The following is a 140172-nucleotide window of genomic DNA, read 5'->3' on the forward strand; positions in this document are numbered from 1 at the left end:
CTATACTGTTTGGCACACGGCCCAGGGTGTGTAATCAAATCTATATTTGTCTGTTAACTTCTAGTCTGTTATTGAAGCACGGTTTTCCATAATAGAACAAGAATGGACACTTTAATTAAAGAAAGCTGGGACGAATGAGTTAATGTCAGTCTTTGAAAGCCTGGTCGTTCATTCGTCAAACTTTGAACTGGTGTTCTACAGACTTCAGTGTCTCCGCAGTGGGTTTTGAATGATTTTCTTGTTGTAGCCACCGTACAAACAAAGGCACCCCTGTAGATTTATGTCTCATCCCTCTCTCTCATATTGGACTCTGAGGGCTTTAAGGCTGTAATTAAATTCCAATCCCCACTCTCACTTCTCCACTGACTGTCCCTGTCTCTGTGGGAGGCTGAGAAGCTGGGTTTTACCGCCTGTTGTGGTTTGTTTGAAAGATCCAGAGTTCTCTGAAAACCCCAGCCATTATGATAGAATTCACACATGTGGTGCAGAGAGAGAAAGAAAAGGCCTGTGCTCAGGCACAGACGCAGGACTGGTGTGACATCCGGTCTGGTTGAGCAGTTGAGACGTTGCAGCATGTGTGCGTGTTTTACCCGCTTCGCCACCTCTCCCTGTGAACTGCAGGATTTCAGGATTCTCACGTCAAAGTCAGAGATTGCCATTCCAACACGCTGCTATTTCATGCATATGATAGTGCTTTCGGGGTGTTAAGATGCCCATACGAATAACTCCATCATTGTACCTATCAAAGCTTTTCCTTAGCAGACGGCCACCCACTGCCAATGCACAGATTGCTGGCATCGGCCCATAGCAGGGCCAACAAACTGGAATCAGTGGCGGCAGCAGGCTGTCAGTTGGGACTCCTGACAGCGATATGAGGGGCTAGACTGAGCAAGTCCAGTCCGGCGGGGACCAGCGGGAGAGGAAGGATGAGTTCTGCACCACTGATCCAGAGTGACAGTGATGGACAGGTTCAGAGAGGAGAGCTGATGGCCAAGGTTTTTCTCCTGTCTGGACAGTGTTTGAAAAGATGGACATGACGGTCGCAAGGCTTCTAAGTCCAACTGGGCATGTGTGCCTGAGTGTGTGTGTGTGTGTGTGTGTGTGTGGTGGGTGTGCATGTGCATGAGTGCCTGTTCCAGTGTGCTGATGCGTGTGCACACGCATGTCAAACGGTCAAGCAGAGCAATAAATGTGAAAAGTGACACTGAAATCTGAGATCAAAAACTTGTTTATGTTCAATTTTAGCTCCATTTTAGAAAGACTGATGTGTTAAATACATAACATGGAAAGCAGAAAACACAAGAGGGGTGATACTTATTTTCATTATTTATTTGCGGTCAATTATTGAAACATTTATGATATAAAATTCCAGAAAGAAAAGTGTGAAATGCAAATCAGACTTGCCAAAAGTCCAAAGTGACCACAAAAACCAAAAACCTTGATATACATAAGGGAGAGAAAAATAAGCAGCAATAATCACAATTGAATGAAATTTTTAACTGAAAATGAATCAAGACCATTGGTTGTCAGAATGGTCACAGATTACTTATGTGTTGATTAAAATATGTAAAATCATGATGTCATACCTGTACATATCCATATGTAGTTTCATTTCATTCAGTTTCATCCATATGTAATGGCTGATCTGTTCATGTGAAAGGTGTACATTGTCTTTATTATATATTTAACTGTAGCTTTATTGTACTTTTGTATTTCTTGTCTTTCTTTTTCAATGTCTCAGTTGTATCTAGCTGCTGTACATTTAAATTTCCCTGGTGACAGATCAATAAAGTTTATCTTATCTTATCTTATCTTATCTTATCTTATCTTATCTTATCTTATCTTATCTTATCTTATCTTATCTTATCTTATCTTATCTTAGCTTATCAACTAAACAATTCTACATCAGATTTTTACAGCTTTTTTTTTTTTAAAAAAAAAGGCTATTTATGAAGCAAAACATGAATATTAAATTGCTTTTTTTGGCGCATGCTGGAGCCGTAGTTAGTTTAAGCACCAGCAGCAGAGGAACACATTGGTCTTTATAGTGCTGGGAATCTGCTCTGTCTTGTTAAAAACCTGAATTATTTGTCACAAAACACACTTCTCTGTTGCTCATGCTTCATCGGGACTCAGCGTTCCCTCTGACAAGTAATTACGTCAAGAACAAACGTTCCCAAAGGCAGCAATTAATGCTGAACTCATAACATACAATGATTCCCTGGGGCCCTGGATCTAATATGAACGTTGGCAATCCTTATTGTGCATTTACCCAGTTGTCTGCTTTGATGATTCACGTATTAGCAGGTTTTTTTTCATTAAATTGTGTTGTTTCACTACTTACTGTCATTATTTCCTATATGTCCTTAATGCTATGGATTGATGTCCCAGAGACAGATTATATGTGCTATCATATCCAAGGACAAGTCATAGAAATCATTTTTTCCCCAAGTGAACACATTTTATTTCGGCCACATACGTTATCTAATGGTACAACTTAAAGATGCAGTCTGGCTATAAATTCTCTTTATGACGGAATGAATCTTTTTTGACTATGACTTCTCCTTCAAGATTTGCAGTTCCTCCAGGAAACATTGGCCCTGTTCATCCACGACTCTCCCCCACTTCTGGAAATAAGCTAAAATAGAAGCCCTACCTTCAAGGTCTCCGCTATATCTCATACAACCCACGTCCATATTTGAATTATGATAGCACAATTCATCCATGGTCAGGGGATGCTTTCAAAATGAATTCTTGATAGGCTCAGTCAGAGAAAGAAAGTGAAATGACCAGTGCCTCTGTACGATGTGGAAGATTGACATGCAGCATTTGGAGTCTGGCGGTTTGAGAGACGGCTTCCTCTTTTGCGTGAGGTGGTCAGAGACAGCTCTGGGCTCAGGCTTTAGGGGCTTTGTGAGGTTGTTAAAAATGTTCCTGTTCACTTTTCCAGCTGCAGCCTTTTAACGGTGCATTAAACGACAGTTAACCCCCCAAAACCCACCAGGGAAAACAAGAAATGCCGTCTGAAAATCAAGGGAGGGTCAAGAACAATCCTTTGGCGTTATGGATGTGCAAAGAGAAAAAACAGATATACTTTAGATAGAAAAAAAAGATACTTTCCAGCTGTTAAGTAAAATAACATCTCGTACAAAGTCATATTGTGTATTATTATACCTGAGAGATAGCTTAAAAATGCTACATAGGGAAACTTGAGGTGTTGCCCATTTTAAATTTAATGAGTAGCCTATGTTTTAAAAAATAGTTTTTACACAACTTGTTTAAGTAAATATGAATTTTGAACATTTAAACACTGGAAAATTGCAGTCACAAATCTGCAGTGATGCTAGCAGCTGTGATGTTTTCAGCTAAATGCTAATGGTAGCATGCCAACATGCTCACAGTGACAATGCTATCATGCAGGTATTTAGCATAAATTAGATCGACCACTTTCACCGTCTTAATTTAGTGCGTTAGCTAACATTTGATAATTAGCACTAAACAGAAAGCCCAGTTGAAGCTGAGAAAAGGTTATTTTGTCATGGATTGTCTTGTTAAAATTTGGACTTGAGATGGAACAGTTTGTCATGAGAGTGGCATAAATATATTTATATTGTTAGTCTCTCTCTCTCGCTCTCTCTCTCTCTCTCTCTCTCTCTCACACACACACACACACACACACACACACACACACACACACACACACACACACATAAAAATGTACAAGTACACAGCTAGAGATAAATCTATTCCAGTCAAAGCGAACCAAAGAAAAAATACCATTAATAACCAGCTTTGATTGTAGTGGAATTCAAAATTAATTACACATATAAATGTATTAAATTGTTAATAAAATGTTCATTCATTCATTAATTTCTAACCATTTACAGTATTAATATTAAACTATTTGACTGACTCCATTTTCCCTGAAGACTCCCTTTTTCTGGTAAAATTAAGTAGAAAAAACACATATTGTAAAATGAAAACATTGCCCCTGGTACAGTTTATTCAGTCTGTCAGAAAACTTTAAACCCTTCAGCTTGCATTTCGTTTTTCCCTAGTTACTGCTCTCTGTCTGTCTGCAACTAATTATTCGCCAATCCACCCAGTAGATGTTGAGATCCACAAAGCCCTTAGAGGTGAGATATTTCACCATATAAGCAAAAACTTTGACCTCATGGTGGCACTAAAGGAAAAGTTAGTAGATTATCAAACTCTGTAGGATTCATCCTCTGGGGACCATTTCGTCTGTGCTAAATTTCATGGTAATACATTCAGTTGTGATATTTCAATCTGGACTGAAGTTACAGACTGGCCAACATTATCATCCCTGTAGCCACACTAAAAGCAAAAACTCAACCATCATGTGTAATATTTCCTCTTTTGTTATATTAGGCTGAAAGCCACATTTTGATTTGTTACCAGTAGAGCAGGCCTTCAAGAAAACAGCTCACACTCAAGCCCACAGGCTGTATATTAACCTTTATTTTTTAAAACTTTTGCATTTACAGTGTACTTCTCTTATTTCTTTTACAATGTTTCATTCTCTCACCATTGTGATATGAGCATTCACATTCTCAGCATCTGTAAAACAGTCTTGAGGTAGGGCCTTTCTTAGTGTGGAATAAGCAAAGTGATAAGGAAAGGAACAGAGGCTACACTACACAGACCCTGAGCACAGTGGGGGATTTTCCTTTATGCATTTACTGAAAAGACCCCTCTTGCCCTTTTTGCTCTGCCGAAGCCGAAGATGTGAGTTCCTGAAATGCAGCTTATCATTTAAAATGTGCCTCCTCTAGAAGTTTATTTATGGGAGAAAAGGAAGAGTGATGTGACCAAGGCAGGAACAAGTGTTGGGCTGTGCTCTCCGCAGACTGAAATGTGAAAGACTTACAGAGGTATGGGGTGAAAACTTTGAGATTTCTTGGGCTGCCTGGAGCTTTTTGAGTCTGATCTCTCACAGAACAGTGCAGAGCTGCAGCTCACAGTGACTTTCCATAATGGCTCTTCTTCTGTCGACTTCTGAATAGTTTTTTTCTGTTCCGCAGTGCGCAGATGAAAAAAGAAGAGAAAGACAAAGGGGTTACTTCAGAACAACAGAGAATATATTTGCCTGTGCATTTTTATTTTATTTATTTGCTGTGCAATATTATATATCGTACATTTTAAAATAGTTTCCATTCAGGAAAACCTAGAAGACCAGTGGGTTAAGTGAGCATACTTGTTTTTTTGTTTTTTTTTTAGCAACGCTCTGAGTTCCTCACATTTATTGACAATTAGGAGAAACTATGACTATGGAGCCGTTGGACGAGACATGAAGAGAGTCCAACTGCAGACCTCATATCAGGGTACTCCAGGTCTGCAATCATGTAAAAATATGAGAGGAATAGTCATTCTTGTAGGTTTTAGGTGTAAACAAAATACTCTGGGTGGTAGAAATATTGTACTTGATTAAAAGCTCTATTACCAAAGTGTAGAAATGCTCTATTACAAGTAAGATTAATGCATTTAATTTTTTAATTTACGTTAAAGTACTAATGTATTAGCATTCAAAATATGCTTAAAGTACCAAAAGTTAAAGTCCTCATAATCCAGAATGGCAGATTTCAGAATAATGTACATTATTGGATTATAAGTACAGATGCATTGTTTATTTCTTTATTTGATAGGGACAGTGCACATTAATGAACGCCCATTTATTCAGAAATGGGCGTAAATATGCCGGATTATAGCACAATGCTAATTTCCATCCGCAGTCCCTAAGAAAAAAAGACAACAGTGATACATAAAACAATAAGTCACAATAAAAGCACATTGCAAAAAAGTACATAAACAAAACATAACAGTGAAACATACAATAAAACATAGGACAGTAGGTCGCAATAAAAAGACAATAGGTCACAATAAAAGGTCAGTAGTCAGTAATGCATTAATCACTTCCACATTAAAGCTTTCTATCACTCATCTGCTTGTCAGCTTGAGAATTCACCCTCTTGGTTTGATAAAGTATTATTTTAATATATGATATCACATCATAATTTATTATTATATATTTTGGTGTTATTATTTCACCTTAAAAAATGCAAAGTTCCCAGAAACCAAAATAGCCAAATAAAAGAAGTGGAGTGAAAATATAATATTTGCCTCTAAATTGTAAATTAGAAGTATAAAGTATAAGAAAATTGAAATTCTTAAGTAAAGTATAAATTCCTCAAAAATGTACTTAAGTACACTATTTCTTGTTTTTTCCCCCTAATGTACTCTGTTAAATAAATTAAGGAATACAGTCTGGTTATTATATAATGTGCAGGGGATTTTATATATGTTTCAGAAGCAAACGTCCCAGTATAAATTATGTGAATTAGATTCTAATCTACTCTGGAATAAAATTGAAAATATAAACCTCTCTTGTGTTGTTAGAGGCAGTGTTTGAGTGTTTTGGGTTTTTTTTAAAAAAATATTTATATATAAATCAATCTGTTCCTGTGCTCAGGATAATGTTGGTATGATTCTACTCTATTTTTTCACACCTCGGTAATGTCTTTGTAAAGATATATTTGCCCTGTAATACTTTAACATTTCACTCTGTGTGTGGCTTTCTCGCATATTTATTTTGCTTTAAATGGGTTTTTCCACCTAGCAGACCTGGTAACCATACTTAATCAGAGTGAATAGAGGTTAATTAGCCTTTAAAGAAGCAGACTCTTCACTTGTGTCAGAAACATAAGTGACTCATCTCACATCTGGGGACACACACCCAACAAATCACAGATCTGGGGCTTCCAGATGTGAGGCCCACACTGAATATTGTTTTGGAAAGATGTCTTCCTATGTGGCAAGTTGATAGTATAGGAAGCAGGAACAACTGAGCAGCTTCCTTCGGAAATTTGATCTGTATGCCTCCTTAGAAGTGTCAAGCCTTGTCTCATGTCCATACACAAGTTTACACGTACACTGTCAAGAAGTTTAGAGAACAAAATATTCCCATAACAAATGCCACGATGAAATATTTCAGTTAATATGTCCTCATTTATCTTCTGTTTTAATATATTTGTGGGTGGTTTGGAGCATGTGTGTCTGTCTTAACTCCTAAACCAAATATTTTGATGAAATATGAACCTTTGTTGATGGAGTCTACAGTATAGTTCATTTAGTGGCTACAAGAAAGCAATAATAAAACATGTCACCATGTGTAGTAGCTCAGCAGTTTCAAAGACGAAGCCAAACCTTTATCAACTTTTTTTTCTTGAGCCTGTCACTTTGATTTTCAAACCAATGGCCCAAGAAAACATGGCTGCAGGCATCTTTTGAATGCAACTTCAAGCATGGCATTGATTATCTTAGCCTCATAATTATCTCCACATGTTACTGTACCGCTGTATTTCACATTCAGATGAGGCCAGCTACATCCTGGATGAGTGATTATAGCAACTGTAAGTAAATTATCTGTGAATAAAAGCCTTTTACATAAAGGCACCCTGTAGTTTTATGCTATAAATCGTCTCAGAGATCCAACAGAGGAGTTAGTTGTTGAAAAGAAAAAGCTGTATACACTATTAGTCTGAAAATGACTAATGTACTACTTTGGGCCACTAAAGTATTCTAACAGTCAGTTTTTGTGTCTTACAAAAAGAATCCAACCCGCAATGGTTCGTGCAGTGTTTTGTGTCTTTTCTATGCATTTTTTTTTTTTTTTTTTTTTATAAACTGCAAATACAAAATAGGTGCAGATGTGTTTGTGCAGTGGCGGGGTTTTCATGTACATAAATTCTGCACAGAGATATATGGAAAACATCTGAGTGAATGATATGTAATTATCTTTCTGAAACTACAGAATAGAACAAGAACATTCTAACATTTGTATTCTGTACTATTCAGGGGGGGGAAAAATCTTGTATTTATCAAAGATGTTTCTCTCCGAGCTGCCTCTTGACAACACTGTGTCTCTGAATTGACATATCAAAAGACACTTTGAAGTGGGACATACAGTAATAATGACCATATTTTATTTTCTAGTGCGTTTTTCACATGATTGAAGTCTGGTAAAATATGCTTGACTGGAGTTTATTCTCATATTCACTTTTTTCCCCCTCCCATTCCAGCATTTTTAAAAATTACAATCATTATGTTTTGCCTCAAATGGCCAAAAACTGTGAGACCAATTGCTTAAATATGGGAAAATTCCTGTCTTGAGCGCTGGGCTAATAGCAGTCATATGCGGTGTTTGTATCTCCCGGGAATGCGTCGATATGATTTTAACAGAGACAACCCAACAAAAACATGGGCCTCTGCAGAGTGTTTACTGTATAATGGGTGTGACAGGCTACCTTAGCCCAATTCTGAGGTCACTGCTGGTGTTTCCTACGAGGTATGACAGTTTTACAACTGCAGGGCTCAGACTCGGATTGTTTCTGACATGTGAAACTGCTGCTGCTGCTCGCTGTCTGTCTCACAATCTCTCCCTTCTCATTCTCTCACTTTCTCCTCTTCGGCCCCCCTGACTCTCTCTCTGAAACACTCTCCTTTTCTTTCTTTCATTTCCTCAGACACACACACAGAGGCAAGAAATTATATCAAGCCACTCTCAGCCGGACTGGAAAAGGACTCTTGAGCATATTTTAAGCCGAAAGTCTTAATCTCTCATAATAGGCTTCTTTGTGAAACTCCAACAGGAAACCCATATTTCTTTATAAATGGCCCTCTTTTAAATGGAGTTAGTTGTGGCGATAGCCTAACAAGCATTAAAAAAACAAACCAGAAATGTCAAGAGGCTAAAGCTAAAAAAAAAAAAATTAAAGAAAAGAAAGAAAAGAAAACTGCAGCCCAGTTAAAAATGCAATAATTGCATTGTGAGATGTTGTGACAAAAACATTTCCTTTTAAAAGTGCTACAGGATTTTCAGGGCAAGGTTTTGTGGTTGCTGCATTGGTATGTGCAGCTTTTCCTCCCTGCACATGCTCACAAGTTTATATAACATAGCCTATAAGCGCTAGAACACATCCAAAGTGTGCCACAGCTGTAAAAATGTGTGAGGGGAAGTTGATTTTTCCTTTGTTTTGCTGTTTTTGCAGACAGCAGTTGTCGGTCTTTACCAGAGCTTTAAATGCACACTGAGAAGCCGAGCCAGCCAAGGCAGTGCAGTGTTGTTTGGTGGGACGGTGGCAGCAGAGTAGCAGCGATTCAGATGTTCTTTATCGTCATGCTGCAGAGTGAAATGCAGAGGAATGTAAGCTGTACATTTTCAGAGGCCCTGAGGAAATATAAGACTCCTTCTGCATTGTGGTTGTGATTATACAATTATGCATAGTTCCTGTTCCAGCAAAAGAAAAGATTGCTACCAAAGAATATAAACATTGTCTGCTAGAACGCCTTTTAATTTTAATAATAATTCTTTTTTTTTTTTTAAAGCAGGGCCTCAGTGGAGTGAGTTTAAGAAACGGATTCAACATTATATTAATTTCAGAAAAATTAAGGAGAACTCATGAGGAAAAAATATATATACCTACTTCTAAATGCACGCACAGCATATATAGGTAGGTAGCATGCAGTGAGCACACACACACACACACACACACACACACACACACACACACACACACACACACACTCCACATTTTGGTCTAGGCTCTGTGATCTGATTTTGAATGCAGCATCTTGTTTGATGTCTTTTTGATGATGGACATGAAATAATGTCCAAATCACCAGAGGCAGGAACATCAAACAGTTCAAAATGAAAACACGGTAATGTCTTCTCGGACTGAGCCTTATTGCGCCTTCATTTGCCACTGCCCCATGGAAGCTGGGCTTTGACTGTGAACAGATAAAAGATGAGTTGATAAATGAAGCACTTTCATCTCCAACAAACTTTGACAACTTTTTCATTTGCAACACAAACACTGCATGGCTAATATGCTGCATCATAATATAATCAGATAATGGCAGATGGTAATGTCAGCAACTCAATGAAAGTCAAAGGTGGAAAGAGTATCTTTGAACAGGAAGAATGGGCAGAAATCATCACAGCAGGATAAGGAAAGCCCGGGAAATGCTGATCTCTGTATCAAGACTCCCCCTCCTCCCTCCTCAGTCTATTGGGAGGAAAAAGGACAGGATCATCTGTATATTGTTCAATTTCAGAATCCAATATTCTTTAAGATAATAGGGTGAAAGCACTAATACAGAGCACAGGTGACTTACTGATAATGAACCAATATATATGCATCATGCAAAACTGATCCTTATGCTTGGTGAAGGAAGCTCAGCACATTCATTCATCACAATTTGGTCCATTATGAAACATAGAAAGAGGAAACTTGTCATGCACACGGGGAAAGCATCCCTGCAGTGACATCACACATATCCTAAAGATACAGTCTTGCCTGTTGTTAGCTGTCATGTCAATTCTCCAGTGTTTATAATAAGGAAGCTCTCACAGACAACGCCGGCTCATTCCTGGTGAACCGTGAGCAGGTCATCAACTTCTCATTTGATTTGATTTATAACTGAGGGGGAAGCCAAGTTTCTGTATGATTTACAGACGGGTTTGGTGTCTCTCAGGGCTTTTGGATGACGCTCTGTAAACCGAGAGGCTAATGTTCAAACAACAAGGCAGAGAGCCACAGTGGACTCAGAGCTTTGTCTTGGCCTCCACGTTGGTCTCTTGACAGCAAACTGGCACCCAGCTTGGGTTAATAAAGTGCACCGCCCAGATCCTACAGCGGCTGCATGGACTGCACGACTGCTGAGTGTGTGTGTGGCCGGTTAGAACTGGATACTCCTGGAAAGCCACAGATGAAAGATGTACTGAACGCTAAATTTGCTAAATCTAAGATGGGAGTGTCATCTGCTCTGTCTCCTCTTCAGATGATGTGCAACAATTCACATGGAATGATTTAGACACACAGGCTGATCAAAAATGATTATGGCATGTCTTGTTAAACTTGCATAATTACTGTCATAGCATATTCTTACAGTGGCAGTCAAAGACAATGGCGAATGATATTCTTTGTTTTCATCAATAAATGCCACAAAAAGAGCAAAACCAAGCTACCAACCGATCCTGCTAACAAGTGTTGCCTGTGTAGCCTGATGTAGCTTATTCCTCCATGCTATAGAGTTTCATTGTTGTCCAAAACCTATTTACAGTTTATCTCAGTTGCTTTGCAATCATCAAATGAAAACCGTCTGTGCAATTTTCTCTATGGTTCATTTGAAAGTCAGATGTATAAGTACAAATATTTTCAAATACGTGATGCAGAGCTTTAGGATCTGTGGCCATAAGAGATTAAACTGATTTCCTAATGATATTCTCAGATGTGTCCATATCAGCATGATCACTGTGTAAATATTCACATGCAACATATTTGAACCAACGTCATAGCTTGTCAAACATAAATATTTCGTTTGTTTAACCGACTCTGTATTGCCACAAATACAATCGATAACAGATGGATCTTGATTAGGTCTGAATTTTTGCTGCAATTTATCACATCCAGTCAAATTTAGTTTGCATGTCCAACTGTTCAGCTGACAGTTCTCACAATGCATTTACACCACAGGGACAGTTTTACCAAGGTACTGCTGTAAGTGGACATGGAGCAGAGAGACAACACACATCTCATACAGAAGAAAAGATGCAAACATGCACAGAGGATGAGACAGAATGAGGACAGAGACAACATGTTGCTGTGAGAACATCACGGCAGAGACACGAAAGAGAGATTGTTTTGTTTTGTGCATTGAAAGGCCAAAATCAGATGAAATGTTGTCCCCAGATAGTTGGCTATACTCAGACATTTAAATAGATGCTGGTTGAATGTTAGAATTCCATTTTGCTTTACATTTCAAATAGTTTCTTATTTGTATGAGTTTAATATAGCGTAGCATTTGTCCGTGAAGCACCAACTGCAACCATGATGGAGTTACAGAGACATCCAGATAACCTGTCCACAGATGACAACTGGCAAGACATATGGAATACTAACAGGATCCTACAGTACGTGGCTTTGGGTGTCTGGTCCTCTCTGTCTCTACTGTGAGGAGTGTTTCTCTCACGACATCCGGAGCAGGCTTCCTTCTAATATTATCGAGCTGCACATGCTCAAGAAGAACCTCAAAGCTTCCCTTGACAGTTTATTGTGCTTAACTGTCCTTGTGTCTGTTCACAACCACAGACAACAGCTTTATGTTGATTGTCCCTTCTGAAAGTCCATCAGAGGAAGTATTTAACTGCGCCATCATTTTTTCTGTGGCTGATGTTATAGAAGGAACACTGTTTGCCTGAATGCTTTGACAGCTGGATGGGTGACGTATCAGGTTGCAGAGGTTCTATCTTGTGTGAGTCTGCAAAGAAGCTCCAGTCTCTCTACTAGCTTGCAGTTTTGCTGTATGCTTTGCATCACAAAGTGACATGGTTCATTCAGATGCCACCACAGAGTTTGACATCCATCTGTTAGGTCCGTGGAACAAGGCCAGCCTGGTCATCACCAAAACAATCACCTTTCCCAAAGACTACAGTGCGTGATGTACATTAACTTTGAGAGTTACCATTACAATGGCATGCTGTTTAACGGCACCATCTTTGAGTTCAGCTACATCACAAAGCCAACCCACGACTCTTTAGAAAGTGTGGGCTGGATGACAAAGGGCATGGTAAAGGGTCTGCAAGGCATGTATGTGGGAGAGATTACAAATATCAATATCCCACCATTCAAACCTTGTGGGGTGGGAGAGAAGAGGGCGGTTATGGTGTCGCCTCACTTTGGCCATGGATGAACTGCTGTTGGGTCGAGCAGTGTTGTGTTGGTCTTTGATGTTGAACTTTGAGAAGGGTGTACTACTTGGTTACTTATTTGTCCATTTGGCTCGAGGTCCTGGAGTCCTATTTGATGCCTTGGACAATAACAGGAATGCAGAGGTGTCACAGAAAGAGCTGGGGGAGTTCATCAAGCTGCTGGTAGCAGATGGCAAAGGTTGTTTCATGACTGGACTGACCAAGTAGCAGGTCATCGCTGTCATATTCCAAAAACAAGAGCTGATCACAGTCAATGAGCTCATACCTAATGTCGACAAAGACAAAGAACAAGAACAGGCGAGGCATGAAGAGTCGCCGTGAGGTCAAAATGCTTTCATTTTTTTAAGGGATAAAACCCAAACACCTAAAAAACAAACAGTAGGAGACTTCATCCGAATGGCGCCGTGGTTTAATATTTTCCGTACAACACTGAATAGTCTTTTGAAATGACAAGAAAAATATGTTTTGTGGAGTTCTGTGTTGTATGATTGTTAGAGTTTGATAGCTGTATTTCAGGAAGAAACAAACACCTTTATTTGTTGCTGAAAATCACATAAATTAAACTGTAGTAAAAAAAAAAAAAGTTGTTTGCCAGGTTGTCTTTGTGACGGTAATACCCAGCAGTCAAGCTTTGCAGCCATTCTTGTTTATAATCCTCATGTATTCCTGTTTCGAGTTTGTTTTACTGGAGAATGACTTTTGACTGTTACTGTTTTTTTTTGCTCTCATCTCCTTCGTGTTTTGAGAAGTAAACTTCACTTGTACTTGGACCTTTTTGCCTGCTCCCTGTGGTTTGTTTCCCTGCCTGGACATTTTTTCTAATCTTGTTCGTCTTTATTTTTTTTTCTACCTGGCTCCTTTGTCCTGCATTTGGCTCCTCTCCACTTTGAAGTAAACTTGTTACAGATATAATGTATTTACTGTGAATATGGGACATAAAAGAAAGGTGAACACTGACAGTGAGAAGCCTGAGAACAGTCTGCTGAAACTGGATGTGTAGGAGATCATTTGTCTGGTGTATAGAATATTTGAGTTACTGTCTATGAAACTCAGTGAGGCATTTTATTAAATCTAAAGAGACACTGTTTTGGCAGCAGTGTTGAAAGTATTGATTCATTTTTTTTCTTATCTGTGATGCACAAGTTGAGCAAGTGGAATGTTTTATCTGCAAATATTTCAGAAAAAGCCAGAGATTGCACTTGGCACGCTGTTCCATCACTACAATGATCACATGCACTGTTTATTATAAATCAGTCTACGTTGACCGTCCTGCTGCCATAAATCTTCACTAATACATCAAATGTGTATTACTTCACAGCTGAAAGTAGTAGACAGAGCCCAGCTGTTAAAGTAAATTGTTTGACTTGTTTTTTTAAAAAAGAAAGAAAATATTAATGTCGGTAAACGTCCATGGTTTGGCTTTCTCATGGGATTCACTGACAAAACCAAAAATGTAGAATATACTCAGTCTAATCCTTTGCTGTCTTTTTACTACATGCGTGCATCATTACAGATTTATTCCTCAAAATATGACATGAATAAACAGCCAGATATCTGCGAACAAGAAAAAATTTCACATTTATTTGATATCAAACAGGAGTTGAATTAAATATCAGCTGATGATGGGCTCTTACAAAAGAAATAAAATGAACCTAATCAGTGCTGAAACAACTTTTCACACTTTCGATGTTCTTTTTTTTCTGAACAGTTAATAAATTAATTTGTGTCAAAGGCTGAAAAATGTCCGCAAAAACTGCAATATCGCATTGACATGAACATAATTCCTCAAACCCAGCAATTTCTTTCAAGTAAAATAAATTACACAAGTATCCAATTCACTCCAATTCTGTGCATGGCCTGGTGTTAACAAATATACTACTGCCAAAAACTCATTCATGAAAGCAAAAGCACTTCACAAGCAGAGACGTGAGCATGATTTCATATGGATTGATATCTCTCAAAACTTTTTTTTTCATATTCAAACATACTACAACAAGTCAAGTGTGAGAGGAAAAAGCACATTTCCACCATTTTGATTAACCTTGTCTGAAGAATCGTATTAACATTGAAAGGGCATAACTACTGAATGGTTGCTGTTTCTTTTTTTCTGTTTTTGTTTTACTTTTTACACTAGTGGTACAGCAAAATATATTTTCTTCAGCTGTTACTTTGACAACAGGTAAATGTGCAATAGAGAAAATATAAGGCCTGAGTCTGAATTAGTGGTTTCTTAACTTTACAGTCCTGACTGTGTAGTGGAGCCACACTAGTTCATGTTCTGTACTTCTCGACTAAAAAGACCCTGGTTCTGCAAAGTCCCCCAGGAGTATGTCAGGAGTTTCATAGTTCTTTGCTTGGAGTATTTTTTTTTTATCCCTTATTCTTCCATTCCTCTTTCAGTACAACAGAAATGCCAGACTTATCTCTGACACAGCGGCCTGTGTGTTATTCTCTGCACCTCTTTAGTCCAACAGCAGAGCTTTCACAGTCCACACTTGTCTGGCCTCAGATGGATGTGTTTTGTGTGTTAATGAGATCTGTGTGCAAAAGTCATTTATTCATTCTTTTTCCCACCCAACAACTTTTCACCTCCTGTCCTAACAGGAAGGGCATGTGGAGTGCGGAGCCAGCCTCGTCGGCTCTCTTGACATCAACCGAAAGCGCCCATCTGTTAAAACCTGTGCAAACAAGGACGGCCCACTCAGAGGCTGGTAATGAGTTGCATTTGTCCGTCGCTGGGCGCCTCTCCTTCCTGCGCACAGTCTTCGCTGTTGGGTGGGATGATGCACCCGTCGCTGGTGCCTCGATTTATATGGTAGTAGGACAGTGGCTGCGGCGCATCGCCGAGCTCAGGCATGCTTTTATGATACGCGTCCTCGCTCTCGCTTTGAGGGGAGGGAGAGAGCTCCTCCTCCTCCTCTGGGGGGTACGGCGAAGCTGAGGGCGAGGGAGAGTCTCTCAAGTTTGGCATGCTGGTATAAAGGGAGTCTCTGTTATTGTTGGGTGACTGGGAGCCCATGTCCTCCACTGCGGTAACAGTCTCGGAGCCATGGCCATTCTGCCCCTCGAGGCGCCTGGGGGCCTTCTGGGCGCTGTAGAGCAGGGAGTGAGTCCTTTGGGGCAGGAGGGGAGCCTCCAGCGCCTCTTTGTGGTGGGGGTGCAAGAGCAGCTCCAGGGTGGCGTGGCCTCCTCTTCCACTTCCTCTCTGGGGGGATGAGGCCTCGGCGTGATCCGCCACGATGGCGTCATCCTCGCTGCCACTACCACCCCCACCTCGGTCCACCGTCACCCTAGTCTGGGGAGGCAAGGCTCTGTCCCGCTCCCTTGGGGTGTCGCGACCTTTGGGAGCCCCGCGGGGCCTTAGGTTGTTGTGGACAATCTCAGATATGATCATCTTCTCAAAGGCAGCATCGTCCAGGTTGAGGCCACCCAGGTCACCCGGGGCTCGCACGCCCACGGCCTCATAGTCATCGTCTCGCAGGGAGTAGCTGTTGTTGAAATTACCATTGAGGGGGAGGGTGTCCATGGCACTGATGTCCCTGCTGTTGCTCAGAGAGTGCTGTCCTGCAAGAAAAGGCAGAAGATACAGGTGAGATATGAATTTTCCCCGTTTGAGAGAACAATACAGTCTCCACTACACCATCCACATGTACTTGATACTGCTCAGGACACTTCACTCTTGTGCTCTTTGATCTCTGGGTTAATTTTAATTTTATACAAAATACAAAAGCTTTAAAAATTCAAAGGAAACCCAATTATCTTCCCACCATGTCCATCCTCATTATTGCTGAATATCATTATAGCCAATCTAAGAGATTATCCTGAACAATATTGGAGAAATGAGAACAAAAGATGACTTTAAACTTAAAAAATATAGAACAGCAACACTTTATAAAGTAGCTCATGACCAGATAACACCACAGCAGCGGGAAAAACAGCAAAGGATGGGAGTAAAAAGAAAAAAAAAGGAAGTACAAGCTGATGAGGAAGTGTTGTGACATTAACAATGAATAAAACATTCCACCTGTTAAAAGAACGGCAAGACAAAAGAATAATGTCAAACACAGATGGCCAGCCACCTCTCTGCACTGGGGCCCCACAAGCACAGCAACAGCCCCCACACACCACGAAAGACAGGCACGGTGCAATGACTCACTTTGCCACCACTCACATCAAGTGTGTCTGCTCAGGCTATCTGGCCTAAGAACAGCTGATTTGCAAAAAAAGTAAAACAGATGCTTTTTTTCAATTGCAGCAGAAACAACAAAATCACTGAAATAAGAGAAAAGTGGAAGCTCGTAACATCCAGCCTGGATTCAGTCAATCCAACTCTGATTGTGTCCTTGCAATTAACTAAAATTCCGCTCGTGTTATGCTTTTGCTCAAATTGTTGTAGGTGGATGGAAATTGAAACTCTGTTTTTACCAGTTTGAGAGAGCTAAAGGACAAATCAAGGACAACTGAATCCTGGACTCAGCAGGTGAAAGGGTTCAGCAGCAAGCACAGTCTATTTTATAGAGTCTGCAGTACGAGAAGGAACATTTCCTGATGAAAATATTTCTTTCTGAATGACTCATGATGCTTTTCTCCTTTGTAAAGTCTGCATCTATCAATTTTTGTGAACAAAACACACACACGCGCGCACACAACAGATTACTCTAATTTTCTGCGGTCCTATGACTAAACTTAAGTAGCAGGATGAAAGTGAAAAGGGCTAGTTTGATTTGATGAGGATTTTATTTACTGGATGCACTGCAGATTGGTAAGTGAAAGGCTGACATTTTGTAGGGTGAGGGTGGTGTCGTCACAGGCAGTCTTTCCACACAAAAAAGGGGAAACCGTAGTCTTGGTTTCAAACGAAAGTGTCAGAAAATGGATGATAGCAACTGAAAAAAGCTCTAAAAACAACATCAAAGACATTTCTAAAAAGAGTGAAAGGAGTGCAGAGAGCAAAAGGGCAAAAAGAGGTGGTACTGGTGGTGGAGGGATTATTAGACACTTCTCTGAATAGACCCTACTTCCACATTTGCATTTGTTTATGCGCAGGCTGTGATTTTATTGCAGACAGGTATTGTCTACTGGGAGAAAGGGGAAATGATGTGAACAGAATTCAACTGGACATGGCGACAGCTGCACTCTGGGAACCGTTCCAGCAGAGATTCATCCAAGATGTTCTCCTTACCAGTTTTTACTGCATCGGATGAACATCTGCAGAGTATTACTTAGAATTAATACACTTATAATAGAAGGCATGCTCATCCTTTTGCAGGAGCTAAATGTAATGACTATAGCAGGCAAAACTTTGAATCGGCTCGTGTAAAATTTGACAGTCTCTCTGCACGTATTTCACACTTGGTTGCTGATCTTCACACCAGGTTTTGACGTTTGTGTGTCACACTGCTGCCTGCTTTCCTCAAACTAGTTTCCATATGTTAAATCCTTAAATTATTCCTGTTTGTCGTTGCTCCCGAGCCGCTGTTTAAGAAGTACGGGTAACATTTCCTCTGTTGCTCCAGTGTTTGAACACACTTTAAGTGCATCACTGTTCCTCAGGGGGAGAAAAAAAAAACTTTCTACAGGTAAAGGAGAGGGTTATGTTCTCATTTCAAAAATGATCGGCTAATTAAATATCACCACTTTTTTTTTTATTTGTCTCCTGAGCTCCAGTGTTAACATGCAATTATCCTACACTGATTAAGCAGGTAAACATTTTAGGGCAATAAAGCACAAGCTGTCTGCACACATACTGGGTTCTGCGACTGAGCTGCTTGGCTGCTGTTGAGCTCACAGAAGAAAAAAAAAATCACAAAATGTCTTTGATTTTCTGTGCAGATGTTGTTTGGTCCCAACCCTGCTTCATTATCCCTAAGTATGAAGTGCTCTCATTGTGCTGCAAACCAGCTTGCAGCAAAAAAACAACACCGTGACAACCGTAGTGGGATAAAGCTATATGTTACTGCATATCCGCTCCTTACGCACTTTCGCCATACTGCTCTTTTCGGATATTCCCTTTTATCATCAAATGCCTGTGAATATGTGAGGGCTGTGACTTTGCCCGCATTGCGTCATGTGCTTCTGTTATTTCTCCTTTGATTGGGTTTCCTTTGCTCTGCCAGAGAGGAACTAGGTCACCATAAACACTAACATGGTTTAATCTCGATCTTATCTCAAATTAATTCAAGTAAACATAGAGCTGTCAACATGTTGTAAATATATCATTCATAGATACAAGGTAATGGCATAAATGATCTGGACCAACATGCACGGCTCATACAACAAAGAGGAATTCCCATATGAGTGCCACATAGGCGAGATAAGATAGCACAGGCATCTTAAGAGTGTATCTCCTCTTGTCTTTGAACCACTGGCATAGACAAGAACTAAAAATACAGAGAAGGTGTGAATGAAGAACAAAGGGTAAATCTTGCGTAATTATTCTCAACATTTTCATTCATGCTGTGTCACAACCACAACCTCAAGAGTCTTCATGTTTTCAGCAAAGCTAATACGCTTAATGAAATAGTTCGACATTTTGGGAAATACTCTTGTTTGCTTTCTGGCAGAGAGTTAGATGAGAAGACTGATATCACGCTCAATATCTGTCTGTTAAATAAGAAGCTACAGCTGGGAGAAAGTTAGCTTAGAACAGAATAAAAATTGGAAGAAAGGGGTAGTCTGTCGAATGACAACAAAATCCAGCTGTACCTCTGTAGCACAATCATTAAGACATTATATTTGATTTTTAATTATATATACAAGAACTAATTTGTGCAGTGATAATTTACTGTGTAAGGGGGACCAAGTGCTATTATTTGCTACTATTTCTTGGCCATGGCCAGTAATTTCTCTGCTGGTTGCCTGGGAACTGCTCAAATCCAAATAGCATTCTGGCAGATAATCGGCTCTAGAATGGCACAATGGCCTGCCGTTTCAGCTAACTATTTGCTATAGAACCAAAACCTGTTGTTTTTTTTTTTTACACTTTTAGTGCAAATTCAACAAACAAGATAAAACATGTTAATTGCTGAGCTTCAGAGGTGCTGGTGGGTGGATACTGTTACTATTTTACAGAGCCAGACTAGAGGTTTCCCACTGCTTTCACTCTTTATGCTAAACTAACCTATTGGGTGTAGCTTCATGTTTAACAGACAGGCATGACAGTGATTATAATCCTGTCATGTGTCTCTGAAGAGTGAACAATCGTATGTCCCAAAATGCTGCACTTGTGCTTTAAAACAACCACAAATCTACGGAAGAAGAAAGGTGGAGGGTGGATGTGCACCTGGGGAGTGAAAGGCCGGTGGAGAGGGGGTGTTGCACACCACCGTTTCTGCCAGCAGGTTGTTATAAGGGTTAGTGTCGTGGGTTCGGAGGAGAGGGTTAGTTAGGAGGTAGTTGCCAGTCATCCCTGAAATAACAGGAAGAGAGACAGAGAGGGAGAAAAATTAGGAGGAGAGGAACAGTAGAAGCAGTGAGCTTAAAGCAGAGTGTTTCATTGTGGTGGTGTGTTGGGTGGCCGACGACATAAACAAACACTAACATTCACTGTCCAGAATCTGACACTGCAAAAGACTGATGGCCTGTGATCCATCTGAGTTCTATTATGGAGAAAGCAGCCATAGAAACGCTGGTCCAAGCAAACCATTATGTAAACATTCAGCTGATGTAACTGACAAACAATATTATTGGGACAAGTGTTGACCAAAGCATAGCAACACAATCAGCTGCGGTGTTTATGTGAAACAAATTTATCTAAACAAACTCATCCAGTCGAGACACTAGACAAAACATGTCTAAGTGGCCTGCCATGAATAATACAGTAACCCCATCATCCTCAGCATGCTTGTGTAAATCCTCAAGAATGTAATAACTATCCTCAGTTATTTGGACGGATCACTGAGAAACTTTGCACTGGCATGTGTCTTGTGTTTTTTTGTTTTTTTTTTTTAAATCTAAACTAATTTGGAACTAGAGCCAAATCTGCACTGGCACAGCCTGAACTTCAGGATGCCGGGATCACTCCCAAAACCTGCTCTGACCTCAGTCTGACTTTGCTCGTCTCCCTCCTCTGCTTTCATCCTGACAGTCACTCCAGGATGAATATGATTTCGAAGACTGCTGCACAGTCAAGTCTCTCCAGCGTGGGTTTGTTACTTGAACTCGGGTCCTCATCAGTAACATTTTGCACCAGACTAAATATCACGCCTCTTTTCTGCCTCTATTTCTCTTCTTTTAGATGATCCCAGTGAGCAGGAACATGAAGGAAAAGGCTGTGAACGTCAGATACACAGGCAGCATTTAATGCTATTTTTTGATTGCCTGACACTAAGAGAAATGCAACATTAAATCTTGTCTTATCTTCCTGCTTTCTGAGCCGCCATCGAGCCATGTAGGCTGCATCCATTGAAGTGTTTATTGTGAATTCAGAGCTTCATCACAAAGAGAATAACGTATGTGTCTCGTCTGCTGGTGGTGGAAGAAATGGTTGCTTACCCTGGTTGAGCGTGGAGGTGCTGTTTATGTCTCCTGAGATGAAGGAGGATTCCGACTGCTTCCTCACAGTGTCGTTCCACATCCGCCTGATGCGGCTCTGGGTTGAGAAAAAAGCAGCCATTGATCAGGACTTAACACAGTGCAGCAGCACTGTGTTATTCAAGGATTTCGGCCTTAAGGATTGAGTGGCTACGTGGGCTTGTGATTCAAACCTACACTAGTATACAAGATTGAACTCCCTCACTGCCAGATGACATGTTCATGGTAGGGTACAACAAAGTCCCGCATGTGTTATTGATCCAACCGATACCAAAAATGGATACGCTGGGAATCTTACGGTATGTAATTTGAGAGATCGGCCCCGAGCAGCTCCTTTTTCTCTCTATAGTAAGAGCAGAAGCAGCCACTAAATTCCCAGAGGTGCTCTTAAGATAGATCTCACAGTCACCATAAAGGATATTATAAGAGGCAAGTATGTCCAAGTCAACAATCATCAATTTTGTTCCTTTCAAATAGGGTCTACCTTCTAATCATGATAGCATGCAATGGACAAAAGGGTTTCATGTGAAAATGCTCTCTGACTCATTTAGAAAGGAAGATCTGATTACATTAATGTGGCCTATTTGCAAGCCACATTGAACAGTAACCCTCAGTCTAACAGTTTGAATACTAAATTTTAACAGAACAGTGTAATGCCTAAAATGTGACATAAGATTCAGTACCACTGTGACATTTCCAACTTTTGTCTATAGTTTGACAAATTGAGAAACTTTGCTTCAGGTTGAAAATTATCCGAGAATTTGGCTTTTAAGAGTCTTTTTACTTCTCTCAAGTCCTTCTATGGCTTGTGATCTATGTGTTATTTTGCCAACAAATCTGTTTAAAGACTAAAATCAACAGTGTGTTATTTTGTCTCTCAAAGCTTTCCAACTTCTCAGACCTGCCTGAATCTCTCAGCCTGAAGATCCATAAATCTATATAAACAAGTTAGAAATATATATTCACATTTAAAAATAAATGAAAATCTCTTGTCAGTGCAGTTCATTGTCAGTTTTTGTTATTTCATTGGGTTTGTTGTCATAAAAAGATCAAACAATAGCAGACTTATCTTTCAAAAAGACATAGAAACATAAAAATATATATAATTTTTTTTATGTCTTTGAAGAAAAAAAGATTTAAAAAAATGTTTTTTTGGTCAGAAGTTCTTAAAACATTCAGACATATATTAACTCAAATTAAATTGCATACTCTGTGCCTTTGTCCTTTTCCACATAAGCGTTGCTAAATTCTAAACCTGGATACATTAAATTCCCGGTGGTGTACCTGTGTGGCAGACGAGTAGCGGGCGGTGGATCGAGATGTAGCTGTCTTGGCTGAACTGTGGGAACCCTCGGACGGCAGTGCGCCGCAGCATTGGGACTGACGGAAACATTTGCTGTACTCTTTGCGGACCTGCAGAGGAACAAAAGATCAGGACAGACTGAGCGGACAGACAGTCAGCAACACAACACATCCCCCCTCATGAGAAATGCAAATCCCAACTCTTTATCAAATGCCATCAAGCCGACAGCAGTTTGAATGCCACATCTGTAAGGACAGGAATGACAAACACAGTGCAGCATATTGTACTGTCACAGTGAGTAAGCACTTTGAGATGGATGCGGATAAGAAAGAATACATGAATTATCAATGATACATTTCAAAATGTGGCAGTATAAATGATCCACACCTGCAGTGCTTAGATTTGGAAAGAAAGCAGCAATTTTTGGATGTGTCATGTTTGAGTTTAATAAAAGCAGAGCTGCAAAAAAAATGACAATTCCATTATCAATTTATCTCCCGCCTTGTCTTCAACAGTCTGAAATTCAATTACTTTGCTATCATCTAAGACTAATAGAGCTGCAAGTCCTCGCATTAGAGAAGTCGAAATAAAAAACTTGAAATGTAACTATTAATCAACTAACAAAATAGCTACTTGATAATAATTACCAATTCATTTTCTAATTTAATTGACTCATTGTTTTAGTTATTCTTTGTTTAGTCTATAAATTGCGAGAACTACCACCTATTCCGAGGAGACGTCTTGGTTTGTAAAACCAACAGTACATAAACCCCAGAATATTTAATTTAAATGTAAATCAGACAAAAAGAGAAAATTAAATCTTTGGCATCTTCGCTTGATAAATGACTTCTTGTTGAGTTTTCTGCATTATATTACAAAGACAAAGGGCAAAATCTTACCTTTTTCTGAAGTAGGCAGTGGAAGATGAAGATGAACATGCCTTGCAGAGTGTTGAAGATGGTAAAGAGGTAAGCCATCACAATGGAGGACTCGTTGAGGAAGAGCAAGCCAAAGGACCACGTGAGCCCCAGAAGACAAAGTAGCGCAAAAGCTCCCAGCACCCAGGACCTGCAAAAGACAAGGAAAGAACGATATTAACTAGTGAAACATGAACACCACACTCAGTTGCATCTTTGTTTGGTGTAACGCTTCTCTACTCCTTGATGGCACCTTTAAAAAGAAAATAATCATTTGCTATTTTGCTACTGGACAAGTTGCGTGAGTGGTGGCACGGTGTATAAATGCTGATTAAACGTTATGGAAAGAAAGCGCATCGAGTCCAAAAATATCTCCTTGGTCCTCCTTGAAGATGTTGACTAAAAAGACTGCAAACTCAGCAGGTTTGTCCTCAGTGGATTCCAGGAAAGCCTACAGGAAATAAGATAACTTAACAGTCAGTTTCAGTGATGATGGCTTGTTGTTACCGATACACAAGAGAGAAGTGAGCCACCTGGAGAGAGATACAGCGAGACTGGAAGAAACGAGACCATGCACGCTGCTGAGAAAACCACAGAAAAATGAGAAGCACTGTTGAGACTGATGCCTTATTATACTTCTTGTCCAGCTGCTTGTGCTTTTTGCGCAAGAATGTGATTTTCTTTGTCTCTATGATCCCACCAAATGCATCCAATTATTTCACTTTTTTTAAGCATCCTTTCGCCACACTTGACACAGAAACCGAATCACATGGCAGATTTGAGGTAGACCCTAATTAGTGACAGTTAATGAGTTTTGACTACTTATTATAATGTGTGAAATCCAGCATCCACAAATGTGGGCTTCCTATGTGCTAAGAACAAACCTGAAACCCTGTTCAATGCCTTTTTTTGGTTTGGCCCACAATCAGAGTAGCTGCCTAAAAATCAAACGCCCACATAACATATGTTGGCCTGCCCTCAGACATATTGTAGAACAAGAATCCAGGCACAGAAATGGTCCAGGACTTGTGTTCTCATCGACCAATTGCAGCCTACTGGAAGAGAAAAAGATAGAGGGCCTTTTTCCTGTTTTAACCATCTTGAAATCTACAAGGCATGTGGTTGAATCCATCTTCCAAAGAAGCCTATAAACTATGCCAGCACAGGAGCAAAAGATACCAAAGGTCAGAAATGCAGTTATGAAAAAAGAATGAGAAAAAAAGCCAGTATGCCCTCGCATAGCACAAATACTGAAATCATAAAATGAAGTAAAAAGCAGCACTGACAGAATGAAATAAAACCTGAAAGGGAAAAATTATTGGTCTGGTTTGGTTTAAGAGAGGAGGAAAATCAAATAAACGTGTAGGTCAAAAGCGGCTTTTGAAATTTCAGGAGGAAGGCAAAGGCAGTAATGGTGCATATTATTTTTCTTTTCACACAAAGGTGACCCCCCACTCAGCACACATGCACACAGTCTCCCAGCAGGCAGCCACCGACCGGCCTCCTAATCTCCCAGAGTGACACCCCTCACCTGATACCCCCCAGCCTGGATGAGTCGGGTTTCATGGAGGTGGAATGCTTCACCATCTTGTACATCGTCATCACCAGGATGATTACATTGGCCTGTCAAAACAGAGGTGTATCAGGGTTAACAGACTGCACTTAAGAAGGCATCCAATTCCTCTTGTTATCAGTGGAGGATTCTTACACACAAGTACTAGTGCCACGCTATAAATACTCCATTATGAGTAACCTAAAACAGTAGAAGATGGTATTTTAACTGTCAAAAGTACAAGAATTAAATGCAGAACACTGTGTCACTAGTTTATATTATTAGATTATTATTACTGACGCAATAATGTGCCGGCAGCATTTTACTTTTCACAACGAATATTGCTAAATCTATTGTGGCGTTGGCTCTACAGCGAGCGCCAACACAAACATACCTTTACTGAGGGGAATATGAAAATTTAATGCCTCTGTGCAGATCATAAAGTACACTGACTTTCAAAGAGAAAAACAACAGCGCGAGGTTATGGCTTTGGTCTGTTTCACACAGCAAAGGTCTACAACATAAGCTGCGTTCAAAGTTTCTCTCCTTTCTCCTGCTTGCCTGTACAGCCGATCCCAAACACGCTCAGCAAATTCACAATAAGGGAATGTGTAGCTGATGTCCAAACAGATCGAAAAGACAAAAGCTCCAGAAAAATGTAGGGCGGAAAGAATGGAGCTGAATGCCATATTTTAGAAACAAGTTTTACTCAGGCCAGGAAAAACATTTAAGTGATTGAAGCCATACATCCAGAAAGGTTTCCATGCTCTCAGGATGTGTCTCTGTAAGCACTGCAGGGCCTGTAGCCACAGAGGGGAAGGGAGGAGATGTGCTTCAATTTGGCCCGATACCATATTTAACCTTTAAAATGTAGTTCTGTAAATATTCAATGAAAAACACGAATATATCCGGATTTTTATGTTATGAAAAACTTCAACCCCATATCTGCTCCAAGCGCGCAATTTTAAAGCGTGACCAATCTACTGTACATGGAAAGAAAATAAAAGGCATGAGTTGGCCACAAAACAAACCATAATGACATAGATGTAGTGTTCTCAGTTTATGAAATACTTCATTTTCAATTCCTCATTCACAAATAAGCAGAAAGATCGTCATTATTATCCCATATGGGTGCATTCTGAAACACAGGGGTCTTTAAATGGAAACAAAGAGAGTGTGAGTGGAAAGCAGATGGAAACCAACAGCAGCAGGGAAAAAGATGGAAGAAAAGGGAGTAGCTAAGAAGACAGAAAGAGGCTTTTAGATCACAGCTTAAAGTAATGCAGAGTTTTGTCTCCTAGCCACTAGGGCCAATTTACGTCCGCATGAGTCGAGTGGCTGGAGATGCATTTAACACAGCCGTAAGTGATGACACAGATCCGATGAGACCGACAGACGAACGGACAGCGAGGCGAGGAGCTGGGTAGGCACTCTGCAGAAAGCAGAGGCAGACTGCACACAGGCTCCCCCTCATGCTAAGTCTCCAAGGGACTGGCCTCTACCATTTTCAGGACCCTCACTTCTCTGCCAAAAAAAGCGCATAAAACCTCCGCTGCCGATGATGCGTTCCTCGAGGTTTTGCATGTTTTTACAGCCAATGGACAAATTTACATGTCTGCTGTCATATATGCCAATATGAATATATATTGTGTGTTTGTTCAGGCCTATGTGCATGCTTTCCTAAATGCATGCATGCGCACACGCTGGGTGTGTGTCCATGCGCGTTGTGAACACCCAGTGCTCCGCATGAAATATTAAAAGGTGAAGATGGAGATGTCCGTGTGCTGGGATTGGCTGGGGATGTGTCATGATCCTCAGCAGGGCTATGGGCTGTGGTAATGGTTGTCTGGCCCACCCCCTCATTACTTCCATGTTCACCCCCCAGCAACATCACCCTTGTTTTCCCACTGAGAAAATGACCTTCATGCCTGAAACGATTTCTCCTCCTGATTGCAGAAGGGGAGTATTCTCTAGATGTACAGCAAGGACCAAACAGCTTTAAGTTGTTGCCGCTCACCAATTCTGATTTCAGAGGATTTCATAGCTGAGTGGACACTGATGTCCTCGTGTCAGCTATAATGGAACCACTTTCCTTTCATGCAAATTGATCTGAGAAGAGCAGAGTTAAGATGCTGCCAGCACACAGAGAGAAAATCTATAAACTGGTTTCAAAGCTTTGTTTGAAAAAAAAAAAAAGTCACCACATGTGGGCATGAATTTACAACTTACCACAATTATGAAGATTACAGGTCCAATAAAGCTCCAGATGAAATGGTTATCAACCCTCAACCAGCATCTGCAGGGAGCAAAAGGTAATGTTCAGTTCATTAAATCATCTCGTTGCCAAAACAAAGTTGTGTCTCATCGATCAGGGCTCAGCAGAGCTGCCTCAATGATCGGCCACAGCTACAGAAGAGAGATTCCTCTGACTGCAGAGAAGAAAACCCGACCTTAAGGGAGTGTTGGCCTCGTGCCATGAGAAGCTGCAGTCTAAAAGCAGCGGTTATTGGACTCATGACTTCACAGTCTGCAAATGTCTACAAATGTAGGATGTCTGTATGTACCTTAGACTTTATAAAGTAAACAATGTATTGTAGACAGTTCAAGAATGAACTGCACCTCGGTGTGTGTTTATCACCAGGAAACAGAAATGAAGTGAAGATTACTGCAAAATAAATAGGGTTTGAAAAAGGCAGTTTACTTAAATCCCATAAATTAGAGGATAGCAGTATTACAAATCATAAAGCTTGCTGCTTGGATGAAGACCAGCAGAGAAGTGCCTAAACTTTTAACTGACAAGGGCGGCAATTATCCACATGCAAAGAATAAAAACCCAGCAAGCCAGTGCAGTTAGTCAGCACATTCATTAACGTTGCCACTTTGCTCGAAGCCTCTTCTTTTAGTAATGACAGGCTGTAAATTTGCCAGGGGCAGAGGTGGACTACTCTTTGTGATATTACTATCATTAGCACATACCGTGCATGCTATGTGGGTGTGTCTCAGTGACCGAAGGGAGGACTAATACTCGTGATTTTTACCCCATCAAAGAAGAGCCTCTGCAAAGATGCTACACTTACGCCCACTGGGTGCCGTAGCTCCTGTAGTCAATGGCTGCTGAGATGCCCACCACCACAGCTGGGATCAGGTATCCAGAGATGTAGTAATACTTCCTGCGTGAAAACTCGCTCTCAAACACCTCGACTAGCATGAAGTACAGCTGCACGCCCTCCAAACACATCCAGGCGAATGCAGCCAGGAAGCAGAAGTGGAGAACACCGGCGATGATGGAACACACCAGCTGACAGGAAGACACACGCAGACGTTACACTCAAGGTAAGAGGATGTTAAAAGGATTAATTAGACTTTTTCTTAATTATCAAGGGGGACTTTTCGAGTAATCAGCCTGACCTTGTATGATTTTGTTGGCACTTTTAAAGTCCAGACAGCCTAGTTTAGCCAATCAAACAGGGACTAAAGCTGTTCTAATTACTATTTCATGTTAAAAATAGGATAAAATGACTAAACATGGAAAGGGATTTGCTTAAACTGTATGCTACCTGTCCTGAAAAATGTTCAGGACTAGCAGGTGAAATGGAGTATTTAGTATCTAAACAGACAGATATTTCCCAACAAAATGCTTATTTGGAAAAATAATTAATTTTAGATCTAAGAGCGCAAACACTCATTTGAGAATTTGAGAAGGCATATCTTCCAACCATAAATTGCACAGAATTTTTATAAATACAAATAATGCAGGAGAACAGTGATTAAATCATGAGTGGGATATTAAATGAAAAAATGAAAATCCTCCCTGGGTTTAAGTATGCTACCTCTAAGTGTTAAACCAAGCAGCCGGAACAGACCTGTGATATTTTAAGCTAATGTGGATTTTTTTTTTTTTTTTTTGGGAAGCCACTTAAAAAGACAAATGAAGCAGAAATTCAGGCGTATAACGGCTAATCACGGGAAATGAGACCCTTCATCAGTGGTATGAATGTGAAGACCCTCTGCTGTATAATTTCCACGGTACCTTTGGTTCTGTCATGTTGATGCCCACTAGGAAGAGAAGCTCGCCAATGAAGAGGTTGAGGCAGAGGTTTTTGTGGATGGTGTTGCGGTCACTTTGCAGACCTCTGAAGAAGCAGAAGGTGAAGAGGCTGATGGCCAGGCAGACGAGAGACACGGCGATACCCATCCTGGTGATGACGGTGAGAAGAACCTCGTGCACGCCGCCCTCCCTCTGCAGAGACACAGATAAAACATGGACTGACCTTCCCCTTTGCACTTGATATTACAATAAGTAGCATGTGAGCATATAATGGCTGTGGGTTGAAGTGTTGAATATGCTTAAGTGTAAACACAGGCCTGATGGAAACATCCGTGTATACCGTTATTAAAATGGAAATTTCTGAGGTTTGCAGCGGTCTGTGATAGTGATAGACAGGTGCACGTATGAACAGCTTTTTGCTTCAAGTAATCATTTCTCTTCAGCATGCAAGCCATTTTAAATCCCTTTTAAATGTAAAAATTGTAATGTTTATCTAAAGTCAATATGAAACAAAACTGGGTAAATACAATTCAAAAATATACACTTTTTTGTATAAAAATCCTTACTAGTTACAATCTACCCTAATTAGACCTCATGTCATCTGGCACTCAGACGGAAAATGTTTAGATCATAATATTGCAGCCCATGTTAAAGAAAGCGACATCAACAAAAAAGACTGCCACAAAGAGCTGCAACCCTGCCGTGACGATGTGGGTCCTCGCTTTGAGGCTGAATCACGCAGTGTTTCAGAAGATCTAAAAACTGAGCGTGTTTCAAGATGGGCACCTGGCAAATGTGAAAATAGTAGACTTGGCCACACAAAATATCACTCAAGGACATGGTGGCCTGAAAGTGAGGCAATTCCTCCTGTGATATTTGTAATTTTATTGAGGGCAGGAGTTACAGTTGAGGTGATGTGTAGGGAATCGGTGTGAGGCTAAGCCCAGCCTCAGAGCTCTGGTTTCGAGCTGTGGTTAAGGTTGAGGTTAAGACAGATGACAGGCACAGAGTTCATGAGTTGGGACGTATTATTAAACAAACCACAAACTTATCCTCTACATTTATTACTGGATAGGTCCTTGCTGCACATGCCATTTATCATGTAATTGGATTGTAATTGCATTTTGTGACCAAATGGGTCCTGCACCACTTCAAGAGGGGTGGAAACATAAGTTAAAGCCGAGGTTATGCTGTTTCCCATGATTCTCAGGGACATATGCATGGAGGAATATTAGACACGGACCACAGGTAAAACCTAATTACTTCTGATAATGGTACGGCACTTTCTATCCTGATTCACAATCTCGCTCTTTTAAAGTGACAGCCCACTGCCTTTCCTCCAGCTCCCTCCCCTCCTCCCGCCCTTACCTTCTCCTCCAGCTATAATCTAATTATCTCCACTGAAATGCCATTCTTGTTCTTGCCGTGTGTGCACAAATCTTTCAGCGAGACGGACGAAGAACAACTAATTGAGACAGAAAAATAGCTCATGCAAACCACACGGTGAGGGCCACTTACCACATTTCCCCGATGAGCCATGAGGATGGCGAAGTTGGTCAAGTGACTGCAGGAGCAAGTGGTGTGGCTCTTATTGGTTTCCAGCAGTTTACAGCCCTGAGTGGACCAGTATCCCATCATGCTTCGTTCTGAGTAATTCCAGAAGGAACAGTTGGGATTGTAGTAGTGCTCCTTCTACAGAACAGAGCACAGAGAAAAATGATTAAACATATATGAACATGCACTGCAATATGGATGAGTGTAAACAAACACACCTTGTATATTATATTTCTTTAACTGTAAGTCACTGGATGCCAAAGTCACGTGTGGATGATGTTAATTTGTGCTTTTTCTACCAGTTAGTGTCTCAGCAATTCAGATTATTCAAATGTAATCAATTGTTGAGGAAAAAATGGATTAAAGAAATCAAAACAGAAAAAAAGAATGAAACAGAATATTTATATGGTGAGTTGTAAGAAGGTTACTCTGGCAATTCAAGCACAAGGCAAAATACAAAGCAGAAGAAGCATCAGCTCGCATGTCTGATTAGTAATAACCACCACCCATGACACACTATGTTGTATAATGGATGTTTTTTTTTTTTGTTACAAGAAGAGCTTTTACTGCAACAATAACACAAAGTTCCACATTTGACCTTCACTGTAAAAAGCAGCACAAGCATTTCAGTAGTTTTTGCAGTCTGGCTCTGTATTGTGGTCTGGAGGAAAATCAGGAGGAGGCTTACATCCAGGTGCTCCAGTGTGAAGATCACGGGGTCGGCCACAAACACACGGCTGGACTCCTTTGTAATAGAGGCTGACAGGATGTGGGAGTTGACAGTGAGAGAGAGGTTGTGTTTGTTCAGGTCCCCCATTCCCCTCAGTGTGGCGTTTTCAGTGCTGAGGAACTGACCCAGGTGTTTGTAGAGCACAAATACCAGCTTGGCCACACCTGCAAACGGCATTAACAAAACACGTCTGATAAACAGCAAATTACCGATTATCTTAGTAGTGAAAACACACGTACAACATTCACACCAAACGGGCTGTAAAAAGTCTTTCTTCATCAATGAACACAGAGGTTGTTGAGCAAGATTCCAATTTACACTATAAACAAATCAAAGTGGCAATATGTAAAACTTTAAGGATAAATATACCATTAATAATGCAACAAACAACTGTCTGCTATGTAAATATATCGTGGAATAATGACATCTCGAGCAGAGAATGAGGTCACACTCCCTCTGTGTGTGTTGTAATCTGAGCTTCTCTGTCCTGTTTTGTCAGTCCGGCCCTGCATACATGTGAGACTGTCAGACCTCCCTATATTAATAAACAGATGAAGTGGCTTCTCAAATCACACTATAAAAGAAGTAAAGCTAAAAATGCGAAACCAGAGCATATAATTTATGTTTATTTCCTATAGAACTGCGGTTAATCTAGAGCCGCTTTTGCAGCCAATGTCAGTGTCAATGTGTACATTGATAAAAACAGCAACATCAGCATATCAATTAATAGATTATTGATTAAGGATTAAGAATAGTGAGGTAAGAGAACAGAAATTTGCATCCCTGGCACAGATACTAAAATTCCGTTTAGCATGTCTTATCTAGTTTGTCTTATCACTCTTTACCATGAAACATTTATATGTAAAACCTGATTGTGTACAAACAGGCAAATGAAATACACACAATGAAATATATCAACTAGAATTATATATGCTGGTTGGCCAATTTTTGAACGTTCAGTAGATTAAGGTGAGCTATTACCAGGCATTATGCTAAGCTAAGCTAATCACGCACACACACACACACACACATATATATATATATTTTGTACTAAAATTCTTCTCATCTAACTCTGCAAGAAAGCCATTAAATGTATTTACTATGGTCCTAGTAGGTACAGCTGTATAATAATTCTCCTGTCCTAATTACATGAAAGGCAATCATGCTGTGGACTTGAACTAGAGGTGATTTTACATCATCAGCGAACCATCTAACCACGGGTAAATGTTTCCGTAGATGCATAGTGTTCTCACCATTTTTGCTGTTTACTTTCACCGTGTTGGAGGAGAGCTGAAGAGACGCTCCACCCTTGCTTGTCTGTGGAAATCTGAAATCTTGCACCTGACCATCGGTGCTTAACACGTACACATCCAACACTGAGGTGAGGGCAAAGACAGAGACAGATAGAACGAGAGAGGTGTATTACTAGTAGGCAACATTTCAAAAGCATTACATGGTGTTTAATAAGGGCTCTAACGTTAAGACCCGGTGGGGTACGTGTAAAGGCTCGACAGTCGTTGTACCAGTAACAGAATCCAATCTCATTGGCAAGACCCTGTAGAGAGTCATTTACTTAAAAAAACATGTCACTAAGCTGTTGGCTGGCATTGTGAAAGCCTCTGAGGCAAGAGCAGAAGAAAAAATAACAACAAGGGCGGCGATAGAGGATGAGCAAATGCAAGCACAGAGCCTACTGCAGCATGAATGTCAAATATTCATAGGATCAAAAATATCATTGAGCTTGTACTTTTTACTTTTTCTTCCCCCTGTGGGTTCAGATAACTCTGGGCTTGACGAGCAAATCTTTGAAAATCCTCCAAATTCCAGCAGCCCCTCTCCCTGGTATGCCAGCTGCCGGGTCGTGCTCCCTTTGATGTGTGAAATTACTAAAGGGTCAGGAGGACACACGTATCAGCACACTCCCTCCCATCAGAAACGGCCTCACTTCCTCAGATAGATGGCTTCTGACAGACGGAGATGAGGAATTGTTCTGTGGTTGCTCTCCCCCTCTGTCTAGCTTTTACCTCCCCCTCTCCCTCCCTGTTCCCTCCTCTTGCCCTTGATGCTCACCCAGAGATTCCATTTGGGCTCCGACAAACTGCTAATTAGAATCAACAATCATTTTCAATGTTTTTCAGCTCTTCAAGGGAGGTCAGGTAAGCTGTTCTCTCAGGTTGTGTTTGCATTCATACATTTGTATTTATGTTTCTTCGCTGGGATATTTGTGCAGATAAGCGAGAGCTTGGCAAGTTCATAAAAACTGCCTGAATGTAGTGATTAAACAGCCAGTATGCAGAATATCACACAATGTATTAATCAGTTCTTTTGGTAAAGACAGCAACTAGCTCTTATCAGCTTAGCTAACTACCACTTAATGAGAAAGGCTCAGAGAGAACAGATAGAGTGCTGTCTGAATGGAACAGTGCCATTCAATTGGTTCCTTTGTTTTCCCCCAGAGGTCTGGACAGTTCATTTCGCAGCACACATTCAATGATGTGGCTTTACAATGCAAGAAAAGGATTAAAAACCAATGAGGTATAAGACAAAAAACAGAGAGTGGGGGACCATAACCATAGCAACAAAGCACTATGAGTAGAAATATGACAGTTCGCTGCACAAAGCTGACTTAAATGAATGAGATCATGTCGCTAATAAACTGCATGTGAGGACAAATTAGATTTTTCTTTTGTTGAATCAAATTGTTTTTGAAAAAAGATGTAATTTATAAAGTTCTATTCTATATTACAGTCTGGTGACATAATAAAGAAAAAAACAACAAAGTGTCTCAGGAAGTTGTTGAGCCACCACCAGAACAAAAATGTTTCATCACAGGGTAGAGGTTATCACTCTGAACAACTCTGTATTGATTTGCAGTGACTTGTCCCTCTAAGGGGACAAGTGGATAGAAACCATAGCAGCAAAAAGGCCACCCACAACATAAAAGAGCCACCAAATCCTCTTCTTGTGGGGGTCAAGAGTTCAAATTTTTCCTTTAATTTGTCATCTGTCTGTACACCCTGCAGGCAATTTTACCAATCTGTTTGAAACAATTTTAGTGAGACGGGGTGCACAGCCAAAAACAAAATCCAACAGCATCGTAAATGGTGACTGATGGACGTGCGGTTTTCTCTTTTTTACAGTTACTGGAGAGGAACTTACTGATATTCTCTGCAGGCACTTTTACGATTGCAGGCTCGATCAGGTTCTCTGCAAGGACAAACGCCCCTTCCTCCAGGGTATCCAGGAGCATTGTGGCGGCATGTGTTTGTTCTGTGGAATTCATGTCTTTCCAGGATTTCAGAGCTTCCGGCCTCAGGAGGTTGTCAACAGTGTCCACAATTGCCTGTATCCATGGAGACAAGTGAAATGTCAGTTTGCTGTTTCCCCCCCGTCATAACTTGAGTTTAATAACAAAGAGCGGGGACTGGGAAGCAAATGATAAAAAAGGGCATGCATGGCCAACAGTGACAGCAGCAAAGACTGAAACTGAAATATCAAGATCACTCCGACTAAAGACATAAGAGTTCAAGAAAGTCAAGGGCAGCTAAAATAATAATGATGATAAAATATTTATAGCGTATTATTTAATATTCTGTATATAAAAAATAAGCCTAATCTAAGGAAGTCTCTTGTGCACCAATTTCCAATTTCTTTATTGAATAATAATGCAAACATGCTTGAGGGTAGAAAGAAACACAAACCAAATGTTTTTTTTCCCTTCACTGAAAGAAACTGTCTACATTGCTGCTTTGTCACTTCCTGCTTTTAAGCAGCTATTTTCCAAAAGAACAATCATTCTCATGGACAGTTCTCTTATTTCCATAACAGGATCTGCCGATAATGACTTGAATACTATTTTCCTGGAGGAAAGGGGGCATTATCATGAAATCCATGTCCAGAGTAGTAGTCCAAGTCAAAACGGGGGAAAATTTCTGCTTGTTTTCAATGGCAATCCTTTCATTTCCTGCTTTCTGATAAGCAGTAAGTAAGCAAAACATTCCACCGAACCCACACAAGTATCATATGTTGATAAAACAAGAGTTTCCTTTGACCCCGGCAGAGTGAGTTCACGACTCCTGCGTGGCGCAATTAAGAAACAACATCGCTAAGTTTTCCAAATCCTACAAAAACACAGTTGCAGAAAGATCTAGAGGAGGCCTTGGTGTGATAAATCAGAGTGACAATTTAACCATAGGTGCCATTAACCGCAGTAAGACCCCCCACAATAACGGTAATTAACCACAACAAGCCCTTGCTCACTGTACCAATTAGTCACAGCTGTGATTATCCAAAACACTAATTGACCACAGACAGGATTATCCGTTTGCCTGGAATAACAAGAAAGCGGATCAACCAAAGACTGCACCAATATATGATTAACCACAACATTTAACCACCGAGCTCATGTTAACCACAGCAATGATGACTGTATCCAGACACAGAGCACTCGGCGCGTCTTTATATCTTGGGTCCAAGCACTAAAATCAATCTCTGTGGCCCTGACCTTGCAGGCAACTAGAAGCTTGCAAACTGTGACTATGACGGGAGTTAAGTGTGTGTTTGTGTGTGTGTGTGTGTGTGTGTGTGTGTGTGTGTGTATGTGTGTGTATGAAGGAGAGACAGAGCAGCAGAGAGAGAAGTGGCGATTACAGGGTTGGAGCCATTACAGCCAGACTGACACTAAATGGTCTTCACTGCCCCCCGGTAAGCCATCCTCAAAGGACCCATGAAATCTAAAAGGAGGAAAAAAAATATGTCTCTCTCTAATTTGTGATTTGTGTAGGACAGAAAGAATCTGTCTTATGATTGAATCCTCTTTATTTCTTGCCTGGGTGGAGGTCAATTTACAAATCACAGGGGTGCTAGCAGGGGAGCCCCTGTGGCTTTCTATAACTAGAGAAATGTATCGCACGGTGAAAACTCACTGGACGAGACAGTGAACATTCAAGCTGCTTTGACTTCAACAGTAATAGATGATGAACAGTGACTACTGGTCAATAATTGGCTTATTGATTTGTCCAGCTGACCAACATGGTCAGTAGTTGGAGCTGCAGCAGTGATTGTGACACACAGCTCAAATCATAGCTCTGTAAATTCTTCATGCATGTAGATATGATACACACTGACTAATGACTACATCTGCAAACAAACATCCAGAAAAAACAGAGAAAGGATGCTTCTTATATTCAAAAGTTTTTTCACTATCAAATAGGGCAGCACGATGTTCAAAAATTTGCGATATGAAAAAATGCAGCATTCTTCACAAGATGACTTGAATAACTATTTGGAACGACTAAAATATTCTCGGATGATTGGTGTGATTTTGTCGGGGAGTGTATCTGCACAAGAAATTTTAAAAAGCTGAAAAAACGCTGTTTGGAACCTTTCTCTTGTGGTGTAACACTGGCGACAGCATTCAAAATGGTTTTTCACTTTGTGTGGCATTCAGATCTGGCCTTGCACTCGTCAATACACAGCTTTGTGGTGCTGATTTAAATGGGCAAAAAAAATCAGTCATGCTGCCTCGTATAGTGGAAACACTGCCAGCAGAGTACCTGTTTTTGATCAACATCCCCTTTCTGTAGCAGAATTATTTTCACACAAGTGATGCTGTATTTCTTTTTGCAGCAAAATCTTCCTTTTTGGTGTTTCTGTGAAGTGTATTTTGTACTGTCTCTGTATCCAAGAGTTCTTAAATTGAAGTAAATTGTAGTCTTGGAGATGAGTCATAGAAGATGAGAACCACGCAAATTTTTCATTGAATCAAGCAGCAAATAAAGTTGTACCATGTTGTGTTCGAGATAAACTTTTCTTTCTTCACATTGCACTTCACAAGTTCACAAAAAAGTTGTACCATGATGTCTTCAAGATAAATTTTTCTTTCTTCACATTGTACTTCACATTGTATTGTGCAGACCAATTGCCAAAGTAATTCAGTGAAAACTGTCGGCACATTAGTGGATACACTGCAGACACGAAGTGCTACTAACTAATGCAGTGAAACTTTGCCAAAATGTAAACCAATACAGACAGGTGAGGTGTATGGGAGATGTTGGGAAGGCACAGTAGATGATTTTGGCTGAGGTGAAGTCACAGAGGAATAGCTAGAAGATAATCAAAGTCGTACGGATATGTCCTCTGGGCACAATAAATATCTGTATCAAATTTTGGGCCGATACATCCAGTAGATATCGAACTGGACCAAGGTCATGCGCTGACTAACAGGCCAATACGCTGGCACTGCCTGACTGCCTTTAGTCGTGCCACAAGCATGCTAAAAAGATATTCATAAATGCAGGAAGGAAAGTGCATAACCCTGTCATCTTAGTAAAAATGAGACCGCCGATAAAAGCAACTCAAACTTACACGGAACTGGCATGAGCATGCGAGAAATACAAAATCTGATCATTTGTTTTATGCCATGCAAGGCATCTTCTCCCGTGTGTTTACACCGTGTCCTTTTCTTTCAGCACCACCTAACCAAAGAAATAAACTCTACTACAGCAGAGGAAAAGTAAAATGTCTGGGGGAAGAGTGAAAATCCGACTGGAACACAAACATATTAATGGGCTCAGAAATTAATCCTACAGATAAAACACAACTGCAGGAGACTTTTTTTTTTTTTTTGCAACAGGGACAAGGGAGACTAGAAATTGTACAATGTAAGCAAGTGAAAATTGAGCACACTGCCACTTTGATCACACTTCTGGCTGACAGGGAGGTGCAATTACGACCGTGGGCAGGCAATTATTCACACAACATATAAAGAGCCGACAAGAGAGATGGAGAGAGAGAAGGAGTGGGGGAGGAAGGGAAGCAGGAGAGAGAAAAATGAAAGATACACAAGTGATAGGACACAGAGGAGGGAAAATAGGACAAAAACGGAGTGATATTAATGGTGGCATCAGATGGACAGAATAACAGGAGAACAGACAGCAGCCATATATTGTACAAGCAGGTCACCAGGCACATACTGTAAAAACGAGACAGAGAGAGCTGCATGCTGCTAGTCAGATGTTAGGGATCAGGGTAGAAAAAGCCACGAGGAGAGCCTGGCAGTTATACCTTCATGTACGCTCTGCATGTCTTCTCTCTTTTTTGAAGCTTTTCCACACAACAAAGAGGATCAAGCACAAGAAACAGATCGTAGAAAGAGGTGGTAAGAAAGCAGGAAACATTGCATCATGTTACTTACCATCATTTACAGAATTAATGAAAAGAAGGAAAGGGAAAGGTCTACGAACAATGACCTTAAAATAATGCAGCAGCTGTAAATGCGTTGTGAATTCTAAATATGAATATGGATCACATAATAGTGAAGGGAAGAGATGAGGAATGCACAGCAGAGGGGAGGAAAAAATGCTGAGAGCAGATTCTGATGCTCCCCATTAGTGATGCTTTAAAATACATTGAGAAGATAAACAATGTGGGGTGAGGTCATTTGTATTTCACGACATAGAGAAAATAATAAAGTGCTAGATCTTTTTAAAACCCCTTGTTAGTCTCGTGGCATTAAATAAGTCGCCGTCTCCTCCTAATTAAGTCAAACCGGAGAAAATCATACACTGTAGCTTTGACACAGAATTGGAAAACAAAGAGACAAAAATGTTATTTCAGTCTAGATTACAACCTCCACATCATAAATACTTCAAACAAACGTGCACAGAAAATCTAAAATGTTTCTTCAACAGCGATTTCTCCCATGGACACCAGCATGAAAGCGAAAGGACCACACCACCGTCTTGTAGTTTTAGCTTCTTGAATGCAAGTCATGTACACAATCATTACATTTTTCATAAACATTTTCAAATCCATGTCTAGTTTCAGATGTAAGGTGTTTTTTTTTCTTCTGTAGCAGGCAGCAATTGGTTTCTATTTATTTCTGCATGGCATGGAAATCGACTTGTCTTAAGCCTTAATTGTGTTTACACACATATAAGGTTACGGTCTGGTTTCTGCACTAACCTGATTTCTTATATCAAGTGAACGAGAAAGCCAGTTTCCATAATCAGGGCAGGGGATTAGAAAAACCTGATTTAGTCCAAGGCTTCTGGGCCACGTAAATAGGTTTTACAGGGACATGTGCAAGACAAAGTGCTTAGACGGAGAAAGCACTCCCATTACAGTAGTGCTAAAAGATCAACAAGAGGATAAACAAATCACTGAATTCACACCTCAAACTGTCAATGTATGGATGTGGTTGAAAGTGTGTTTTGTTGCAGCTGTTACTGCACAAAACAGGGTCCCGGCGAACACCTTTACATCCATGCAGAGAGGTTAAGTTACTGAAAATCTGAGATTTTCAGAAAGTGGCATGGCATTGTTGCTATGTTTCAATCGCTGCAACACCGTTGGCGACGCAATGAGAAACCTGTTAGGTCTTAGCTTCAAATGCGTAATAGCAGTGTAGCTGTCTGAACATTAGGGCACAAACAACGGGTGTCATTTTGGTGAAAATCACCTTGTTTACAGAGCAACTGCTGTCTCTAAAGTCTGAATAACAATGTAATTTTTCAAGCTGTCACTCATCTCTCCATGTGACTGCCGGCAGCTGAGATGGGGGAGATGTCTTGGCGCTACTATTTTCTTGCTAAGCGTCTGCAGAAGCTTCAGGACAGGGCGCTTCCACATTTGTCAGCACTGAAGAGTTATTCTTTGTGTTGGTGGGGGGCTCATGGCCATTAGCTCCTTTAGGGGGAAGAGCCAGGTGAGCCATTGTTTCCAAAGACGGTAATTACCAAGAAGTTGTAGAGGAATGAGCCTTCCCTCAGGGCGAGACCTGTTTCCCTAGTCGCCTCACCTGGGACTGTGTGTGTCCAGGAAGGTGTAAGTGTGCGTGTAAGGGAGTGCCCAGGCCGGTTTGTGTTTGTGTGTATCAAAAGGTGTCCTGCTAATGAATGTCCTGAGTCATGCTGACATCGAGTTGGGGCAAAAGGCGAACAAAGTTTAATGAGAGGTTACAATGGGCCAGACAGGATTTTCACAGCACCTTGTTGAAGCTGCGTCCAGCTGAGTCCTTCTCGCTGGGCCTGAGCTCCTGCAGCTGAGCGTCCAGGATGTCGACGAGCTGCTCCATCAGGCGCACCGAGGAGCTGACGTCTCCGGCAAACACCGGGCCCTGTGTGTGGCGTGCCAGCTCATTGGCTAAATTAGCAGCATTTTCGCCGCTTCGGATCTAAAAACAGCAACAGGGAAAACAAGGGGGTGTCAGCAAAGTGTCAATGAGGCAGCTCTGAAATAGTGGTTATGCAACATGAACCTGAAATAATGTATCTCATGTACACCTCAGAGCCATAATCTATGGCAACACGGCGCCTCATAAAAGGTCTTTGTGTGCAGATTAAATGTACTCACAGGGATTGTATGCTTACCACATATCTGTGACCAATAGGCTTAGGAACTATAAAGAAAAAATACCCCAGTATACAACAATGATAAGCTGCCAGAGTTTGTATTGTCATCTGTGATCAATATAACCCAACAGCTAATTTCCTTTCCTTTTTTGGGTACATCCACCCCCTTCAAGTTTACCTTGACTGTCAGACTACATACATATATTGTACACTGACTATATACTAATCTTCATGCTGTGATCCCTTAACAGTTATTATACAAGAAATCAATCCATTCTGCACTAAGAGGAAATGAGGCACCGCACACATAGACAGGAACTTTGGAATGCCACTGCCAATTAAACTTCACACAGAGAAAGCCAATGCAAATCATACAGAGCAAAATTATGTGTGGGAAAAACATTCATATCATTCAATCCCTGAGCCGTTCAGCTCCCAAGGTGAAATTCAGAGGAATCTAACGAGTCTTGTAGATGTACGACAATACTCCCCACTTAGAAAAAAGGACTTCACAAGTGTCAACAAACCAGTGGTGTAATGGCTGTAGAACCATCATCGTTGGCAATTATATCTAAATAAAAGTACTAATACAGTCAATTCAGCCAATTACTCACGGAGCGTATCTGGTTTCTCTTTTAATGAGCAAATCTGCAAAAGTAAAAATAGATAACTACTGCTCTTGCCTATCATATGTCACACCAGGACTAGCGATGTGTATAATCATCTAAGCATGGTGCCTGAACGAACCTAGACTAGTGAGAAATTTTCTCCTTCTTCCCACTCTAGCAATATCACATGGATGAAGAACAAACATAAAAAAATATAGATTTTTTTTGTCAGAATTTTTTTCCTTTGCGTTTTTTGTATATCATATTTAGATGAAGTACTGTTGAGTGAACACAAAAATGCAAGCACATTAAAGGTCCCATATTGTGCCCCTTTTCATTAAAGTCTCAAATGTTCCTAGAATTTTTCAGCTTTTTAGCTCAAAGCACTGCAAACATGGTTCATTTTTCCATGACTGTTTAGACCTATTCTAAACAGGCTGTTTCAGTATCTGCAGCATTAAATGCAGCTAGCTGCTGTTGTCCCCGCCTCCTTCAGGAAGAAGACACCCTCTGCGTGTATGATTAATAGAGCAGGATGACACAGTTCACCCTCTATCTATCTACCAACCACACAGCAGCTGACACAGACTTTCACAGACTTTCTACTGCTTCTAACTTTCTCTCAGAGCAACTATGTTACATGAAAATATTGCAAATCATGTGTATGGCAGTTTTGTCAGACAACATTGCAGTAGGTTGTACATCCAGTCCTTCATTATTGGATTCAAATTACTCTTAAAGTCCCCAACTTTTCAAAGCCAACGGTAAGGTTAGCCACATTAGTCACAAAATGCACTAACACTAAGGATTGTCCTGTCGTTGTGGTGACATTCCCATAAAAAATCCAAATATTCCACAGGATCTTCAGTTCCTCAGATGCTCAGAGTGCATGGTGACTCTTGTGTTAACTCCTACAGCCAACAGCAGAACATTTGCTTGTGGCTGAGACTCACAGCTTTAATTTTCACTTCCAAGTTTTTAAGACATACAAAAAAATCAAATAGATGTTCTCTATACAGAACCTTTAATGTGGCTTGCATAGTTTTTATTATATTTTCACATTATTCATAATTATGTTGTTTTTCCATAGTTAAAGCAGTATATATTCCTAATCTACTTCAAACCTGTAGTGGCACAGCATAAGAACACAACTCTTTTTTTTTCATTTCTACATTTCCATAAAATGCCTTTCAACAACAGCCAGGATCATTGCCTGAACCTGGTGCATTCTGTTTTTCAGTTAAGAGAAACAATAATCTCTCCTTTAGAATGCAATATGTTTTGTGTTTGTGTTGCGTTAGTGTGCATTGAAGCTTCTGATGCTGTTATCTGTACATCTACATTAGATTACTACCTGCATGATCAAAGCATGAAAGCAAGAAGAAAGAAGCCCGGGCTCTTTGATTCCCAGTAACACGCCACAATTCTTGGCATTTACTCCTGATGTTTTAGATAGCTCATTTCTTTCTGCCAAAACACAGTATTTTAGCTGCCCTTGAAAAAAAGTATTTTCATGATAAGTACACTTGACCAGTTCTCTGCTGGAATACAGACAATAAACTAAGCAAGAAAAGGGTCAGAAACTGCAGCTAGATGTTTGAGTTTAGCCATGTTACATGGTTGCCATATTTTGTAACTGCCATATTCTCCTTTTACCTTTTGTGCCACTTGAGTCACCCAGTGGGAGGTGCAGTTGCTGAGGTCTGGCCCTTTGGAGCACCAGGTCCCTGCCACAGTGCAGAGGAAAGAGGCGATGCCTGCAGTACCACAGAATAAACACAGCAGTTGGAAGGAAGCCAAAACCTTGCTCAGATACAGTTTCTCCTGCTGGTCCTTCATTCATTCAAACTCTCTGGTGCAGGAAACGAACTGTTCAGCAGGAACAAAGATTTCCAAACCATTCAAAAGCCTGAAAGCTTTATAGACTGACTGTATGGGAAAAAGCGTTGAAGGGATACTAAAAGACTATCAGGTTCCTACACAGATTGGACAAAAGTAAAAGAATAAAATAACAGTGGGCAAACAGTGTTTACATATTGCTTGTAAACAGACAGATTTCACAAGTAGAAACCTTTTATTTACTCCCTGAGTATGCATGTATATAGAAAACACAGTTTCTCCAAATAACATGCTGCTTCACTGACAAGAGCAATAACACACTAAATCTGAGACTTTTTCTCTTTCCAACATCGGCTCTTTCTTGTTTTTACTCTCCAATGGCCCTGCTTTATGTTTTGACAGCTCTGTCAGTCTCTTTGAATGGGTGTTAAGATAACTTCTGGAAGATTATTGCCGCAGTATCACTGCCAGCTGAACTCATATAACGGCCATCAGTGAAGGTTTCCCTAACTGCAGAATTCATGCACTTCTTGCAGGGATTTTAACTGCAATAAGTAACTGCGAATGTACTGTATAATGCAAGTACTTTGGACTTTGGATGACTTCTTCTACTAGAGACAGGTATTGTTTTTTTTTCCTCTGTGAAGCTTTATTTCAAGAAGAACACACACACAGCCATTGAAAGCCATGTTAACTATCTTTGGGAGAGTGAAAGCCTCTAGTTTTAATTCTGACAGCTTCTTTTCTGGTAATCTTTATGCTAAAATTTTCGGCTTGATTGCTGATGAAAAAAGACAACAGAAAAACCATCCCTGTTTCCAGGTAACACCTACAGAGTAAGGACATAGGAAGACGATTCAAAATATATGTACAAAACAATAGCAGCCTTGTAATATGAACAGTATTTTTGCTAAACTGGATTATATGCAGTTTTAGTCTGAGACATTATTCAAAGTTATGGATTTTTTTTAGGATAGTATTTTTTAAGATATAGCTGCACATCATTTTGCAAAATGAGCTTCCTTGACCACTGGGCAGAAGCTACGTAATACAAAATATCTTAATTTGACATTGGTGTAATTAAGACTTCCAACAATTAATTTGACATTCAGGGAAATGGACAATTTTTTTTTGCTGCAAAAAAATTGTACTTTCATATCCATAGACTAAAAATGAACCAGAGGAAACTTAGAGACAGTAAGCTGAGCATAGCATAGACTGAGCCAAGCTGAAAGCAGCTAGCTTAAATGTTAGCCCACTAGCAGCTCTAAAACTCACAAATGACCAAGTTGTATGAAATTACAATGTTGTTTTAAAATATAAGTTAACCTGTGTTCATATATAAATTAAACAACATATAACGTATTAATTACTAAGACTTTAAGGTGTGGGTTTTACTTAGCAAAGTCTCCCACTGTTTCCAGCATTTGTGTTAAGCTAAGCTAACAAGCTTCAGATCCAATAAAATTCTGTTGTATCCTAACAACTGGGCTTTTTAAAAAAACATTCAAATAACTAAAATGAACCTCTAGTCTCCAACCGACAGACACCAGATGATACAAATTTGAAATATTTATGTACTATGTACATTTAAAGAAAACCTTTGTTTCCAAAAAGTTACAACATGTTATTGGTATGTGTGCCACACTCATACCTCTGGTCCCTTTGGGGCAGGGTCTCTCCACAGTGGTCCCGGTGTGGGTGTGGGGCCAGTCGATGGCTCTCCTCCTGGTCGCCTCGCAGAAGCGTCTCGGTGTTGGAGGCAGCTCGGGGACGGTGGGCTCAGCTGTACCTGGACCTCGACTGTCCTCAAACGGATCTCTGCCATCTCTTGGATCTGCTCCTGCTCCTGCTACTGTCGTGCCACCTTGGCCTTTCATGGTGGACACAGCGGTGGTGGTGTAAACAGTGGTGGTCTTGGGTATGGATGACGAAACGGAGACATCCTCGATGGTTGGCACTAGAGGGAGAGAACAGTGAAGCTGTTAGAGCTTGAGTCATAAATGTCCTCGCCTTGAACTCCCGTTGTTCCTAGCAGTGGGGGAACCACAACTGTTTTGAGCCCTGTGGCTTGTTGGTACTACTAGAGTTACTGCTACCCATAATTCCTGAAAATAAAAGCATCGTGCAGGTTTTGCTTACAACTCCACCTCTTTTCTACAAAATCAAGACAAACCGATCAACATGATGCTATTTATTTCTTGTTTACTCAAGCCCATAAATAAGACAAGCAATGGTGGTGGGGACGCTTTGACATAGCAGTGATTTCCTCCCAGCAGTGTCAGTACCTTGGGCTGATTAAATGTCAACAATAAAGACAAAGCCTGACTGCATTTTACCTTTTTTTTCTGCCTTGTTCATCTCTCTCACTTTGATAAAGCTGGCGTGCAGAAAGGAGAACTGCACTGCTCCGAGCAAAAACCATACATCAGCAATAATGTGATTCCACTGTATTCAGTCCACGCCTACCCTGCGAAGCAAATTCATGTCTGAAAGCGCATGTGCAAGTGTGCAAGCGCGTTTGCGTTTGCTCCATTACTCAGGTGTGTTCCTGCTCAAAATCAGTGTGTGCACACAGATGGATATCTGCTGCAGAGAGCCTGGAGATAACTAGGAAATGAGGGCAGAAATGGAGAATCTATACATTTTATACAGTATGAATAGCCAATATGAATAAAAGGCAAAACACAGTGGGTGTTTGAGTGCGTGTGTGTGTGTGTCTACATAGATACACTAGGCTACTTGTGTCCTGCATGAATGATCATACATTTTTACCCACAACCCCCTGATTGTATTTTGAGATAAAAGCAGCATCCCACAATGAGGTCTGCAGTTGTGAGAGGCACTATAGTGTTGCCTTCAGGTTCCCTGGGTGCTTCTGGGAAAATGCAATATCATGCTATCTGACACTCCATCATCAGACACGTATCTCCATTTCCTGAGAGAGAACGGTGACAAAGCCCACATTTCATGTTTCACACTCATCAGCTGGTCAGGGGAATATTTGCTTTTTCATTCCTGTAAAACAGTAGAGTTTATTACAAAGCTGATATCTGGTGATGTGGTCAGGAGGCCACAGCAGGGAAGGAGCAGTGCTTCTAGAATGCTCACTACTACTAAAGAAAAGAGGAAAAATACACCCTACAGCATGGCTGCATTGTGACATTTCACTGAATGACCTTTTTCCCCTGACAGGAGCCCTGGCTAATTACCTTACACTCATTCAGTCATTGTGTGTCTGTCACCCACACATTCACGGGTTGGTCTGGCCAGCACCGCTTCTGTTAACAGCTGACATGCAGTTTGCATTACCAGATAATAATGAAGCTTTCAGTTACCACCCACAGTAACGACAGCGTTCGGAATTAGCTAAGAGTGACACAAAACAGACCAAGAAGCACCAAGGCAAGGCTGTTCTTGAGGAAGACATATAAAGAGCACTGAAGTAAATTTTAGTATTTTAGTATTAAAGATAAGTTTTAGTTATCCCTGAATAGACGTGGACCACTGATGCTATAACATAACAGCACAACAATGAAACGTTTAAAAAAGAAAAAAAATAAATGTTTCAAATATATTATGTAATGTAGATGAAGATTTTTTTTATTGACTTGGGAAAAGTGAGATGATTCATAGGCTCACTTGGCTGATTCAATATATGGATATAATGCAATACACGGGCAAGTGTAATTAGGTTTCACAATATTAAACCTCTCCATACCTGAGCAAACTTTTGCTTTTCCACAAGCTAATATAAGCTCTAATATGCATCTGCCTTTAACAGTGTGCTTGCATCGCCTGATTAACCTGCTTCTGAGACCCATTTTATTCTTGTTTGTTTTTTCAGTGTTTTTTGATATCCTGGTAAAAGTTAAATTTCAAGGTAAAAAGAAAAAAAAATACACATTTGTAATATTTGATCTCATTTTCAATTAATCTAACAATTATTTTCCACCACAGTTTCACAGAATGCAAGATAAGGACTTCAAAAACATAAATATTTATTAAATTGTGACTGAAAGTTAAGAAAAAATTGGAATAATCACATTATGAAGCAGATCGGAATCTCAAGGAAGAGATTTTATCAGCATTTAGACTTTAAAGCTCCAAAAAATCTATTTTGTTGATAAGCTTCTCACTAGAACAAAAGGATTCCTATATAAATGTAAAAGCCTTTTGTGCCTAATTTTGTATTTTTCTCACTAGTTTGAAGAAGGTGTGTCTTATTTGGAAAATGCGATGTCACATACAGATGGTGGTTTGTGTGGTTTCTGTCCATCAAGTGTGATGAAACTGCAGCAACATAGCCCTGCAAAAGCAGATCAGCTCAGCTCTGACTTTTCAATTGTCAATAAATGAAATTTTGATGTGGTTTTTTTTTGTTAAATTGCTGCTTATTTAGTGATAAATAATAAGGGTTGGTTTTGCTGATCAAATTATTTAACTGTTAACTTCAGTTCTACTGCATGAGTCAATAACTTTAGTAAATAATGTACATGCTGTTTTTGATATTTCTATGTAGGACTGCAATGATTGATTTTCACTATTGATTAATCTGCCTATAACTTTCATGACTGAAAGCAAAGCCTGTAAAATGCAAAACAATCTTTCTTACAGTTTCCCTGAGCCCAAGATGACAATAAATACTGTAAAAGCTTAAATGCAATGATATGAAACAGCATATCTTCACATTAAAGACGCTAATGAGAATGTTTTGGCCTTGTGACAGAAAAAAATGAAAACAATAATCAGTAAGTTAATTATGTTTATGTTTGCTGATATAGATTTTCAAATGGTTTTCCGGGCTAAAATACCTTTTTTGACAACTGCAAATATTTTTTTTACGTGATTACACACTTGATCATCGTGTCCTTTGTTCACGCTTTCAAGCACAATCATGAGAACATATTGCTTTAATTAGGAGGGGCACTCAGATGTTGACTGAGTGATTTTTTTAAAAAAATCAAAAACAAAATACCATCTTCGTGGGTGTTTATAGTCATCACGTCTTGGGCTTCATATCAGAGTGTGATTGCGAAGAACATCAGGAACATCAAAAATCCAACATATCTATTCAACACTGCATCAAGTAATGTGCTTGTCAGATGTCGATGCATCTGTGGGCTTATTTTGATGTCTCTGCACCATGCGCGCTACAATTTTCTTTTGATTGCGAAGAGCAAATTCCCCTCCAGTAAGAGCCCTGTGTCCTCTGATAGCACTCAACCAAGAGAGGGCTGCACCAATTAGCTACCATTTCTCTCAAGAGGCAGTGAAGTCACTCTTTATGGGCAATCTGACACCAAAGGCATACTGTTGCCATATGGTGAATAATAACCTCTTGCAAATAATGGAAGAGTTTGAGATTGAACACTTGAAAAATGACTGTCACCAGTGTCAAAACAGAGTGTGTAAATTAAAACAGAGCTAAAAGGAAGGAAAACCATTATGCAAGATCATCAATCAAGACATTGGAGATGAAGCAGAATTAGTTTCACCACTTTATAGCCCCCTAGAGTCATTTACGTATCTGAGAGGAAGATGACAAAAAATATTAAACCCTAATCAGATGATCAGAGGTGTAGATATTCTGTTTGTCCTTGCTTTTATAGCTGACGCGACTACGTTCAAAGAGTATTTTTTATCTCAGATTCCACACACACGCAGTCAGAGCAGTAAAAACTGTTTACCTGTCCATACAGACATCACAACAAATGGTTCATAAGCTGCCTAATACTTGCTATTAAGGGGAGAGCAATGACAACTTGCAGTCAAATTAAGCTGTTTTAATTGGTTTCAGTTTGGAAGCTGAATCACTTACAAGGCTAATCCTCCCAGTATACTAATAAATAGACCCAAACAACTCAAAGGAAATCACAATCATCAGCTAAAAATCATCCTTACATTAGCAGGAATCCATTTCTAAGCCACTTGAAATGATGAACAAACCTCCCGTTGTCTTCTATTGTTCCTCACATTGTGCACAAATGCAGGAAGGGAGAACAGTAAATATAATGCTAAATGTATGAGTGTGTGACTCTTAATATATCCAAGTATGGTTTGGTTTAGCTTGACTCAATAACAAGACTGTCTTAGGAGGATAAGAACTGTGTTGAAGCTACAGTTGGTCTTTTGCCTCTTTACCTAGAGCCAGTGCTGGTAATTAATGACAGAGAAACAAATCCCACAAGACATAAATTTTACATTAGGCTGTTTATATGCACTCATGCTGTTCTGCTTGATTCAAGCTTACGTGACGGGAGCTTGGCATCGAAGGTAAAGAGCTGCAAGACAATTCGTTTGCATTTTCTAATCCAACGCTAAAGAATATGTCATTATTCCTGTTGAATGGGGGGAAAACTCAAGTTGTTATGAAATTATTGCAGGGTCGACTGCTTTGTTGACACTTGTTCTTTAAAGAGCAGTAGACAGAAAAAGCTCCGCCCGACATATCCTGTGTCTGTGTGGGGTAATTTATGAGGCCTGAAACTGAATACCGTGGAGCAGCAGACATAGCACAGTCACAACGAGACAGTTTGAGTCATAAGAAGATGGCAAAGCAGCTCCCATTAAAGACACATGCATGCAGGGAGGAAGATATATGGGCAGACGGAAATATAGTCGGAGCCTCAACGCTCCCAAACTCACGTATAAACACCTAAATATGTCATAAAAACACGTAAAGTCCACTCATACAGTTTCCTGCCTTAAACCAACAGGCAGAACAATTAGAGCTCTTCCAAATCCCCCGACTCCTTTACTTCAGCTGCTATTTCTGTTGCCAAACATGATGCTTCAGAGGGTGGAACATAGGCTTAGCGTATGATATATCTATAAATGTCCTCCGACTTGGAGGCTCACCTGGAGGCGTCGTTCAGGGATATAAAAGTAAACCAAAGTGCAGCGAGGTGTACAGATGGATTTAGCCACAAAATGGCTGAACAAAAAAACCCAAAAAACAATAATACTATCAACTTTATGATGGAACGGCAGATATGCGTGGCGCATAAGATATTAAATACTTTTTTTGTAATTCAACACAGAGCCCACTTGTGCTCACTTCTAGCAGATTACAGCAAGTAGCTAAGCCTTTTGGACAAAGCCATTAATTTTATGCCTCTCGTCTTTAAGGCCTCAAATCAATGCTACCTCAAAGACAAATTCATTTTCTCCTTTCCTTCCTTGTTAGTTTGAACTGCTCTGTGCAATTACAGGCTCCTCTGATTGTTTTTTTGAATTCCTTGGACTGAAATCAGTTAACGTCGTTGCAGATCACAGAGAATACATTACCGGTGTCCTTCTAAATTTTGTAGCTCTGCGTAAATAGATGTGCTTTTTATTGGCATGCATCTCTTTTAGAGAGACCTCTGAGGAGGTGGACTCTCTCAGTATTGACCATGAGTGTTTTGTGTTCACAATGCATTAGCAGCGCATAGATGTTTTCTCTAAATCTGTGTGAATTGTTTGGAAGAATAAGGGGAAAGATCAATATGGGGAATGATCCTGGCTAATCACTTCAACTGGGGCCAGAATTAAGAAACCTGCAGTGTTACAAGCGCTCTTCACAAGGTAAAAGAAATACAGACAAGTTGCTAAGGTCAATTATTTTCTGCTTTGATCACTTTGCTTAAACTCCTTTAATATAAACCCCTAATCCTGCTGGCGTTTCAGCACATCTCCAGGATGAGCATTACAGTCAAGGTTGATGGTTCTGACAGAAAAGGACACCGACGCTCATTGTATTACATGAGTTCGAAAAAGGAGAGAGACACATTGGGTTTGGTGTTCGAGGTAACTTCAGTCTGTGGTCGATGAATCTTAATGGGCACAATTAATTTCCTTTACGCCTCAAGTGCCCCTCAGTTTCGGAGAGAGAGAGACATTATTTCAGCACCATTAGATTACCCTGCAGAATAGGTTGTTTAATTCTACGGCATATCATGGGCAGCAATAAATCCTAATAGCTACACAGTAAAGAAGTTAAAGGTGTAGATCTGAAAAAAAGAAACCTAATAAACAAGAACCAATTATTTTCAAGTGCCATTCACAAAGCCTGGCTGGCTGCTGCTGGCCTTGACATCTCAAGATGCCGCTGTTCTCCTTCTCGAATACACAACATTTCAAAATTTTCTCATAAAGCACACTTAATGACAAGTTCTTCTGCAAAGACGCAGATTTCTGATAGGCTCAGTGGCAGGAAACTGGTACTTAGAATAATGAGTGAAATCAACAACTGTGTTCTGTTGAGTTTCTTGATTAAATACACTGCTCCTGCAGCAAGTGGCAGCACCAAGCCTATGTGGCATTTATGTTTACCGAGGCATTACAGTAGCTGAGAGAGCACATTAAACCCTTCACTGAAAATGCTCTGTGATGGCCACTTTCCTCCTCTCCCGGAGACTCTTTTCAGACAAGGAGGGTAATTATGATAATTCAGTTGTTAATTACATTTACATACATCAGGACGTGAACAGTTGAGCAGGCAGTTTGCGTGCATGGCGAACTCATTAAAGTCTGAGTATTTTTCATATCTCCTCTAACATACTCTTAATTGACGCTTTGGTTGTTCAGCAAAACAGACACAAACTTGGAGGCCCCCCTTGGGTGTCGAGTTATCATGCTGCGGAGATTCCAGGGAACAGCAGGAAAACAAACAGACGTGTTGACAAGAGGCCAGAGTTCAGGAGCACACAGCCTCCATTGAGACATCAACGCCACAACGCCCCCCCACCCCCACCTTCAACAGCTCAGGTCAAGAATCAGATTTCTCCCCTGGCGTCCCCCCGCGAATATCCAGAAGTTAAAAATCATAGTCTAATCTGGACCAGCGCTCGGGGGCAACCTGAGCCTCCAACGTATCATTGAGTAGGGTCAAGATTCCTGTTTCCCCACTTCATACAGGAGACTTAACCGGGCTCTATGGGATAAGTTGGCTGCAGTCAGGTAATTAAACCCATTATCAGCTTGATGTAAGGTCCCTGTCTGATGACACGTATGTCGCCTCCCAGCACTTCACAGATTAATTTAAGCCCTCTAACCGCCTGACAAGATTCTTCACTGTAATTGATCTCTCTTTTCAGCCATTCTTCTACTCTGATTCACCATGTGGTACATAACTCACACACACACACTTCAGCCTGGTGGTTTGAAAAATATTATCCCACAATAGGACGGCAATTATCTCCTGATTTGTAGCAAAAATGGCTTCGGTGAAGTTGATGAGGTAACTATGGCAACGCAACTTGAAATCCTGAGGTGGGGAAGAGAGGATAACCTTTGTCATACTGTGCATGATATTTCTCAAACATATTCCCGGCATTAGAGGGAAGTTCAGGAGGGCAGTGTTCATAATGGTTTTGGATAAGGCCTGAGATTAAAGAATTTGATAGGGTCCAAGATTCAGCTGGAGAGAGTGCCTCAGCTTGCCTCATGGTAATAAAGAAGCAGGCTTTTGTAGCGCCGCGCTCCCACTGGGAGCTATCCCTCATTCCAAGGTGAATCAGTAATTTCTGTCTGCAAATGAGCCCTTTCCCCAAGACTAACACAACCCTCTTTTCTTTATCACACCTGAATTGCATCCAAAATTAAAAGGCAGCCATCTGCGACATCCCACGCTGCAGCCAAACAATAAAAGAATTACATAAAGACAACCAACTAAACAAAAATGGAGCAGTTCTCACCCTCAGCAGGATCTGGCGGCCCGAAGTCCAGATCGTAGCGCAGGATGTAAAAGTTATTCCACACGTACAGCTGGTTGTCCCTGGGGTTGTAATCCACAGCGGTGATGTACTGGTACTGGTTGGGGAAGAGGATGTCGGTGTACTCGCCCTGGCTCAGCTTGGTGTTGTAGATGTAATCGATTTGGCTCCGGCTGGCCTCACTCTCGTTCTCTTCATAGGTCGATCGCACTACATGCAACACACCGCAGACCATGAAGGCGTTGGAGGCGGAGCGCTTGTCGTACGCCGTTTCCCACGTGGCCTCGAAGCGGAGCGTATAGGGGTTGAGCTGGCTCACCACGATGCGCCCGTTGTTCTGCTCTGTGGCGTAGATCACCCACAAGCCTCTCTCATCTACTGCGAGATCAATGTCCGTCTTGCCCCCCCAGCGGTACGGTGAGGTGTCGTGATAGTTGGCGTTGTTGACGATGGCCTCGCCACTTTTGATGCGTGTGCGCAGGTCAAACTTGACAATGTTGCGAGTGCGTTCCTTGTTAAAGAAGATGGCACCATCATAAGCTACGAAGCCTGTCCCGTCAACACGGTGCGGCAGTTTATAAGTGGTCGTCTGGCGACCGTTTTTGAAGTCCTCCAGAGAGGCATACTCGATGAGAGTGTCGGTGCGGTACGGCGTCCAGGGCATGAAGAAGACTTTGTCTCCGGCCTGCAGCGGGTCTTTGCACCACGACCCCGCTTGCTGCTCGGCCTCGAACAGGAAGGTGGCGGCTCCTACACCCTTCAGAGTCCCAGGACAAATGAAAACTAGTGACAGAGAAGAGAGCGAAACAAAACACAATAAGGCAAAATATTAAAAAGACACATAATAGCACATTTGACAGGCATCATTCTCGCTGCTGTACGACTCAAGTGCAGGACAAAAAGATCAGGGACTGTGAATTTGGAGGAATCTTTTATCTAGTGCTTTTGTACTACCGCTAATGAATAGGGGAAAAGAAAAGAAAACAAATGTATGTGTCATAGTGATTATTTGGAATGAAAAATGTCAGGTTAAGAGAACTTGCATCTCAAGGGTCTGCTGCTACATCCTAACAGGGACAAAACAAAATAAAATGTGAACCAAAAATATAAAAACCCTGCAAATGAAAGACATGGGAAATGGAAGGAGTAGAATTCAGTGTTTTTTTTCTCCTCAAATACCAGCCTGTCTCTGATGTCAAATGCCACATAAACAGCTGGGTATATGGACACACTACACATGCATACTCACATAACTAAGGTCATAAACCAAAATGATAAGGGGACAGACTTCACATCTTGTGATAAGAGTGAACAACAGGTTGTTAATGGTGGTGGTGGCAGCAAAGCAGAGGTAAAATGAAAGTGGAGGTTGGGGAGTAGATTGAACAACAGTGGTAAAGGATTCTCACTACTTCTGTGGCAAAAGACAAGAGTAACCACTGATGGGTGAGGGAGGCCATGGCAAGGTTCCCATTTAGACGGTTTTTAATTAATTGGTTCTGGATAAAAAAGGGACACAGTGAATTCTTGTTTTTCTTTGCAAACTTTTTTTTCAGTCTGTGCCAATCTCACTCAGCCATCACTGCTATTTCACATCACGTGCTATGGGTGCAGCAGAAATTGGGCCAAGCAAACTAAGACTGAGCCAAATAAGAATATATACACAACTAGTCATTCTTCAAGGGTTAAAAACAGTGCTAAGCAAGAGTCCCTGGAACAAATCGACACCGAACAGTTGGTGTTTTCTTTCACATTGCGAGGGAAAACTACATTTGATGACCGTGGATGTTATTTGAAAATTCTGTTCATTTGGACTCCATGGGTGCAAACAATCCTCCTATGGGTTTAGCATTTGACAGGAGAGGCAATCAGGAGGGGAAGGGGGGAGACGTGAGGGGGAGCTGTACTCAACACCACAGAACAAGGAGCCGAAGGAGGGGGAGGGAAGGAGCAGACCACTCATTTACCTTTTTGCTCCACTTCTATTTCAGGCATTGGAAAAGAAAGCAAAAAAAGAGTGCAAAAGGGAGAGAAAGGTTATCATGAGTCAACTACCAAGTACAAAGAGAAGAATTAGTTGGAGGGTATGACCATGAGATGAACCACAGGGCTGCTTAGGAAGGAAGAGCTAGAGGGAAAAAAAAATAAGATGTTTGTTAGCGTAACGGCCTCTCATCCTAGGATATAAAAACAGACAAGTTATGACTAGAGACAAGCTATGTGCCATGCTTTCCAGCGCATTAAACTTCTCATTCTTACCGTCTTTATCTGCCAACAAAATAATGCATTGGCCACTGTAAAAGCAGAATAAATCCCTCTAAAAATGCTTCCCCTAAGTGGCAGGAGAAAAATAAAAAACCCAAAGTCCTGCTCATATTTAGATGGATAACATTCTTGGAGAAACAGCACAGGAATTATTTTTGGCATATATTGACTGAGGGTGGAATTTGTTCAAACTTTATAAACACAAATCAAAACTCGACTCCAAACTTGCTCGCCCACACACGTAAAACATGACACGGTGCTAATGTTACAGACCACGCTCTTAAATGAGCCAAAGAGAGCAACAGCATATGAGATGACTGATGGATAGTCGGCCTAATATGGAGTTTCTTTAGTGGTCTGTTGAAGCTGCGTATACTGGGTGGAGGGGCGAGAGGCTGGAGACAATATGTGAAAGATTGGAAGTTAAAAAAAAAAGAAAAAATACATAAAAAGAGAGCAAAGAGGTTAGTCGGGGGAGGTGGGGGGACGGGACAGGAGGTTAAAGGGAGGTCTGTTTGAAAGAAGAAGAAAAAAAGAGTGAATATTTCTGAAAGTGTTTACATTTCATCAATTTAAATACTAAGTACTTTCACAGGCACGGATGAAGCCGAGAGCTGCTTTTATAAACTACTCTACAACACCCTTTTAAGGTAGATTAACTTAAATCAGATACCAGAGACAGTTTAAAATAGTGCTGGATTTAACTAACTCAACACTACATTTAAATAAGCCAATTTCCCAGTGGAAGACGATGAATGACTGAGCAGAAGAGTTTGGGTTTAATCTGAGGACAGATGCAAAACTATCTCACAATTTTAGGATTGTTACCCTGCCTTACACTAATATCTTCTTTAATGTGATTCCACAGGAAATTAGTGAATTAACTTTTCTAATGTAACACAGTGTACCCTGGTCGGCAATATCTCAGTGAAAGACAGTGAATCTTAAGTCAATGCCATTAGATCTATTTAAAAGATTAGATCATTGACATTACATATTTTCCTCCCTCATGGTACCAAGTCATGCAGAAAGTTTTGATTTCATCTGCCCAGGTGTGGAAATGTCTACCTCTAACGCCATATAAATACAAGACACAGAGTTTTTTAAAAAGAAAATCATAGGGGCTATTTGTTCAGCAGAAAGTAGTTTCAGTGAAAACTATTCAGAGCAAGGTCTGTGCATGATCCATGGCCAGCAGCAAAACTGTTTCTGAAAAAGATTTTACTGTTGGATTACTTTAAATATAAATATCATTGCTGGGAGACAGGGATGTGGTTCAGCTGGCATTTATCAGGTCCAGCATCAAATCTGCTTCAATTGCTTTTTGAATTTAATTTGGATTTGCTTTCAGTGTTTGGAGTTAAAATAATATGTAACTACAACTAAAAGATTTGATTTATATCTGAAATTACCTAAAATAAACTAAAAACACTACAGTTATAGTTATAGCAAATTAATGTTAACCTGAAAAGACAAAAATGCTGACAATACTGAATATGCTGATATGTATAAACGTTTATCTGGCTGAATTGCAAAAAACACACAATCAAATTCTGCACAGGCAGGAAGCACATTAAACAAAAAAAAAATACAGATTTTGCTGTTAGAGATTTAGCAACAATTAGCTAAAGCTTATCAACCACCACTGAAAATGGCTTTTTAACTTTACATGAATGTTTCTTAAATAAGAGAGCAGAGGGAGAAATATGGACAATAACACTATAAGAACCTCATCCTAAAGAGAAATATAAAATACTGAAACAATCTGCATGGCTGGATTCCACTAGAGATAATTGAGACAATCTTTTTTTTTTTCATAATTAGGGTGAACTGAACTTCAAAATGACTGAAACTTGTTATATATTTCAATATATTGAGTTGAAGTCTCATCTGTAAGACAAACTGCAAAGTATTGGCAAATGAAGAGAGACTGTAGTTACCATCACACACTTGAATAACACACAATGACATTTCAGTATGAAATACTTACTATCGTACTTACTATAGGGAACACACTCATACTGGACCTCTAAGTACTTGTAGGTGCCAGGGCATGGATCAGGAAAGACATCAGAGCCAGTGACAACCACACACTGCGTACGGTTGTTGCACCTAGAAAAAAAAAAGATTGACCAGAGATTTCATCATGACTACCCACAGCAAGAGAACTCCGCAAAGACAACATTAATAACACAGAGGGGGGAAAAGTTCATCGTTACAGCTACATTGAAATTGATGAAATCCCGGCCAGGACTGTCACATATGCATTCTAGTTTAAAACCTTGGCAAACAGAGAGAAGAATGAAAACATTAAGGAAGGAGTAAATGGATGTGATGTGACGAATGAAAGAGTGAGAGAGCTGCTAAAGGCATGTTAGGAATTAGTGTCTTCATACCGCTATTGAGAGAGAAGACATTCATTAAAACATCCACGACAGGTGGCAGCGACATGCAGTGGACTGGAATGGTTGGCCTCTAGTGAAACAGAGCAGCTCCTCTGCTTGTACGCAACAAACAAGACATAAATGTGTCATTTCTGCGAGAGGTTATTTGCCTTCCAGTATGAAATGGTGTCCCTCAGTGATTTCACAGTCTGATGTGTGAATTGGAAAGATAGCTCGAGTGTGTCTTCACTTGTGTGTATGTGTGTACGTGTGTGTGTACGTGGTTGTGTGTGTGTGTGTGTGTGTGTGTGTGTGTGTGTGTGTGTGCATTAGCAGATGTTTCTGGGTGCTAAAAAAGTTCAAGTAAAGAGGGAGAGTGGAGGGAGGGGATAAAAGAACAGCAGAGGACTCAGTTTGTGTAAATACTGTATAGGGTGAAATTGGCTCCACTTCAGTCAAGCTCTCTTGAGGCCAAGGGATTGAAAATAATGTCAGCAGTGACAGAGGCAAACAAGAAAAAATTGGCACCAAAATGGGACATTCAACAATTTGCGAGGTTGAGATAAATATTTCAGAAGGTCAGTGGCAGAGATGCACGTTGGACATACACTTCAATGTTGGACGAAGCGCCATTAGACATGCAAGAGGCTTTCTGTCACTGCAAAAGGGGATCGTGCTTCAGAACAACCAGACAAAACCATGACGGTGCACTTTTAACTATGTGGGATGTTAAAGGGATGAATACAAAGGTAAATGTACGTACATTAACCAGAAAGAGGACCTACTCCTCAAGCCACACTCTAAATCCAGCTTTGCATTTTCATAGCAAAACCCCTCTATTCAAACTAATGGATTATTAAACAAAAATATAGGAATTAAAAGGCGTGAAGTCCATTAAGGAGTTAACAAATAGCATCCGTGATGGTTTAAACATCTCTGATAATTCGGTGCCAGCTGCACTTAACAGATCTACTTTTGCGGCTTCGCTGCAGTGAATGCTCAAGAGAGCCGCTGTGAAGGAGAAGGGTCACTGCATCAAAATGTGAATTGACTGACAGCAGATGAGAGTAACAGAATCACCTCAAATGCACCCCGAGATATTCTATTTATTTCAGTCCTAAGTGATTCTAAGGCTGACTGACAACAGCTTCCAGTGGTCGAAAGTAAATTTACTCAAGTACTGTATTTACTACCAGCTGGGGAAAGTGTAGCTGCCATTGTTTTCATCTTGAGAGTGTGTGCGTGTGTGTGTGTGTGTGTGTGTGTGTGTGTCATGTTGGCAAGCTGTGGTCCTGGAGACAACTGCTGTAGCAGGAACGACCACAAAAGCGGTTTTGAGGATTCTAGCAGGTGTTTATATGTCTGACTGTGGACAGATTGTGCCAACATTATAACCTCTCAACTGTACAATATGCAGTTCTACAGGTGTGTAGCTGAGAACAAAACAAAGTTGAAAACTGGATGTGATCCGAGTATTCACAGAGCACTCATGGGTAGGAATGTTAACATGCTGACGCAGCTTTTAACTGTGTGCTTCATTTTGGGTACCTACTCAATTTCATAGGAAAATAATGTGCTCAATCTCAGTCAGGTAACAAGAGAGGTTGTTACTTGCAGATTAATATTTAAATCTGGACACACAAAAAAAAATCAAAAAAACATAATTTTAATACAGAATACAGTCCTCCTTCTGCAGCTCTTTCCTCTCCTCTCTTTGTTTTAAGTTCCTCCAACCAGATGATCGCATGCTTCAAACGCTCAGAGGCAGTCAAGCTAAAAGTCAACATTCATTTGTGACTTCACCTGGGATGCAAACCCCACTCTCCCATGGAAAGTCCACCATCTAAGCATGTCTTCATGTTGACTTTTTTGTCTTTGTATATTATCTCATCTAATCAGTGAAAAGGCTTCAGTGATTGAATGAAATCTCCCGTCACGGGCTAGATTTTCTAAAGCATGAAAATGGAGCAGGGGAGGAAGTGCAGAAGTCTAGTTTCTTCTCAGACCACTTGAAACTAGGCCTGGATGATAAAACGATAGTCGGTAGTAGTGGTGAAAGACACATGAATACAATAAGGAATCTGCCTGTGTCAGTGGTTGATCATTTCACTTAATTGCATCAGATGCAAACTGCCATGAAAAATGGAACTGCCAAGTTTTGCTCACTGAACAAACTCAAAGTGTGCTTCCAGTCTGGTTCTGCTCAGCCTGTTATTGATAATGGAGCCCGCTTTGCCCTCTGTTGTTCCCTTGCGGCTGCCGTGCAGGTCTCCCGAGGCATGCTAGTCTCCCGTGGTGGATGCAAGGGACCAGCTATTGCCCTTGGGAGATGGCTTTTGCAGCCTAAAAGCACCCACAACCCTGAGTCCCCTGCTAAATCCACCAAAGCATCGCACTCCAAAGCAACAGCCTGCTCTGAGCACTGACAGACTTTATGTCAGGATAAACTTAGAAGCCGATGTAGGATCCCTGTCTGGTGATACGCCATCACTTTAACCTCCCTGTGGTGCAGCAGGCTGACCTGCTTGTCCTCTGTGTGCCTCCAGCTTTTACTGCCTTTTCTTTTTATGTGTGTGAATATGTGAGATGATTTCTTTATCCTTGCTACTCCACCAAGGAACGTGGCAGGGTTATGTGGCATTGGTTTGTTTGTCTTTCTGTCTGTTTGTCTGTCTGTTAGCAACATTACTCAGAGTCAGATGAACAGATTTGGATGAAATTTTCATGAAAGATCAGAAATGGCAAAAGGACCAACTGACTAGATTTTGGCAGTGATGCGGCTTTTAGTCTGGATCCACGCATTTGTTATAGATTTCTGTATCATTGCGAGATAGCGCCATGGCATCACTGTAACTATGACTACAAGTGAACACTACGTCAGCTGCCTGCTGATGATCACATGATTGCGATCCTACGACAAATTGACCGCTGCGGACTTATCCATTGGAAATGACACAAGGAACAAATGATTAAATTGTGGAGGTGTTTCTGAGCCCTGTTAATTCCCGCCGCCTGCTACATATTTAGGTGACGTGATTTGGTATCCGTAACATAACGTACACATGCATAACACACGTCTGTGCTCAGCGCAAGGTCATTTTGTTTGTGGGTGCATCTATATTAAATGGCCACAGACTATAGTGCCGTGAATTCTGATCATCAATAACGAATAAGCGAATGCTGCATTTCTTATTTAAAAAAAAAAAAAAAAAAAAAAAAAAAAAAAAAAGCATTTCTGACAATACCATATGGTGGAATCAACATCCTTGGTGGAGTATTGTGCTCTCTGAGTGCCTTTCTAGTTTGTTTTTATGTGTAACTGTGTTTTATATGCGTGTTTTTGAATTGCTGTGTTAACATTAAAATGATTACCTGTTCAAATTATTCTGGTAAAATTAAAAAAAAAACATTTTTTCTTTTGTTCTTTAATGAAAACAGGTCATTTAAAAATTACCAAAAATTATTTATTATATCAAATAAAACAAAACATTTTTATCACCTAGCAATTCTTGGATTACAACATGCTATAAGATTAGTATGGAAATTTTTGCTTGACGATCCCTCAGTTATACCATATAAACTATATAATTAGCTCCCTTGATATAATGAACTGTACTGATGGTGTAAGTATACAACAGCATATCAAATAGTTACAATTAATTTTACCAGGACGAACAACAGCATTCAAGTGCAGCTTACACATTAATGCATCAGTAATAATAACCCACTAAAAACATACAAAGAATAATTTTGCATAATGAGTATTTTATTTACAATACTTGACTGAGGAATAACAAGCTGTAAACACTCGCACCTCATGAAGTTGCTACTACGAGCAACATTAGAGCTCATTTGGAGTTGTGTTACTGGCAGACTTATAAATATTCACTCTGCTTTTAACTCTGGTTTTGGTCTCTACCACCTCCAGAGGGAAATATCTGACTATATGAAATATAGACGTTCCACTGAGCAGTCAGTTGCAGACAGTCGGCTCCTGTTGCTGTTGCGGAAGAGATAGTGTGCAGTCAGTTTCTACAGAGCCTTTTTGCTGAAATCACTTTGTGCTTTGACATTTACAGTTTGATGAGAGTGGATTCTGAGACTAAATCAGAACATTTAAGTTGCTCGCCGGAAAACCAAAGCAACGAGTTAAAAGACAACACAACGCTTTGCAGAACTGAGAGAGCTGGGAGATGATTCTCTGTGGGTTCATCATAACAAGAGAAAATCGTTCATATTGCGTATTATCATTTGATCCACTGTAAGTACAAATATTGATTATTCCACCTTTAAGTAAAGGATCTAAATACTTCCTCCACCACTGCTAATTCCTTTAAAGCTCTGGCATTTATGTTACTGTAATTCTTAGTTGCTCCTGCATTGGAGAAAAGCGGCATGTTGTTGCTAAGCATTCTGATAGTCTTCCTCTGTTTCAATCTCTATTGCACTGAGCAGGATGTCTCGGTAGTGAAGTGCTTGAATCCTGATTTCTTTCTACCAAAGAGGTGCACCTTTGACCAGGTAAAAGACTCGTTCTGTTAGCTTTACCGGGTAAAGCAGTACAAGACCTTTTAAAAACGGTAATGGAAGGCAACAGAATGTCTGTATTTAGATTATCTTTTCATGAATACTTTTTAAACCTGTGCAGTCTGAAAACAGCGAGGTGGACGGAAGATAGCAGACAGAGAGAAAGGTCAGACATACCGTCCATTTACAGTACATCTCTGAGGGAACGATCACCTGAATATTAAACAGCCCCTCTAACCTGCAGTTCCATCAGTTCCTTCATACATCTTTCATCCAGCTACTTTTTTGTCAACAACCAAACATTTTATTTGACAAAAACACTTTGATGTAGACATTGAAAATCAAGCCATTTGATTCCTGTCTAGTTGTTTTTGTTGTGAATGACAGGCTGCTGATGAATACTTTCTGTCGCAATTTCCAAACCAACAAAACTGCCACTCTATGCGGCAGACTCCCCACTGTTTCTACCTCCCCAGTCTAGTTTAATATGTTTGTTTATCTGTCTGCGGTGCTATTGCCTTTTGTTAATCTTGATGATACTGGCAGAGCATTCTGTCTTAATGTGTGGCAGTTTAAATACCCTTGTTCTGGTTTGCTGCAGACTGAAGGAGGACTGATCGGGGTCTCCCAGAGCTGTGTGACTGCTTTAACGTCCCCGGTTATCACATCAACCTTAATTACGGTCAGGAGCCCATTTCCTCTGATCTGAACCATTAGAATAATTCTGGTTAAGGGCTTGTGGCACAGACTCTTCTCGGCTCTGCCTCCAGGGAATCTTCGATGGAGATAAGTTTGAAGTGCAGCTCCAACAAGTGAGAGCCTGACTTGTCAACAGATGTGATGCACAATGTAGCAGGTTGCAGCCAAACCAAGGGGCATGGGCACTGTCAGCAGAGTGTTACTGTACGAATGTACTAGGACGGTGGTGTAAATTTAGAATGACAGAGCAAGACAGCAGGGCTTGATCTATTCCTAAAACTATGCTTTAGTGCTGCATCTCGTGGGGGGTAAATACAGAAGAGAATGAGGCAGGGAAAATCCCAGAGGTTTAGGATGGTGGGCGATGATGCTCGGAAGCTAGCTTAAGGGGGAGAGCAGGTTAGGACGGAGCAGTGCATTAGAAGATGAACTGTGCTGGTTACTATTTATGAATAGTTCATCGAGTGCCCTTTAAAAATACACACACCTCTAGGGGTAAGCAGCAGTCGAGTTGAAGTGTTGCTGTGCTGTCGTTTGACAGCGAGGCAGCATCCTGTGAGAGGGTAACCAGGATAAAAGGCATGATGATGGGCATTGCTCACTACCTGAGGCAAAGCCACTTCAGTGCACTACAAGTGTTTGAACAAAGCAAGCCCAATGTTCCAGATAGGGAATTAAGAGGGTGTGCATGTGACTCGCACTCTCTCTGAGTTACACTGATTATGACTCAAACAGAAGCAACAACGCACAGCTGGTGTGAAGAGCTCTGCCGCATGGATGTCAATTCCTGCCTGTCAAGAATTAATCTGCGCCCCAGTTTACTAAATTTCAAATGCCACCTACATAATCTAGTCAATGAAGGAATAAATACAATTTAAAAGGTGTGAGATGTCGATTAATTGTCCGGTATGTAGGTGGCAGCGGGAGGCGAGTGATAATTTAAACAGTTCTTTTGTGTGCAGAAACGTTAGAAAATGAGCTCCATACTTTTCCTGCTCAGCTCCTGGTTGTGTTTGTGAAATGAGATCCCACCTTTCCCCCCCAGTGTTTTACCTTTGTGATATAATCTTGTAGGCATCGGGGAGGTAGCAGTTGACATTCTCCATCTGGAACGGGTCAGCGTCACAGATCTTGTCATCAGTCCGGCCGTAGTTGGCCGTCTCGATCATAATGACATCACTCCCCGGGCAGCGGAGATCAATTGCATATCCTTCACATGAGAGCTCTCTCCGGACCAGACCAAAAGGGAGGGCTGCACGGCTGAACCCTGACAGAGGGCGAGACAGAGACACAGAACAAACTTTAAGCAAATAAAAAATGTTAATAAGTTAAAAGGGTCACTGCTCCGATACAATGAGACCACACATCATGCAGTAAAAATCCACTGGCACAAAATAAATAGGCAACAGCAGTCCAATGTTTACCACAGTTTTAAACAGACGGGCCATTACACGCGATACAGGAATGGGGAAAGACGAAAGAATTCATCCCCTCATCTCTCTGTGGTCTTGGCTGTTGGCTAAGACATCAAATCTTGACTCACTGGAGACCAATGGCAATCTCATAAATTCTTGAGCAAATACAAAAGCTACAGTGCATCAGAAAGGCCTCCACCTAAAGAGGACATCCACCGCAGAGCCAAACCTATCCGGACTCACAACAGTTTGTTTTACAGTCGTACAAACCCCCTCATTTGTTTCTTTTGCTTTACTTGCTCTGCAAAGAAAGACAGAGAAAAAGGCAGAATCCCGGCAGAATGGAGTGTAATATAATCCATTTTACAGTACCGACGATCGAACAGGGGACAGTCTGGAGTCCACACAGGAGGAAAAATCTATAGACGGAACACAGCAGATGGGAGCACAGCCAAATAGCTCTGCTTTGGGGGAATATTAACTATTTCTCTCAAATCTGTGCCCTCTTTCGGCAAATTACCTTGGAACAGGTTATTCCCCTGGATTTCCGTTTTTTGTTTTTTTTTTTTAAGTAATACAATGTCATGTCAGAAATAGAGAAGATCTACAGATATGACAATTTGCAAAGAGAGAAGAAAAATACAGAGAGAAGGAAAAAGAAACCCATTATCACAGAATAAAATGATTCAAGCTTAAAAAAAATGTAACTGTCTGCAATTCTGAGACAACAATTAGGTAAAATCTAAGTAGAACATGGAAATGTGTTCAATTTAAGAAGTGCAAGCCGAGCGCCGCTTGAACTGCCAATAATGGCCGTTGTTTGCAGCAATGGTGGGCCCCCGAGGGAGCAGCTACCATTTGTATTTTCTGCATTGCTCTCCCCTAATTAGCCCTCCTTTCAGCCTGTTACCTTTTCCATGCTCCTATTGGCTCCCGAGCATTGTCATGTAATAACACTTACCACCCCGGGTTCACTTTGCCCCCTCACTCTAATTATCCTCACACTTTTGACAGTCAGGGCCTGACGCAATTAGCATTGTTTGAGCTGCTCAAAGCTGAAGTGATTCCGGCTTGAAATTCCTACCCTTAAACCCCGACCCACATGTCTGCTAGTCATTTCAGCCTGCTGCGCCTGGCTCAGATATAATGATATTCTATGTCAGTCTGCACATGTCACACAGGCAAACAGAAAAAAAATACATCTGTGAAACATACACTGTTGAGAATATAATGTTAAAGTCATTGCATATTAGGAGAAACTTCAGCACACACTAGTAGGGGTAGCAGCAGAACAAAATATGAGACTAATGGTATAAATTCTGGCATTCGGCCACTAGACATTTCATTATAATACCATGATCTATCTAATGGCCAGTAGATTCTGCTTAGCTGGACTGTTTATCACCTCATTAGGAGGCGTCAGTGTAGCCGAACCATAAGTGGAGGGCTGTGGGGTCACTCCATCTTTTCCAATAACCACTACAATTACCCAAACCTTTCAGAAAACCTGTCCAGAATAGTGGATGATAAAACACAGGGAGAAGTCGCCGGCTTTACTGCGGAGACTAATGATCGTCCCGCCTGCCATTCCTCATGGAAGGAGTGACGGGTTTATCACTGCAGCTACAGAGAACAGACAGAAAGAATGCATTTCATGGGGTTTTAAAATTCTGAGCGTTCTGGCTAAAACGCTCTAACGGACAGACACACGTGCACACACCATCTGCCTTTCACAGCCTCCTTCTTCTGGCTGTCCGCTGGCAACTCTGCCCATCTATCACACCACAACGCCACGATGGCATGCTCTTGTCAACAGAAGCCTAGCAATTGATTAGGCCTGTGCCTTGCCGGCCTCCACCTCTCTCGCCTGTATAGATCTTTCTGGTCATAGGCTAACACTACATCAATTAGGGGGAGTATCTAGACTGTGCTGGCGGCCTAAAGAACAAATTGCTTCTTCTCCAAACTGTGGATATTCTCGGTCTCATTAATGACTGTCTTGTCAACTTGTAATTGGGCAAGTAATGACAAATCTGTCGAAAAAGTTAATATATACTGTATATAAGTAAGGTTTTTTTTCGCTCTGTAGGAAGAGGAGAAGAGCTGAATTCAAGGGAATATATTTTTGGTTGACATAACTGGATGTTGCTTAAGATCTTAGGATTTAAACACAGCTAAGAAGGAAAAACCTTGAAAAAACAAAGGTTTCTGGATGTCGGCATTTTTATGTGTTGATTTCCATGGTTTAAACAAGTTTTGGGAGATTTTGGAAAGAGGGGAAGATTGTTTGTGTGCACAAATGTCAATGTCTTAGTGAGGTATGAAAAGCTTTTCATCTTGCGTTCTGTGCTTTGTTTGACTATTCAACTTTGGAGCAGTTGAAGATTGCGACAGAAGGGCACCAGCTGCAGGGAAAACGGTGTCAAGAAAACTGCAGCAAAAAAAAAAAATCTATAGCACAAACTGTGTAAGTGTTTGTGGAGAACAGGTTGCTCTCATTGTACTAGTACCTGAAATTAACATTAAATTACAAAATCAGTGAAGGAATTGAACAATGCTTTATATAGAACATCTAGTCAAATCACCATGGTGACCACTTTGACTTAGCTATAATTGGCTCTGATCCCTATTCTTGGCCTTGTTGACATGAAGCCTTATCATGCATTCTGGTCAGTGAGTGACTGCGAGGAAAGTAGCTTTTCAGATTCCTCCCCCTGAACTGCCTGCTAAGCAGTCTATTGAGCTCAAGAGAGCAAAGCGAGGGCCGGGACCGTGTCTCAATACGTTGCATTCTGGGAGTTTTTCTTCTTCTGCAGTTGACAGCCTATAATTCACTGCCGACAATCCCCCTCATAATACATATTTTGTTTTCTATCAACACCCTTGAAATTGGAAGTGGCACTGTGGCTCAGATGGGTGCATCTGAAACCATCCACATAGTGACACTCCGTGGCTTTTAAAACCCTGGAGATGAAACGAAAAGATAATGGAGGTTCGGTGTTGAGATATTGCCATTTGGCAACTGCAAGCGGCAGACCATAGCACACATGTTCAGGTTCATCTTTGCTGCTCTGCGTGTTAGCTCAAGAGTGCAGTCGTGACCAACCTTTAACCCTTAAACTCCACAGCTTTAGGACTTCAGACAGTGGGAGAAAAAAAATGGAGGAATGTTTGATCAAAAAAAAAAAAAAAGTGGGCCATTTTTTGGAGGGTAGACAGAATGGCAAGTCCTGGCACAGACAGAGAGCAAAGGCGTTGGTTGACGCTTGTCATCCTCCATTAAGGTTCCTTTGATTGGCCTTTGTGGTCCTGGAAACGGCAAACAGCTGCATGCAAATGGCCCTGTTTCCCCAAGGCTGGCCCCCATTGTTCTGGGCTTCGGTTTGACAGGGACGCTTTCTCTGCAGCATAAAGGAGGGTGTAGCCTTTAGACAAATAAGAGTGTCCCCACCGTGGTCACAGCAGGAGTACTTCAAGATTGTGTGTCTTTTTATGTTGTTTTATTCCCGATACTACTGGTAGCCAACATCTTTGGAAGAAAGAGCAAATCTTAGAGTCAAGCTTTTCCCCCAACAGCGGGAGATGCTTCCATAATCCAATATCCGGAGTGACAGAGTGGTCATAAAGCATGTTTTGCTCTGGTGGAGTTAAGATTTTCAATGGGAATTCATAAAGTAGGGCAAAAAATACGAGAAACATATTTACATTCCTAATATTAAGGAACAAAGCTTTGTCTGTGTTTTGCCACTTTTTCAGCCTCTTTGTTCTTTCATGAGCATTTCTAAACTGTTCAATAGAACTTTCTGATTGCTGGCCAAGGAGAAAAGAAAAAGAGCTTTAAAAATTAAAATCAAGAGACCACTGCGGTAAACCTTTCATGCACTGAATAAAACACAAGTAGACTTTACTGTCCGTGTAAATGCCTCGAAACTGGAAAAAAAGTTGAACAAATTCAGCTTACAATGTACAGAGACAGATTTTCGCATTTCTAAACCTGCACGTCACCCAGTGCCCCTACCTAAAATGTTCACAAATGCGGAACATGACCACCCATCAGACGTGAGAGACACATGCGAGTTAGGTGGGATATGAGAAAGGAGATTTGGGATTTACAATGTAACACCTGCTTTAAAAATACAGACAACACCCCAAAAACTCTTCACTATGCCACAACAGCTCAAATTTCATTTCAGCTGTCGAAAAGCGGCCAAACACTGAAAATCAAGTTGGACATATGGCACCATTTCCCATGACACTTTAGTCCCCGCTCTGGTCCACCTTGCTGGGAATTGTTTCTAAAGACAGTGTCAGACAAGACCACAAACCCTGAGGCTACACCCGCCTTTCCCAGACTACTGCTATCAGACACTCTTGATTCCGATATAAGTATTCTGAAATAGAAACTGGCAATATAGGACCGAGTCCATTTGTGGTTAGATGAAGCGCTCTGAGTCGTATCCGTTTTCTCTTTGGTGATATATGAATTCAGTGTTGCCACTTCAAATTCCAAAGTCACCATTTGCATTCATGGCTATCTCTTCTTTCACTGATTCGTCTCCTAAATGCTCTCTGGGAAAAAAAAAAAAAAAACTGTATGCAGGAGGAGAGACTCACATGCTCCATGTTGACGCCTGTCTCGTTGAAGGGGTTTAAGGGGAAGGATTTGTCATATTGCTGAGGCTAAGCGTGACAGACCCCGCTGCTACCTCTTAACTCCTCAGGTGGGTCCATTTAGAGAAAGCTAGATCCTATCACGCCAGTTGCAGGCATGTAATATTTTCTCTGTTGGGGGAGCAGCAAAACCTTAAACGAAAAATATGGCATTTTTCAGCCTGGGTCTTATTCTCATAATTGAGGACAATCTGACAACTGGGTTATGCTAACGTTGCACACAGCACCTTTTCTGTAAACATTCAGGAGGCACAGGTCAGGCGAAACGATGCATGTTGAGGCTGACTGCACAAGCACCCTAAAGCTGTTTTAACACTAAAACACTGCTATTGAATATTTTCAACATTTTCACACTTATTCTCTTTCTTGCTCAGAGTGAGGAAAGGACATTGATGCCACTCTCTTGTAGGTGCTTTGAAGCTCTGAAACAAGCAGCCAGTGATTTAGTCGTTTAATTAGAACACGAACTGGAAACGAGGGAAAACAGTCGCTTTTTTTTTCTGGCCAGAGCTAAGAAAATCTTCCTACCTGCGCTTTAAAGTTACCAATCAAAGCGACATATTTCATTCGCTTTATCCATCCAAGACTGTAATGCAAGACATGCTGTGGCTTTAAGTGGGTTATGACTATTTCCTATAGCATTTTTATTCCCATGATATTGCTGCGCTATAAAGACAAAGTGTCTGCACCTGGCCAAGAAACACGCTGCCTTCACTACTTAAATCATAATTACAAACAGCTGAGTGGAGAAAAAAGACTCGCACCAGTCTCTTACTTGTGACTTGAAGTTGGAAAAATCAGGAATTTATGATGATAATACTCTTTAGCCTTTTGGGGGGGAAAAAGCACCACAGTTCTTAATTAGATCAAAATATAATCCAATATTAACACGAATGCAATCTATTTAGCATTACTTTACTGAATGGGTCCTATTCATATTAGATGCTTTGTGTATCCTATATATGCTGCCACTTTAGTTCAAACTCAAAAACCTGACTGATGATACTCAGATATACCTACATTGACTTCCGCTAATTCCTTAACCAGCTGTTGAGCTCAAAATTTTCTGAACAATTTTCAGCTTTGATGCAACTTCAGTTTCTATCTGGGTGTACAATATTAACGACTACCCTTATTTATCACACAAGGATTCGGATCACTTTAATTGAAGTGGTGTTATTGCTTTAATTGCCTAATTTGTTTTTCCTTTGTATTAATTAGTTTTAATGGCTATATTTGTCTGATGATGTGCAGCACTTTGGTCAGCGTCTTGCTGAGTTTAAATGTGCTGCATAAATAAACTCACTTGACTTTATAGGAGTTATACTGTCGGTAATGGACCAGTACAAACACAAAAGTCGCTATTTCAGGCTATTTATTTGATTTGGCTGCAAGGTTAGCACTCAGCTAAGTGGCTGCTGTCTTCTAGCTCCAAATGCATCGTAAAGACACAAGTGGCGTTAATCCTGCTGTCGCTCATGCAAACAAACAAGTCAAAGACAGTAAGGCGGAGTTGTTTTGTCATGTCTATCTACCCTAAGTAGGATCATGACACATAAGAATCAAATGATAATAGTAGGGAGTTTCTTTCTGCGTGTCTGTCTGACTGAAACCAAAGCGTTAGAAAACAATTTTTTATTTTTTTTTCAAAACCTTTGACACAGTCGTGTTTTCCGAATCTTTACAACTCAGCCGCAAATGCAAAGCTACCATGACCCATTACTCAGATTGGCCGCAAATATGAGAATAAGACCAAAGCTGAAAAATACTGGAATTTTCCTTCAAACATGCAACCGCCTTTAAGAAGAATCTAACAACTCTTTGATGTACACAAAATATTTGAAATTCACAGACTGCTTTAATTTAATGTTGCAGAAATCACTCTCCGGGATTACACAACGCACGGAAAATGTTTAAGTTTTGCCACAAGTGATGCAGAGACGACACGGTGGATTACTTTGGTTCTCCAGAACAGCCGGCTCAGCTGCAGAAGACTGCAGATGAAGAATTTCTCCCATGGGAGCAAGAACTGAAGGGGAAAAAAAAACTGCCAGAAAGTGGAGGTTATAATGACTGTGTCTTAATTTGGTCGAGAAAATCAAGGTTTTCTCCTCCGTCGATTGGTAGGATGATCCCTGACCCTGTGGGCGTACATCAAAGAAAACTCGCACGGCAAGCAGGGAGCATCATTACATTACTAACATATGTAATCCTGTAAATGAATAGAAGGTCAGTGCTTAATATAAGTCATAACAGGAATAATTCAGTCAAAGAGATGTGACTAGATGTAACGTCTGCTTTTGTTTGGTCCACGGACACATCACTTGGATTAAAGGAAAGTATAATTCGACATTTTGTATAATCTACTGAGAAAACAATCTTTTCATACAGATACAAATAACAGTCACGAAGACTAAACATATGAAAGGAAAAAAAATGTTCGACTTGGAAGATGAAAAGAAAAAACCTATATGCTCCCCGGAGAGTGCCACTTTGACAGAATTAGTTCATTGCTTCTTCAATATCTAACATATTGTTGCATCTCTTCAGGGGAGTTGATGAAACACACAGAAAGAGGTGAGTTAAAGCAACTCTCCCATGTGCAGTAGGGGTGCAGTTTCACAGGTTTGATCTACCCTGAGCGATGCTTAACTCCCCTTAAAGCTCATATTTTACCCCTGCACTTAAACCCCAGCTGGATTTTCCACAGAAGAAAACGTCTCAGAATAAGTCAGGTGCCTCCCCGAGGGTGGGGATAGAGAGGAAAAAAGAGGAGGATGAAGCCAAGAAAGGGAGGTAGGAGGATTTGGATTTGTCTCCATCACATGCTTGTGTTCTCTGTTCTTGTTTGCTGGGGCGGAGTTGCCCCGTTTCACCCCTCCAATCAACCCCCATCACCTTCACCCAACTCTGCCTGCACAGAGCCCAGCCAGTGGGGTTTACTGAGTACGTCACACAGACGGGGTGTCAGGAGAAGCTGCAGCCGGAACACGAATTACACAAATAATGAGCCACAGACTACAACAATGGCTAGAAACAGAGATCAGGCCCTTGAGATGATAATGAACGGACAATTCTGATAAGAGACACTGACTTTATCTTCATGCACACACAAAGCTTTTAACACAGTCCCTCTCCACTGGCTCCAAGTCCAGTTGGGTACTTTCTGAACAAACCCACTTGTGGTGAAGTGGACAGAATGACAACTGAAGTTGTGTTTATGCAGATGAGATGGTGCAGTGCAATTTCACTCCTCGTTTTGCCATGAAATTGTGTTTCTTGTGTTTCATCCCAAAACAATTGTTGTGGCTTTTGTTTGTGCATGAAAACATTTTTTAAAACCCTCCTTTCATGTTTGATATTTTGGTTTTATCTTTTATTTTGACATACGGTTTTCATCTAATGCACATTTCACTGCACATTAAAATACAGTTTTTAATGTAATTAGTGCAGACTCTGTGCTGGCTTAGATTAATGTATGATTTTTATCAGTCATGTCTTGAGAACACATCCTGAGCTCTGGCTTACAATGTTCATCCTGCAGGAGCTCCTTGTCCAGAATACATGCTCTGCACCAGGACAGGATGTGAACATCCAGTCAACATAATTTGAAAAATGTGCCGGCCACACCTATGTGGGCAGTTCAAAGAAAATTAAGCCAAATATATGCACACTCTCAACAGACTGCTACAATTTGCTAGCCAGGGGTCACGTAATGACGGCAGCCGAGCTCGTATTTCCAGAAGTAAGATAATCTGCTCGCATGAGACAACTGTTGGCAGTGTAAGCTATCAGAATTTTCAGTAGTATAACACACTGGCTGCAGGTCTGACGATTTAGTTTTATGAGTTTCTATAGCAAAAAAAAGATTACAAAAGACACAATTTAGTTGGAGCACATTACTGAATAGCGGTAATACTTTCTGTGTATTTACTACAATGGCATTAAGCCTCATTATCATTTGCCATTATTCCTAACAAATGTTCACATCAGAGCTAGTTGCTCCTCTATAGTACATGCTGTACTGAGCAACAGGGAAAACCTTTGTGAGCTTTGATACAGCTCTGTTTGGAGTCTCTCTGAGACTTACCCGGAAAAGTCAATGAAAAAAACACATTCCTTGGCAATAACCCCCTGCTATCTCTGGAACACTGACCACTTTGATTGACTTGAGCGTGATGACCTTGCCCCATTCCCTTCCACCAGCATTCCGGTCAATGCGAGCAGAAGACAGGAGCGCTGATAAGAGATGCACAGATGGGGAGATCTTGATGACGGACAGTTTCCTGCCCCTCATCTTCGATGAGGCCATTGTGCAGTGCACACTCAATGGGGATATAGGCTACAAGAGGGGGTCAATACTGATAGCGTAAGGCAAACAAAAACGTTCTTTGTGCTTCGCTGTTTCTCTGACTTTTTTCTCGCTGCGTACTTATTCAATTTCCTGCACGGCAGGAGAGGGCTTCCTTATCTTAGACTGTTTATACCTGCAAATCGGCTGGTGGCCTTTTGTTTGCAGGTGACCCGCCCTGAGGTGACATTTAATTCCTAGACAAAAAGATGTGTAGTCATGCTCTATGGCACAGACTCTCAGCCTGAGGAGATTACTAATACAGTGAATGCAACAGAGCCGCATTCATGGCCTGTAGTGAGAGCTAGCCAGCAGATACAGAGAGAAGGAGACCCAGGCACACATCATTACACTGATTCACATCATATATGACCATTAGCCATGCAAAAACCAGCGGCAGAGGAGTCACAGCGGAGCCACTTTGAACTTAGCCTCTGACTATATAGAGGCTCCATCTAATAATCTGTGCACACACTCAAACACATTTCCGAGTCACAAAAAGCACATTTAGCAAATCCATCATAGTTTCAATTATTGATTGCCATCCTTTTCCCCCTGTCAACATTACTTTTAACACCAGCATTTACTGTGTAAATCACAAGCAGCAGTAACAAAAAAAATGTGAGACCTGAGCTGTTATGACATTTCTGATTTGGAGTGAGGAAGACAGGTAGAGATAAATGCATCATTTTGAAACAATTTTCACACAGAGTAAATATAATTGTAGCCTTCCTCTCCTTTTCTTTTTCTAACAGCATGTAGCTTTTTGTTCAAACAGCTTCTGTGTTCTTTTTACGCACATTATGTGTCTACATAATCAAGCTCTCCCTAACAAATTAATGCTGAAAATATATGTCAGAATTAAAGAAAAAACCGCTGGAGTGGCAGTGCTAAAAAAAAAAATAAATAAATAAATACCATTGCAGGTATTCAGAGCAGCAACCTGCTTTGATTGCTTTCGCACAACGTCCCTTTGGTGTTAAATGTTAAATGCCTGCTTTTGTTTTCGCACGTTTGTTTAGCTCTTGTGTTTTTTTTGTTCAAATGAATTAATTCTGACATGCCTCCAAGCTGTTTAAAAGTATTGGGTACATTGAACCACAAAAAAAAAAAAAAAAATCCGACAGGTTCTTGTTGCCTCCGTAAATACTTTTGTCTCGGTTCCAAACCTGATTTATGTTGTTGGCAAACACCTCCCCACACACAAAGGAAGGATAAAACTCTCCAGCTTTCTATAGAGCAGACTTGATTTTATTTGAAACCCTTCTGCTTCCTTTCAAGACTAAATGCATTACTTTGTTATGACAGCTGAACCCTCCTGTGAAGCAAAGACTTACACCTAGCAAATCCAAAAGTTTAGAATCAGAGGGAAACTACTTTGGGGTTGTAAGCTTGACTCATCTATTATTTGAATTAGGCTGCCTGAAGAAAAAAAAAAACACGAGCAGACAGCATTTAAGAAAGGAAAGAGTGAGGTAGGCATCTGGTCCAGTGTTTATACAACTTGTTACCCTAAGGGCCGTGAATTGAACAGCCCCGAGATGCTGCGAACAAGTGAGATTTAAGGCATGCTTAACAAATGGAATCAAAATGTCAGAAAACTGCAGCTCCTAGCCTGTTAAATGAAGTGTTTGTTCATCAGCTGGCCATATAACCGTAACTTTTACAATCGTGTCTAAACTCACAATAAAGCACAGGCCTGTCTCCTGAAGGGGCTTGGATGGAAACACTTCTTGCTGCTTTTGCTTTACCAAAAACGCACTCAGGAAATCGCTGTTGCAATAAATCTAGGATGACCCCATCAAGGGTGATATTATATTTCATTTCCTCTGAGTGAAATCTTGATCCTGGAGATTCATGTGACTCTGGCACATTTCAATTTCATGTTCTCTTATGATTCAAAACTTTCCATGTCCACGGTTATTATAAAAACAGCATATTGTAATGCAGTGTTGTACAGACGTGTAAGCAGTGGAGTGTACAGAAAATGAAACGCAGCAGGCAGCAGGCTGGAGTTGTGGTAAAAATGTTGACCACGCTGCATTAATAAATTAGAAAAGAAAAAAAACAAAACAGAAAAATGTGATGATTTATTTTGCTCTGTATGGCTCCTAATCTGCAGAAAAGTCCTTCAATCCAGAGGATGAACCCCTGCCTTATTTTTTGAAATGCTTCCAGTTGGGAAGAATTTCCATGCAAGACTGATATATCACATTTTTTTTCTTTCACTGCGCTTGTTCTCACCACACAGATTGACCAGTCATCTGTGAATCTCCCATGGTTTAGCTGATAATTCATGATCGCCCTACCATGGACCCGCAGCATTCAATATGAATTATAAAATGGCAAGCCAAGCATATCAATGGATGACAGACTGGATGTGTATGGCCCCGGGCCAGAGAGGAGTTAGAGCACAATAGCTTCCCCCCATTCAGTCAACCCCAGGACTGGAAATACCAGTGTGGCATGAGGGACGCTCCTCCATCAGCACAATGTATGGCACTGCTTGAGACAAATGTTGTGCTGAGACGTAATGTTAACCTTTACAACCTTTTGGGGAGCAGCACAAGCATGCTGGTTTGTTCAACTGAGGAATATTTCATAATCAAAAAAAAATCTCCCTCGGAGAGAAGCGTACAGTGTGTTACCCAGAGCAGCAAGGGCTCGGAAACTAACAGAAATAACATCGCAAAGAGTCTTTCCAGGAACCTACTGCTCCATTTTGAATTTTCTTCACACATTACTCTTGTGTCTACTGAATATATATATGTTAAAAAAATGTATACATATTAATGTCTCTCATTCACACACTCTTGTCATGCTGGAACAATCCCTAGGACCTAAACAAACATTGCCTCTTTGCTCTGATCTCCATCTCTGTAGATCTGACACAGCTACAAACACAAACCATTAAATCTTTGACATTTCCCTTTTGTGCAATATTTAGATACGAAGGCCGAGGCGCCTGCTCTCCTTTTGGCATTTAAACACAGCAGCCAACCAAAAGTGTTGGCATTGACTGCATGACATAATCACCCTCCCAAATCTGTCTTTCTTTACTTTAAACACTCAGATAACAGCTCTCATTCAGTCACAGCAGGTATGTGTCTGTGCACTCACCCCACCTTTGTGGCTGCTCCCTTTGAATCTTGGGGTCTTCTTTCATATCACTAGACTGGGCGATCTCAAACATATAAAACAAATCTAATACCTGCATGACCTAGTTTACTCCAGCTGGAGCATCATTTGATAGATCTGTTATATAACGGCACAAGGATGGGGAGGAAACGGAATACAAATAATGAGAACAAGGTAGAGTATATATGTAATTTAGATCCATGTAAGCGCGACACTTTCCCGGCTCATTCATATAACATTTCAAACATTAAGATTAAATCAAGCACCCTTCTTGAGACTATTTGTGTCACAGTTTCTGCAGTAGCAATTCAGTGTGTTTACTTTGGATAATTACCTCTCTGACCAGTAGTTCTCATTGTTAGTGGCTGAGTTTGCCATTCCAGCACAGGATTAAAACTGCCTTCACACACACACAAGGGACTCAGAGCCAATGATGCATGCATGTAATCCAGCATTACTGTTATTCATTTTATCGCTTTACCTCCTCATCTGAAGAATGTAAATCCTATATGTCCTCTCCTTTTAGCTCTGTTTTTGGTCCACCAACTTCCACAGAAAATGCACTTCAACAACTAAATGCTACACTATATTAATCAACTCAGTGCTAACGGTGGCCGTTTACCGAAGAAGTAGCGTGAAGAGTGCGTTCATCAGAGGTTTTCTGCATAGAGAATGGCTGTCTACTGCAGAAGAAATAATAATACAAGAGCAGTGAGAGTGATCTAAAACAGTAAAACTGTGGATGCAGCTAAACAATGAGCTGGAATCTGCTATAAAACTGCAGAGCTGAGCACAGATGCAGCTTCAGGTGAAAATTCTTTGCAGGTTTATCATGTGTGATCCTTTTCACACTGACATTTGAGACACTGTTATGATAAAAAATATGGATTATAGCCAGTTTAAGGATTCTAACTTTAACTGAAAGCCATTTTATAGAAAATGCCGAAATCCTCCAGGGCTTGATGCATTTGCTACTATTTCCCTGGTAGCTGTCGATACCATTTGATTTTGCACAAAGTTTATCCAAACAAAGGCCCAACTGGTCTTCATTCTTCCCACTAGCTGGGAATGTCAATACCAGGGGAGAAAAAATCACTTTCTATATGTCAATGAGCATTTCAAAGCAGGAGGAATGTTTTGGGTGAAAATCATAACCTGATTATACTCTCTCCTGGTGAGGGACAGGAGGTAATTATCAAGTAGAGTTTTCGTTGCAAGGACTCTGATGGAAACGTAGATCATAAGCGCAGGGATGCAGGCCCTCAGGGCTGGACAGGCTGAAGGTGAGTGGCATGTGGACAGAATCAGATATTGTTTTCAGATGGACTCTCACACACACACACACACACACATTCCTTTATTGACGGATGGGCAAATATGCATTCTTAGGCCTGAGAGCCCTCACATCAACTGAAACCTAAAACCTGCACTTTCTGCATACCAAAGCAGTATTCCTCTTTAAGAAATTCAACACAAGACTATTCAACTCAGTTTCTAAGCCAGACCAAATCAGAGGGCTATTCTTCAAGTACCTCTGTAAGACTGTCTTCCATATTATCTACAAAAAAAGATGCATCACAGCTTGATAGAGTGCTGGAGTAGCCTGCTCCATAGCACACTGTCTTTGTTAGAGACAGAGAGAGAAAAAAAAGGCGAAATCCAAATTGAAAAGTAAGCCCCCAAAATAATGTGCTTCAGCATCTATCTGTAATCAATGCTTGGCACACAGGCATGTGATTTTGGCTTACTTTGTTTCCCTGTACAATGGGACTGAAAGGGGAAAAAATGTAATGATCATCATTAAGCAGACACACCAAAATCAGTGGTTTTGATGGGCATGTAACTGACGGGACTGTTTTGTGACAATACTTGTAATTACAGCCAAATGTACTGATCAAAAGTGAGGGAAGGAAGCAAAAAAAAGAGCCCTGGGATGTCACTGCACACAATTAAAAACATTGACACATTCTTTCGTGTCTTCTCACTCTGGCACAGAATCAAATGCCCTGCTTTTGATGGTTTCAGGTGTACTGGCACCTTAGAAGTAGCTGTAAATAAAAAATGCATCAATTCTCTGTGGCTCCACACCCGCAGAGTACACTCATATAATCTATTATGAAGCTCATCCTGCAAAAAATATGTAGATATGAGCCTTTAGAGGAAGAACTCCATTTGACACACCGTTTGATTATTGCTCAAGAAGCAACAAAATGTGCCAGTCAAGGTGTCCATGGGTGGGCAGGAATATTAAAGTTCAGTACGAAATGTTTGAAACACCGTTTTTTCAAACTTCAAGGGTAAAACCATAGAAGAAAAACTCAGTAACCTTGCCACATAACAGCTCTTCACTTCTCTAGTGTGGCCACAACAATGTGTGCTAATAAATTCAACACATTCATAAGCTGAATAATAAGTGGCTTCTTGAAAGGTTGACTATCACATTAACACTACTTTCTGCTATGCAGTTCCATGGTAACTCACCTTGTGAACAGTGAAAGCAAAAGAGAAGGAACAAGAGGCAGTGAAACACTGGACACCTCCACAGTGCAGAGGCCATTGTGATGCCGTATGCAAACGATCCAGGAGCCTGATTGCTAATAACAGCGGTTCAACGTGTTGCAGTGGGAGCGTGGAAAGCTGAAGCAACGTCAACGATCAGTAGTTCTCGGAGAAGCATCACCAGTCATCTTTTCATCTGGAAAAAAGAAAGAGGGGAGAAAACTGCATCAAAACGGAGGAAATGCATGGTGATCATTAACATCATCATCATCATCACTTTGTTGGGTTTAATTGGAGTCATTTTGCATTCTACACACGTGTCCTTTGAGAGTTCATGAATTGCTTATGAAATGTAGTCAAACAAATATGTGAACGCCATGGAAACTAAATCCCCCACTGTTGTTTGATTGTGTAAATAAAAGCATTTTTCAGAACATAAGTTTGACAGAAATATTAAAACTTTGTTCTCAAACGTTCATGAGGGCCCCGACATGAGAACAAAGCAGATAGCGTGCCTGGTGCCCGGCACTTATTTAGCACTCGGCGGCGTGTTACAACTGAATGTTTACACTGCCTCATTCTCCCCCTCTTCCCCATTCCACCTTCCCCATTTACTCCCAGATCCCCGCGGGAGAAAGCTTGTCGCTCCGGCAACACGTTCACACAGGACGCCATTAGAGACACGGTTGCTTTGTGAGCTACTTTTGTCTCCTTCCTTATCAAGGGGTGGCAAAAACAGTCCTTTGTCTGCAAGAGCAGCAAAAGGTTAGAGCCTGAGACAGACTAACACACCAGACAGATAAGCTGCTTACCAAAGTCAAACACCGAGGAGGGATGCGTTGTGTCATATGTGAAATGCCACAAACACACACATACACACAGACTCGCACATGCATGCCCACACAAACGTATAGTCAAAGACATACACATTCCCTCTGATGTGGACACACATGCAGAGGAAACATCCATTCGGAAGCACACACAAACAGACATAATGTATCTTGTTTATTCCCTTGTGGCTGCCATTCAGCATCTCCCCAGTGCGCACATACACGGATCCACATACACAGGGTCGTCACTTAGTAGCCATCACTATGCAGAGGAGAGTAGATGTTTCCTGTTTCTGAATGCCGCTCCTTCAGCGCTACCCGTCAGCCATCCTGATTATTTTATAATGAACCTAAATTTGAGCAGCAGAGCAGTCAGCTCTGATCGCTTTCTGGGCCTCTCTAATGCGCCTGGATATTTTTGGCAATGCGAAAACCCACAAAACATGGAAAACTTTCACATTAGCATACTGAGCAATAATTTAAATCACTATTAGATTCATTCTATACATGACCAATGCCTGGTAGAGGGATAACGGTTGAATAAAAGCCCACTGGATATCCACCTAGCCCGTTGAAGCCTGCAGTATTTATTTTCATTTGAGGTCACCCTGGCTGAGCAGTTGTGCAGCACGGTGTGTGCCAAGGAAACACACATGCAGCTAACTTATAATTTATCAGTTAAACTTGGGTGGTTTCATTGGAATTGTGGTTTTATTTGTCTCCCGGTTGTTTATCTGCCAGTGGTGCCGAACCAGATCAGATAAGGACGAACTGGAGGGGACTTGCTCTCCTGCATGGCAAGTCTCACGGAGGCTGCTCATAATCTCGAGTCGTCCAACAAGACTGCCACCAGTTCAATATTGGGCAGAGCACCAAGTCTCCAGAGACACACGAGACTTCTTCCACGGCCATTTATCATCGGTAAATATGAGGCCCGGGGCCACGGGGGTAACCGTAATGGTGGTTGACAGGAGGAGATTGGAAACTGTTGGGGGGACATCCCCCTGCCCTTCTGGCCTGCTGGGCCTGCTAAGCCATGCAGCCCCTCCAGACACCAGGGGGCGAGAGCCTGCCAGGCCTTGCGGATGAAGCCTTGCCCTCACCACACTGGGGTTCTTTCTCCCGATCAGCCGTCGCCCCGCTGAGAAACATGTCTCCTTTCTCCCTTAAGCTGGCAGAGGACACAGCCATGCTCATCTTCCTAAAAACACTGTTTTGTTTGGTGGGATTTCTGCACTGAATTGGTCCGGACTTGAGATAAAGGGATTAGGCGATTAACATTAAGATGCTTTACACAAGTACTGACAGACGTATCATAATTTCACATCAGGGGACGGAGGGAGGGGAAAGGCGGCTATGGGGTGGGGGGCTAAGATGTTCTCAAGCAGAAAATGATTTTAAGAGGTAAGTGAGGCATCGTTAACCCCTCGGAGATTGTGCAGAGGAATTATCTACACTGAGCCCCCCTGAAGCCTGGGAATTGAGGTTACTTGTTACTCGGCCAGCGATTTTCACATAATGATCTTCATGTTCCACTGAGGCAGATATGTCTAAAAAAAAAAGCTACACAGTTATGACTAACTGTCACCACCTCCACTAAATGTAATGAGCTCAAACATATAATATGTATAAGAGGACAAAAAAGTTATTCATTTTCATCTGTGCTTTGGGCTCCTCTTCCTAGAAAAACAAGAGGATATATACTCCCTCAGGTTTTCTCTTTCTATTAACTGTATATCTTTCTGGAAGCTAGACAAAAACGCCACCAATGAAATGAAAAATGATACGCAAACATTCACGACATCTGTTTTTCTTTTGTCTCTTATACATACACTGTGGAAATCCAAGGAGAGAAATCTATCATCAGTTAAGATAATGGAGAAAATCACAGTCCACAGCAAATTTTTCACATCAGCCTGATAGAAATAATAAGCAAGCATTTAAAAAAGGACGGCAAGCAATTAAAACATAATTAAAATAAATGGATAGAAGGAGACAGCCCACATGTCTTAACAAGGCATACAAGGCTGTGTGCAACAGCCGGCTGAATGAATGTGAGGCTCCTTTGACAAAGCTTGTGTCTGCCTCACTCAAGCTGGAGAGGCGACCAGTGAAAGAGAGAGTGTGAGAGCAGGGGGGAGTTTGAGAGTTGCGAAGCCGGGAGAGACTAAATGGATGGGAGAGGGAGAGCAGAGGAGGAGAAGAATGGAAGGGGGAGAAAGAAAGGGGCGGTGGGGTCACTGTGGAGGATTGACAGGCTGTGAGTATGGCCTGACCTCCTGGGTTCGCCTCCAACTTTTCTCCACAGGCTTAGAGAAGACAAAAATAAAGCCCAGGAATGTTAATTTATTTTCAATTGTCAACGCCGAGAAGAGAGAGATAAAGAGCGCATACATACATATAAACTAAGACTGGAACAAAACTAATGCGCAAGTCCAAGTGTAAGCTGAAAACCTACAAGTGAAATAGAGCTGTGGCTCTGTAGAGATGGATCTTGCCAACACAATGATTCGTCTTCCACTCTTTGAATAACTACTAATTTGGAGAACTTTCTGCCCCGCCCCCATGCCCTACATTCAGGACAAAAAAGACACACATGTGAGAGGGGAATTTCAAACATCAGAAAACGGTTGATGAGCTAGAAGTGGGAGACGGGAACTACAGGAACTAAGAACACACAGCCTCCAGACAGTATTTTTTTTTTCTGTCCTCGGTGCACCCTGATGTTCCCAAGGAACTCTTTTGTCATGACAGTCCTGTCAGGGCTGCGCTCTCAACCCCTGCAGGGACATGATGTCATTTCCTTGGCTCCACCAGTGATGTAGAGAAGTTGCCATCAACTGCCAGAAATGGAGATGAGCGGAGTCTGCCGAGTGTGCTTTATCAACACTTAGCTGATAAGATACATTATTATGATCATTAACAGACTGTACATTTTGGTTTGCAGCCGCACACACTGAAGCAATAAAAACTTCTCCAGAAGATGGCTTAACCAAAGCTAAATCCGTTTTTCATTAATTGATTAGACGACTGACCTGAAATGAAGTCACTCTGTGGGCAAAAATACCTAAACTTTCCTGGTTCCAGCCTTTCACATGTGAATATTCCTGGTTTTCATTGTCTTTTATGACTTCTGCTTGGACAAATTAAATTATTTGAAAATGGAAACTTGGACTCGGACAAGAGAAGTCTTGACCGGATTTAAGAGCAGTTTAACATATTTATGTTTTTTGCTGGATATAAAGGGGTGTCATTAAATCTGTTCATCAGTGGTTCAAGCAGAATGCCCCGAAACAAAAACACAGAAATTTAGACGGTGCAAAAATATACGAGCCATTTCAACTGTCAGAAAGACTGAGAATAACTGGGAAAGTACAGAATTGATAGAAAGTTATGCTGCTGCGCTCCATTGTTCATGTATGTCAGAAGGTTTGCTTGAATGCTGTGAGGATCGTGTTCTTCCACACAGACTTTTTCAGAAAATATCTCTTTGGATGAGTTCCCGTGAGCCAGCGTGTGCTACCTATTCCATCATAATTACTGCTTGGTTCAGTGCCCATAGATAATTTACATGTCAACAGGTATTTTTTAAGATGGATGGTAGATCAGAGAAATTTTTACAACATTTAGGTCAGGGTTAAAACGAGTTCCTGTAACATTTAAATATGCAAAACCGCTATTCAAGGCAGCTGCAGGCTTTTATTTCGTGTTTTCTTTCTGGGGCAAATGGCTCTAGATTAAAAGGAGACTCAGGAGGAGAAAAAAAACATGCTTTTAAGTTGAAATGTTCTTCAGTGCAGCCCAAAAAGCCCAAACAGAAACTCCCTGAAAGGTTCAATGTTTCACTATTTTATTGAGAGAGCACAACAGTTGGTGTGTTCGGCAGCTCTTGGCCAAATGATTGAGGCAACTGATAAGATAGAGTGCCAGCGGGCAAATGGACACAGTGAAACAGAGAGGGGCGAGCAAAGAAGCTTAGTAGAGTGAAGAGAACAAAGAAGACCCAGGCTAAACAACCAGGTTAGTGTCAAGCAAAATGAAGAGAGGACGGTGTGTAGTCTTCAAACAGAGCAGTGCGAGGGAGCAGACACTTGGAAAAAGGGGTAAAAGGAAATGTTCCTGCTGACGCTGCTATCACCTGTCAAGGAAATAATGAAACCTGCCTGAAATGATTGCCATTATGAATTCAGTCTGCTTCGTCTGACTAGCAATTATTTTTATCATTTCATCAGTCAATTATTTGTGCAATTCACAGATTAATCCGTAAAATGACACTAAACTGTGCAAAATAACGTTGCAGAGTTTGCAATGACATCTTCAAATAGCCAGTCCAAAACCAAAAAGATACTGAATTGACAGTGATATAAAACAGAGAAGGCAGTGAGTGATTTGAGCTGTCCGTACAGAAAGCGGTTCCAAAATATCCTAAACAGATATAAGTGCAGCTCTGTGTTTTAGGGGCGAAACTGTCTCCTCAACAAACTATTTTATGGTTTTTTTGATGATTTCAGAGCATCAAAAACAGACTGGGAAGTGACAGAAAATTGTTTTTCTCCAGTCCGCATGTAAATTGCATGGTTGGTTTGGGTATTTTGTTGTGATCCTAAATGTGATTTTTAGGAAAATATAGCTTTGAAATGGCTCATATGAGAATGTGGGTGCTTCTTACTCCATCACAATTAATGTTCACGGCTGAGGAGCTAAAATCAGCCCAAGTTTGGCATTTTGCTGCTTTAAATGACGAATACATTATCAAAATTGTTGTAGATTACTTTTCTGCCAATCAAATGATTAAATAACTCATCTTTTCAGCATTCACTTTTATAATAAACCTGCCAAGCGTTAGTCTTTTGACACTGATATTTTTGGATTGTGCACTTGAATGTTTCATGAACGCTAAATCATACCAAATGTATTGCAACGAAAGAACAAAATAATGAAAGGAAACAAAAGCGGAAAATGACTAAAATGCCTGTTTCTTTCACTATTATTCAGCTACAGGCTAGTCTGCGCCTGGTCGCTGTCTCTGCCTGGCATTGAAATGAATAGACTGACCTCAGAGCAGTTGGTTAAGCAGTGGGGTCACCAGAGAGAAGCAGAGAGCAGCTTGACACTGACACTGAAAAGAGAGGTTTCTCCTTTCAATCAGTCTCTTCATAAATTTACTAAAAGCCTCACTTCTCGCCTCCTCCTCGTATAATTCTAGCACTCCCACACACACACAAACACACCCATGCACACACGCACTACTCACCTCCAGCACACTCCAATGTTCAACAGCAGTTTTACGAGGGAAACCTTGATTGGCTTGGCAATGTGAGCACCACCTTTACCCGCTAAACACCAGCAGCAAACGCACAACACATTCATTCACTTTCAACACGTTTCCAGCGGGTGATATGTTGATGTTCACACCTTCTGGGGAAAAATGCACTGACATGATGTTAAATTTTTACACACTATAGCCCCATTCAGACTGGATTAGTTTTTTAGGAGAACGTAGCCACTAATACATAACATCTGTGATGTTAATGAACAACATGCAGGCGAGGAGAAACCTGTGTAATCAGTCTCCAGCATTACAGAACTCCATTCATGTGCTGCCATCCCACCAAGACTGTATCATAATAATCAAACTTAATTTCCGCATTTGACAGCAACTTGTTTAAACAGTGACAGAAGAGGAAAGGAGGAGAAGAAATGTTGCATCTGGACCGCAGTGATCTCAGATTTGGGGGAAAAGCCAGCAAAAACCTGCAGAGTTCTTCTCCCCCGAAGGAAATGACACATTATTTGCAAACTATCTCAAGGTTGTCATTTCAGACAGGTCTGGCTGAGGTTATTTCTGCTGGGCAAAGGGGGTCCCAGATTTGGTCGAGTGCTAAAATCCCACATGAAGTTACTGACATGGCAAGATTGAGATGGGGCAAAAATTTACAGACATGCTCCATTTTAGATTACATTTCCCCACCTCCCTGCTGATAACACTAATCCCATCCAAATGGGACACTTGACAAAGTGGGATAATAACAAAGTGACACATTTGTTGCCAAAAGTGAAGAGCAGTTTCATGAGAAATATATGCAAATTAAACAAACACCATTAATGCTTGACGGGAGCAAGTAGTAGCTGCTGCAAAGCCAAAAACTAATATTAAAAGCAACACATAGCTGTGGTTTCAGAAGCGATGACACACACGCACACACACACACACACACACACACACACACACACACACACACACACACACACACACACACACGTATACACCACCCTTCAAAAGTTTGGGGTCACCCAGACAATTACATGTTTTCCATGAAAACCCACTTTTATTCATGTGCTAACATAATTGCACAAGGGTTTTCTAATCATCAACTAGCCTTTCAACACCATTAGCTAACACAATGTAGCATTAGAACACAGGAGTGATGGTTGCTGGAAATGTTCCTCTGTACTCCTATGTAGATATTCCATTAAAAATCAGCCATTTCCAGCTAGAATAATCATTTACCATATATATATATATATATATATATATATATATATATATATATATATATATATATATATATATATATATATATATATATATATATATATATTTACATATATATATATATATATATATATATATATATACACACACACACACACATATAGTCATGGTCAATTCTAGCTTCTTTTGATGATAATATTGACTGTAAATGAAAATGTAAATTAAAAGCCTCCACTAGCCTTTCTAGCCTCCACTACTACCTTCAGTGCTGCAGGTGCAATATCCACCAATCAGATATTAAGCCTGAGAGGCAGAACTCGGGGCAGCGGAAGTCACAAAGCCTGTCTTATCTGGTTTCTCAGCTGGATGGTCAAAGGAATTCAAATTGATTTTAGTGAGAAAATCAAACGAACACTATAAAGGGGGAGGGGGCAGGATTTTGAAATGTGAAGTAGAAATCACAGCATCGACTGCATGTCCGCTTAGTCATCTTGCAAAGCCACAATAGTTCATAATTTCTTTAATTATTACTGAAAACAAATTAGTAGACTATTTCTAATAATAGCTTTGGATGAACCTCATCTTACTTTGATGATTAGTTACTCTATTCTGCCAATAGTGCAACCATTCCCTCCTCGTACTTCAGACATACAGCTGTTATGTTGATGCTTCTCACATAGTGAGACTATTTTTATCACAGAAACATAGCTGTTAATCTGACATTTTACATCACTCAAACAAGCTGTTATGTTTCTCCTGACATCCTGGTTTACACTTCATGCTCACTGCATTTTCATACTGATTTTAGACGCTATTTAAATCTATGTGGATCCTCTCAAGTGAGAACAATTTAATGCACACACAACGCCACAATGACAACTTCATGGCTCGCTTCACACACACTGATACAGCCATCCTTCTGGTGCTGGAGCAGATTCACTGTTATGTTTGTCCAATTTAAAATGTATTCTGGTCTAAAGTCTGCTTCACATTACCTATGCATGGTCAGCACATGGAATGCAGTCTAACTGTGGACAGTCTGTGTGGTCTCTATTAATTCAGTGTCCTCCGTGACTGACATGCATTAATTTACCTTAATTATGGGCTGTAATGTGCCCTCATGAGCACAATGGTTATCACTGCACAGTGTGTTTGCAAATCTTTAGTAGATTTAGTTTTTTTAAAAAAGCAGAAGTTTAGTGTATGACATTATAAAAAAAACACGTCATGTGTTATTTTACACTAAGGCTAAAATCAACATCACAATACTGATGAGGACTATTTTCTCTGATTGCAACATACACTCACAATTCAACAGCAGCACAAACTACAGCTTCTAAATGGAATTAATCTCTTGTTAAAGCAAAAACTGAACATTAAAACCTTCATGAATGTAGGATTTAACCCTCGTGTCGTCCTGAGGGTCAAAATTGACCCGATTTAAAGTTTGAAAATGTGGAAAAAATACATATTTTCACAGTGAAACTTCTGATGTCCACATTTTCAACATTTTTGGGAAATCTCTGAACATTTTTTGGTGGAACAAAAGAAATGCTAAAAATGTTCCTTAAGAACATTCACAAAAAAATCAACCAAAATCCAGCGAAATTCGCTGGATTTTGGTTGATTTTTTGTGAATGTTGTTAAAGAAAATATTAGAAGTTTTACTGATATATATGTAATCACTTAAGATATTTTTATTGCCAAATTTGGGGGATTTTTTAAAAAAAATAAAACTTTTTAAGGCAGTATTTGAAGGAATTATTTGGAATTTTCTTCCTGAAGGTTTTGCAAATTTTAAGAAATTTGGGGAATTTTTTTGCTGAATTTTGGGATTTTTTTCAGACAAGGAAACAATATTTTTTGGTGCCCAAAAATGAGGACAACAGGAGGGTTAATGCAGCAACATATTTAACTGCAAACTTATCTCGGTAAACCAACTGACTGGTATATCATCATATAACTAGCACAAAACAAGTTCAAATATCGAGCAAAATAAATTACAGCTGAAAAGAACGAGGCCACTAAGAGAGCATTTAACAGCAACTACTTACTGATAATCAATTAATTGCTGTTTTTTATTGCTGTAAATGGGCATCTTTGAGTTTTGGACAGTTGGTTGAACAAAACAGCTGAAACATGTGAAGATCATTTTTTGCAATTTTGTAACATTTTATCCAGTAAATGATTAAATCCTGAATCAAGAAAATAACCAGCTTTATTTTTTAAGTTAGTTGCAGCACCAAAGTACTAATTCAGCCCTAAAATTTTGAATGGAGCCAAAAAATTTGAGCTTTTATGAACATAATCAGGCAAAAATCCCAATCTTGTTGATTGAATTACAGCCCAATATTGCACAAAGACAATGTAAATAATTTATTATTCAACATGTCATAATACAAAATTCTAACTTAATTATGCTGAACAACTGACCGGGTTTCAGTTCAAACTCACATAAAATAAAACACCTCAGTAGTATAACTGAAGATCAGTGTGGGAGCTACAGTAAATGATGGTGTAAACATCTGTTGAAATGAAATACCATCAAAATTATGGCAAGAAAAGGTAAGACCACAATATCTACGACTCTGCAAGTGTGTAATTTTCTTACAGGAGTTAAGTGACTGACTGTGGGAGACCTGAAGGAGGTGGAAACCAACCCCGCACTCTTTTCAGCAGGGTTTTCCATGATCTTACAGGAAGTTTAGATCTGGTGACAGGGGAAACCATACCAGGAATTTGATTTAACTCATAAAACCACTGCAACGTGGGGTGCAGCTACAGTAGTCCTGTAAAACTGCCTCATACACCTTGGCCATTACACCGCTGTGTGGAGTAATCGTCAATCCTAATGAGTCCCGCGAGAGGGCTGCCAATGCTATTAAGGACCCACCACCATGTTTAACAGTCCACAGCAGACATCCACTGCTTTTCTCTGCAGGTAAACCCATCAGAATGCAAGAAAAAGGTTTCGGTGCCAGCTAACTTATTGCATGTTTATGACTCGGCCTTTGGATGGAAGTGTTTTCTGAAGGGCGTCGCGACTGTTAATACCTGCTTTTTTACCAGCAAAGATATATGGCTAAAGATGTTTCACAGAGGTGTTAGTTCTCATATGATATTTTTCTGATTATGATGCATAATTTATGATACTCCGGTCATAATTTTAATGTGGTTACCTACCAGTCATGCTAGCAGGAATCAGTGTTCCTCCGCCTTTGAGCTTTGATTCACACCCACTATTCGGCTTTGCATGAACCTCAGTATTTCTTTGGTACCACCAGTTAATGAAAATTTGCATCAAATGCTTGCTCGGATAAATATAATTTTCTTTTGATCAGTTTGATTTGAGGATTAGGGCCAGCAGAGTAAGCTGTAAACACAACATATTATCGCCAAGTGTTTTTTTGCCGATCTGCAAGCAAACAACTGCCTAATTACACATCCCGCAGTTACACACCAGCATTATCGTTCATTTCAAGTTGCGTTTCTAGCCAATAGACGCTGTTAGCTATGCCGTGGTCTTCAAAACTCCTGAGGGAAATCTCGAGCTCTTAAGCTGGTAAATGCTTCATTATTAGCTAGTCTCTAAATTTGTCTGTCTGCTGTTTGATGATGGGCAGGTAGCGTGCAGCGGGTTTTTAATGCTTTTTTTTTCTCCTGAAAAACAAACCGCCTGCTGCGCGTGTTAATGACGATATGAGAGCAGTGAGAGTGGACCACAACAGTAAAGTTGCAGGCTATGAAACCAAAGCAATAATCTGAAAGCTCAACCCTCTGTAGGGTTGAGGGGAAATGCAGATTTGGGTGATAATTATTTGTGGGTTCATCACTGTGAGGAACCCCTTTAACACCGCATGTAGTCATTTCAGCTGTGGTGATATCAATTTTTTTGATTAATGCAGCTTTAAATCATTATTTTACGTTTCATTATATTGTTGTTTTGCTGCTCGTGTTACAAAATTTGACAAATGTTTCACTTTTCTTTTTGAAATGGTTAAAAAAACAGGTTTATTTTCTTAAAGAAGAGAATTGAATATAGTACAATGGTTGACTAATGCCGCTGGGATTTAAAATTATTCATTTTTGTAGCAAACACATCTTTATTCAAGCAATGACAGTTGAGAACTGTTACTTACATGATGTTCAAATGTTGCTATTAACCTTTTTTTGAGGTTGACCCATAACTGATTACTCATCTAGGCACCATTCACCATAAAAGCAACTGAAACTTAGTTAAATTTCAATTTAAAAATGAAGGGAGAAGGAAAATTGGGCATGATTGATGATATGTTACTTGTGGCAGCTAATGTTACGGTGTGTGCTCTGTTTTGGAAACATTAAACACATTCTACGAGTGTTGGAGTAAAAGCAGGAAGATAATATTAAGTTCACAGATGTGCTGCATGTCCCACAGGGCCAGTTTTGTATTTTAATTCAATTTGTTGAAATAATCATTTAAAACTCTGAACAATCCTGAATTATTCTGCTGTCTTCCAAGTTCATAGGTTTAATTTTAGGGGAATTATTCTGTATTCCAGAACTGATAAGATAAAACCCTTTTGCAGGGATACAGTATTTCATTCAGGTTTGAAAAATGAAGTTAATACCTTTAAGCCATAGTGTCTGATGTACCATTTGGCCATACAGATTTGGAAATGAGCCACTGACTGATTATGCACAGACGCGCTATGAGCCTGGATGGTTTTGGTGCTTGTTTTCAATTCAAAGTCTTTTTTTTTTTCCCAGTATTGGTTTCTATTAATTTGTCCACCCACTCTGTCTGTTCCTTTGGAAACCACGACACAGGCATCCATCTACAGCTTTCCACTGGGAAATGGAAACTGGTTGGACTTGTTTTTCTTGTTTCTTTGTACATAATTGCTTTCTTGTGCTGTTCCGGGCTCTGCTGAGACCGTCTCTGGGTTATTATTTAAGAGTAACTATCCCTGATTAAGCCGTAAGCGGTTTCACATTTTGATTTTGAAAACTGGACCAGGTTGACAGGTGAGGCCGAAAATATCTCTTCCTTTAGAGCGGTTAGACTCCTAATACAAAAATACATTTTAAAGAAAAGCTCATGGGTGCAGCATAACTGTCAACACCTCAAAACAGACACAAAAAAACATAATTATACAACAGCCATCTAAACAACTGGATAGGCTTCCAAAAAATTGGCTTGAATCTTGGAATACAGCACTGGCCTGATTTCATGGCTTCAATGCACCAAATCTGTGACATGCTGACAAAAGACAGACACTTTTCCAGGACCAAATGTAACACTTTTTGCTCAAATCATCTCTAAATATATGTTAAAAGTGAGCCCAAAATGCAGCTTAAAGGACAACACCACAGAGTCTCTGCATGCTAAATTATACGTTTTACCAGTATTTCCATGAGTTTGTTCTGCTCTCTCCATTGTAATGCAAACATGAGGGCCTTACAAGTGCAGAGAGAATGAATTGGAACAATGATGAAAGTGCGTGCTATAAGAATCAGGACAGCTGTCAGGGTGTGCGGGTGTACAATTAGCGGTTAAGGACTGGTTTTACTAAAATGCAGCTACATTTGCAATAGACAGACATAGACAAGCATTCTGTGTCTGCAGCATGTTACACAGTTTGTCATTCAGGGTCAAAGGAGCCGCTCAGACTTCAGTTTCACCATAAAAGCAGATTAGACTTTAGGCTGTGCGGTTTCTTCCTCCAAGAAACGTTCATAAATACAATTTATGCTTCCTTGGACCAAGTATATACCAATACGGAGGGTTTATATAACCACATTAATCCATTTTGAAACTGCAGAAGGACTTCTGTGCTTCAGCTTCGATAGCTGTCAACTTTAACCACATTGACTGCGAATAAGCTGCACCATCGGGTCAGTAACTTGTTGTTATTCATCTGTTTGCCATTTATACAATTATTGAATGACATTTTATTCTATAAAAAAAACAAAAACTAGTGAAAAATGTTCCAGTTCTGAGAGCTCAATTCTTACATTCTCCTATTGTCTGATTTGTCCAACCAACAACCCCAAAATATACAAAAATCAATAAGAGAGAAAAGCAAAAAATCTATAGCTATGGATTAATTTTCTTTTGAACAGCTACTTGAATAATCAGCTAATTGTTGCAGCTCCAGTGACCACAAACGAACCTATTTTGTCCTTGACCTGACACTTCACAGCACTGTCTGATTGTTCTGTGGTAATAAACACACCGAATCTGGGCAACGGATTTCTAAAAAGACAGAAAAAGCAGAGCCAGAGCACTGTGTATACAAACGACAGACATAAGCAACAATACACAGCCACCATACCATGTCTCAATGCTTCAAAAACACAGAAAAGCCTTCTGTAGATGCAATGCTTTTCTCTGCTGCCAAGTTTCCCTTGTGCTGTGGCTTAGCCCAACAGTAGTGTAAAGGATGCATGCTTCTTTTATTTTATTTTCAGCCCCCTGCCTCCGTTTTTTTCTCCTCCTCCAGTACATCATTCCTTTGGGTGTTTGTGCGGTGTCCCTTAGTTACCGGATAAGGGACCCAGCAGCTCAGAGAGTTAAAAGCCTGGCCTGTCCCACTCATACGAACAAGACCATCAATAATTCACCCTCATCGGGAAGCATTATCTAAGAGCCTTATGAAATTTTAAAGATTGTGGGTGACAACATGGAACCATGAGGAAAGTGCTTCGTAAGAAAACACTCCAGGTGGCAACAATGTTGGCAACAGATATGTTAAAGTGGAAGCAGAGGAAGACTCGGTCGTGTCAGTGCCAGTCCTGCAAGGCTGATTTAACCGTTACACATAAAAGACAGACGCCTCGCTGAATTAGGGGATAGCCGGCGACTCTCGTCTCCACCAGCCCTCTGCACGAGTGTGTGTGTGTGTGTGTGTGTGTGTGTGTGAGTTAGTGCGGCACGGAGGTGGAAGCGTTTGCTCGGCTGTATTAACGCCCAGGCTCATTCTCATTGACAGTGAAATCCCTCTAAGCCTAGATCAATTACATCCAGCTCTGCTGTAATTAAAATGTCCTAACAAAGGTCTTAGGAGCACAGGACAGAAACCTACCCATTCAAAATACGCTCAGTCCAATCTATAGCAATATCCCAGAGAAAATAGTTTAAGATTAGTTTCAGGCTTGCTTTGGTGATAAGCACATGCACAAAATGTTGGAGCTGCTTTGCTCCAAACAAGTCCGTTTTATCCTTTAATGAGGTCAAGATATGTTTTCAGAAGTGTCAAGCACACAACCCCACATAAAACACAGTTATGCTGTCACATTTGAAATAAATGCAAGTACATAGAATGAAATACTCATTAATCCACACTACAATAAAAGTTATGATTGTTTTTGTAGCCCTAACTACTAAGACAACTAATTATTTGTTCTCTTAAGTACATCTGACGCTTGACTATGTTCTGCTGAGAAATGACAGAATGCTTATGAGTCTCTTAATTAAAACTCAGCAGTGGGGTGATTAGCAATCACAACTTCACTCTTCAAATATCAAGATCTGATTTGCTTGGCTGATCAACAACAAGCTCCCTTCTCTCACTGCAACTCGCAGAGTCTCCCTCGTTCTCTATTAGGGGGGCTTTTGAAATGGCGGAACCAGCACAACTCCACAAGAAAGAGCTCAGCTGAGTTTTGAGCTCTACACTGCCTGTTTTTGGCCAGAAAGCCATTTACGTTGCAATACTTTGCTTTTTTTTTTTTTTTTTTTAATGTTGACTGCCAGTAATCACAACACAGGTTACACACTGGCACTGATGGACGCTCCAAATGCTGATGGTTTTATGAGATAATCCGGCGTAGCATGAAACCCAAGTAGAAAACATCAATATTATTACTTATGGCAAGCAACAGAATTAAACTTGAAAGCTGCTCCCTCGCTGCACCGAGCAGGGACCATTACAGACACACAGAGAGCAAGATGGCTGACTGCACTGACACACAGTGAAAGCACGCCTTGCCATCCTGGGTAATAGATTCTCTTTGCCGTGCGACTCCCACCACTCCTCGTCTTCTGTGACAACGTCTGCCAATCAAAGCCAAGAGAACGTTCAAGGGCTTTGACAATATCTCCTCACCTTGAAAATACATTGGCTTCATCACCAGACACACAGTGACATCAAGTAGGCATCAAATAGCCATTAGACATGGCAGACAAAGACCCGACAGACTGCAGGTGATCCCGTGTGTCTTTTTCTTTTTTTTGCAACACACAAGAGCTCCCCGAAAATTGGCATTTTAAGTCTTCTTTCTATACATAGAGACACAATACGAACAAATGCCAGCAATACCGTGGGAGGTGACATTTAAGCGTTGGGCAGAAACTCACTGCATGAGAGCACTAGATGCAGAAGGATTTTATGATCACTTGAAAGAATTCGCAGCAAAAACGGAGGTAAGTGAAAGAACTTCACTATAATATTTAATTTAGCCTTTTAATATGCCAAATAACTCGTTTCTCAGGAAGCAAATGTGCCAGGGCTTTCACGTGAAAGCACTTAATAGAAGAATCCGAGCTGTCTATCACATGTGGACGGCGTACAGATTACTCATTTGGAAAATAAAACATGGGTGTGGGTGTATACCTGTTCCACTTTCTCTCTTTTCAATGCAATGAGAAATAACAATGTTACCCTACATCACCTGACTGATTTACATTTTTATATGATTCATGAATACCATGAAGGAGGAACAGAGAGAGATTTGTCTGCAGTGAAGCATAGCCTGAACTTCAATTTCGAGGATAATTGTATGATACTATTTAGAAATCTGAGGAGGAGAGGAGCGTTTCCTCGGTTGAAGACAGATGACCTGTCAGATACACCTAATACCAATACAAAGCCTTCAGCCTTTAATCTGCACACTTCCTGTGACCCGTAGTATGACAGAACCAAATAAAGAACACTATCTTTGTATCCCCCTGAGACAGAGCAGTGTCCTCATATGCTAATGTCAGCCAGTGTTGGAGAAGAAGCTCCGAGGGCGGCCCAGACAACTCACAGGTCAGTGCTAATCTTCTGATATATGGAGCCTAAAGACCCGGGACACATCCATCACAGGCCGCCGACGGCTCCCCAACTGGGAGAGATCTGCACACTCCAAAGGGTTAACAAACGCCCCAAAGAGACCTGTGATGATCCATCACTCAGGAATCAGCCTCTTTTCGAGCAGCAGCATCCTTTAACAACACCGAGGGGGTAGCTTTCTTAGCAGAGGCTCGGCAGTGAGCGCATATAGAGCCAGCGTGACTGCTAGACCTAAGCTCAGAGCCTCTGTTGATCATTAAACATCCATTTTAAACCAGTGGGGGAAAGTTAACTGTCATTTTAAACACAGGAGGTGGTGGTATGGGAGAGAATTTTTCTCCCTCAGATGTATTTTCTCTGCAAAAAAGACCATACATCCATCCATCGGGTTAACTACCCTAACACATAATCATTCGTTCCAGTCGCCTGTCTCTTTATTTTTGGGGCGAGCCACAAAATGGCTATGATGGGCTTTCGCACTGAATGAGGAACTCACCCTGAAACGCTTTGTTAAATAAGCCACACAAAAAAAAAAATCCACTTCTTTCGTGTGGTTGTTGAGAAAAACTTCAGTGTTGTTTCAAAAAAAAAAAGTGGGAGGAGGGGGCTCATCAAGGCATCACCTGTAAATGTCAGGTTTGGTGTCATCCACTCCGATTCACACACTAGTTTCTACACTCCAGACCATTTTGCAGCAACACTCACCCAGGAAGAAATCCATCTTAGAAGGAGCACTGATGCCAGTTTCTCCAGTGAAAGCAGCCTCGACAGAGCAGAATACATGCACCTCTACTCCTCAGCAGCTTTTTAATAATTTGAACAACTACGCTCAGCTCAGCACAGCACACTTTCCACTCCACTCTCACTTTTGTCTTCACTCGACAAACTTACCCACAGTTGCCACTGCAATAGCTGCTGCCCTATCCTCCTACACACATGCTACGCAGGGAGCCCTGTTCTCTGGGCTTTGTCAGAAGTCTTTGGAAGCATAAGAAATCACAAACAGCAGAAGAAGTTGGCAAATTGTAAAGCCAGTGTAACAGGAAGAGAGCTACACCATTCATAAGAGCATGCACCATGCATCGCATGTAAAGCACTAGTCTCCTCTAGGATCAGTGCAATCAGAACTGTCTCATCTAGCATTACTCATCACTCCCTCTTTCTCCTCTCTGTCCATTTGTTTGTCCAACTTTTCACAGTGAGCGAGTCAGAGGAATTGAACAAGACAGCTGTCAAACCCGCCTGCTGTGAGTGAAGATGGCAGGTGAAGTCCTTCTTTTTTTTCCCCCTCCTCCGTCCTGTTCTTTGGGTTCAAAACTGGAAAACTGCCCTCCTATTCTCGCCTCTCTCACAAGTTTTGTGATGTTATTTTGTCCGAACAAAGGAGGCAGAGGAAGCTCTCCTGCTCTGGCAGGTTGGGGAGCATTTGGCTCATGTTATTACCCAGAACCAGGATGGCCATGAAGGGGCCACCGACCCCTAATGCGCTTCCAGTGGCATTTACATTCCCTGTCTCTGTGCAATAACATCTCACACGCGGCACTTTCTTTCACTATTAACCTATGCTGATCCTATTTTCAAAGTAAGGGCAAGCACAAAGGTAAGAAATTGCTTTTTTCTTCTGTTTCTCTTTGTGCACACGGCAAATGTGTATGAGTGTTTATTTTCAACTACTTAACCTGTCTAAAACTGCAGTGAACATTAGGCCATGTATGCCGAGAAAAAGAAAAAAAAAACACAAATCCATCAAAATAAACAGTGTCTTGCCGCATTCTTTCTCTGACAAACAACAGCTGCACAGAATTGGAAATAAATATTATCTCTGCGACAGAAAAACAATCAGGCACCGCGAGGAACTCGGGAGTCTTTCAGTGCTTGAATGCTCTGTGTCTTTACATCTGCACTCGCTGAATGTTGAATTAGACCATTTATTTTGCAAGAAAGCACTTGAAAACAAATTCATTTCGGAGCATTTGAGTTATATCGCTGTGGCCAAAATACCAGTTAAAATGTGTAAACAGATTTTCAGCAAGTTATTTATGCTTTTTTTCCCCTCCTCTCCACCCTCACCATGCATGCTTTCGGCTCCTTTTCTCCTAGAAAATGAAACACAGACCTTTGTTGGTGTTTTATGCTCGTACTGAGAAATGCTGAGGAAAATTGTTTTAACAGAAGAAATCTTTTTCAACATGACCACGTCTCTGAATGGCGTCCAGAATTTCCACTAAATACATGGCTTTTGGTGTTAAGATTATGGCCAACAAATTCTTCAAATCCACACTAAATCTTGTTTCCAGCACAAACACTTGCTTCACACACACACACACACACACACACACAACCCAAATGCAATGTCCAGCAATCCTGTCAGTAGCCTCCACCAGCAGCAGAAGCAGCAGCAGTGCTCCATCAGAACAAAACTGCTTAGAGGAAGGGGGCTGGTAGCTCAAGTTCTCCCTATTGAAATGCAGACACTTTGATATGGAAATTGGCAGTTACAAAAACCCGCTAGAATTCACACTAGCCTGCACTGAAACCATTTGCGCAATGTGAGATGAGATGGCACTTCCTCCCAAGACAACACAGACAAATGGACCAAACCAGCATGGCCGGGGTGGGTGAGAGATGGAGTGGAGGTAGAGAGAGGGTGGATGTGGGGGAGAGAGGAAGAAGCAGCAGACCATTTGTCCCCCTCTTCTTTCTTTGAATTCCTACCATTCACTGTCCCAGCACTTGTTTTGGTCTTACCCCGAAGTAAAAATGCGTTTTTTCTTCTAAAGTGCAACATCTATATTGAGCAATAAAGCCTCGTATTATAGCCTATTGGCAGCCAAAGAGGTGACCTTTTCATCTTCAGGGATCACTGATGGCTGTGTCAATATTAAGCAGACGCACTGAACATCATCCCCGGCCGAGGAGACTTTTTGTCTCAGTCCTTCCAAAATGGCTGGCATGACACAAAAAAACTTATCTGCGGTCACGGTGAAAATATGCTTCGGATTTGTTTGGTGGCAAGACAATTTCTCACACTGTGCATACATAGCTTATATAATAACATTGCAGTTTCTCCCCCCGCTCCAAATCCTGAAATTTTGCTGCTTTGCTTTTGTGCCCCAAAAACAGCTGGAATTGAAAAGTCATCTATAGTTTTCTTGCGTGATGCAGTTATATAAGCACATGCCAGGGGAAGCCTTCAGTTTCCTAACTTGACAGCATGGCTTATATAATGTTGCACCACAATCCTGTATGGATTGTGTGTAAATGTTATTTAACCTTGATATTTCAGGCCCAGCACAGCCGATGCTCTCCTGTGGTTTCTTGCTGAAGTCTATGCGGCCCTATCTCTAAAAGCTTCACGTGAGAATGAGATATGGTTCCTTCAGCCTGTAAAAACTCTGTCTGTGTGTGTGTTTATGTGTGTGTCAGAGTGTGGTGTGTGTGTGTGTGTGTGTGTGTGTGTGTGTGTGTGTGTGTGTGTGTGTGTGTGTGTGTGTGTGTGTGTGTGTGAGAGAGAGTGTGTCTCATCATCACACATGGCTGGCTCAGGTCTGTGAATTATACATGCCCTGTGAAATGATCTTATTTTATAGCTGCAAAATGGAGAAGTAAATGGAGACAGTAACTGACATCCAGCTACTTAGCTCTTGGTGTTCTGGGCTGGGTGGAGATGTTAGTGTGAGCTCCAGTTTTTTCACCGATTATCATTGCTGAATACGTTATAAATCGTTAGGTTTTCTTTTTTTGGTTCATATCAAGTATTTCTCTGTCATGATGTGCAATCTTAAATAAAGCAAAATATGTAACATGTAAAAACTGAAGAATATTATCACTGGTGTACAAGAAAATACATCATGGAGAAGGAATTTAATTTTAATTATATGGAAATACACACTGAAGCCCTGGAGATCCCAGTGGACAAGCAACTCTATATTAATTAAAAGCCTGAATGGTAAGAAATAAATTAAAAAATAAAATAAATAAATAAATAAATAAATAAAAGCCATCATGCACTATGGGCTATGTATTGATCTCATCACAACAGTTTTAAACTGCTGGAGGAGCCCGTGGGCCCGTTTTCTGACATTTGGCTTCTCCTATCCTGGGAGTGTAAATAAATGGTATTGATTCAACGAGGCATAACCCAGCATCACCCCCTGAAAGATTCAAACATGAGCTTTTAAAAGCTACTTACGGTACCGTGCCAAAATATGGATCCCGGCGTGGAGTGTGAATTTCAGATCAACACCAGGAGCCCCCCTCCTCTCCACTCCTTTTTTCACAAGAGGCCCCCAGAAACTAAGCGGCGGGTCGCACAAAGACGGCTGGGTCTCGGCTGCATGCTCCACTTTCCTCACAGCGGGCAGACGCTGGGGCTTCCAGCGGCAGGTATCTGCTCTTCTTCAAGCCAATACGTCCGGGACCGGACGGATAGCTCCATGGCGAAGGGTCTGTTCAAAAGTACTGCTCGTTACTCTCCCTCCTTCCTTCCTTCCTTCCTTCCTCCTTCTCCTCCTCCTCCTCTTGTGCGTGCGCCCGGGCTCCTTCCGACGGGAGCGCTACGGATAGACTGCATAAAAAAGGATCACTTCAAGGAGACGAGATGCACCCCGAGTCTCGTTCCCAAAAAAAATAAATAAATCAAACTCCGAGCACGTCTTCCCCCCGCTGCTCGGTCCGTCTGAGAGGCGCTCCAGCGGTGCGGTTCTTGCGGGGCAGCGGGACTTCTTTAGGCTGGCTTTCGGTGCGCTCCCGGTTGTTCCCTCTGCGCCTCATCCACACGCCGTGCAGACAGTCAGAGCTACAGCCGGACTGGAGGCAAACAAGGCGAGGAGAAACGACGCACCGGTCCCCTGCTCTGCAGCAGCTGGCTGTGGAGGGCAGCGCGCAAAACCCGGAGCGGATCAGCAGCAGGCAGTGCGCGGGGCTGGATCCTGCTGCTAATTACGGCTAAGATCCAGGCGTCGTCTCACCGCTGCTCACACTTCATGCGTGTGTGTCCTAGCACAAACAAGTCGTGCTGTATTCCCTCCAGCTGGTGGACTTCAGTAGGTTAATCCACGTAGGACAACTGTTGGAGTCAGCAGCAGAAGAGAAGCAAAAGAAATCCATGTTAAGCAAAGAAGTTCACATGAGTAGCATACTATTTTTAATCCAATTAACATTTCCTGTATTGTGGGCAGTTGTTTTCACCTGGATCGTTAGTATTAATAAAAAACAACAACATAAAATAATGAGGCTGAAAGCAAGATGTCTTCTAATTAGGGGATAAAGCAGTGACTGCAAACTACTCCAAGGTGGGAAGGAAATCACCTTTTTCAAGAGCTTTTCAGAAGATTAAAATCCTAATTTTTGCACTTGTGCATTCTTCTTGAAGATTTAAATCAACTGAGAAATGTAGTTTGCAAAAACAGCAACAAATTTATTTTATATATACCACAGATTGCCTGTAGTGTGAGTCTAGTTATGTTAAACTACTCATCACGTATGGACATGTATAAATACATCTAGACACACTCACTGAAGGAAAACTTACCTTAACCCTCAGCCTAGCCAGAAATAAATCCATATGTCTACAATGATTAAAAAAAACATGCACCTAAAGTTCCAATATACAGCGTTGTTCAACTAGAGCACATTTCGTGTGCAAACATTCAATTTACATCCACATGTTCATGCAAAGACATTGTAGTGTTCAGAGGCTCTCTTTATTCATGTCGGTTCAGCAGGATTTAGACCTTGACATGTTACAATGCTCCAATGACACAGTGGATAATAGAGGAATACAACTATGGGAAACATCTACATGGACATATTGAAAGTCCTATGCTATACACATGCAGCTCTTTATGTGTGAACAAATTAGCAGCAGTTTGTATTCTTCAGGTTTTTTTTATCCATTGTTCCTATTTTAGATATGAAAATGTGAAGAACTGTACTGCAGTGTTTACTTGACAATTACAGGTCACACTTTTGCTAGCAGTGTTTCAGGACAAGTTGTACTGCATTTTTCCTAAAGTTCCAGACAGTCACGGGTTTGTATTCATCTCTGAACACTATAAAAAAAACAACTAACAATCTACCAAAAGGGATGCAGATTTGATTTTGACTGTGAAGCAATACACATGGAGTTTGTTTACTGGTTTGTATACGAGTAAACAGAAAATATTGAACAGAATGAAAGTTCACTGCAGCCTATCAAAATGAATACATTCAGATTTCTACAATCCAGCTGTATGGCTTGTTGATTGGTTGGTTTTGATGTAAAGTAGTGTACACAGATCTGTAGTAGAATGGCTAAATGGGGAAAAAACACTTGTACGGTCCTTTAATTCACATGGAATAAGCACAAGTTACTGCCTAGTATATATAACTTTCAACCATAAAATGTGAATTTTAACATGTTTTTAATGTACAACAAATGTGAGAGACAAAAATCCTTGAAGAAGGATTAATTATCTACTATTAACCCTGGCTTCACCTGTGTCACATAATAAAGTTTTTGCCTCTGATTTAGAAACTTTGTTGTTCACAGTGTAGATCCACTTATTGACTATTAAAGTTTGTTTTCAATTTAGGGATTTTTCTCTGTTTTGCATGAATTCATGGTGTTTTGTGAAGGTTTTCAGACCGAGAATGGTAAAACATTGATTTATTAATTTAAAAAAGACATGCAATTCAAGCTGAGGCCTTTTTATACATAAGTTAATAAATATGTGCTAAATGGGCTGCAGTATATGGATTGAAATTAGAACTGGATGATATTGAGTGGTTGATATTTGGTTTTTAAACCAAAGCTACTATCAGTGTGGTGTATCAAATAACAAATATGCTTATGAAGTGCATATATCCTTCTGCAATAGGAGATGAAAACAGCTCAGAGTGCTAAAATCACAATGTTTAGTCTCCATCTTGCCCTGCAGGCAAGTTCTGAATATTTAGGAAGGATGATATGGATTTTTCTATCGACTATGTGTCTCAGGTCATTGCGATTTCTACTTAACGGGAGATGCTGTGTGTAACGTATTGCCACAGTTCCTGCAGACACCTGGCTTAAAGTCAGAATCATTCAAGATGCAGGAATTTTCTGTTGCATTGATCTTGCCTTCGTTTTTAGGCACACCATGCCTCCTCTGTTGGTTACAATGGAAAGAGGGGGAGAAATTGAATCCTGATTTTACGGTCGTGAATGGAGACCAGAATTGTAACTGACTTGGCACCCCAAAAACATGACACTATAACCGAGCTGACTGGAAACGATTCGCCTTTGTCGATGAAATTACACTTCAAAGCTGAAAGCCCATTAGGATTTTACTGTAAGCTGCAAAACATTAGCATTAAAATGCCATTTGCTGACAAATATGATATAATCTTAATGACAAACTGGACGACAGCATGTTTGTGCACAGCAGATCCCCAATTATCAAGTCAAGATTTGTTGACTGCTCTGGATGTGCCAGCTGCGGGCTATTTTTCTGTCTCACAAAAGCAAGAACAGAAAGTGAAGACATGAATGTAATTCATAATGTTCTGGTTTATGCAGTCGCCACACTAAGGCTACCATTAGAAACCATTACACCCATGATAAGCCAAAGCAACACAGCATACTTCATGAGATGTGTAATGTCTACCTGTGCTATACTACCAGCTGTGTCCTCAATGTGAGCAGAGGTGTCGCCGCGCAGCAACCTTTCTGCTTAGAAACCTTGCAATTTTTGATATGCTGTCTGAGCTCTGCCATTTTCCCTCTAAATATCATGTGAAGTTTGTGTTGTTGTCATTTCTCAACAATCGATGTACTGGAAGGAAATGATCTGCTCAGCTGGAAGCAGGTTTATGGTAACATTTTCCTCAGGTTTCTAAAGTTCAGCCCCATGCAGCTTTCTTTTGAACATGATATTATACTGTTAGTAGGAGCTTTCATTCTTCCCCAACACTCCTATTTTTAGATCCTTACCTTGCAGCATTGTAATAAAAGAGCTACCTCGGTGGTGCACATTCAAGCGAAGGACATATTTGTCTGAGAAAAAGAACAAACACTTGATCCCCAAGTTTGGAAACATTAATATCCTAAATATCGTTTCTCTTCTCTTCTTCTCGTGAGCCAAAGTACACAGTGAGGTCAGTGGTCTCTGTTACACGTGGCTTCAATAAAAAACAGTCCCCTGGTCGCACGGGGGAAATGTGAATTTGGGTCATATTCACCAGGTGGAAAGTGAGAGGATTAGTGCAGAGCTTGCATGTTTTCTGAGGTGTACTTTTACATAATAAAGAATAGTCAAGTAAAAGAAAACAGATGTAATGATGCTGATCCACTGGCACACATTCTTATTTAGAGAAACAATGTTTATGTATGGCCTACTACTGCAAGTGTAAACTCTCTATTTCATTTGAACTGACCCAGGAGAGCTCGGCTTGCTGGTGTTTTATTCATTGTGGTCAACGCAGTACATATGTAAATACATGCAGCCGGCCCTTGTCTCTGTTTTATCTTTCTTTTTTCTTTTGGACGACTGATGAAGTTGTCAGAAAATGCTTGGCTTTGCTGTTTCGCTGCAGCCCGTCATTCTTGCCGGCGTTCAGCGTGCAATCAAAACCCCAAGTAATAGCAGAAAAGGATGAAGAAGCAAGGCTCGGTTTTGCTGCTGACTCATCTGAAGAGTGTAAATAAATTTTACTGCGAGAGATCAGACTCTCACATAAGACAGACTCCATGCAGTAAATTATAGGTCTTTATGAAGGTTAACCCTTTAAGCCACGTTGAAATTATAGCAGCATTGAAACAACATGATCCCTCCTTCCTGTGTACTCCTCTCGCTTTTTTTTTTTTAACTTCTGGATTTGACCATAGCTTTTGCTTGCTCAATTTGTGTTAATTAGCAGTTGGGAGAATTACTACCTTGCATACATACACATTACATCAGCTATGATTGCTCACAGTTACTAATTTACTGCTTTTCTTCCCGATACAGCTTAATGTAAGAGAAAAGAAGCATCCTGCTGGTTTAACTCAATCAGCAACACGTACAAAATGTATTTGTTAACCCATCACCGAGTTTGATAAACTGCAGTAACTGCATTGCATTAAAATCATACTTATGGTTGTAAATGTTTCACTTGAAAACTAGGTGCAGAGACCCAAGAAAACAACAGCCCGCATGCATTAAAATACAAAGTCAATTCCTCTTCTTGTGAATTCAAACTTCAGATGTTACTTTAGATTATAGGAGAGATAATTACATTTTTCGGGGTGGTAGAGTTTTTGTGGGTTTTGTAGCCACAGCGACCCCACAGAGAGGCACAGCCTCAGAATTCAAGTTCCACCACCTCTACATGTTGTCTTTGATTTTGTCTTCTCATGTGTTGTGTGTGTTCCCTCTCCAAATGTGCCATTCACATTAGGGGGAGAAAACCTCATGTAATAATGTGGGGTGTTTCAACAAATATTCATGCGGTAAATAAGAGAGTAGCCGGGAACGCTGTGGTGAATACATTTCGAGTCATTATTAGACGGTTTTACTCGTTAAGATCAAAAGCCACAAATTCAAAGGCGGTCTCAAACCTTGAAGAGAAAAGCTATTTGATGACAAAAAGGAGAATCAAAGGATCGAAAGTTGTCAATTTTTTAAGGGTTGTTTTGTGGCATTTGCTCTTGTTCTATGCAGACAGAAACACACTGTTCTTGCTGCATTGAGAAGAAGGGAATTTCTTGCGGCATCCATTTCCCAGCTCATTGAGTTGCTTTCAATAGTTTTGTAATCATAGGGCAGCATCAAAAAAAAAGTGGCCATCGTCATGATCTTGATAGTAACATAATGGTAGTTTCTGTGAAGAAACGCTCTCAACCACAATCAAAGTCTACCACTTGCAACACTAACACTTAAAGCTGGAGTGTTGGACTTTTACATATGAATTCCAGCCTTACTGAATGAGTTCACACAATGCTGACCGAACCTAATCGCTGCTGTTCTAAATCTGGTGTTTGTGGCGACATTCTTGTACTGGTGCATTGTGTTGATGTCAAGGTTTACATGAACCAGCAATGAGAGCAACCGTGGCAACGAAAGCAGAGAAGACTACAGCAACTACAAATACGGTGAAGTCGAAGGCAGAGAAATCTAAGAAGTGTCCATGGAAAGATTCTGATGCTCCAGTTAAAAAAACAAACTCGGCGTTCAGAGGAAGGATCACAGTTTAAAAAGGGAAGCGAACAACATTGAGTCGTGCAACTTGTCGACAGGGAAGGGAAAACAAAGGTTTGGCACGGCTGGTTTACGAAAGGAAAATAGCAACATGCAAATAAGTCCCAAGAAAAAACCCCATCAAATCAAAACTATTGAAAACACATTACATAACCTACAACAATAAGTTTTAAAGGATACACATTACAGGAAACTTCACTGTCAGTCTGTAAATGTCAGTATCAGTATTAACATGAATCCATCCACACCAAACCACCATTACATTAAAATCACTGACATGGAAAGTGAATAAATCCTGTTTCAATGCAGGGTTCTGCTGAGAAACCTTGGCTTGTGGCATTCATGTAGATGTTACTTTGTCATGTAGCACCTTCCTAAACATTGTTGCAGACCAAGCGCACACCCCTGCATGGCAACAGCCTCCTCCAGCAGCACAATCCACCCTGACGCACTGCAAACACTGCTCAGGAACTGGTTAAGGAACATGACAAAGGACATAGGACACCTCCAGAGTTCCCATGTCTATATCCCAAAAGATCTGAGTTGCTTGGTGACATGTTAGGAACCTTCACAATATCATATTATGGTTTTAATGTTGTGGTTGATCAGTATGTGTTTCTATCATTCATGCAGTTTAGAGTACAGGAAAATATCCAGCTATGCTGATGGAAGCAACTGCTGGCATATAAATTACATTAAAATGTCCTGTTCATTTTTTAAAATCTATTTTAATCTAGTGTTAGGTCACGTATGTCACCCAAATTTCATAGTATGAACTCTCCCTCTTTCAAATATTAGTAAGCAAATGTACATTTTGGCTGGCAATTTGTTACACCTAGCAAGAAACTATGAATATTTGGTGACAAGTAATCGTCATGTTTCTCTACTTTCTACATCTAAATCCAACAATGCATACATTCCCACTTAGTAAATATTAAAAATTTGACTGTGCTAAGTTTGAACTTGGAAAGTGCTGATGCAACCAGCTCCAGTTTGTGCAAACAACAGAGCAAATAGTTAAAAACCAATTTGGTAGCTACACATTGTGAGTCATTGTATAAACAGCACACTCCATTGTTAATTTATATGTTATTAAACTTGAAAGTTGCTTTGGAACCCTGTTAAAGTCTTGATGGCACCATAGTATATTCTCTGGAAGATACTGTCCTTAGTTTTTTTCCCCCATGAGACTTTTGTCAACTGCAGACTCCGTTGACAGAAGTTAGATCAAGCATAGAAAGCAAATTCAGCTCTCTACAATAGATAAAATCTGACAGGCAACATGGATCCAGACTTGTCTCCTCTCTAGATCTTTTTGGCTCACAGAACTTTGCCTTTCCTCTGTCCTTGGGACGTCTGTAAAAATGCTCTTATATGGGGAAAAGCACCGAACAAATAAATGTAATGTACCAGAGTCACTGCTTTCCAACTGTGTGATTTGCTCCAAAAATATCAGCACATCTCAGCCCAAAAACAAGCCTATCTGTAAAAGGCATCTCAATCTATGGTGGAGCATTTTAAAGCACTTGGTAAAGCACTTGGGAACATTTGCTTTAATTTAGTTTCCAACGGTGAATGTTTATCTTGTGTGTAGCTGAAAGTGTTGCAGGCCTGTTGTTGTGCAGCGAGTCTACGCTCTTTCACATCGAGGCTGAAACTCAGAAAAATGGAAACAGATGCTCATTGTTCCAGTGCGACAAGCCAGAGAAAAAAAGGGCAGAAAGAAAAAAAGAGCATCTAATGATTCCATTCAACAGTAGCAGATTAAAGCTGAGTTAAGTTTCCTGCATTCTATTCCGCTGTTTCTTTGAGAAACAATATACACACAGCAGATTCAACTATATAACACCAAAAATCTATAGCTATGTTTTCATTTAAATATTCAGGGAGCAGTAAATTTATGGAAATGCCTTTACACAGTCTGGGACTTTTTAAGGAAAACGGAAATGGGTCATCTTTGCGTGCCAGTGAAAGGAATCCTGTCACTCAAGCAGGAATTCTGGGGCTGCCTCTATTTTTAGTACCTGAAGCACAGACACATACCATACGGTTTAACCCTGACACAAACACAGACGCAATAAATAATAAATCCGCCAAACTGGAAGATATTATCCACTCAAGGCCTAGTTGGAAGTCAGTAATTTGCAAAGCAGCTGACAGGGAAAATTGGGCGCAATAAACCCATTATGCCAAAATACATGGTGGAATAGATGTGAGAGGAACACAGCTAGCCTTGAAGTGAGGTGGGACTTTGAGGCTACATCTCTTCCAAGTCAGCTTCGGTTCAATTAGCGTCCACCGTTTATTTCTCAAAGTGGGTTGCCTTTATTAGTCCCTCTGAAAAGCTGCAGCATGAAATAAAACTGAAAAACATGACTTTTTAATTAGGATAAAACAATGCTAATAAACTCCGTACAGGTGTTTTCACTTGGCTGGTTAAACCTCTAAGCAAGACTGTGCACACACTCTCCCACATTGTAAGGCTAGTTTTTTCTCGCAATTGTTGAGGCAGGACAAATAACAACTTTATGGTTTTCCGTACTATATTGGGTACAGTCAGATTAGCTCGAAATTGGATGAATGTGATTTTATGTGGCTGTAAATATTGAGCAGGGGATGTAAACAGTCTGTGAAAGCAATGCTACAGTTTGCAGACTGGAAATAAAATATTGTACAACACATGACAATGAAACGGGAAAAGCAATGTTTGAGTTTGTTCATCGACAGCATTCAGCTGAGGTGAAAAGCAGACAAAAATGATTTGTACTATAGCTCACATAATTCCCTTAATTTACTTCCGCCCACATCACTCTTCATTATTCACGCATTATTCCATGGTGATTAGCCCAAGCGCTAACCTTGTCACTGAGTAGACAGTAGAGCCTTTAGGTGTGCCATAGATATGCATCAATTCAATACCAAGTGGTGCCAGATGCATACAAACACTGTATACCTCCTTTTAAATTAGCCAGATTGATTGTATTGGTGTTAATATTAGTGCATTTCAATTAGCTGCTTTATTGTTGTAGCGCCATTTGTACAGGTTAGTGCGATTCCGTGCTTTACAGGTGACTCACAAGCTGATACCAAGGCAATAAAATTACATTAACAATTTAAGACTAATGCAAGAAAAGGGGAAAAGGCAATTAAACCAATAAAGTGATTTTCGAAGTAAACATTTAAGAGTAAATAAAGTACAAATAAATAAGAAAGAAATGGAAAAATGGAAACAATAGGAGCAAATAGACAAAATGACTAACTTAAATAGATAGGGGTCATAAAACTGTCTGAGTTGTCTCAGATCTGCAGTGTTTCAACGGCTCTGAACATAAAAACTAAAAGCTGCAACACCAAAAGTTTTTGTCGTCCTGCACTTTGGAACAAATTAAACCACCCTGGTTCATAGATTGGAGACGTGCCAGACAAGCAGGCCAGCGTAAGACCTTAAAGTGCTTTAAAGACAAGTAACAGAATTTTAAAATCAATACAGAAACTGTCAGGCAACCAGTGTAAGGACTTTAGTACAGGTCCGATAGCACTCGGCAGCAGAGTTCTGAACCAACTGTAACTTAGCGTCTGTGTCGATCAGAGAGAGAAATAGCCTCACTTTGTGACAATTTCTCTCTCTGAGCTTGAACTTCACCTGCCTGAGTTGTAAAAAGTTTTCTGACATCCAGGCATTGATATCTAAAATACGTCTAAAAAAGGAGCATCAATGGGTCGAGTGTGATCAGGAGACACAAAGCCTGTCTAGCTGTGGAAAGAGTGCCAGGTCTCCAGATGACACCACCAGGGGGTAAAATATATACATTTAAAAAGCAAAAGCTCGAAAATCGATCCATGGGGAACATTTTACAGTGCTTGGGCAAATGATCATTATTTTCTACAAAGAGCTCTGGGCCAGAAAGATAAGATGCAAACCATCACCGATTTGAAGTAATTGCATGACAGTCCAATTTGTTCCCTCAGCATATTTAAAAGAGTTCGTTTTTTTAGGCATTTGCATGTAGGCTGACATGAATAACTACATTCACCAGGGCTGGTTCTGTGCTATTCAGTTCCAAAAACCTCACTGAAACATCTGTAACGTATTGTTTATGTTAAGAAAACCGTTTAACTGTGTTTAAACCAGTTATTTGAAATTTTACTTAAAGGGGGAAGTGAGGAGATTGCTCTGTTACTGAGTGTTCAGCAATCTATTCCATTTTCTTTTTTTTTTTTTTAACAAGCTCAGTCTTCAACTTTTGCAGCCATTCTGCCAGCAATTTACTGATCTCTATACCAAGTGGGAGATATCGGCTATGTCACAAATTTCCAATGTGTCTGAGTCAGAGTTTGGAGGCTGATGTGCAAGTTTTTTACTGTTTGGCTGCTCGGAATTACAGTTTAAAGATACGACATGAATGTGACAAAAATGGCTGCTGGGATAAAGGCACAAAGTCTCATCAGAGTTGTAGTTGTTGAATGCCAACATTATTATATGTCTTATATTTTAGTCACTTAGTTTTTATTGTTGCGTCTTTATTGTTTGTGGCTCTATTCACCACAGTAGACCATAGATTTCCATTTAGAGCTGAATATGGACAGAAAAATTCAGTATCACGTTGTTTACCATAAAGAATAAAGTCCTATCTAAAAGCAAACAGAAAATGATTCTCAAAAATGTGCCCTCACTAATGACAAACCTCACACATGACCAATATTTTAATGTAAAACTATTTGAGCAAACACCTTTCTAGAAATAGCGTTAGTTCACAATGAGTGAAATATGTCATGATATTGTCAGATCTGTCAAAACACTGCGCACCTATGTCGCCTCAAACCATGCATCTAGTCAGACTGACACTAATTGTTCAGTCAATAACAGCATGAAAATCATAACAATCTTTGAGAACCTTTGTGTAAAAATTACCCCTACGCTCAGCTGAACCGGTGCAGAAAACACGACTCATTTCTTGACAGCCACTCAGCTGCTAGAAGCATCATCTCTGCACAGCTCCTTTCTGCACAGCGTTGCCTCAAGTGATAATCACGGCATTTCACAGCCGCAGGTATGTCAGCACAGAGAGAGTCACCCTAAAGAGGCTGTTGTTGCACAGGTTTCAAGCATTGTGTGCTCTTGTTGCAGAAATGCTACAAACAGAGGGAAAATATACGTAGATCTAGAGACTGTTACGTGGTGTGAGCATAAACGGCATATATGTCCGCTTTAAAAACACATTGAGAATTAAACATGGCTGCATACATTGCTACATGTGTTTTTGCAACTGCTACCACAAAACATGTCATTTGTCTTGAAAGTGGTGTTCTTATACTTGCTATAAAGGTTGAGACGAAGCTATAACAATAACAACAAATGCTAAGATATGCAGAATCATATATACTCAATTCTGTTAGTGTAACTGATGGTTGAGCTGTGATGTTTAGTGGGAGGAAGCATAGGAGGAATTTATTTTTGCAAGATAAGAGAAGCAAAGGTGTCGGTTTTTTAAAGCGTTCATGGCAACCACATCAATCTGGGCTGTGTTTGACATGATTCAAGAGCGCATTTCATGCCACTGACATTTGTCTTGGGACTAAACTAAGACTGAACAGCGGGCAGAATAAATCTGCCAATCATGGCTACTGACAAAATCCCATTGTTCTCGAGTAGTTTGTGATTTATGCCTTTCATGTGGGATTGTCACACATATCAGTTTTTCTACCTTTCCTTTCATGTGCGTGCCATGTGTTGAGGTCTGAGGACGTACTACTGTGGTAGTATTCCGGCATAAGGCTTCATGACAGATACGTTACACATGCCAGACTGTTAGACGATGGAAGACTGTGAGACAACGATAAAATGTTCATATTAAAAGCATTTACCCCTCTCCAGGCGCCAGACTGTCTGACACTGGCTCAAATTGATTCTTAATTGGGTTTGTATGGACCTTGGATCTACTGTTGATGAGCCCAGTGAAAAGTGGACAACTACTGCTTTGACTCATGCTCCGCAGAAACGTGATAACACAACTGATCTAGCGGAGGGGGAAATGGCTTCTTACAGTCCTCGGCTCTGTTAAAAAAATAATTATTATGAAGTTAATAATCTGCGCATCTTGAGAGTGTGTTTAAAACAATGATCCATCATCCAGACACGGCAGAACAAAGCTACTGACTCAAAGGGATGTCATTACTCATCACAAGTCACAACCAGTTGGCATTAACCAGCTGTGTAGCTAGATGTCTATTCGGGAGACTTGTTTTTTTTTTTTTTTGTCTGGCTGTAATAAATCACTCAGAGTTGCCGTGGAATGCAAGCCAGTCCTCTGGAACAGTTTGGTCTTGGTAGAGGTGATTTTCTGTTTCTCGGCTGACATTCCTCATTATCTATTTTGGCTTGCCTTGCGTGCACACTGGGTCGTGGAAAAGGCTGGTTAAAACCGAGGACTGAAGGGCAGAGGGGCTCGAATGCTCCCCAGTGCCCCCCAACCACCAGCCTCTTCTAGTGAGGCTCAGCATGCCTCTATTTGAAGAGGAAAGGAGGGAGGTTATCCCTACCTTTTGCCTTGCTGATGAATTTTTTTTCTCTCCCGGTCACAGAAGAGGCTTGTTACCAGAGCAAGCAGACGTGGTGGAGAGCCACGCTGCAAAGCTTTATTCAAGCTGAGGGGAGAATCTGCTGTGGATTAAGCCTCGTCCACAGTCTGGTCTGGTCTTAATTTCACTCCTTTTGTGCAGTCAGACTGGAGGGGTGCTTCTGATTACTGTCTCTACCTTTGAAGGCTTGCTGCAATTTGATCAATTTCAAGAGTCAATAACAATAATGATAATAACGGCATTACTTTGGGATGACTTTATGATGATTTCAAATCTCATTGACCCAAATGTATGAGTTACAGAAACAATCAGTCAGTGGAAACAATAAACTATTGCAGCATTGGACTGAAATGCAGAACTGTATGTTACTCATAAACGGTACATGTCATCACAATGGGATTATTCATATTTGCTCAGTGAGTAATACAGAGTATTATGAGATTTGAATGGAACTCCTACTGTATAGGGATGTGAATTCTAGATACGATGGAAGGGAATGGTCATCATACTATGAAACTCGTGATGAAAAATCACCAAGTGTAAATGTCATTAGCGTGAATTCATTAACGCTTGATTACTTTGCAATCGTGAGCATTTTCAAATTTGACTGAAGTTTGTACTTATTATACTAATTACAGTGATACAAATACAATTGAGGTCAAATAGGCTCCAATGACAATAATCCAGTACAGAACTGGTTAGGATGACAGGAGCAAAGTCATGTACAGCCGATTAGTAAGGAATCCTTAGTGTGTACATATTTGAATGGAATTTATACTCTACATGAATATAATGAAAGCAAATGGGCCACCACGCTATTCAACGTATTGTGCTGCATAACACATAATGACTTAGTAACCATTTTATGTCTGATATTTGATTAGTGGGTAAGAAATATGATATAATAATGCAATTTGTACTGCTACAACAGCTAGGAAATAAGTACAATGTATGGTTGTTTACGAAGTCATTACAGAGTTATCCAGAAGAAAATTATCTTTGTTGTAGCAGAAAATACGAAGCTTTTTATGCTCCTTTTATGAAAAGGAAAGAAACTGCTTAAAATTGTGCTCACATCCATATACATATTTACAGCATGAAGGCTAAAAGCGACTACAAAAAACACAAAAGAATAATAATAATAATAAGTATGCCACAAAATATAGGCGTAATTGCTGTAGCAAGGAAATAACACAGGTGATGGCAACAAAGAAATCTGTCGGCGTGGTAAACAATGAAAAATAAAGCCATGAATGGAAGAAGGAAACAGTGAAGCAGTTCCATGAATCAGCCACTTGTTTTCTAAAGTGTCTACAGTGCAATCTTGCATTGTAGGTGCCATAAATTGGCCCAGGCACCCTGGGTTTAGCTCGACAGCCAGGGTGGTCCTTCACCAACCCCATCCCAGGGTGGGCTAACGTCAGCCTGCAGGCCCAGTGGGCTCGTCAATGTCACTTTGCTGCTTCTATTCTGGTCGCAGAGTGGAGAGGAATAAGTGGGTGAGTGTTTGGGTAGGAGTCAGGAAAAAGACGAACCTGTTGCGAGCAAAGGTATGTTCCAAGCACATGGTGGTCTCTTCATTTTCAAAGCACTAAATTGCATTTATAACAGGAGCAGAGGAATTTACAAGGTGACACTGCTAAGAACTTCCGGTTGAGGAGTGGGATGCACAAACTGATATTGCAAGAATGTCACGTGTGAGCTGCAAAAAGCCTCAGTGAGGGCTGCGGTTATCTGGTCAAGAAAGTCAGAGCCTCTGCTGTTAATCTTCCCTCTAAAGCCAGCCTTACATTTTAGCCCTCTATTGTTTTGTCTTTGTTTTTAAAAAGCCTTAGTTACAAATCTGTAAAACAGACATTTGTAACCCTGATTGCTGCCAGTAAAGCAACACTTGGGTTTTTCCCAGCAATGGCATTTTTGTGATATTAATCTGCACGGTATTTAGGACATTTTTCATCTCCGCTGAACAAAAGAGCAAAGTGATGCCAAGTCAAATGTCCAAATGTTTCTGTTTAAAGACTTCTATTATGATTCTCTGAGTTTTTTAATGTAGCACATTTTCAACGAGGGTGTTTAATATATCCCATTAATTAATATGCTAAAAACAAGTACTAAAACTGCAAACAAATTACAGTTTCCACAATGAATATCAAATTAGTATTAACAAATTGCATAATTTTAGACGCAGCGCATTTCTTTCTACTCCGCAGACGGAACATTCCAATGTTATGTGATAACCAAAAGCCTATTGCAGGATGTGACCGCTCCTTCCTTTATATCCCATAAATAAAAAGATTGTGATCTATTTGTTCCTTTATATCCCTCGTTTGGTTCAGTGGCATTCTTAGATCCTTTGTGTAAAGTCAAATTTGGATTTTTCATACGTTTTATTGCATTCCTTCTCTAACCAAATTCCTTTTGTGCTTTAATGGGTGTATGTTCCGCTGTATTTTCACTGAGAAAAAGCTGCTGCTGCCAGATTTGCGGCCTGTTGTGGTCCAAAAGAACAGCACCACAGGGAACTTCAGAAAAACTCACTCAAATTTCAGTTTTTGAAATACAGTCATGCCTCGGGGGCGAGAGCATCTCCCAGCCCGATATTTCAAATCAGAGATGGAGCGGTGCTCTGTTGTGTATGGAAAGGAGAATTGTCTCGCGCAGAATAAAATACTAAATAACACGAAGCGCCATGTTGGATATGGGCTAGCTGCATGTTGCTGGGTGCACGTGGTTACAGGGCTGACACTTAAGTAACCCCTTGACAGGTGTTGAAGTCTTATGTGTCTGAGAGGCAGCTTAAGAGTTTTTTGCCTTTTACAAGCCCAGACTTGGTTGGTTTGCCTCACACATGGCAGTGTTTTATAGTGCTCAGGCAAATGGCATGACACAGCGGCACTCCATAATGCTGCAGTGTCCACAGAATGACTTGGATTTCTGGGTAACAGCAGAAGTTTTACAGTATGTATTGTAGACTATTGTGTTTGTTATTTCTGCACAAGTAAACTTGGCTCTTGAGCTGTAAACTGAAAGAAATGACCGTACTGTAATGGAATAAAACAATGCTGGTGTTAATATTGACATAGCTTTCCAAAATGATTGATGCGTTGAATATGGCTCAACTCACCATCTACTGCCTTAGATACTCCTGAACCTTGCAAGACCACTTCTGACATAGTGTCAACTGTTTGGGACTTATTTATATAAAAGACTTATTCATTTATGTAAAAGAAACTGTTGAAACCCTCTAATTAAATGTGGGGGGCCCACCACCCGCCCTTGAGTGAGAGTCTGCAAACCGAGTTCATTTTCAATACGCTGATCGAGGCTCATCAGTTACTGGAGTTTACATTATTCTTGCTGATTCCCTCCTTAGCATTTTTCAGTTTTGGCACAGCAGTTTAGATTTGTGCTGTTCACAGCTGTAGAAGCACCTGGGTGCATTCTCTCTCATTCTACCCCTCCTCTAACTAACATTGCATTACCATTGAAAGACTGCCCCCATCCTCTCTTGCACCTGTGTTGCCTTGACTTGAGCTTGGGGCATTACTGAGGCTGAAGCCAATTGCTCACATTTATACAGCTTTGTATGGCACAGGTGTCTTGTGATTCTCCATTTTTCCCCCCTCTGGCCTGGAGATGTCACAGAGCTACTCCTGCCTCACAGATTTAACACTAGAACAACAAGGGTCCTCTAACTTTAACAAGCACTAATTTTAACCTAACACATGATCTGACCATAACCAAACTGTTTTTGTGTCTAAACCTAAGTAAGCAATAAACACTGCAATGTCGCGTCATAAAACAGATTTCTGGACGGTCAAAAGACGCCCTGCTTATAAGGTCATTGTGTTGTTCTCAGTGGCACAGAAAAAGGAATGTGGAGGACTTGCTACAAACATTTGCTCTATGTGCAGCCTAACATAGGCTCTATCCAACTAGCCTTTTCATATTTTTCCTTTTTTTCACACCGACCCTGGAGTATTACAAATGATGTTTTTACACAGTATATACTGTAAACTACAGTTTTCTGTGTTTTCAGAAGCTTTCGATTTTTATTGCCTCTCATCTAAAATTCATAAAAACAAAACAAAACAAAAAGAATTTCTGTCTTTGTAACTTATTCCAATGAAACACTTGCTTAAGGGATTTGCATGTGTATTGGCTACCTTGCAGTGCAGTGGTGGCTGATTAATTCTGGGTGGGGAGGCACCAGCCATGTCAAATTCCCAATAGAAAAAAAATGCTACTTTAGCATGAGAACCACATATTAACTATACTGCAAAATAATTAGTGAGTAAAAATGGTTTAGTTGTACAGTGCATGTATTTGGTTGATCTCTGTGTAAAAACATCCCAATGAGTGTAATTCCTACAACATGTGAGGCTGTTCTCTGATTGGCTGCTTCAGATTTTCCAATGAAACTGTTCCCGGTCTTGTAGAGAAACTGTGTACTATAAACCATATATAGATTCAATCAAATTTGCGCTGCTGTTGTTTATGTCGAGTATTTACATTTATCTAACGCTGCCTACACTTGTTTGCAACCAAGGCCTATTTGAAACAGGATTAAATTAAACACTCAGTGGTACATGTAAGTGAAGCTTGCAGTATCATGTATACACAGCACACATTGATTAGTTCCTGCATGGGATACACCCTCGACTCCACCATCTCTATTTCTAATGTTGCTCATTGGAAATATGCTAATGAGATTCGTCACGATCGCTGATTCCCTTTGAACTTTTTATTTCGTCACGGGCTGACTGAAATCACAGAGGTAGAGAGCAGGAGGTTTTCTGCCGCAAGCCCACGGCCCCTCTTCCACCATCTGCCGGACCTCATTTCATTTGAATAATAAATGATAGCCTTTTTTTTTCCTCTGCTACACAGAAGCGCTTCGGCTCCTCACATGTTTTTGCAGTTCAAGGGGGGGAAAAAAAAGCGGCCACCAGCCATGACAGAGGATTGTTGTCTCTCACTTTAAAGACCTGCCCAGGGTCTACAGGCTACACCAGCCCACTGCCTACTATGAACCCAGCGGCAGGGCACAGAATTTACTCTGTGATTCAAAGCTGAAATGTATTCTTCTAAGCCTCACACTGAAGGGATTGAAGCCTTCCTTTATTTAGAGTAACTGTGCACGAATTGAAAAGCTTGAGCATCCTGTTTTTCTTAAAGAACAAAAAGATACTGAAAAATGTTTTCATGCTGGGTTAATTCCCTCAAATGAAAAAAAAGTTCAGTCCTAAAGAACAGGAGCAGAAATAGATTTTATCAGCAGGATACACTCATATGGTTACAGTTTTGCTATTGATGGCCACCAGATAAGAAGAGGAACCTATTCAATCATTGGTACATGACAATTTATAGACTACCTATTCAGTGTAGCGGATATAAAAAGCTTGTGCCCATGGCTGTAGAGCTGACGGCAGAGGCTTTAACTTTCCCTGCACAGATAAGGTCCCTTACTGTCAATTTACATAGTTCCCAGCTGGAGATGTGCTGAAGCAAATCTAATTCAAACTTTTCAAACCTCAAAGACACACAGCAGTGCTCCAAATAGCAATAAAGCCACTGGCCTCTGGCCTCTGGTGTACTCCCCATCGCTACACTTTATAACCCCAGTTCTCAGCGTTGAGATTGGAACATGTGCTCAGCAATGGATTCAAATAGAGTCAATAGGAGCCTCTTTCCCCTTCAGCAGTCACCATGCGGATCTCAAACAGCAAAGCAGCGTGATTAGTATGCACATACTTGGTTAGAATTCAATCCATTATAATTTCCACTCCATATGAAACAGAATCAGGATATAAATGTTAACAGGATGCTAATCCACCTTTTGTCAAAAACAAAATAAATGATGCCTGAACATTACAGAGTACATTTTCTGTAAAGGGGTGATTTTTACAGGACTGTTTAAACGGCGGTATTTATTAAGAACAAACGTCCTGGTCTTTCTGTCAAAGAGAATATAGAGGGAGTACATAAATGTGGTCCCCTGCTGCGAGCCTCAGCCAGCTTTTAGAATGATTGACCTCTACATGTTTCCAGAAGCCTGGAAATGGGGAATGCCCTTGACACACTAGGTATGAGAGAAAAAAGAAAAACTAGCTGAAACCCGAGGGATCAGCGGGGGCAGTGAAGCAGGTTGTTCCATTTCCCCTTCGTTTAAAAACTACTGCCAAGCTCTGCGTAGGCTTGGACCCATGTGCCTGCCCAGGAACAATGGGAGCCAGCTAGAATTAATGAAACAATTATCAGCAAACCCTGCAATTAACCAGCTCTCCAAATTCCACTCTGCATGACTTGCTGACAGAATATCAGTTTGGGTAAAATATACATAGGTGCCATAATAGAACAACACAGACTGTAATAGCCTGGGTGGGTCTCCGGGGCTCCGGGGACACAGAGATGGGCCTCCTTTTCCCTTTCCTGTTTCCCTTTCCGATCAAAACTATTAGTAGTGATAATAGCGAAGCATGCGCCCCAGCTGCTGCCTCGTACCAGCATTTCAATTAGCTTGGTGTTTAAACTCTTTCATTATCATAGCTGAAGTGTGATCACTGGTCTATATCAACCGCAGTCAACACTCCTGAGGACAACATGGCGCTAATCACTGGGGTAAGCACAAGTCCTACTGTGAAAACACTCGGCATTGTCACCTTTGATCAAGTACAGGCCAGATGCATGAGAGGTAATGGCTCGAACATAAAACAGCAGGGGTTCCATTGTGTTGCACCATTTGCCAGTGTTTTGAATCATTCCTGATCCTGAAATGTGTTTTCGATGTAATGTGACATTGTAGTGCAGCACCTTTGGGAACCTATTAAGTGTAATTTCATGGTGAGTGTGACTTGTTAGTTAGACTGGTCAGTGTGCCAAGTGAGCTACTGCTGGAAATACATTGTACCCAACAGAGGAAAAAATACTATGTCAACATTTTTGGTCTAAACTGAGCGAAGACCTGAATCTGACTTTGGGAACATCTGTTTTTCAGTAAAATATTATACCATAAAATGCTTTTTTTTTTGTTGCAAAAATAGCAGTATAACAGAGCTATAAACGAAGACAAGCACCAAAGCATATGAAAGGTAGCTGGTGAAATAGCCAAAGTTAAACTTACAGCTAAATCTGCTCATTGATTTCGCCTGGTTGTTATCTATAATTGAATTCAACATGAACTGACATTTTCAAGATTCAATATTTTATGCCGTTTAACATGCCTCTCACAAAACAAACAAAATCTTCACACAGCATACAGTAACCACCTGGAGACATAAAACAAGTGAGTTAAAAAGAAGTAATGATAAATAATTAAAACAAGCATGCCCACATGGAAGCTGTTAGTAGCACAAACCAGTATAGGTAAAAATGTGCATACCACCGTATACAGACCCTTAAATAGCACATTAGTGATTTAAGAATTAAGGGCACCAACAGCCTTGCAGTATAAGTGCTGCTGCAGCAGCTGCCTGTCCTGGTTCAGATACTTTTCAGTCTTTTTACAGAGTTTTAAAAAAAAGAGAGTCAGCATGAAGAGAAGTCCTGAGGAATCTTGTGTCCCTATTTTTACTATGGTATACTAATGTAGATGTGTGTTATTTAGAAAACCCAGGAGAGCCAGTCATTTCTGAAGAAAACACCTTGCTAAAACTAATATCACTATCAAAGAAGCAGCTTCTCTCTGGAACTCCAGTGAAATTTAAGTGATTTCATGGAGTTTCTCTATCAACTGGAAATAAATTAGATATATTGAATTAATTGCAAATATCAGTAGAAGTTGGACAATTTCCATCTAGAAAAACATTTAACTCATAAAACATAGTGTAAAAAATCTAAATAAAGTTTATTTTCTAAAAGAACATATTTTGACTGTAAACACTCAGTATGCATGTTTAATTTCAATAAATTAAAATAATTAACCCAGGAACACAAACAATCTTTTTTATATGCAGTGCGGTTTGCCAGCCAGTCTAAAGAACTGCTTCTGTAGATGCTGTGCTGTGCTTTCAGTCACTAATGTTTTATTTAGCCTTTACTAAAATTAAGTGCTAGGCCTGTCATTTGTGAGAAAGGAGAAAAAGTCTAACTCAGACATATCTCAGGGAAAACTGTGCTTTCTAGAAAATCTATGTGAACCTATGGATTTCTAGATAATACAGTTCCAATAAATACACATGGATCTCTCCAGAAAGCATATGGAAGTGCAAGCCGAGGAAAACAAATGCACACAAAATGTTTTATGCACAACTGGTGCTCTATCCCCTGGACACAAGCAGCTACAGCAGCGATTACGTTTACCAATAAACAAACGCAAGGACATTATGTTTCATGCCATGCAGTCAAACAACTGTTCAGGTGATTTCGTTTTAACTATCCTCTTGGGGCAAACCTTTAGCTTTGCTTTTCATCTTGCTTTACTATTTCCGATGAATTTGAATTTGTCTGTTGCGCTGCCAGGTTCATGGTCTTTGTGTACAAATACGAATGGAATAGAGAGACTTGTGGTGCATTGGCGCACATTTGTCTGACAGTCCAGAATTATGGAAGGCAGACTGGATACGGGCCGTGAACGGCAGGAGAGGGAGAAGGAGAGAGAGGGCCCCCGGCAAGCTGCCCTGGCTTTGTTTACAACAAAAAGCCATTGTTTGATGTGGTCGTGCAGCCGGCTCCAAAGCTCCCGCTCCCACAGGATGTGCTCTGGGTAAAATGCCAGACGGAGGCCACTGCTGGATGACTTCGACCTCACCACACTGGGACTCTGAGCAAAGTCCTCCCGAGGCCTCTAGAGACTTTGAGAAATATATAAAACGAAAGGATAACGGTTTGAAGCATCTTGGTTTCGTAGGTACTACACGAGAAATGTTGGAGAAGGATTTGTCAGCTGTTACCTCAGTGCAGTTCAGGTGTCTTTTATTGAACGGGGGAAAAAAAGGGAAAAATCAGCAAACCGAGAAGAAACTATATGAAAGAAACCATTAGCATTATTTCTTAAGGCTGTTATGTCAATTTTACTGTGCAAATGGCAAGGATTGGTGACGGTCACAAAGTTCTACAAAATATCTCCTAATCACAGGCTTCACTCTCCAGAAAGATAATGAATTTGTTCATTTTCCACTCATTGGATGAGTTCTCTTCCAGCCACCCTCTGCCTGACGCTTCTACTCTGTGCCAACTCATCAGCACAAATGAAGCCACACATTTACTGCAAACCCAGAGAGCCTTCATTGTGTTTATGAAATAAATTTAGTCCATGTATGGAACACGCATCAAAGGAGACTGCAAGCACTCCCGAGGCTTTATTAATCTTTTATCATTTGCAGCATCCTTAAAGGGGTGTCCGGCTCATCGCCTAGGTAGAAATATCCAAATAAATGGTGGGAAAAATAATTCCCAAAAGGCCAAATTATATTAACCAGATTACGTGCGATGTATGAAAAAAGTACAATGATATTTCTGTAATTGTTGACACAAAAAGAAGTAAAGCTGGGGTTTAATATGCAGTCTTCACAGGTTAAGTATTTCAAGTTAAAGCTCTTTAAATGGCTTCTAGCTCTGCTTTGTTGATGTATATTTGGCGGCAAATCCTTTAAGGAGCGCCTTAAATTTCTTCGTGTTCGTGTATGTTTTTATCAGTGAAGTGAGGCAAGAGCTTTAGTTGCATAAATATTGAAGGAAAGAGCCTCCTGATACATCAATCAGTATCTGGCAGAGCACCAAAGCCGCAAAGGTGGACTGAAACAGTAGCCGGTATATGGTGATAATCTGTGCCTACAGCAAGACTGGGTGAGCAAAGAAACATGTGGTGGTGAGCCAAGCCCAAATCCCCTCTGACCTTGCCACTTTCATGCAGCTAGGATGAGATGAAAGGAAGTGTTGATGCCTCTACTGCCCCCCAGAGGTGCTGGCTACACAGGCAGGAAGGGAAAACATTTTCAAGGCTGATCGTCACACTAATAGCTTACATAAATTCCACTTTGGCTGATGAGCGCAGATTCTAAATTACTGAATCCAAATAAAAGCATTTTAACAGTATGATTCACTGTCTTTGGATAAACAAAGGATCTAGATGGGAAACTCAACATACTCTAAGTCCCAAAACTGTTTCATGCAGGATCCATTTATTTAATTTTTCATGTCAGTGGAGATACAGAGCCAGCACTAAACCACTGAAAAAAGGCTACCTGTAAAGTCCTTGAGGAATCCTAAGAAACAGTCCTAAGTGAACTGTTCGGAAATGAAATATTCTCTCTGTCTTTCCTCTTTTGATGTGATGTCTCTGGCACAGAAGGGGAAATGTAGCACAAGCGATGATAGAGCAAACGACAATGAGAGACTCAAAGACTGCCTAACTATAGCCGTCCTTTCTTTTCTTTTCTCACACAACGCACAAGTTTGTCAAGATAGTTTATGGCCAGCTGTTTCATCTTTCAGCAGTCATGGCTGGAATTAATAGGCCTTTAAACACAGGCAGCTGTGAGTTTTCTATACTGTGGCTTGTGGCATCAGGAATAACAGTTGTTATCCTGATATGATGAAACATCCAGCTACGGTATGGTGCTGCCGCATTGTTTCATCTCACGGAGAACAAGGAAGCAGACAGGCAGTACAATATGCAAACTCAATCGAATAATCAGATTGTTCTGCTGTGACTTTGATGGAAGCTGGTGATCTTGCATGTGTTTGGTGTAGTTATTAAAGAAATACATTGCATAGATGTGAAGTCACATTGACATTTGATTTCCATTTTGCGTGGGCACAATTGAAAGAGAAATGATATTAATAAAAACTTAAGCAATGTGTGAAGTCAGTATCGGTTCTGTTTGACAACCAACCGTCATATGTAAAGGATTGATTTGCTTTTTGTATGATGATATCACTGACAAAGTGATGAGGAAAGATCATTTTTTTCTTCTTTTCTTCCAATGATATGCAGCAGCAGTCTTAATACTTCTTCCTGCACCATGATGAGTCAGGGTAAATCTATATACTGAATATAAATAAGATTGTGCCTGCAGAGCTCTGTAGCCACTATATGCACCTCCTCTCTCAGCGGCAGCCGACTCTCCACTTTGCAGGACCAGAAATCTGGGATTTTGAACTGTCAGTGACCTGAACAGCGAGCAGCTCCTGCTGAATCTTCCGGATGTGTGTATGTGTGTGTACAGAGAGCTTGTATGTCTCACCAGGAGTCTGTTCTGCCCCATGCTGCCAAGACAGCTGGTTCTGGACTTGTCACGACAACACGTACCATCACAAGCTTTTCTCCAACCAATCAATACACTAGCGGCTGCTGTACAGATATGAGGAACACCCGGCTCAAACTGCAAGCTTCAGTCAACACCTGCTGCTCGACCCCCAATGCACCTCTGCACATTAATTTATATTAAACATATCAAATGCATCTATCCATCCATCCATTATCTATACACCGCTTAATCCTCATTAGGGTGGCTGGAGCCTATCCCAGCTGAAACCCTGGACAGGTCACCAGTCTACTGCAGGGCTCTATATAGAGACAAGCAATCACACTCACATTCACACCTACGGACAATTTAGAGTTATCAATTAACCTCAGCATGTTTTTGGACTGTGGGAGGAAGCTGGAGTAACCGGAGAAAAAACCCCACACATGCACAGGGAGAACATGCAAACTCCATGCAGGAAGATCCCAGGAATGTCACTAGGGTTCAGGACACAAACCAGAGAGCTTCTAGCTGCGAGGCAAAAGTGCTAACCACCAAGCCACTGTGCAGCAAAAGTGTATCTAATTAATAAAGAATTCTTTAAAAGTATATGACCACTTCTTTAAGTTTTTAGGATCTGAGCCAACATGAGTGGATATAGGTAGAACAAGTTGTCAAGAACATCCATACTCTCCAAAAGTATTCCATATTCAACAGTTAAGGGTAATGCTAATGATTCCAATTCATTGCGATTATTTATCAAATTCAGTGACTATCTCCTAACACTCTTGTGGCTGTTTTGTCTCGCGTTCGTACACAGTCCTTGCTCTGTAAATGGCAAAAAAGCGATTCACATGACACTATTTCAGCGTGTCCTGCGCATCTTTGAGTTTGTGCATACTAATGTTTTAGCAGGGAAAAGAGGGAAAGGCTGGTGAAGGGGTGATGGATGGAAAGGGGGCAGTGAGAATTAGAGAGACGATAAATCTATCCATCCATCCATCATCTACACACCGCTTAATCCTCATTAGGGTCCCAGGGGGGCTGGAGTTTATCCCAGCTGATTTAGGATGAAGGCAGGAGACACCCTGGACAGGTCACCAGTCTATCACAGGGCTACATGTAGAGACAAACAATCACACTCACATTCACACCTAAGGACAATTTAGAATTACCAGTTCACCTCAGCATGTTGTTGGACTGTGGGAGGAAACCCACACATGCAAAGGGAGAACATGCAAACTCCATACAGAAAGATCCCAGGGAGGCGGGGACACGAACCGGGGATCTTCTAGCTGCAAGGCGAAAGTGCAAACCACCAAGCCACTGTACAGCCCTACAATAAATCTAGCATGTTAAATTAGTTACTAGCTAAAAATAAACAGTCTTTCTTCCAAATCCCAGACATCACCTTTAAGTTACTTATTTGGGGGTGAAATCCCTTTACCTCTCCCCTGGTAGGTCAATTTTTTTCTATTTAATACATTTCCTGAGCAATCTCAGGCTGTTGCTCTTTGCCTGGAAGGTCAGCTTTACAGTATTTTCTGGTTAAGCTGGATTTGAGTTTCTCCAAAAATACTTGCCGACATCTTTATAAACGTAGGGAGAAAAGAGTATTGTGGTAGAATCGCAGGCTGCATAGACTTGCAGAGGAGTTGGTGTATACACTGTTTTGTTGACCTAAAAATTAAGTTGATTGGCTGAACCTCTGGATGTTTGTGATGCAAATGAAAACAAACATTACCATGCCACATCCAAGTATAAAACAAACAGCCCTGAAGAAAAATAAATAAAATTTTTATATATTTTTATATATATATATATATATATATATATATATATATATATATATATATATATATATATATATATATATATATATATAAATATATATATATATATAAGAAGGACTGTAGAGGATGTTTGCCTTGATGCAGCTTAGTGAAACTTCACAAAGAAACATTTTGCCAGGTATCTACCTCTTCTCTGTGTTCTCTATGTACACCATTGTACAATTGCTTGGAATTGCATATCTTTTATTGTCTCTTATGTTGCATTAACACTGTCCCAGAAAAGCCTAACTTGAGAGAAGTCTAGAAAACATGAGTTGAATTCCAGGTCACCAAAGAGCCTGTAACAGAGTTGCTGGCTTGTTAGCTGTCTGCTTTTGATCTGGGGTGTTATGAAGAACCGGATTCTTCCAGCATTCAGAAGCACTGCGGCTTCGGCTGACTTTCTTCCACATTTTAACTTCTTGTGTTTCTCTGCTGAGTGCATGTATCCAGTCAATTTTTTTGTTATTGTATTCATTTAAAGGTTTCTGACAATGACAAAATTCCACACGATGCGGACACATGAACGCAACAACAACAATAGCGATAGATAATAAGCCATAACAAATAAATTAAAAATAATAAAGTAGATAAATTAGCATTAATATTTCCCATCTACATCTTTCTTTGAGTACTTAATTGTAGCTTGTCTGCAAAAAGGTAGCCACAGGTGTCACAGAACAACAATAGAGGGCATTTTGTTCAGCTAGTGACATTTCTGACACACACACATTGTTTGTCCGAACAAGCTCATTTTTAGCCAATATGTGCATTATCCTGCATGGGAGTGTTTGACAGCTCCACTGCTTTTAAAACTGTGATTAGGATAATTACATAGGACTGCTTTTCAGCTAAAACTGAGGACAACTTTGAATACAGCGTTGGAATTTCAATCAGCCTCACATGCTGGATCTCACCTCTGTAAAACCACAGTCAGAAACTTTGGAAAAATAACCAGCTCTTTCATATGAAATTTGTCAAAGGCTGAGCATCACTTTGCAGCCAGACTAAACCAAAGTCAAGCAGCTGAGAAGTGCAACATAAAAAGCCTTGATCATGCACAAATCTCAATGGAACTGCATCCATATCAAAGCCAGTTATCATATGGGTAAAGCCTTGTCTGATTGCAAAAACAGCAAGTGAGGAGATGAAAGAATAGTTTACTATGTGATCTCTACAGCAATGCCTTTGAAAAATCATTACATGTGCTATAGGGGGCAGACTGATCTCACCTTTAAGTGGTGTCAAAAAATGTGAAAGAGGTGTCCGGAAGACAATTGAGTGGAAGACTAACACATCTCGTGTTAAATCCAACTGGCTTGAAAAACAGCAGTTGTAGATTGATCCATATATAGACAGGTGGACGGACTACATCATTTCTAGTTTCTGTGGCTATAAGCCTATTATTCCTCTGTTATTTGTTATGTTAAACTGATTGTAGAGATTTTTAACTATTGGGAGATTCATCTTTTGTCTTTTTTTAATTGGTGTTACTTATGTCTGTTATAGATAGATAGATAGATAGATAGATAGATAGATAGATAGATAGATAGATAGATAGATAGATAGATAGATAGATAGATAGATAGATAGATAGATAGATAGATAGATAGATAGATAGATAGATAGATAGATAGCGAGTATTTCTCAGTGTGTTAAAAACACCAGATGTGGTGCCAGAAACAACAGATGTGATTTCATCTAAAAAACAGTTCTCCATTGTTCAAGAGATTTAGAACAAAATGCGTGGTAAATTGTTTATAACACATGTATTGAATTCAGAGACCTGTGCTGAACAATCCGATAAAATACAACTTATTGTCACACCTCTAATAGACAGAATAATATCAGTAGAGATAGACGTTGCAAATGTGCCGGCATTAGTGTACAGAGATTCTCACAGCATACAAAGGGAAAGTTGTTAGTGTTCATTGGCCCGGCAGCTCTGCAGAAGCCTGAGGATAAGCCTTAAGCCAGAGCACAGCAGATAGCCAGGGGTGAGGTGAAAGCTCAGACAATACGGTTAGGCTCTGAGGCAAGCATCCTGCTGCAATGGCAGACTACACCAGATAATGTGTCACACAGCAGTGTGGTGGTGTCGCCAGCAACAAGACCCTTATTCACACTGTCAGGGGGAGCATCATGGAAAGAATGAGAAACTACAGAGAGAAGAGTTTGGGTGTAAAAAAGAAAGCAGATCGACGAATGAAATCGCTTGAGCAGGATCCTAAAAATAGGGTAGTAAAGGTGTGATGCCGCTGGCATGGAGAGCAGATCAAGATTCTTCTCTGTCCTTCCCTCTGTAGGAATTGAATAGGCTGGCCGGATAATATAATTGGTTCCAGGAGCGGTGAATGATGCTGGGAGGGACTTAAACATACCCCAAGAAACCTGACAGTACATGCCGAAGAAAGAAAAGAAAAAAGGAAAACAAAATAAATGCAAGTTGACAGGCAAAATGGGGGACAGTTAGGCTTAGTGTTATTACCATGACAAAGAGAAAAGAGCACAGTGTCTACTCCCTGCATGGAGGGTGTAGAGGTTTAAGGACAGAGCAGCAGGAGATGAGGAAGTGGCACACTGAGCTGTGTGTGTGTGTGTGTGTGTGTGTGTGTGTGTCTCTGTGCTCTTGTATCAGCCTGCGGGTGTGTGTCTGTAGGTGTGTGTGTGTGTGTGTGTGCGTGTGTGTGCGTGTGTGCATGCTTTCTGTTGCTCTCCATCTCCCTCTGTCTTGTGTATGTATGTAATCATACCTCGTGCGAGGCGCAGCACTTTGTCTGCTCTGATATTAATTCCATGCAACTAGAACATAACTAGGGAGGCTCGCAGAGGATTTTCTCCACTTCTAACGACAGACATGATTAAGTATGTTTGTTATATGCTCACACAGGGCCTGAAGTGGTGTTACCGATTGAATCAGCTGCAATAGAGACAACTATCAAAGACTGATAAGTCCTAAGGGGCCCTTCAGGCATGCAGGAGACTGATTACCCCTCTACAGGGTAAAAAATGACATCATCCTTGGCTGGAAGATGTTAAGAAGAGGGCTAGCACGGTGCATGCTTCATATACCATCTTCACATGACTCAAACTCAACTCCGAGCATTAACGTGGATACTGGTCCATGTTGACTGTGCCGCTTTACATCAGCTGACCACATCAAACAACCGAGGACAGGGTTAATCTCTCCCTTGGTACTGCCCAGAGGTTTCTACAAAGATGCAACTTTTCAGTCTGTGAGCAACCCTCAGCGCCACATCTAATGACATGGCCAGATGAAGCCTTCTGTTACATTCGATTTACTTAATACTGAAACAAAGTCAATTCATTAGTAAGCAGCAAAATAAATAAATAAAAATAATTGGATGATTCTGCATCAAGTGAAGAGTTTCATTTCAAATTAGATTTCCACAGAGCAGAAAATATTACTCTTATTAAGCATTACATGCATTCCTACAAAATGAAAAAAACAACCAAAAAAAAAAAAAAAACAGCAAGAGGATGCAATCTTTTGTTTTCTGCTGTGAACTTCAAGCAAACAGTGTGACCAGTTTCTGGTTTAAATGTCACTTCACATTAACATATTAGAATATAATATTACAGTAAAAACTTAATTAAAAAGTATGTTTGAGTAAACATAATTCCATATGTAGTTAAAAGTCTTGATGCCATGGAAACTAAGAAACTAAGCAGAAGCTTATATGACAAGTCAAATGAAAGAGCATTACTTTGAAGTTAACACAAAACACAATTCTATTTTTAAGGCATTATTTTCATATAATGTGCATTACAGTATAATATAGTGTGTTTTAAACCATTGCAGCAGTCTTTAAAATTGCCAGTAAATGGTAAACTGGAGATAGGATTAAGTGTTTCCTGTTTACCTACCAGTGTGTTCAGTAAAGCTAGATCGCTATGCATTCCTTTCAAATGCTCCACTGATGTTATACACACACACACAATCCCAACCAATCATTGTTCTGGATATATGTGCTCATCTCATTAACATACTGTATGTGCTTCAGGGAAATTGAGAATGTGGTTAGGGAATTGACAGCGTCGTGTGTAGAAGACAGGGAAAAAAATAAATGATAAAATTTGTGGCAGAAAAATGAGAAAAATATGATTTAAAAATGAAAATTGTAATTTATTTAATTACTATGTAGTGAAAAGCTGAAAAAAACAAAAGGTATTTAGAACTGATGAACTACCTGAAGGTTAAATGAAGAGCATAATTTCATTTTACATTTAATATTAATTATTGAATTAACAATAACATTTATGATATGTTTACTTTATTAATATTATCTTTAAATGTGTTGCCTTTTTACTTGTATGAAAAACCTTTCACTATATTTTGTCAGTCATGGGGCTTCATAGAAACCAAATTTTAAAAAAAATAAATAAATAACAAAAAAAACATTGTATTTAATATTAGCAGAGAGTGGCCACTTGTGCCTCTTCTCCCTGGGTTATCTATTGTGCCACTGCCACCCAGAATGCATCACACTCTGGGTGGCTAACTTGCCCCCATTTGATGAGCGTCGCAGACCCTCATCAAAATATTATGTTTTAAAAATCAAAATTGTACGCTCATCACCGGCTGTGACACAAACAGATGGGTAATTCATTTTGTCAATTCCTGGACCCAATTATCTGATTAGGCATAATGTTTTCTTGTCCAGCTCTGTTGACTGCACTATAGAATTAAACCCACAAACATGTGTTATTTTCTCCCGCTGGCACAGACTTTTTCTGCTGATATTTTCGACTTGTTTGGAGTTTCTTGCAGCGGGAATTAGCAGGAGCAGCCGGTCCTTCCGTACCATATTGGCCCAGACAGGCAGGTTATGTTTTCTTAACCTCTTGTTTTTAAGCACCATAGAATGTGTGACAAAAATTCTCTCTTCAGCTCTGGAAATCCTCAGTCAGTTACCTGTAGAAAGTGAGTAAGAGGAGCAGCAGCACAGCTCTACAGTTTCACAACACTGCCCAGTGTTACTTTTTGAGATTGACCTATCAGTATGAATTTCACTGTATACAATAAACTGAGCACCTAGGGCTGTTTTTGCACTGATTATACAGTAGACGCTGAGAGTTACCAGACACCTATTATAGGAATTATGTTGGTGTGAAAAAGACATGTGGTGACAACATGCTGCGATATGGATTTTTACATAGGGGTCGACGCTCAGCAGTTAAACAGACCACCAGAGTTGTCTTAACAAGAGACCTGACACTAATATTAGTGGACTGCGCTGTGTTGTTGAGCAATAGTGATCATGTTCCAGTAGCTAGTGGCCGAAGTGCACTCCTTGACTTGCTAAACGATGCTAAGTAGTGTTCCCAACACAGCTTACAGTGCTGACAATGACCCAGTGTTCATCCAAACGCCGGATGATGGGAGGGACAAACTAAATGGTGTGAACTGACAGAAATGTTGTGTCATTATCAGCATGACATGTAACACAGCGGTGGCACGGTGTGGTGTGAATTATACAGCAGCAAGACATTTAGGAATGTTAGCAGGGCAGGGATTATGGCACGCAGTCCTGGGTCGCCTCAATGAGTGTCAAAAGATATTTCAATCGCAATTATTGTGTTTAGTTACTGTTGGTAAAAACTCCAAGTTGGTATAAACTATCAAGCGTCTGCAAGATTATGTCAATTATAAAAAAAAATTAAATAAATATTAGCATAATGGTTCACCTTCAGAAAATTGAAAGTTTTCAAAATTGTGCTGTCTTAATACACTGGAGAGTTCAATGTCAAGATTGTACAAATTGCAAAAAAAAAAATAAATTAAAAATTAGTTTTACAATAATAAATAGAAATATTATTATTTATATTTTTGCCTTCACACCTTGACATGACTGGTATGTCGTCCTTTCAGTTAGACTACTTGTAATAATGCAACATTTCAACTGCAATGACTTTTTTTGAGAGATCTGATTCCATCCACATTTATCACAACTGCTCACAAGCTCTCATTTATGCTCTCCGTATATTGCAGTACAATTTCACACTGCCACAAAACACAAAATGTGAAATGGAGTCACAGTTGAGTAAACATCTCTGTAAATTAGTTTCAACAAAAAAAATGCGAATTTTAACATTTAAGGCTGGTTGTACCTAATAAACAAACAAAAAATAGGAACACAAGCTGAACTACAGCATGCCATTTAGAAAGTGTAATAGGACTTTTTATCATATATATATATATATATATATATTTGTTTTTTTTTACCATTAAAAAGCACATTTTTGTCCTATAATAGATATATAAGAATATGCACTGTCCCTGCTCCTGTTAAGAGATTTTCAGATCATCTCTCTGAAAACTCTCCTGCTATTAATACCACAAAAAGGTTTGTATGGATTCTGTCACACAGTAAAAGCTACAGTAGATGGTGAACTCCAAGACTTCAGACCTAAAAAAAAAAAAAAAAGTCTGTCAGAGGGCTTGAAGTCTTAAACTGTATTACTTGTGAAAGAACAAAAGGTTATTGTGACTATTTTTGGAGGGTTATATTTATAATATTAAATGTTAACTAGGGCACAAAGCAAGCAGACACTGAAGAAAAAAAATCAACTGTCTTCTTATCTTTTTTTTTCTTCCTCATCAAGCAAAGGTTAATATTCTTGTTTGGCTTAAGGAGGTGACAGCAGAAATATACACCATCACTGATTATTAAAGAAGAGACAATTAAATTCATAACACAGCTGGAAAATTATAAAACTTAAAAATTCGACATTGAGAAGAAAAGTCTGACTTTCTTTTGGCTTCCCTGTCATTCTGCATTAGGTGTGATCTGTGCTCTGTGCCGAACTCCACACAATCAGAGAAGCAGCTTGTAACCCTGAGCGACAGGGAGCAGTCTGACTGTAGCCTATATGAGGGAGAAAAAAATAAAAACTCTCTGATCTCACATGTGAAAGCTTTCCTAAATTTAGGACTAGCGGCCATCCTTCGCGCTGTAATCAATTTGAAATAGTCAAGCACATCCAACCTTCTGACCAACACCTGAACGGTGAAAGCTTCTTGGCTCTGTTTATATTTGCTGAGAAAAGGAAAGGACCCTTTTTGTCTGTTTGCACATAACACAGCAGAAACACAGGCAGAAATAGTGGCAGCAATGGTCACAGTTTGGAAAAAAAGAAGCACAAATTAATGCTTAAAACTACACCTGCTAATTATTCAGTAATATTTTTTAGACTCCTGTAGCGGTGTTAAATTTAATCAGCATGATTGTACATATCTGACCATGCAGAGGAATGAATGATTTTATTTCTCCCCCTGAGAAGAAAAGAGCTTTCTCTTTATGCTAGATTCTCTGTATTGTTGCCCATGAATTGGATTTCTATGGAGTCCAAGGACTCTTGTGTTGGATTCATGGGCATTGTGCCAACTGCAGCTAAACAGTAGGTGAGAAATTATAGACATTCATACATATGAGAGCCTGGAGTCATGAAGCAAAAGCAGAGGTGTTTTCATACATACAGCCTCATCGCAGAAACATATAGTGGGATTGGAAGGAATACAGTTCTGTTTTACAAAAGAGGCACAGCTTTCTGGCATGACCATGATGTCCTTTCAAAAAGTTGCAATGACTTGCTTTCTGTTACACACATTTAAACCTGCTGATTGCTATTCAACAATCCACTGTTCTGTTACTCAGCTTTAGTGTACCGCTACATACCTTTTAGAGTCATATGAGTCAATTTAAAAAGCATATTATGATATTACATTTAGAAAAGTAATTTGCAAAAAGATCATTTCTAAATTCCTTATTAAATATACATTATAGAAGCAGTACAGTATTTTTTTTTTTAAAGGGTTTAAGGTGTTTTCTTTTCATAACTGTAGCATCAATTCAATTAAAGATGTGAGTTGTTTTATTTTTACATGTGAATTCACGGACTACCAGCAGAAGACTTTAAGTGTTTCCAATTCTGGCAAAAGAATGTAAGACAAAGACAGAAGTCAGGATGCTGCCGGCAAGAGATTCCCTATTTCTTCTAGTATTATAGACAAATTAGATACGCTGCAGGCCTACTTTTCCCCCCCTACGGAAATGACCCGCATAGTGTAATTTAGGAAACATGCAGTGGACGGCATAAATACTCCACCTTCCCTCGTAATCCCTCCTGCTGAAGATTTGCAGTAGAGACTGAGCAAACCGTCTGCACTCATACCTAGCAATGAGGTTTTTATTCAGACACACAGCGGCTGTGTTGTTCAGTGGAGGTTTTCTTTAATGCATTGAAGAAGATGTTCTAGCTGCTGTAATAGGGCTGGCTCTAGAAATGTTCTTATTTCATCTCAAGTGAAATTCCAAGCACGCTAATCTTCTCAATAGATATGTGGTGTATCTATTAACTACCATGTCACCTGCTGTCATATTTCTAAAAGTGGTAGTTTTTGACTAAATAATGGAAAGCATTGAATAGAAGGAACTGATATGACTCTAAGCAGAGCTCATTATTGTGTGGCTCCGTATTTAGCAGGAGATAAATCCAGCAGGGTGGGTGCTCAGGCTAATAACTATTTCAAGTCCCAATAAAGCCCAAACATCTGATATGACTTAGGAAGCTGATAGAGGCTTGGCGAAGGAGCTCATACAAAATGTTGGAGCCCTTTTGTTAGAGCCACAAAATCCCTACAGAGACATATAACCACCTTTCTCTCATTTATCTATTTAGGTCTTATTAATGTTTGCAGATGGCACAAATGCCAAATCGCTCACTCTGCCGGCAGTGATTTACCAAATGTAAATATGGCAAGGGAGTAATTTTTGCTGCTCTGCCAACGTCTCCGTCAATCAAACTTCTTATTACCTGAATTTGATAATAAGGCAAATGTGGGAATAGTTCTGTGTTTGGCATTTTTCCCTTACATTTGGCCACTCCATCTGGTCTCTTTAAGTAAATAAACACATGTTCCACAGAGTTTACTAATTATTTCAATTGCAAAATTTGGACCGCGTCAACCTTGAGAATAACACATATTTTTCTGCTGGAGAATACTCCAAACACTGGGCTGCAAGTAATCCTTTGCATATGGCGAACACCACAGGCCAGTGATTTATAACTTCACAAAGTCTTCTTTGATAACAACATTTCGTAGATCATTTTTCACACTCACAGGCGATTCATTAAGGTCGTTAAATCCTCTTTTAAATATTATCAGGATGTTTTAGAAGCCTATCTGCTGCCAACATGTTTGGCCACATTTACTTTCCATTTCGAATGAATAACAACAAATTAGGTAGTAATAGCAAGAGGTCTTCCAGCGTTACCTTGAGCTGTTTTTCATTCAGCTTCAGTGGCACTGGCTTTGACAATACACATTTTACCATGAAAAATATGTCCTCCAGGAACACATAAAAAGATACATTAGACTTTGTGTGCATTTTATTTAATTTCAGATCACATCACAGCTGCCACTAGCACAATCTCCAACAACCAATCAAAGCGTCCCTCCTTTGTCTCGTGAACGTCTATGAATCCATTGTAAACAGTCCTTATATGAGCCACAGGTATTCTTGAACAGTGCACACTTGTCCTAGTGGGAGGCTGCGCACACATTATCAGCCATAATCCTCTTATTTCCTTTTCCTTTTAAAAATTTGTCTTTCCTCTCGACCTCATCAGAGGAGGTAGTATTTCTGTACAACATGTCGTCTGGCAGCTGCTGCAAGCTCACACTTCATTTTGCGGGGGGCTCCGTGAGCCTCAAGGTCCAGAGAAACACAAATAACACATGCTGCAGAAAATATAAAATATCTTTTTCCATGTGCTGCTCCTCGGTACTATAAGCTGAATCACAAAAAAGATCTGGCTGACGGAGAATGCTTTGAAGGTTTTAGCCATACCCAAATGTGCTGTTTTTCTTCTCATGCGCCTCGTCAAGGTTTCTCCCTTGTGCGTCTGGATCGTAGATGCTGAGAGAGGATCTGGTACAAAGAGAATTGCAGATCAACTTCGGCTTGACAGTAGATGAATACAGCCAAGCACAAAGAGCCTAAACAGCATTGGCTGCACTTCAACATAAGTATGAAGCACATTTTGTTTAGCATGCAACGTGTAGCGAGGAAATGCACATAACAGCTACTTGCAAAATGTTGCTTTCTTTACATTATCTGTAAAACATAACATTATTTTGCTGTTTAATAACTAGGGCACATGCTTGTTTGCAATAGTCGGAAACTGTTATGAGAATATTAGCAGATGCATTACATCATTTGTTGAAGTGAATCAGAGGCACATGGCTGTGGTTTGCAGGACAAAGCAGGCAGGCAAGGCTTTGCAGAATTAAGCGACACTCAGGGTGCCGCTGTGAATGTCCTTGCCAAGCGTGATGGTCCCACTATCTCACAAACAGACACTCCTCCTGTGCTTTTCAAGCTTTGGACAACCTACATCCCTCAAGTCAGCGTTAGTTCTCAGGGAAAAAAAAAAAACAGATCATTAATGGTCGAGTTTGAGGGAGGCGAGCAGGAACCGAGCAACTGAAAGAGTGGACCACAAGCAAGTTACTGCACAGCGAGGAATTCAGATAGAGAAACCGCATGATGTTGGACACAAGCTTAAAATGTCTGTGATTTTTTTTCTTCTTCCCAAAACCCAGCTGTGTCAATTTCTGCAACTAAGATGACACACAGGAGGCAAAATAAAACTATTTTTACCACTTTATATTTGCTCAAACACAAAAGACTGTCATGCCTTCTTTTCTATGTAGCGTCCAATATTGTTTTTATAATTAAAGCTTAAATGTTACCGTCATCTTGTATCAACGGCATCTACAGAAATATTATTTTTGAAAAGTATCAAATAATTGAGTTTTCACAAATTATTTACATGTTTCTTTGTATAATGTCAGGTTAGAGGTTATAGTAAATGATAAGTAATTACTGTAATGAGACTAAAATGATTCCATGAGCACGTGCATGGCTGTGATTAGACCATTAGCTGCATGTAGCTCTAACACTCACAGTTTCTCCAATCAGGTGCAGACCGCATTAACACTGAGCAGATGTTTCGGTTAGTTCAAGTCCCACATGTGTAAAGCCTGTGTGAGTGAAACCGGCAATAACAGCCAGATTTCAAATAGCAAGGGTAATGAGTAGATAATATTTTAAATTTTCACACTGCTCATGTTAGTTTGCACAATTATCACAATAGGATAATTAGAATTTAGAGGGAGAAAATGATATAAAGTCATAGGCATATATAATCATATAAATCAACATAGATACATTTCCAAATGTGCTTTCATTAATCGGTTAAACTCACACACAGGGGCACAGTTTTGTTACAATGTGTAAGAAATTGGAGGTAACCTGGAGGGGCTATGCAACATATTACTGCTTTCAGATAGATACACTCTTTACTATATTCTGCTATAGGAATTTTAGCTTGTTCCAGTAACCCTCTGAAAAGCATCCAGTTGTTAATCAAAAATGCTGCTGCGAGTGTATACCGGCAGGCGGTAAAGACAGATCATATTTCTCCCGCATGAGCTTCTTATCATTTGTTCACTGTAAACTCAAGAGTAGAATTTAAAATCCTTCTCCTCACATACAAAGCCCTTAATGACGAAGTTCTATCATATTTTAAAGACCTCATAGTACTATTATCCCCACTGTCTTCAGAGTATTCCGCTATCAGGCTCCCCTCTTGTGGAACCAGCAGCTAGTTTTGGTTTGTGACGCAGACACCCTCTTTAGTTTTAAGATTAGACTTAAAACTTTTCTTCTTGATAAAGCTTATATGTAGAGCTGGCACAGGTGACCCTGAACCCTCCACTTAGTTATGCTGCTGTAGCCCCGGGCTACTGAGGGACCTCCCATGATGCATTGAGCATCCCCTACCCTCCTCTCTTTCGCTCTCCATGCATTTATATGCCACTATTGCATGTCATTAACTTTGTGTCTTCTCTCTCCCGTAGTTTGAGCTTCGTCCTTTCTGTCCTCTCTATCCCCGTCCCTTTCTGCAGGTATCTCTGGCTCCGGAGTCGCATGTTTCTGATCTGCGGTTACTGGCTTCACCAACCTGCCCACTGTTTATTGTCTGTCCTCCCTTCACCCCGACCGGTCGAGGCATATGGCTGACCTTCCTGAGCCTCGTCGTGTTGGAGGTTTCTTCCTGTTAAAAAGCAGTTTTTCCTCAGCACTACTGCCAAATGCTTGCTTAAGGGGGAACTATTGGGTTTCTCTTAGACTTTACTCTGTAAAGTGCCCTGAGATGACTTGTGTTTTGATTTGGCACTATACAAATAAATTCAAATTGATATGGATTAAGCTGACATTCTGAATTATATGTGGCTATTCTACATAATAGGCACTTTCACATTTTTCTTTTTTACAGTTCTCTTTACTGATAATGCTCTGTACTGCATGTTGTACTTTACTAAAAATCTAAATGCAGCACATTTACTTGGAACACAGTATTTCTACTCTGTCGATTGTTATTTTTACTGTAGGCGAGATCTGAGTAGGCACTATTGAAATGGTCGCATTTGCTGTAAATGTTAAACTCTCTTAAATAACACTCAAAAAGATTTCTGCCACACACACGCACAAAATCCAGTTGATGCAACTGCCAATACAACTTACAAATTATAGTGTGTGGGATAGGATGTCACATTTCACTCCCTGTCTTTCAGGGAAAAAATAACTCCCTCTGTATTGGAGATATATATATTTTTAAACTGTCTAGTGTGTAACACACAGATGTGAAATGATTAGTAGTAGAATTTACAGAAAACTCTAGAAAGGGCAGTATTTAAGAAAGGAGATATGGACAGAAATATGCAAGGTGATACAGCCATCACACAAGTAGCAATATTAATAAAGCTATAGCAAGTAAAACTCAGAATTTCCATTTCTGATAACGGGAGTGACACCAAATTCATAGCTGCAGTTCATAGTACAAAACCCATCAGCCCTTGTCACAGATGAGCTGCAGTAAAGGGAGTCTGGTCTGCTGCAAGCTGGATGTACTTAATAAAATAGCCGCTGTGTGAGAGAAATCTAGGCCAGAGCAGTATTTCTGTTTACCACTATTTACCCCCAGCATGCACTCAGAGGGGTTTCTGGGAAAAAAAACAGGTGCAATAACTGCAAAATCCTGTTCCACCTTGTGAAAACAGTTGTGGAAAATTAGCATTGCTCTTCTCTCCTCTGAACTCCAGATACGCTGCCATCAATGAAATCAATTCCTTCTCTGTCATGCTTTAATCACTCATATAAACAGTTCTAATGAAATCTGTGCAACTTCAATGAATTGTTCCCCTTCAGATGCTCCATGTGGCCTCTCTCACCTCCATTTTCTGTTTTCTGATTTCCTTTCCATGTCAGTTGTTTTCTCTCTATTGTTCTTGATCTGTTCTTTTTTCATTTTTACTCCTCTGTTGTCTTTTGTCCTTATTCTGTTCTGTCTTGTCTGTGCTGCAAATCACAAACTTGGTTGCAATCATTTTCAAAAATTATAAAAGTGATGATGTGGATTTGAATTGTCTCATTTGTTTTTCTTCACCTCAGCAAAAGACAGAAAAACCAAAGAAGACGATGCCTCATGCACTGAAGGCATTACCAGGAAAATCAAGGGCCTGTTTCACAGACATGGATTAAACTAATCCTGGTCTAATACACTGAAAAAGAGAACTTTGGCTGTCTGTCTGTGAAACCAATCCTTAAATCTCATTGAATTTAAAATGTCTTATATTTCTATACTCTGTATTACACAAAATGGGAGACCTATCAGGACATACTACTTCATTAGCAGCACAGAGCTGGGTCACATAAGCTTCTATGATGATTAACATAAGCAGGTTTACGAGTGACACGTGATATATGATACACATTGAACAATAAACTCCTGCAGCTCTTACATTTACTGTGCGTTCGGTTAGGATTTTCCATAAAATTCTTTCAGAGTGCTCCCCCTGCCTGATTTTTTTCTCTGCCTCACCCCTTTCATTTGCTTAATATATTAATCTATTCTCTTTTATCCATTTCAGATGATATCAGACCTTTGCTGTATCACTGCAGTGGCAGCTTATATAGTTAAGTGTCGCCACAATATGATTTCTAGATGAAGACAGAGAATTAACCGCTAAATCCTAGTGTTCCTGTCCAATACATTTTCTTTTACATTTAAAGTGTTTAACTGAGCTTTCTACGCAGAGGGAGTTACAATGAAAGCAGCAAATACTCATCTCCCCCTCCTTCTTTCACACTGAAAATATTTCCAGGCGAGCCCACAATGGCGAATGTTACAATTGCGTTAAATATTTATTATTACATGATCTCAAATGCATTTTGCTTCCTAAACATAGCTGACTGCGTGTGTATGTGGCTAATGTTTCCATTGCTGAGTCTGAGAGTGTGTAAAATATTTAGGTGTACAAGCCCTTTATGATTGTAGGTCCTCTGCACAAGACACTGCAGTCAGTATTACAGCAGAAACATGATCAGTGTGATGACCGTTGTTCTGGATGTGAAAAATATTTGCATTGCTGCCATTAGAATGAGCCAAGCCAGTGATTCCGAGCTCATCTGTCCTCGACTCAAGTGTTGCCTTTATGCTGCATGTCTGGTATTCTTTGATGTGAGAACATTGCCCCCTGCTGATTCTCTTTTGTATTCTATCAGAGGCCTTGACAAGCCGAGCTGGCTGACAGAAGACATGTGGGATGGGGTCACGCAAATGGTGCAGAGCGATCACTCTTAGCTTTTGACAACTTTTTTATGGTTTTCTCTTCTCTCATGTCACATGTCTGGTGTCATCTCTTTGTGAGCTGCATCCGCTGCAGCAAGTGCATCGTGTTCTGGAGACTATGTTGGTATTTGGTTGGACTTCACAAACCAAAGTGTTTGGAAAGCTCACACAGAATAAAGTCAGAGTGGTGTAAAAAATTCACTCAGATTTCTCTAAGTAAATATTGATAGCGTAAGAAAGGCACATGGAGTCAGTACATCCAGGCAACTGTTATTCTCACTGCAGTGTAATTTGGTTTTAAATCGTAAATATGTCTAAATATTCATGACTAAATAAGGAACAACCAGAATTAAAGTTAGGAGAAAAACATCCTTCCATGGATTATTTATTAATTTATTATAGAGTTTAACACTTT

At 40.5% G+C, this 140172-nt stretch overlaps 1 protein-coding gene across 13 annotated transcripts; it reads right to left on the reverse strand.

The window, feature by feature from the left end:
* Positions 1-14343: 14343 nt before the first annotated feature.
* Positions 14344-100134, reverse strand: LOC111579000 (adhesion G protein-coupled receptor L2-like). Of its 13 annotated transcripts, none has more exons than XM_035955372.2 (24): positions 99430-100134; positions 78856-79069; positions 63853-64066; positions 57192-57301; positions 54892-54906; positions 52907-53707; positions 44881-45186; positions 43044-43144; positions 40416-40601; positions 38492-38530; positions 34586-34769; positions 32680-32802; positions 31385-31590; positions 30661-30834; positions 29125-29334; positions 28172-28392; positions 27324-27390; positions 25074-25165; positions 23525-23693; positions 22607-22735; positions 21284-21380; positions 20073-20198; positions 16947-17000; positions 16214-16354 (listed from the first exon to the last, which is right to left on the reverse strand). In XM_035955372.2, exons 2-23 carry the CDS (start codon positions 78929-78931, stop codon positions 16963-16965), a joined length of 3684 nt encoding a protein of 1227 aa, XP_035811265.2. In that variant the 5' UTR covers positions 78932-79069; positions 99430-100134; the 3' UTR covers positions 16214-16354; positions 16947-16962. The 13 variants fall into 13 exon arrangements, with proteins under 13 accessions (XP_023141813.2, XP_023141812.2, XP_023141814.2 ...); XM_023286051.3 differs by having other exon boundaries at positions 16227-16354; positions 16962-17000; XM_023286045.3 differs by lacking the exon at positions 16947-17000 and having other exon boundaries at positions 14344-16354; positions 99435-100128.
* Positions 100135-140172: the final 40038 nt, after the last annotated feature.

This window comes from Amphiprion ocellaris, chromosome 10 (assembly GCF_022539595.1).
Source record: "Amphiprion ocellaris isolate individual 3 ecotype Okinawa chromosome 10, ASM2253959v1, whole genome shotgun sequence".
NCBI classification, from domain to species: domain Eukaryota; kingdom Metazoa; phylum Chordata; class Actinopteri; family Pomacentridae; genus Amphiprion; species Amphiprion ocellaris.

Bases quoted from the DNA above. Each gene is read 5' to 3' on its own strand.
- LOC111579000 (XM_023286045.3), bottom strand. From the start codon at position 78,931: ATGGCCTCTGCACTGTGGAGGTGTCCAGTGTTTCACTGCCTCTTGTTC. The intron at 25,166-27,323 runs GTAAGTTGTAAA...CTGTTTTGACAG, and splicing joins CTGTAATCTTCATAATTGTG to GCCAATGTAATCATCCTGGT. The intron at 16,355-20,072 runs GTGCACATCCAC...CTTTTCTTGCAG, and splicing joins ACCGGCCTTTCACTCCCCAG to GACAGCACTCTCTGAGCAAC.